At 47.2% G+C, this 143,089-nt stretch overlaps 6 protein-coding genes and 1 long non-coding RNA gene across 8 annotated transcripts; 2 read left to right on the forward strand and 5 right to left on the reverse strand.

The window, feature by feature from the left end:
- Positions 1–552: 552 nt before the first annotated feature.
- LOC139049009 (uncharacterized) lies at positions 553–4,169 on the reverse strand. Its single transcript, XM_070524027.1, has 2 exons — positions 2,566–4,169; positions 553–1,364 (listed from the first exon to the last, which is right to left on the reverse strand). Exons 1-2 carry the CDS (start codon positions 3,964–3,966, stop codon positions 1,056–1,058), a joined length of 1,710 nt encoding a protein of 569 aa, XP_070380128.1. The 5' UTR covers positions 3,967–4,169; the 3' UTR covers positions 553–1,055.
- A 9,473-nt stretch (positions 4,170–13,642) lies between these two features.
- LOC139049010 (uncharacterized) lies at positions 13,643–16,896 on the reverse strand. Its single transcript, XM_070524028.1, has 2 exons — positions 15,232–16,896; positions 13,643–14,106 (listed from the first exon to the last, which is right to left on the reverse strand). The coding sequence occupies exons 1-2, from the start codon at positions 16,627–16,629 to the stop codon at positions 13,795–13,797; spliced, it is 1,710 nt and encodes a 569-aa protein (XP_070380129.1). The 5' UTR covers positions 16,630–16,896; the 3' UTR covers positions 13,643–13,794.
- Positions 16,897–23,353: 6,457 nt separating this feature from the next.
- Positions 23,354–26,451, reverse strand: LOC139048540 (uncharacterized). Its single transcript, XM_070522946.1, has 2 exons — positions 24,836–26,451; positions 23,354–23,708 (listed from the first exon to the last, which is right to left on the reverse strand). Exon 1 carries the CDS (start codon positions 26,229–26,231, stop codon positions 24,957–24,959), a length of 1,275 nt encoding a protein of 424 aa, XP_070379047.1. The 5' UTR covers positions 26,232–26,451; the 3' UTR covers positions 23,354–23,708; positions 24,836–24,956.
- A 3,823-nt stretch (positions 26,452–30,274) lies between these two features.
- LOC139049011 (uncharacterized) lies at positions 30,275–57,750 on the reverse strand. The gene is made up of 14 exons (XM_070524029.1): positions 57,589–57,750; positions 55,460–55,595; positions 53,240–53,326; positions 51,330–51,507; positions 50,329–50,525; positions 49,493–49,807; positions 47,458–47,611; positions 44,720–44,812; positions 42,741–42,985; positions 40,337–40,415; positions 38,116–38,360; positions 36,738–36,938; positions 34,681–34,827; positions 30,275–30,681 (listed from the first exon to the last, which is right to left on the reverse strand). The coding sequence occupies exons 1-14, from the start codon at positions 57,639–57,641 to the stop codon at positions 30,316–30,318; spliced, it is 2,496 nt and encodes an 831-aa protein (XP_070380130.1). The 5' UTR covers positions 57,642–57,750; the 3' UTR covers positions 30,275–30,315.
- Positions 57,751–62,945: 5,195 nt separating this feature from the next.
- LOC139049012 (uncharacterized) lies at positions 62,946–69,233 on the reverse strand. Its single transcript, XM_070524030.1, has 2 exons — positions 67,167–69,233; positions 62,946–63,351 (listed from the first exon to the last, which is right to left on the reverse strand). The coding sequence occupies exons 1-2, from the start codon at positions 68,981–68,983 to the stop codon at positions 63,030–63,032; spliced, it is 2,139 nt and encodes a 712-aa protein (XP_070380131.1). The 5' UTR covers positions 68,984–69,233; the 3' UTR covers positions 62,946–63,029.
- A 9,558-nt stretch (positions 69,234–78,791) lies between these two features.
- Positions 78,792–108,127, forward strand: LOC139049032 (uncharacterized). Of its 2 annotated transcripts, XR_011508053.1 has the most exons (5): positions 78,792–78,988; positions 82,515–82,641; positions 99,634–99,819; positions 102,052–102,172; positions 107,807–108,127. It is a non-coding gene; the product is annotated as an uncharacterized lncRNA (long non-coding RNA). The 2 variants fall into 2 exon arrangements; XR_011508052.1 differs by lacking the exons at positions 99,634–99,819; positions 102,052–102,172; positions 107,807–108,127 and adding an exon at positions 84,818–85,633 and having other exon boundaries at positions 78,810–78,988.
- Positions 108,128–114,692: 6,565 nt separating this feature from the next.
- Positions 114,693–127,020, forward strand: LOC139048541 (Golgi-associated plant pathogenesis-related protein 1-like). The gene is made up of 4 exons (XM_070522947.1): positions 114,693–114,904; positions 119,669–119,824; positions 121,030–121,156; positions 126,286–127,020. The coding sequence occupies exons 1-4, from the start codon at positions 114,824–114,826 to the stop codon at positions 126,768–126,770; spliced, it is 849 nt and encodes a 282-aa protein (XP_070379048.1). The 5' UTR covers positions 114,693–114,823; the 3' UTR covers positions 126,771–127,020.
- The last annotated feature ends 16,069 nt before the right edge of the window (positions 127,021–143,089 follow it).

A 143,089-nucleotide genomic window follows, 5' to 3' on the forward strand; every position in this document is an offset into this window, starting at 1 on the left:
CATTGCTGGCCCCAGACATTTGTAATCTCTCGCGCGCCGGCCGAATAAAGGTATCCTGCAGGTACTCAAATCAGCCTACGAAACAACGTACACATTCACGCAGTCAAAACGTGGAACTGAAGCAATTACGCGCGTGTTTGAGCACACTGTGTGCATGCGTTGTGTTTCAGCAACAAGACTTCTCAACGTGCGGGCGCTTTATGCCTTAAATAACAGTCATTTTCTCTATTATTTTGGCGATAGCAACACGACATTATTAATGCCAATTACCGCCTGACGACGGAAAGCCTTCTTTCAAAAACTGCTGCGCAGGCTTTGAATGAACTTTACCGCGATTTCCTCTGGTAGCGCGTTAGCCGTTGTCTTTTACGGCAGGGCCAGCATAGGTGGCGCCACTGTCAAGGGCTCGAAAACCGGGGGTAAGGAGCGGAGGAGGAGCGAAGTAGTTTCCGCTAGTTTTGCAGATAGAGGGGAAGTTATGTTGACAGGCGTTTCGGCAGCGCCACCTGGGCACGCCGTCAGGCCACATTGTTCATTCCCTGCTGCATGAGAGAGAGAGAGAGAAACAACTTTATTTGCCACTGCAGGGTTTGAAGTTAGGCCAGGTAGGCCAAGTGTGGCTCCCAGGTGGGGGCGACGTCTTGGGCCCACGAGACGAGTGCAAGTTGTGTTTTCTTGTCTGCTCATGTCAGCAGCTGGTTACAACCCTCCTCGGAGGCAGCTGGCACTCATGATTGTGGTGGAGGGTTACCCTCGCATCGCCAGAGAATGTGTGTACTAAGTGCGACCACGGAGTGTTCGCCTGCTCCATGAAAGCGAGCAATTTTTGGCCCATGCGTTGCGAAAACACTGTCTCGCATCTAGCGCGATTTATTTAACGGGATGAAAAAACTTTAGTGCGAGTTCAGACACAGAGTGAAGAATGAAAAATAAACAAAGAATAAGGCATACATATTTGAAGATACAAAAGAAAAAAAGTAAATGATAAGCTGTGTAATTGTAGGCACATTGACGCGTATCTAAGTCATTATATTACGTCTCGGCCGTGCATTCATCTACAGGATCTCCTCGAAGTCGCGATTCAGCGGCTTGGCGAGTCCTATGAACGTGGCCGTCGAACAATAGATGAAGCAGGGATCGTCTCGAACCAGCACGCCACCGGTTGGAGCGCCAGCCTGCTTCACCCACGTGATCCGCTTCTCGATGCCGGCGTTAGAGCTTCGGTAGTGAACGTGTACAGACTTTATGTGAGGCTTCAGGCTGTCACTGAACGCCAGCACGGACACCTCGGCGACATTGTCCAGTGACGTCACCGCCGACAGAAGGCACAGGTACTGCAGGCTGGCGATGCGGGAGATGTTTTCCTGGAACGGAACGATGCCCGCAGGAAATCACGTTATCTTAATAACTAACTCGTACATCCAAAATTTTATTAAGGGCGTAGATGTCTCTTTAACTAGCACTCTGACGCCGAAAATATGATGTGAGGGAATGAGTTATAGACACATTCTTAATCCTTCTTTTAAGGCTGAAAATTATTTTACCGTGCACGCATTTGCCCTGGTTAGCTCATGACCCGAGCTAACCCTATTTTCTGTCGTGCTATTTTGCGCTGTTTCAGGTCAAGGAAAGATACAACATGCGAGTGCAACAAAGGCGAGCAGAGTCTGTAGGACGTCATCACGTAGCAATTTCAGTTGCCCTTATGTAAGCCCGCGATGTCTTTTTATGCGGTAAGTGTTAAAGAGAAGTTAAGCTATGGGAAATTGTACTAAGCAGCCTAAAGCATTTGAAGGCAGAAAATAGATTGCGTGTTATTGCAGAAAGCTATGATACGGATTGATGGCCTGTTCTGAGCGAAACAGTTAGCACTGGAAAGGAGCTTTCTTTGTTTAGGTTCATCCGCCGTTACAGGGCGACCGTGTCTTCCTGGCGTAAATACATAGTTACCTTGAATTTATCGCTATAAAGATACGCAGCCGCAGTAAACATAATGCAGAAGTACTTTGTTGCCGATTAGTTGGTGCATACTGAACAAGTAATGCGCCGCGCAGAATCTTTTTTTTTGCCGCTTCTCGAGCGAAAGTGTGCGCATGTCGTGTTATAGCGGCCGCAAAACTATTGTAGATGTTCCTGAATTTCCCAATTGTGCTAGCGATTACCTCACCTATATATTCGCTTCCTGTCGTTTCTAGCAACTAAACAGTTCATATATCTTATTTTGCTTTAGCGCCAGCTGAATAGGACCAACAAAGGCACGTCTGAAACACAGATTACTGTGTGTCAGATGTGCCTTTCTGTTGTCCTTGTTGAGCTTGCGCTACAACAAAATAGATATGCCGTACCAACAAGCTCCTACAGCTACACGCATCAACGAATGGTAGCACAGGCTGTGTCCCGCCTCTCCCTGCAACATTTTTCATGTATATTGCCCCCTACCTAACGCGCTGAGTAAACAAGTAAACGAGACAATTTCAATTCCGCCGCCTTTGACACGTTTAGAGTACGGATCTATCCTTAAGTATGCTCGTGGCACTGAAAGCCCGTAGCTCAAACCCGACTTACCAGCAGACACGCCTCGCCGAAGGGCAGGGCATCGTTCCGAAGCACGAGACAACTCAGCGAGCTGTTCCTGGCGAGCAGTTTTACCAAAGACGGGTAGTTTGGGTGCGAGTGACTAGGGCAGTCTGAGAGCCTCACTGAAACCGCTGGGCAGGCCTCGACGAACCAATGGAAGACACGGACAAGCACATCACTTAGAGTCAGCCTTGCAAGGGCATTGTGAAAGACGGGCACGCCGTCGTACATTTCCAACATGTCGTCGTGATCGAGGAGGAACTCACCCTCGCAGACGTCGCACCGGACTAAGCTGCCCCGCCTATCGAAGCGCACGTCCAGTTCTTTGAAGTCCGGGCAGTTCTGTGCTAGACGGCGCAGAGCTGACGGGCGTCGAAGCCCGCAAGGGGTCGCCGAGAGGGATTGCAGGTGCTCCAGCGAGCCGTCCTGGAGCAGTGCCGTCAAGTCGAGGTCCGGGCCGAAGTGGAACGCGCTTATGTTAAGCTCGACGAACTGCTGGAGCTTGGTCGATATGAGGTCGCGAAGACTGTCGTGGTACGCGGCGCCTGCCGTCGCGTAAACGCCATCGGAGGGCTGTGCTGGAAACAGCAGAAGACACAGTTGGCGCACGTTCGTCCAGGAGTGTTCAAGGCTGGCCAGGCGAATCCATTCTTCTGTGGTGCCTTCTGCGTGATGGACGGCAACCAGGACCAGCTGTTGCGGCAGAAGGAGGGGATCGTCGCAGCGGTCAACGAGATCTCGAAGTAGAACACAGTTCCACATTTTGCTCGACCTCCGGTAGCTAACGTTGGCACAGACGGCTGCGTAGCTCGTGAACTCTGATGGTTCGGGCGGCAGTTGTTGAAAGGAGGGTGGCACCTCGGAAGAAAACGCGAATGTTTCCAAACTCGCGCACTGTTGGAAAATGACGTTACACTCCAGGAGCGCTTTCAAGAAGGTTCCACGCGCGAAATGAATACGCAGCTCGTCGATTTTCGGGCAGAAGCGCAGGAGAGCCGAGAGGAGCTTGAAGTTCCGGTGTCCATTCACTTCGGCGTACATGCGGCGGAGATTAAGAGCCATGGCGTCTGGCATTTCCGAGGCGCGCTGCTGCAACTGCCTTATTTCCGACTCCACGTCCGTATCTGCCACGAGGGAGAACTCAACTTCCGCCAGATACGGAAGCCGTTCCAGCATTAAACCGAGCAGGTCACTCGGACGGAGCGGGCAGGCGACGCACCGCAAGTAATGGAGTCGCCTACATCTGCCGATGCGTCGAAGCAATACCACGGGTTTGAGAAGAATGCAATTTGCGAGGTCCAATTCGTGGATGGGCTCTCTCCACCTCGTAGTTCTTATCAGGTCGGCCAGTGAAGACGAACTTAGGCTGGGGCGCAGTCTCAGCGTCATTTCGGTGTTCCGGTGAGGTGTCTCGTTAGGGAAGCTGTTCACACTCGTCGATTATAGAGGCTCGAGGGGTGCGGCCAAACGGGCGGGTAAAGGCGACTGTGCTAACTGAGCGTTACGGGTGACTGTCCACACATGTTTGCTGCACACGTGATGCACTACGAGCGAGCAACGTGATGTCACGCGGGTGCGGTGGCGCTGTCATCACCCCCAACGCACGCAAAGGAAATATGTCAGCGAGATTAGCGAAGGCGTGGGCTACTCAAAAGGTGCGTGCACGTGTTCTACACCTTTACTCGGCAGAGATTTTGGTTCAAAGCGGCGAAGAGCGATTAAGAGTAGCCGAAGTGAGAATGTTGTTCGCTCGTTTCACCCTCTTCCGCGTGCCTGCTTGTTCACGGCATAAAGCTTAGATGCACGAACTCGCGGATATGATACGCTACACGAGATAAGGTTTTATTGAAGCAATGCATGTGTGGCTGCAGTACACCGGAGCCTGCTTGAAGCGATATAGCGTGTAACCTTATAAGTTAGAGGCTATAGCTTTCAGGTTACACTTACAAGTTACATACGGGCTTCGCTTACGTTAACCCGACAGTCAGAAAACCGGCCTGATCGAGGCTGACGTGACCGCGCGCAATTTTACATGATCTCGGTTGTGACAAGTCGTGAAGAGCGATGGCACGTAGCATAGTTCCGTGACATCAGGTCGTAGTAACTGGACTTCCTATTTCCGCAGCCGCCTGCAACAGCTCCAGTTTCATGGGTCGTGTCGTTATGATTAGGTTGTGCTCTTGTCTGCACAGCGCATAAATCGCGACGCCCCAGCGCTTCCGCGCAAGTATCAGCGCCGGCTGCCGCTCGACCAGTCCGCGTTTACATGCGCGCTGTTAACGGGTCGAGCTGGATCGACCTCGTGCAGTCGGGCCGACTCAGCCCGACTCGACGCTCGTTCAGGCCGACCGGGCAGAGTTGGCACGAGATCGATAGGCTAGTTACAGCCCGACAAGCCGACTCGACCTGATTATGTCGGGTACATGCAAAACGGGCCGATATATTAGCGCTTTGACGCTCATGCACGGTATACCACCGGCGCTATATCGTGCTTGAGCGCGTTTTTTCGTTGCTCAACGAAAGACATGTTGAGAACAATGTGACAGTGATAAGAGGATGCGACAACTCACTACTATTGTTTTTGTTTGAGCATGGTGGCAATTGTACAGAAGTCACATGACCAAAACTGGTAGCAGCAAAATTAGACAAAAAACAAAGCGACACAAATTTAAAGCATGAACGACTCATACACTTCGTCAACACGTGCGCTATTGACGTTCATGTTTTCGGAAAAGCGCGGCCTTCCAAAAATTCTATGTTCTGACAATTCATAGTCATGGATCGCGTGTTTACGCATCTGTATGTTTGGTGCAGTTTTCATGTGTTACTAATCTATTTCTGCTTGTTATCAAACGCGCAACATAACTTCACAGCTTTGGTGAGCCTGGTTCTCATGAGCCTGCCGCAAAACCCTATTTAAAAATAAATGTCGCTGTGTTACGTGCCGAAGCCCCGATACAATCATGAGGTACCTTGTAGTGAGAGGACCCAGAAATAATTTCGCCCACCTGGGTTTCTTTAAAGTGCGCATTTCATGGTACACGAGCGTTTTCTTGCGTCTCGCTTCCTATCCAAATACCGCGGCCATGGCAGCAGCGTACTATCCCGTACCCTCGAGCTTGGGAGCTCGTACAGCAGTGCTCTTTGCTGTGCGGACCTTTCCTAAATTTCTATGGCTTTTTCTTGTCCCCAAAGTACATGCCTATTTCATGGCTCTGCCCCCAACGTTCTTATTTTGTCGATATAGAGAGCCGGAGCCAACTCGTCGAAAACGACACCAGGCCTTTGAACTGGACGGTGCGGTAGCATCACGCGTAATTTCAACACGTTTATTCGATTCGACGAAGTTTATTTGCGCCTGCTCAACCTATTCACGGGGCGCAGCAAATGTGGGTAGCTAAGTGGAACGTTTGGGGAGGAACCGCGTTGTGAACCGGAACTTCAGGCAAAGGTCGTTCTTTTCTTTTTATTTCTTTGAGAAAATTCCACGACCATTCAGGGGTAGCTGCGCTGACGAGAGTCAACGACGTCTCTTAAGGCGATCGGTCGACGCGGGCCGAGTGTAATGTAATGTTATTACCTTGGGAACATTCCCATGTATATTCCCAGTGATGTAAAGGGCTCGCTTTATTGGCCTCATTTCTGGGGCCTACTGTCGGTATATTTATTAGCAGCCACTAATAGGCACGAAACACTGATATATTCACGTCAAAATCGGTATAGCAGCAGCACACACCGCGCGACTGTCGGTTTTAAATCTTCCATCATCTCCGTTTGTGATGCCTCCTCATGCTTCACCGAACCACTGGTCGAGGAAATTCAAGGTTGCATCACTAACATCCTCCACTAGCTCATGTGAAATCATAATTGGGTGACTTCAGTGCGTATTGCTTACTTAGAGACCCGGTTAATGGAGATTGCACGTGCCGCACAGTTAGGACAATTCACGTTCCCCAGTGATCTCACTCTACACACAAGAACCCTCGATTCGGGTAACTACATTTCAATCGCACGGTTGTCACAGCTGAACTCATGATACGCTATAATCTCCCTTGTGTTAGGCTCCTACGGCTGGGAGTGGTTCGTTAGCGATTTCGAAACTATGACCATCAAACTTCCAGTTCCTGGTCTTCAAAAAAAACAAACAAACAAACAAAGCCTCAACAGAAACGCCTTGGAAAACATGTGCCACGAAAAGTTCTGGAATCACTTATTCTTATTGCTTCCAAATGGCTTAACAACTTACCTTCATAGTCAAAAGAAGCTCAAGAGCTTGTCATATTATTTCTATATTATTCTAGAAAGACGCTTGCATGAAACTCATTTACGACCAGTTGTTCCACCAAGAGGTAGGTATATATTTTCCTTGTAGACGTCGAATTCAATGAATAGGCATGAGGGAAATGCGTAGACATAAATTTGAACAACCACAACAGAATGCTTACTCGGAGATTTCTAAGAAATTACTACAACGATTTCGCCACTTATAAAAGGCACACAGGTCTGTATAAGGTATCCTTCCCCAAGTGGATTTGCACATTGTTAGCAGTGAGCGAGTAAAATTTAATTTCGGAGACCAAGCTGTTGAAGCGCGAAGGTGGGCGGCCACCCTATTCCCGGTAGCCCAGACCGGTTCACCAGCCGTCGCTGGCTCTCATGACTTAGGCTAAGCAAAACATATTACGCCTCCGGTTGCAAACCTCATTCAGAAAGCAGCACACCACGCAACAACTTCCACCCCTTCTGGTTGCAGACGGTGGCTTAAGAACGATAGCCTGGTATACTCCGATAAGCTTTAAACCCCCCAAAATTGCCGTAGACAATCAATCCACTGGCAGTGGTCATCACACCTGGCTCGAGCAAGTAAAACCTACCCCTTATCACAATCCGAGTAGTGACTTACGAACTTTCAAATTTGTCGTAGACTTTCTTGAACTCAACAATGCACTTTAGACGCTCTCCCAGAGCCAACAAAATTGATAAAAGGCCCCGAACAATTATAGGAGGGTGGAAAAGGAATGTGCAATGGCTAGTACGTGAAACAAGAATTTTTTTAAACAATTAGTGCTAAAGTCATGACTTTTGCCATGCATGAATGTGTAGTTAGTAAGTCGATAAATACTGAATGGTAGCTTACAATGTGCTTTCTGGTTTATACATGGTTTTCTAAAAACAAAGAATGATTTAATATGGGTTTTATTTTTTACAGTACTTGGAATACGTGAATGCGCTATGCTCAGGGGTTCGACGGGCTCACTCTTTATATGGGAAAAACTCTCTTTCAAAATACCCGACATATTTTCTTCAAATATTTATTTACTGTTTTACCTGCGCTTCCCCGCTCGGTGGCCGAAGAGTTCGGAATATCTACTTTGCAAAACCTAACCGACCGCGCAATTCAGTCTCATCATACCAAACTATTGCAATGAGTTTCATTTATGTATGGAACAATTCTATAGCAATGTTTAAGTTCCCGTCGATATTACTTCCTAGACTCTAATACTATACTGCACCCTTAACTATGTGGTTTCACATCATATGAAGAGCGAGCTCCGTAAAAACGCTCTATCAATTGAAAGACAATAAATTTACTCACACTACTAAACTCTTTTCAGCTGATAGGTGTTTCTGACAGTGTTTGCCACCCCATAGAGCCTGTAGTCCATGAAGAACCGGTTGACAGGCATCTGTAACCTTCTCGAGTTCTTCGCAGGAAAAACCTGGTGAATGTCCACAAGCGCTACACTGCAACTATGTAGGGTACTTTCTTTCAACTTCTTGCGGTACAGCTTGCAAGTTTTGACTACCGTAACTAAAAGAAACCTATGTGCTTGTCGAAGTTTTCAGGCAGAGGCGCTCAGGATGTGTCTAGGTCTTCCTCGAAGTGCGTCAAGGGCGGCATCTATTGCAATCGCCAGAGAAGAGCTCATCAAGGCCCACATCACAGTTGAATCACTAAGCGGGCACGTAAAGCACATTTCTGCCACTGCTTGCCCCCATCTAGCCTCTCTACGTGCGTATTGACCGCGTGCCTCGTTCTGCCGGACGGTATCCGGACATCGTGAGGCAATAACATCTTGATTCACACCTTCCGCGAGACGTTTGACTTCATATTGGTGTCTCATTCACAGAAAGATCAACCTGACAATACCTGGCGTCCGAAAAATAGCAGATATTTCATAAGCGGCTCTTATACAGCTTACCTTACTTTTATTAAATGAGACGTATGGGTATCACATTCGCATGTACTCTGACGACTCGGTTCGGCCGAAAAGCTGTACCGCAGCTGTCGCCATTCCAGCAAAAGCCACCACTGTCAATTTCAAGATGTCTCACTTGATAACATCGACGGCAGCACAACTCGAAGCGCTTAGGGTCGCAGTGCGTTTTGTTAATGAGGAACCAGCACTCAAATGGTCGACTTTCTGCGGCTGAAAGACGTCACTACATTGCTTAATCTCAGCCTTACGGTGCGGTTCGCTCGACCATTTGGTATTTGAAATCACAGTGGGCATACACCACCTTACAAAGAAAGGACATCAGATAGTGTATCAGAGGCTGCCAAGTCACTGCGGTATCATGCGCAAGGAATGTGCGGATCAGGCTGATCGTTCAGCTCACGCACAAGACGACTGCCTATCGATACCGGTGTCTAGGACTGATGCTGCAAGGGTGATCCGCCTAATTGCACGACAGTGTACTATATCAGAGTGGAATGAACCACATGAATGGATGCCCGTTTATACACCCCGGATCCAAGCTTAAGCATCCGGCTTCCACCAAGACTTCCTCGAAGAGATGTGACCCTTTTGTGTAGGCTATATTTGGGCGTCTTGTTTTCCAATTCCTACGCGTTCCGCATAGGGATGGCCGACATCGCCGCAAAGTGGCGATTGCACCGACGCTGGAACGATTCGTCGTGTTCTTTGTCAGGGCCCACCGTACAGCGTGTCGAGACAACCGCTTTCTGTCGGGCTGAACCGCTTGGATGACCAGTCTGTTTCGGAAAAAAAAGGATTCTGAAACATCGACGCGACTTGAGATCGCATCAGAAGTGACCCCGTTTGCTCCTGATCTCCTCCGATTTCTCCCTTTCTCTTAACGTTTCCCCTAACATTTTACGGCGAAGCTGTATGCCTCTAGCCCTCAAGAAAATATTCTTGTTGGAAGCAAAAAACTGCCCTGACGACGACTGAACCCGGAGAAATTGCAATACCGAGCCGACCCGCGGCGGAGGTGAAGCAGGCGTTAAGCACTCCCCATACCTGGGCAGATCCACAAAATAGTGCAATACGAGCCTGACCCGCGGCGGAAGTGAAGCAGGCGTTAAATACGTTGGCCTATACTTAAGAAAGTGCAATACCGGCCCATCCTGCGGCGAAGGTGAAGGAGGCGTTAAGCGTCCCCCTTCCTGGGCGTATGCAGAAAATAATGCAATACCAGCCCGACCCGCAGCGGAGGTGAAGCAAGCGTTAAGCACCCCTCATACGTTGGCCGATCCCGAAGAAAGTCCAATACTGGAACGACCCGCGGTGCGGGTGAAGCAGGCGTTGAGCACTCCGCATACGCGAGCCTATCACCAAGATAATGCAAAGCCGCGCCGACCCGCGGCTTTGAAGCAGGCATTAAGTACTCCCAATACGTGGGCCGATCCCGAAGATAGTGAAATGCCAGACCGACCCGCGGCGGAGGTGCAGTTCGCCATTAAGGCGCCCACATACACAGCTTCGCTGGAAGGCCACTGAGATTTTTTTTAGTTCCGTTGCCCTTCGCGTGGTCCTTGGCTTGTTCTCGAGCTTCTTTGTTTCCCTCCAAGTTTCTGGCCCATATGTTAGCGCTTCTAGAATGCAATGGTTGTGAACTTTTCTTTTAAATGACAGTGGTAAGTTAAATATTTGTGCAGTATGACAACGAATGGCTTGTTTACGATATTTGATACATGTTTTGACTGTAATATTTTGGGGTCTGGTCTATTGAGAAAATCGTAAGTGATAAGCTTGTGTTACACAAAGGAAAGTATTCACTCACGTCTTGACCACCGTGATAATAACTAATGTAAAAAACAGGAATAGCAAATCACCTGATACATTTAATAGAGTATAGTGCTCATCAAACAGGGGTTGAGGGCAGTGCTACACCACCGCACGTCGTTCTGATGGTGTCCAACAATGGTGAGATATAACAGTGGTGCATATGGTGCAACTAAGGTGCATATAACAAGTTTCTGTGCCTATGTTGAGAGAAACAATTTGTAGGAAAGGGTGTGGTGCAGCGCGGAGCAGGACAAGGGACAAAGAACAACAACGACAACCTCTTGTCCTTGTTGTTCGATGTCCCTTGGCCCGCTTCGCACTGCATCACATAGTCATACGGTAATCCCACTATCCCAAACCATCCCTCTAAGTTAGAATTTGTGGGTTTCCTGAGGCAAGCCATTGTTACTCAACGGCGGATAACCATTGTGACATCTTTCATCTGTTCGTCCAGGAACTGGATCGTTTGCGCAAGGACCGCGTTTCTCCTGCACTAGAATGCTTCAGAAGAGGGTCCGCTTGAATCTGTCTTTCTCCCTGTAGACTGCAAGAGCAGCATTGGTCCCCTTATACATATAGTGTTCGACAACTTCGAATTGCGAAGTCTCGAGTCCAATACAACGTGAATAGTTAGGACTCTTCCAATCGTATGGGATGGCTTGTACTGACGTCTGCCTAGCCGCCATATTGGAATAACGGCATGGCGGGAAGCTGCGCGCGTGGCGGCATGTAGGAATTTAGAATAATCACATGCACACTCCGAATTTTCGGTGTTGCGTTTCTGCGGCTAACAATTCAATTCGCTGCGGTGTACATGGAAAGTTCTGATTAAGTGTTCTTTGACGAACATCCCTGGAAGGGAACGTGCGTGTCTCCGCAATGGATAAAAACGTACTCTATCAACTCTACTCTTCGGCCGAGTGCACTGCGCAACCTCTCGAACACAGTGTTCGCGGTGGGCATACAGCTTTGCTTCCTGCTCTACTGCATTCACAGCAGCGCTTTCGTGCATCGCCTTCGAGATTCGCCACCCGATCTCGGAGGTCGTGCTTCGCGCGTTCGTACTACCCGAAACCGACAAGCCCGACACGGAGGGATCTGTGTACCGGCGTTTCCGCAGTGCCACCTGGACATTCTGGCACGCCCACTGTACGTTCCCCGCCGCAAATGACATTTGAGAAAACAAGAGAAATTAGCAAGTTTTCAGCACCAAGTGTCAGCTTTAGAGGGCTGACCAATTTAGGATTGTTTGAGCGCGGTCAAGAGTGGCACCCTTGATAGCCACGCAGGTACACAATCTTGTGCTTTCTTAATTTGCACAAATCTCGACATGCATTCTCGGAAAAGCATTCGTGCAGGCCGAGCAACCCAATCGCAGTGACACCCCGCCATACGAGCGCGCCGTAGACAGCAGTGAAGGCCAACTAGCATAATAAGGTCAAACGGCAGTCCATCATCGTTTTTTATGATAAATATTTAATACCCTGTGGATCGGAAGGAAAGTCGTTTTTTATAGTCATCTGCAGTACATACCAAAAGAAGACACCCACCCAACAATCTAGAAATACATGATCTATAGTTTCGGGTTTCTTACAGATCAAGCAATGCGAGCCCCGGGGTAAGAAAAAAACCACGATCTCTTAAAAAGGTTTTGATATTCAACGTACCCGTGTGAAGCTTAAAAAATGGCTGTGGCTTAGGTAAGGTTAAGCCCAGGATGTGAAGCATACTAGCCTTTATTTTAGTTGTTGAACCACTGTTTAGCCTGGTGAACTGCTGTTGCTTGGCTATATTTGGTTCGGCTAGACGAAGAAACAACTCATGCATTACTTCTTCGCCTTCAAGAGTGGAACGCGACAGCGTTCCCGTCGACCCGCCAAGGGGTGTAAGACAATGGGCTACAGGGCAGCGACTACGCGCCCCGCATTGGACGCGGTGAGCGTCGAGCAAAGCAGCGTTCGGCGCGGCAACGAAATGTGCGCCTGAGCAAGAGACGCACGCCTTAGAAACAGCTCGTTTCTAAGGCAACACCGCATTCACTAGAGGCGCTTTTGTACCGCTTTGAAGCATCGTACTCGTGGCTCAGTGGTAGCGTCTCCGTCCCACACTCCGGAGACCCTGGTTCGATTCCCACCCAGCCCGTCTTGCAAGAGTTGAGCCAAAGCCACTTCTCCTCTGTCGTGACGTCACGGTGTCACGTGATTTCATGGCGACACCGCCGCGCCTGAGGAGCTGGGTTGAGCTCTCGTAATATGCTTCGCATAAAAAGAAAGACTTGGTCTCTGGCGTTACTTGCATTCTTTTTATCCTCTTAAGCACGTCTTGCCCCTGGCCTCCGCTGTATATGGACCTGTACATTGACACAGCGAGAACTACATGGCATACATCTTTGTACAATGTTTTACGTTTCACTGAAAAAAGGTACTCATTTGAAGATCTAACGGACAAAGACCGTACACTTAAAATAACTTAAAGAAATCCGCAAACAGGACCGCTCATATTGTCTGTACAGACTACATAGCCAGGTAACGCGCTCCTTAGCCTCACTTGGCACACCGTGCGCAAGAAAGGATCGCTTAAGTCGCGGAAAAATAAAAACCCGTTTACAATCTGTCGTGTAAATAGCTGTGTCAGACCCATACCTCTAACTCATCTGAACAAATTCCTTGGACTGCATCCTTCCCAATTTGAAGCCCACACAAATACTGCGAATACTCGGTGTAACTTCTGTATATTTACCCTTGAACAATGCAATACCTGCATTACATACCATGGTTTTGCGACAAAAAATAGATTGCGAACTGTAGTTCTTGCAAACATGGAAAGGTGTCCACCTTTCCACTGTCCACCTTTCCATGTCATTTGTTGTTTCATGTAAAAGTACAAAACAGGCAATACAAACAAACAAACAAAAAAACGTTCCCCGCCGCATGAAAGCGAGCATATTTGGCTCATTCGGTCCTGAACCATTGTCCCTCGTATAGCGCGATTTACTTAACGGGTTTAAAAAGCATTGCAGGGTCCCTTTAGCGCGAATTCAGACACTCGGTGAGATAAAAAAATAAACAATAGATAAGGCATGCTTACTCGAAGATACGTATGAAAAAAAATCAAATGATAAGCTGTATCACTGTAGGCACATTTACGCGTATATATGAGACATTATTACGTCTCGACCGTGCCTTCAATAAATGATCTCTTTGCAGCCACGATTCAGTGGCTTGGCGAGTCCTATGAACGTAGCCGTCGAACAATGGAGGAAGCAGGGACCGTCTTGAACCAGGACGCCACCGGTTGGAGCGCCACCCCGCCTAATCCACGTGATCCGCTTCTCGGTGCCGTCGGTAGAGTTTCGGTAGTGAACGCGCACGCCCTTTATGCGAGGCTTCAGGCGATAACTGAACGCCAGCAGGGACACCTCGGCGTCATTGTCCTGTAATGGCGCCGCTGACAGAAGGCACAAGTACTGCAGGGTGGCGATGCGGGAGATGTTTTCCTGGAACGGAACGATGCCCGCAGGAAATTATATTCTTAAATAATTTAGATCTGCAGACATTTAGTAAGGGCGCAAGTGCCTTTATGTCACACTCTTACGGCGAAAAAAATCATGCAAGGGTCTGAGTCAGAGGCATGTACATGCTTAATCCTTTCTTTTTGGGTGCTAATTATTTTACAATACACGCGTTTGGGCTTGTTAGTTCATGACCTGAGCAGATGTATCAGGAAATAACAAGATGTGTGTCATTACCTTTTTTTTTTCCTGTAGTATTGCGCTGTTTCAGCTCCAGGAACGACGCAACATGCGAGTGCACCAAGGGAAGGCCTGAGCTTAGGACGTCTTCCCGAAGCAATTTCCGTTGCCCGTATCTAAGCCTTTGATTTCCTTGTTTGCGGTAAACCTTATCAAGGGAAATTAGGTTGTCAGAAATTGTGCTAAACACCGAAAGGATTTGAAGGGACCAAATCGGTTGTGTGTTACTGCAGGAACTTATTGTTGCGATCGGTTGCCTGTTCTGAGCTAAACTGGCTCTGGGAAGCATTACTTTTTTATCATTTTTTCTGCCGTTCGAGGGCTACAGTGTCCGTTACCGTAATAATATAGTTACCTTGAGCATTTATCTCATGAAAGATACGCAACCGCAGTGAACATAATCCAGAAGTACTTTCTTGCGGGCTAGTTGGTTCATACAGAACAACTAATGGAAACTAAAGGAAATTGTGCGCATGTCGTGTCAAAATGGTTACAAAACTGCTGTCGATGTTTGCGCATTTCCGGGCAGCGCAAGCTTAACAAATACAACAGAAAGGGACATCGGACTCACACAGAGCTGTGCGCGTCAGATGTGCTTTTCCGTTCTCTTTGTTCAGCTTGCGCTACAACAAAATAAGATATGTCATACCAACGTACCCCTGTAGCTATCCTTATCGACAAGTGTTAGTTTGTGCACTATCCTACCTCTCCTGCCGCCATTTTTCACGTGTTCTGCGCAGCACGTAACTCACTGGGGAAATGAATAAACGAGGAAATTTCAGTTCCTGCGCCATTCGACACGTTTAGAGCACGGAACCATCCTTAAATATGCTCGTGGCACTGAAAGCACGTAGCGGAAACCCGACTCACCCGTAGACACGCCTCGCCGAAGGGCAGGGCATCGTGGCGAAGCACGAGACAAATCAGCGAGTTGTTTCTGGCGAGCAGGTAACCCAAAGACGGGTAGTCAGGGAGCGACGGATTGGGGCAGTCTGACAGCCGCACCGAAACCGCTGGACAGGTCTGGATGAACCAAAGGGCGATACGGCCATGCACGTCATTCAGAGTCAGCCTGACAAGCGCATTGTGAAACACGGGGGCCCCGTCTTGCATTTGCGGGATGTCTTCGGGATTGAGGAAGAACTCACCCTCGCAGACGGCGCACCGAACGAAGCTGCCCCTCCTATCTATGCGCACGTCCAGTTCTTTGAAGTCGGGACAGTTTTGCGCCAGACGGCGCAGAGCTGCAGGGCGGCGAAGGCCGCAGGGGGTCGCGGAGAGGGATCGCAGATGCCGCAGCGAGCCGTCCTGGAGCAGTGCCGTCAAGTCAAGGTCGGGGCCGAAGTGGAACGCGCTTATGTTAAGCTCGACTAGTTGCTTGAGCTTGACGGAGATGAAGTCGCGAAGACTGTCGCGGTACGCGGCGCCAGCCGTCGCGTAAACGCCATCGGAGGGCTGTGCCGGAAATAGCAGAAGGCAGAGTTGTCGCACGTTCGTCCAGAAGTGTCCAAAGCCGGCCAGGCTAAACCATTCCGGCGTGAAGCCTTCTGCGTGGTGGACGGCAACCAGGACGAACTGTTGCGGCAAATGGACGGGATTTGTGTACCCGACAGCGAGATCCCGGAGTAGGACACAGTTCCACATGTTGCTCGACCTCTGGTAGCTGACGTTGGCACAGATGGCCGCGCAGCTCGTGAAGTCCAGTGGTGTGGACGGCAGGCGTTGATTGGAGGCTGGCACCTCTGAAGAGAACGTGAATGTTTCCAAATTGACGCCCTGTCCGAGGATGGCGTTACATTCCAGGAGCGCGTTCATGAAGTTTCCGCGCAAGAAATGAACACGCAGCTCGTCCAGGTACGGGCAGTAGCTCAGGAGCGCCGAGAGGAGCTTGAAGTTGAGGTCGCCGCTCACTTCGGCGTACATGCGGCGGAGACTGACAGCAAGGATGCCTGGCACTTGCGACGCTGTGCTGTGCTGCTCCATTATTTCCGAGTCCACGTCCGTCTCAGCCACAAGGGAGAACTCAACTTCCTCCAGATACGGAGGCCGGTTTAGCATTAAATCGAGCAGGGCGCTCGGCCTGAGTGGGCAGGCGACGCACCGCAAGTATTGGAGTCCCGTACATTTGCCGATGTGTAGAGGCAATTCGCTGGGTTCGAGAAGAATGCAATTTGTGAAGTCCAGTGAGCGGATAGTCCACACATATTTCACAGCTTCTAGCTTCTCGACCAGAAAAGACAGCCCTTGGTGGGCTAGTAGCACCACCATTACTTCGGTGTCCCTGTGCCGGTGTGTCTTTAGTGGAGGGCTTCACGCTGGGCGAATTATAAAGGCTCGAGTGGCGCGGCCCGACGAATGGGGAAAGGCCATGGTTCTATTCGAGGGTTACGCACGACTTTTGACAAATGTTTGTTGCGCACATGATACACTACGGGCCAGCAACGTGACGTCAGAGAGGTGCGGTGGCGCTGGCGTCAGTCCCAAGGCTTGGAGAAGAAATATTTCCTCGAGATTTGCGAAGGCGTGCGTTACCCGGAAGGTGCTCGAACGAGTTTTCCATGTTTACTCCGCAGAGATAATTATTCAAATCGGCGAACAGCTACGAAGAGCAGTAGAAGTGACAAAGCTATTCGTTCGTTTCACCCTCTTCTGTGTGCCTGCTTGTTCACAGCATGCAGTTACAGATGTATGAACCCGTGGATGTGATACCCTACACGAGATAAGATTTTAGCGAAGGAATGCATGTGTGGCTGGAATACACCGGACCCAGCTTGAAGCGATAATCTGTGCACATTTATTGTGCACACAGGTTAGAAGCTTTAGGCGACAGGTTACACTTACGGGTAACCCTTACATATGGTTTACAGGCTATACTTACGTGAAGCCGTCAGTCAGCAAATCGGGCTGAATGAGCATGACGTGACCGCGCGCCCTTTTACATGAACTCGCATCTGACAGGCCGCGATCAACGGCGGCACGCAGCGTTGTACGGAGATATCGACGCGTCCGAACTTGACCTCCGGTTCCAACCAGCAACAGCTTCTGTTTTATGGGTCTTGTCGTTATGATTAGGTTACGTGCTTGTCTTTGCCTTGTGATGATAGCCTTGCCGTAACACAGCGCACAAATCCCGACGTCACACTGCTACTGCTCAAGTCTAAGCGCTGGGTGCAGCCCTGACCAGTCAGCGTTTACATGCGTGCTGGAAATGGGTCGCAGTGGGTCGACCACGCGCAGTTGGGCCAACTCAGCCCGACCCGACGCTCGTTCAGCCCGATCGGGCAGCGTTTGCACGTGCTCGACAGGCCAATTCCAGCCCGAGAAGCCGACTGGACCCGCTTCTGTCAGGCGCATGCAAAACGCCCCGCTATATTACCGCTTGGCAGGGGCTATAGCCGGCGGTGCGTCTTGCTTAAGCGCACTCCTTCGTTGCATAACAAAGGAGAAATTAACTACAATGGGACCCCTATAAGATGATGCGTCAACACACAGCTATTATATTAAGTTAGAGCATGGTGGCCATTGTACGGAATTCACAAAAAGAAAGGAAGGAACTGAGGGCAACAAGATTATACAAAAAGAAAGCGAGACAGGTTAAAACTTGAACAGCTCACACCCTTCGTCAACACGTGTGTTATGGACGCTGGGTCATGTTTTCGCAGAAGCGCTGGATTCGAAAAGTCAATGTTTGAAGAAATTATAGTCGTGGATTGAACGTTTTCGCATCTATAAGTGTGTTGCAGTTCTGACGTCTTACAAATGTCTTTTTCCGAGTTATCAAACGCGCGATGTAAGTTCATAGCCTTCCTGACCGTGATTCTAGTGAGGATGCCGGAAATCTGGATTTAAAAATGAATTTCGCTGTTTTACCCGTCGAAAGCACGATACAATCATGAAGCACCCTGTAGTGGGAAGACTCTGGAATAATTTTGACCACCTGGGTTTATTTAACATGTGGTGATTGCATGGTGCACGAGCGTTTATTGCGTCTCGCCCCCCATTCAAATGCCGCGACCATTACCGCGGGATTCTATCCCTTTACCTCAAACTTTGGAGCTCGTATAGCAGTGCTCTTTCCTCTGCGGTCATTTCTTAAATTTCGATACTTTTTCTTTTGCCCCCTAAGTACAAGCCTACGTCATGGCTCTGGCCCCGGCGTCCTTATTTTGTCCATACGGCAAATTGGAGCCAACTCATCGAAAACGAAACCAAGCTTTTGAACTGGACGGTACGACAGCATCACGCGTAATTTCGACATGTCTATTCGATTCTACCAACTTTATTTGCGCCTGCTGAACCTATCGATGGGGCAATGCAAATCTGGGAAGCTAAGATGAACGTTCGGGGTGGAACCGCGTTGCGAACCGCAAGTTCAGCCCAAGGTCGTTCTTTCGTTAAAAATGTTTTTGCTCAAATTCCATGACCACCTAATGGTGGCTGCGCTGACGAGAGTCAACGAGGTCTCTTGAGCTGATTAGTTGCATCGTGCCGAGTGTTACGGGATCGTTATTACCTCTGGAACATTCCCATGTATCGCCCCAGTGACCTCAAAGGCATGCTTATATTTGTGCACATGTTCGGGGCCTGGTGTCGGTATATTTATTAGCACCCACTAATGGGCACGAAACAGTTGTGTTTTGCACGTCAAAATCGGCATAGCAACAGCACACGCTGCGCGACTGTCGATTTGAAGTCTCCCACCGTCACTGTTTGTGATGCCGCCTCGCGCTGCACTAAACCACTGCTCGTGGAAATTCAAGTTTGCATAACTCAAAGCCTGCACTAGCTCATTTTAATCGCTGTTGGGCGACTTTAATGCGTATCGCTTACTTGGAGACCAGGTTAGCGGAAATTGGGTGCGCCGCACAGTTGACACAGTTCGCGTTCTCCAGTGATCTCAATGTTTACGTAAATACCCTCGAATACCAAACCTACATTGCAATCCCATGGTTGTCACAACTGAATATGACCACCCTTGCTCTAGCCTCCTACGGCTTTGACTGGTTTCTCTGCGATTCCGAAACAACGGCCATCAAAACATCCCGTTCTTTTTTTTTCTGTAAAAAGAAAGGAAAGCCTCAACAGAAACGCCTCAGAAGACTTGCGTCACCAAAGTTTCTGAAATCACTTATTCTAATTGCTTCCAAGTGGTTTCACAAATTGACTTTCATAGACAAAAGAAGCTCTAGAGCTTGTGAAATTAATTCTATATATTTATACTAGAATAACGCTCGCATAAAACACATTTACGACAATCACGTGCGATAGATATTTCTTGTGGACAACGAATTCAATAAAAATGCACAAGGGCAATGCGTAGGCAAATAAAGTTGAACCACAACATACTGCTTACTCGGAGATTTCTAAAAAAATTATTACAAAACTTTTGCCACTTTGAAAGGCACACTGATCTTCATAAAGTATCCTTCTCCAACTGGATTTGCACATTGTCAGCAGTGATTGAGTAAAATTAATTTTCGGAGTCCAAACTGCTGATGCCCGTAGGTAGGCGGCCACCGTATTCCAGGTAGCCCAGACTTGTCCACCAGCCGAAGCTGGTCCTCAGGAGTTGGTCTAAGGAAAACACGTTACACCTCCCATTGCAAACCTCATTCAGACAAGAGCACACCACGCAACAACTTCCACCTCTTCCACATCTTGACGCTGGTTTAATAATTGTAGCGTTGTACATTTTTATAAGTTTTGAGCGCCCAAAAATTCCCCAAAGCGATCAATACACTGGTAGTGGTCATCACACTCGGCTCCAGCAAGTGAAGCCTACCTCTTACCACAATCCGACTAATGACTTTTGAAGTTTCATATTTGTCGTAGACTTGTTTGAACACAACAAAGTGCTTTGGACGCTCTCCCAGACCGAACAAGAATGTTAAAGGGCCCCGAACAATTGCAATAGCGTGGAAAAAAATATTCAATTGCCAGTAGGGGAAAGAGGAATATTTTTAAACAATTATTTATAAAATGAACACTGTGTCCATGCATGAATGTATAGGCAGTAAGGCAACAAATATTCAACGGCAGCTTGCACTGTGGTTTCTGCTTTACACGTGTGTTCTAAAAAACAAGGTACAAATTATTATGGTTATTATTTTTGATCTCATTTGAAATGAGTGAATGTGCTCTGCTCAGGGATTTGAAGGGCTCACTCTTCTCATGTGAAAAACTTTATTTCAAAATACCCGACGTATTTCCTTCTAATATTTATTTATTGTTTTAACCTTTACCTTTCCGTATTTCGTGGTTGAAAAGGTAGAAATGGTTACATTGCAAAAACTTACCGGCCATGCAATTCAATTTCATCACACCAAACTACTGTAATGAATTTCATTTATGGCAAAATTTAAGAGCAACTTTTAAGTTCCCATCGATTGTTCTTCCTATACTCTAAAAATCCTCACAACTGTGCGGTTTCACACCGTGGGAAGAACGGGCACCCCGTGTTACATTCGCGCTCCGTAAAAACACTCGATAAAATTAGAGGCAAAAAAGTTACACGAACTACTCAACCCTTTTCTCTTGAAAAGTGCTTGGGGTAGAGTTTGCCAGCCCACAGAGACTGCAGTACTTTGAAGAACTGGTTGACAGGCATCCGTTACGTCTCAAGTTCTTCGCTGGAAAATCCTGCGGAATGTCTAGAAGCAGTACGCTGTAACTATATCGGGTCCCTTTTCACGGATGTTGCCGTACAGCTTGACAGTTTTTATTAGTGCAAGTAAAACAAGCCTACGCAGTATTCAAAGCGTTAAGCCAGAGGCGCTCAGGGTTTGTCTAGCTCGTCGTCGAAGTGCATCAAAGGCGGCAGCAATTGCAATCGCCAAAAAGCATTTCATCAAGTCTCACATCACAGTTGAAGCACTAAGAGTGCACGTAAAGCACCTTGCCCACACCCCTTTCCCCCTTCTAGCCTCTCTGCGTGCGGGGAGACCACGTGCCAAGTTCTGCCGAGCGGTATACGCACATGGTGAGGCCATACCATCTTGCTTCAAACCTTCCGTGAGACCTTTGACTCCTTTGACTCCTTCTTGGCGCCTCATTCACCCAAAGATCAACCTGACAATACCAGGCGTACGAAAAAAAGGCAGATATCTCATCAGCGGCTCTCAAGCAGCATACCTTATATTGATTAATTGAGAAGTATCGCTATCGCATTCGCATGTACAATGACGACTCGTTGCTGCCGTAGAGCTTTACCGGAGCTGTCGTAATTCCAGCAAAAGCCACCCATATCAAGTTGAAAACGTCTCACTTGACAACGTCGACGGCAGCAGAACCCGAAGGGCTTCGAGTATTACGACACTTTAGCAATGACGAACCAACACAGAAATGGTCGATTTTCTGAGACTCGATGGCGGTATTACCACGTTTATTGTTAGCTTTGCGACGCGGTCCGCGTCATGACCAATTGGTATTTGAAATCACAGAAGCCATACACCACTACACTGAGAAAGGACATGAAAGAATGTTTCAGTGGAAACGAACTCTTTGTGATTTCTTCCTGTCTCTTAACGTTTCGTCCAACATTTTTCGTTGGGTCGCGATTCGCGCCGTCCTTAATTTCTTCTCGAACTTTTTTGTTAACCTCCAAGTTTCTGCGCCATATGTTAGCACCTGTACAGTGCAATGGTTGTGCACTTTTCAACAACAGTGGGAAGGTAAATTTTTATTGAGCCTGACAATGAAAATCTTGTTTACGTTATTTGATATATGTTTTGACTATGATAGCTTGCGGTCCCATCACCCGAGAAAAATTGTAAGGGAGAAGCTTGTGTGACGCAAAGGAAAGTATGCGATCACGTCTAGACCACGATGGTAATGACAGTAAGGTAAAAAAAGGGAATATCACATCGCCAGATGCGTTTAGTGCACTATAGTGCTCATTACAGAGGACCTGAAGTCAATGCTACATTACCGCACAAAGTACTGAAAATGTCCAACAATGGTGAGATTGAGCATATAATAAATTGCTTTGTCTATATCGAGACAGCCAATTTGTCAGATAGTGTGTGGTGTAGCGCGAAGCGGGACAAGCGACAAAGAAGAACGATGAAAACCACTTGTTTGCGCAACCACCGCGGTTCTCCTGCACCGGGATGGTTCAGAAGAGCGTCCGCTTGAATCTGTCTTTGTCCCTGTTGACTTCAAAAGCAGCGGGGGTCCCCTTATACATACAGTGTTCGACAACTTCGAATAGTGAATTCTACAGTCGAATACGATATGAATAGCAATGACCATTTTGTTCGTATATGATGGCCTGAACTGCCGTCGTCCTACAGCTTTGGCCACGTTGGAGGACCAGTACGGAGAGAAACTGCGTGCGTGATGGCACGCAAAAATTTCGGATAGTCGCATGCACACTCCAAATTTTCAGTGTTCCACTTCTGCGGCTAAGAATTCAATATGCTACGCTGTATATGGAAAGTTATTTTAATGTGTCTTTTGAAGAACATCCCTGGAAAGGAGCGTGTGTGTCTCAGCAATGGATAAAAAAGTACTCGACCAACTCTACTCTTCGGCCGAGTACACTGCGCAATCTCTCGAACACAGTGTTCGCACTAGGCACACGGCTTTGCTTCCTGCTCTATTGCATTCACCACTGGGCTTTCGTGCATGGCCTCCGAGATGCGCCACCCGATCTCGGAGGTCGTGTCTCGCGCTTTCGTACTACCCGAAACCGACCAGCGTGGCACGGAGGGATCTGTTGATCGGCGTTTCCACAGCGCCACCTGGGCATTCTGTAACGCCCCATTGCAAGTTCCCCAGTGCATGAAACGAAGCAGCATATGGCTCTTGCGGTCCGGAAGCATTGCCTCGCGTATAGCGCGATTTATTTAACGGGCTCAATTAGTTTTGCAGGGCCCCTTAGCGCAAGTTCAAACACTCAGGGAAGAAAGAAAGATAAACAAGCGTTATGGCATACACATTTCGAAGATACGAATGAAAAAAAGCAAAGGATAAGCTGTATCATTGTAGGCACTTTTAGGCATATCTAAAATTTTATTACGTGTCGGCCGTGCCTTCATCTAGATGATCTGTGTGAAGTCACGATTCAGCGGCTTGGCGAGTCCTATGAACGTAGCCGTCGAACAATAGAGGAAGCAGGGACCGTCTCGAACCAGGACGCCACCGGTTGGAGCGCCAGCCCGCCTCATCCACGTGATCCGCTTCTCGATGCCGTCGGTAGAGTTTCGGTAGTGAACGTGTACACACTTTATGTGAGGCTTCAGCCTGTCGCTGAACGCCAGCACGGACACCTCGGCGACATTGTCCAGTGACGTCACCGCCGACAGAAGGCACAGGTACTGCAGGCTGGCGATGCGGGAGATGTTTTCCTGGAACGATACGACGCCCGCGGGAAATGACATTACATTCTTAAATAATTTAGACCTTCGGGAATTGAAGAGCGTGATTTCTTGAACTCGCACTCTTATGCCGAAAAATGAAACGATGCAAGGGTGCGAGTTATAGACATCCACATTGTTAGTCCTTTTTTTAAGGGTGCACATTAGTTTACAGTGCACCAGGGGAGGGCCTGAGCCTAGAACGTCTTCCCGAAGCAATTTCAGTTGCACCTATCTAACCCTTCGATTTTCTTGTTTCCGGCAAATCTGATAAAGAAAAATTAGGCTGTCAGAACTTGTGCTAAACACCGAAGGAATTTGAAGGGAGCAAATCGGTTGTGTGTTACGGCAGGAACTTATGGTTGCGATGGGTTGCCTGTTCTGAGCGAAACGGCAAGCCCTGCGAAGCGTTTTTTTTTTGTTTCTTCTGCCGTCACTCATTACCGTTTCAGAAAATAAAAGTTTAGCTCTGTCTCTCTCTCTCACCTGTCGTTAGAGGGCGACAGTGTCTGCTAGCGTAATATTATATTTACTTTGCGTTATTATCTCAAGAAAGATACGGAACCACAGTATACAAAATGCAGAAGTACTTTCTTGCTGATTAGTTTTTGGTAATGGACAAGTAACGCACCATGCAGATTCTGTTTTTTTTTTCGCTCCCGAAAAAGAAATGCGCACCTCATGTCACAGTGGTGGCAAAACGATGGTAGACATTTCGGCATTTTCGGGTGGTGCTAGCGAATACTTTGCCTATACAGTTGCTTCCTGTCGTTTCATGCAAAAATACAATTCGTATATCTTATTTCGTTGTAGGCGAAGCTGAACAAGGAAAACAAAGGCACATTTCACACACAGCGCTGTGTCTAATGTGCCTTTCTGTAAGATATAAGATATGTCGTACCATGAAGCTACTATAGCTATCCTCATCGACAATTAGTGGTCTTCGATCTGTCCTACCTCTCTCCATCATTTTGCATGCATTTTGCGAAGTAGCCAACTCGCTTATTAAATAATAAATGGGGAAATTTCAGTTCTGGCGCCGTTGACATGCGCGGAGCAGGGAACTATCCTTAAATATACTCGTGGTACAGAAAGCCCGTAGCTCAAACCTGACTCACCAGCAGAGACGCCTCACCGAAGGGCAGGGCATCGTGCCGAAGCACGAGACAACTCAGCGAGCTGTTTCTGGCGAGCAGCTGTCCCAAAGACGGGTAGTCTGGGTGCGACGGATTGGGGCAGTCAGAGCCGCACGGAAACCGCTGGACAGGTCTCGATGAACCAAAGGACGATACGGCCATGCACTTCGGTGAGAGTCAGCCTGGCAAGCGCATTGGGAAACACGGGGGCGCGGTCGTACATTGCCGGGATGTCTTTGGGATCGACGTAGAACTCACCCTCGCAGACGGCGCACCGAACGAAGCTGCCCTTCCTATCGATGCGCACGTCCAGTTCTTTGAAGTTCGGGCAGTTTTGCGCCAGAGCGCGCAGAGCTGACGGGCGGCGAAGCCCGCAAGGAGTCGCCGAGAGGGATTGCAGATGCTCCAGCGAACCGTCCTGGAGCAGTGCCGTCAAGTCGAGGTCGGGGCTGAAGTGAAAGGCGCTTATGTTAAGCTCGACGACCTGCCGGAGCTTGGTCGAGATGAGGTCGCGAAGACTGTTGCGGCACACGGCGCCCGCCGTGGCGTAAACACCATAGGAGGGCTGTGCCGGAAGTAGCAGAAGACAGAGTTGGCGCACGTTGGTCCAGAAGTGTCCTAGGGTGGCCGCGCGAAGCCATTCAGCCGTGATGCCTTCTGCGTGCTGGACGACAACCAAGACAAGCTGTTGTGGCAGAATGATGGGACCAACGCAGCCGACAGCGAGATCTCTCAGAAGAACGCAGTTACACATGTTGCACGACCTTTTGTAGGTGACGTTGCCACAGACGGCTGCGCAACTCGTGAAATCCAACGGTTCAGAAGCCAGGCATTGATTGGAAGCTGGCACATCAGAAGAGAATGAGAATGTCTCCAAATTGACGCCGTGTTTGAGGATGGCGTTACATTCCAGAAGCGCGTTCAGAAAGCTTCCGCGCACGAAATGAACACGCAGCTTGTTCAGCTTCGGGCAGTAGCGCAGGAGCGCCAAGAGGAGCTTGAAGTTCAGGTCGGCGCCCACTTCGGCGTACATGCGGCGGAGATTGAGAGCCAGAGCGCCTGGCAGTTGCGACGCGGTGTGGTGCACCTCCCTTATTTCCGAGTTCACGTCGGTCTCAGCCACGAGGGAGAACTCAACTTCCTTGAGATACGGAAGCCGTTCCAGCATTAAGCTGAGCATGCTGCTCGGCGGGAGCGGGCAGGCGACGCACCGCAAAGATTGGAGTCGCGTGCATTTGCCGATGTGCAGAGGCAATTGGTTGGGTTCGAGACGAATGCAATTTGTAAGGTCCAGTTCGCGGATGTTGCTCACCTCTTTTATAGCTTTCAGCTGCTTGGCCAGAGAAGACACTCCTTGGTTGGCGCGCAGTCTCACCATTATTTCCGAGTTCCTGTGCCGTGTTTCATTATGGGAGCTGTGCACAGTCGTCGAATTATAGAGGCTCTAGGGGGGCGGCCCAAGGAGCGGGCAAAGGCGCAGGTGTTAAGTGAGCGTTACGCACTACTTTTGACAGATGTTTGTGGCACCCGTGATTTACTACGAGCGAGCAACGTGAAGTCACGTGGGTGCGGTGGCGCTGTGGTCCCTCCCAACGCATGCAAAGGAATTATGTCAGCGAGATTCGCGAAGGAGGGCGTTACCCGGAAAGTGCACGAACGAGTTTTTCACTTTTACTCGGCAAAGATAATTCTTCATATGCGCGAACAGCGACGAAGAGCAGCAGAAGTGACAAAGTTGTTCGCTCGTTTCACCCTCTTCCGTGTGCCTGCTTGTTGACAGCATATATTTATAGATGCATGAACCTTTGGATATGATACGCTACACGAGATAAGATTTTATCTAAGCAATGCATGTGTGGCTGCAGTACGCCGGATGCAGCTTCAAGCGATATATCCTCTAACCTTGTAGGCTACACTTACGTGAACCCAGCAGTCAGAAAAGCGGGCTGACCGATTCTGACGTGATCGGCCGCACTTTTGCATGAACGTGCTTCTGACAAGTCTTGATGAACGATGGCATGCAGCATCGTGCCGAGACATCAGCGCGTTCGAACTGGACTTCCGGTTCGCGCAGCCACCTGCAACAGCTCTACTTCATGGTTCATGTCGTTGTGATTAGGATGGGTGCTCGTCTTGGCCTTGTAATGATAGCTCTTCCGCTGCACAGCGCATAAATCGTGACTGATCGGGGACGCAGCCCCGAGCAGTCGGCGTTTGCATGCACGCTGCAAATGTTTCCAAGTGGGTCGACACCGTGGAGTCGGGCCGACTGAACCGATTCGACGCTCGTTCAGCCCGACCGGGCAGCGTTTGCGTGAAGTCGACCGGGCAATTCCAACTCGACAGGCCGACTCGACCCGCTTTTGTGGAATTCATGCGAAACGCAAGGTAAATTGCAAAACGCCCCGATATTAGCGCTCTCACAGAAGCTGCAGCCGGCTGTGCATCGTGATTCAGCGCGCTCTTTAACTGTTTAACAACGGACAAGTTAATGACAATGTTACACCGGTAAGGTGATGTAATAACTCGGTACTATTATTTTTCGTTAGAGCATGGTGGCCGTTGTACAGAAGTCACGAGAATAATAATAATAAAATAGAACTGAGGGGAACAATGGTAGACAGAAACAAAGCGACACAGAATAAAAAGTGAATGGCCCGCTCCCTTCGTCAACAGGTGTGCTATGGAAGTTTAGTATTTCGCACAAGCGTGGCGTTCGCAAATTCAACGTTTTAAGAACATATTTTATGGAGGGGTGGGCAGAGCTCCCCAGTTCAGGGCCACAGTGGCCTCTGCCACCTGCCTGACTTGGCTAATTAAGGACTCTTATCCTGCCAATTTGGAACAGGTGAGGTGTGCCTCCCACTGGTCCGTTGTGTGACTGCTATTTGGCCCTAATACACGTAACCTGGGAGTGCACTAAACTCACGAGATAACTTCACTGCGTCGTCGAGCATGGTTCACATGAGCTTGCCGCCAAATTAGATTTAGAAATAAATTTCGCGGTTCGAGACGACCAATTTGTAGGAAACTGGTGCAGCGTGAAACGGGAGAAGGGACACCGAAGAACGAAGACAAGCGCTTGTGGTCGTTTTTCTGTGTCCCTTGTCGCGCTTCGTGCTGTCGTCGTTCTTCTGTGTCTCTTGTCCCTCTTCGCCGTGTCCTCGTTCTTCTGCGTCCCTTGTCCAGCTTCGCGCTTTGCTCGTTCGTCTGTGTCCCTTGCCGCGCTTACCGGTGTCCTGATTCTTCGGTGTCCCTTGTCCCGCTTCGCGCTGTCTTCATTCTTCTTTGTCCTTTTCCCGCTTAGCGCCGTCGTCGTTCTTCTGAGTCCCTTGTCCCACTTCGCGCTCTCCTCGTTATTCTGTGTCCGTTGTCTGCCTTCGCGTTGTCCTCGTTCGCCTCTGTCCCTTGCCCCGCATCGCGTTGTCCTGGTTCTTCTGCGTCCCTTGTCCCGCTTTACGCGGTCCTGGTTCTTCTGTGTATCTTGTCCTACTTCGCCTTGTCGTCGTTCTTCGGTGTCCTTTCTGCCGCTTCGCGCTGTCCTCGTTCTTCTGTGTCCCTTGTCCTGCTTCGCGCTCTCCTCGTTCTTCTGTGTCCACTTTCCCGCTTCGCGCTGTCTTCGTTATTTTGTGTCAATTGTCCCCCTTCGCGTTGTCCACGTTCTTCTATGTCCCTTGTCCAGGTTCGCGCTGTCCTCGTTCTTCTGTGTCACTTGTACCGCTTCGCGGTTTTACTGGGATAATACATATTCTCTTAGAGCTAAGTGCCTTCTCTCCTAAAAAGTAAAGGAAACGTATTGCAAAGGTAGTTAATAGTAGATTGCACATTGTACATCATTTTGTACACAACGAGCGCGGAAAACTTCAAGCATCCAATGAAGGAGAAAATATGGAGGAAGGGAAACAGCGGCAACAACATTGCATAGGCACACAGGGTGCCACAAAGCCCAATGAAGGTGCATGTTCAGACCCCTAGATACAGCTGCACACGGCACATCATTTTTGCGATATATTTTTTTGTAGAAGTTACGCCCGTTCCAAAGAAATGAGTCTGCAATAGCCTTGCACAGCTAGTAGCAAAGGGAACTTGTGTGCTTCTCTGAAAGCATCACATGTCTTTCAGCGGGAAGAGTGTGAATGTTTATTTTTTGGGACCTTTAGCCCGAATGGACTGGTTCAGGAAACTGCAAACCGATTCGAACCGTTAATATTTTGGCTGCGGAGCAGAACCAGAACCGAACCCAGAAGATTGAACCCGAAACCGAAGCAAGAAGTTTTGGTTCGACACTCTGATTTTAACGCACCATAAACAAATTGCCTCGTTTAGTTCCCCAAACATGTCGGGAAAGCCAGCTACGCGTCTCGAGTACCACATGATAATAGGAAGAAATTGAGTATTTAGTAATTGCATTCAAATCACATAATTCAGCTACACGCTTCAAACTTTGGGTACGTGCTCCCGGTGACGAGGCCACGAGTCGTTGTATATGTAATGTAAATGTAACATTGTGAATGTAACACTGTAAATGTAAGCTGTAGATGCCACATTGCTGCAGTATTTGGTTTTCTCAACGCAGCGGGAACATATTCTAAGCTTGTCATGTAACGCCTCCAAAGAAGCAGAAAACGAGTTTATATATGCTGTTTTCACACAGCCCTTAATTAACCCGCACATTTCATAATGTGCCAGTGCATAACCCATACCATGCAACAATTAACCCCCGCCCCCGGCTCACCCCATTGTTTAAACACTTGGTGAATAATGCATTTCTCTCAGGGTACCTCGAAAACATGTGATTATGTTTTCCCAGCACTTCTACTTCACTAACAACTTCACTGACAATAACTTCAACAACTGCACTAGCAACTTCCCCGTAAAAAAAAAGCAGAATCAGTAGGTTTCAGCAATTCTCCTTGATGTGGATTCGTTTAGGGCGCGGTAGCAAGTTTTCTCACCAGGCACTGCCAACTACTAAGAACTTCGACTCTCGTCTCGCGACGTGAGAAAGTTCGAGAGTACTCGTCTTATAAGGGTTCCAGATGATGGGTTCACTGTGTTAGTGGCAGTATGGACGAACTAAAGATTTATCATTGCACCATGTTTTCAAGTGCTTCTATGTAGCAACGATACGAGTGCTGTATCACAGTATATCTTCTTTATCTCAGATGCAGTGAATCAACTGATGATGTTCGGGTATAAGGAAGACATTGCATCGGTACCGGGAAGCGTTCTCAAAGAAATCTCGGATACAGATTGTTTTCACAGCTTCAGCGTCCTTGACACACGAGTTTACGCACGAGTGTACTGCTTGGTCTGGCATCGTCTGCAAATTTCTTATTGTAAGTTTTAATTGCGGTGGTTATTGCCAATTTTTTGTTGGAAAACGTTATGCATCCTATGGTTTGAGTCGAGAGCACAAGGTACAAGCACAGCTCAGCTCTCGATTGTCCTTTAATAGCAGCCTATATGTAGCGGCAATCGTTCGGACCGCTTCCCTTCTCGGCGAGCTGCCCGCAGGGTCGGTCGACGAGACGCCTTCGTGTCTGGTACACGACCATGCATCGCTGCTGTAGGTCGGCCGGGCTCCGCTGCCCTCCCATGGCGCAGCCGAGCGCGCAGTGCAGTATGAAGAAGAACTGCCTGCTCGAGAGGTTCACCCCCGGCAGCAATTCCGTCGTCGTTGTCAGACGAGCACCACTCCCGGCGGTGGCGGTGAGTCGGGTTCTCTGGAAGGCCAAGTAGGCTATCCTGCAACCCAGGAGTTCGTCGAGGCGAGCCCCGTCAGCGAGCTCGCTTTCGTTCATTCTCCGTTGGCGCCAGGTGTCGTTCTGCGGCATTGAACAACAGATGAATGAAACAATCGGGGGGGGGGGGTCATAAAAAAATGAAAGTTACAGAAACAGATGGTAAATCGGATGGAAAGGATGTAAACAACAACAACAAGAACAACAACATGAACATGAACAACAACAACAAGAACATGAACAAGAAGAAGAACAAGAACGTGAACAAGAAGAACAAGAACAAGAAGAACAAGAAGAAGAACAAGAAGAAGAATAAGAAGAATAAGAAGAATAAGAAGAACAAGAAGAACAAGAACAAGAAGAAGAAGAAGAACAACAACAACAAGAACAACAACAAGAAGAACAACAAGAACAACAAGAAGAAGAACATCAAGAACACCAAGAAGAACAACAAGAACACCAAGAACAGAAAGAAGAACAAGAACAACAAGAAGAAGAACAACAAGAACATCAAGAAGAAGAACAACAGGAACACCAAGAACAGCAAGAAGAACAAGAACAACAAGAAGAACAAGAACAACGAGAAAAAGAACAGCAAGAAGAACAAGAACAACAAGAAGAACAAGAACAACAAATATTCATCGAGATTTACAGAACCGGCAAGAAAGAAATCACGAGAGAAAATCTGTTTGACAATGCAAAGGGGGTGTGCTTCGCTATTGCATGCCCGAGCCGGCTTCCTGAGCACAAAAACACCGGAGCAAATAAGAGCCGCGGGATGAGGCATGCGCGTGTTGAAGGCAAAAAGAATAAGCCCGGTAACGACTTGACATACCGCAATTGAATTCCAAGACATGTTTCTCTCGCCCAGTGAGACCCGTGGGCAGTGTTCGTTTTATAGAAGCATTGGGATTCAGAGAAGATTGATGTGTCAAGGTGTCAGCAGTCGATATAAGCAAGAGACGATTGGAGTATTGGTGAAAAAAAAAGCACACAAATATATGATGGATAGAAACGGAGTGATTATAAGCGTATACAATGACACAATATAGTGATAGAGGTTTAAATACGAAAGTTAGGCTCGAGATCATACAAGCAAAAGGCTAGATAGCGAGAGACGTAGTAAAACCTCACTGAATCAAACAGGCTAAGTGGCTGTTTGTCCCCGCTGCATTTCAGAGGGGATGCCAATAAACATCACTGTCATAAGAGATTAACTCCCGAAAGAATCATTAAAGATTTACTAAACGAATTTAGCGATATACAATGCAGGAGAAAGATTCAAAGAACGTCCTTTTTCGTGAGGTCACCGCTGTCGCCAAATGTCGTTCTCCGGCGCCGAATAACAGATTCCCTCCCTAAATAATCACTAGAGATTATTGTGCGAGAAATTGGGGCTAGCTGACCCTGTGTGCAGTGTGACGTTCTAGGTGTCTGCATGTGAGATTGACCCTACGTGCGAAAAGGACGGTTTTATATTCATATTCTTTTTTATTTTATTAGTGCGATAGTGTTAAGGACCCCGCGTCGCAGAACATTCTGTGTTTGCGTCCTGCGTCCAGCGTCGACCATCGTTCCGGGAATAATCATTTCGAACCACGCATACCCTACCGCAAAGGCCCTCCCTGTAGCGCCAAAAATCTGCGGAACTAATTGAATTTCTGAAAGTAAAATGCATAAGAAAAATCGTAAAATACGACTTACACACAACCTACAGACATGATAGCGTCGTACTGTAATTTGAATATACGATAAAACGTCATTCTGTTACGCGGAAACTCAAAAACAAACCCCTCTTAACGCTCTAGCGTTTTCTGCTGTCGTTTGAGGTCTGTCTTGGTAAGTGCGGCGCGGCGCCTTCTATTTTTTGCAGCCCACGAAAAAAGAACCACAAAGCTCGCCTTCGTTCATAGTGCTCGCCGCCAGCGTTTCCCTATGGTTTCCCCGTGGACGTTACGCTTACATAAGCTGCAGTTGCCAGGAAACGTGACAAGCACTCAGGGATCATTGAATGCTGTCGCGTTCTACTCTTAAAGGCGAAGCGTAAGCCTGCTCAAAATATTATTTTCTCCTTTGATATATAGACTATCTTTCGGGTAACTTTAAATTTACTAAGAAGAAAGTCTGCCCTCTTCATTACGTAGAGAAATTTGCTGAAACGCGCGTTTATACTAATTTGGGGAAAGGAACCGTGCCATTTGTGCTCCGCTGTATTAGATTAAAATTTGATTGTTTTTCACTTGGTTACGTGAGGTAAAAAATTCCACATTCTTCCGTGCTGACATTTTGATTTGTCGTTACACAACTTATTAAAACTTCTGTTCATATTTATAAACTAAATAAATGTTGTGGAGTTAATTGTACTGTTGTCTGTCCTTTGTTGGAATCGTATCCTGTTCCTTGGCTAAATTTATTTAGTTTGTTGTTAGAACTTTGGGCTGCTCCAAAGTATTTAATGTAGTATATTTGTTTACTACTTGTAGTGATCATTCTTAAAGATTTATTCAGAGTATTCCTAAGATGATTAATCTATACCGGTGCCACATGGCCACTTTCGATCGCGATAGAGCCGGATTCAGATGGAGATTTTCGAGCGCAATTGTCTCCCGTTCCGCAGATTGAGCTAAGAAGCCAACCGCGACCGAGAAATCGGATGCCGATCGGCATCGATCGCGATCGCGATCGATTGCGATTGAAGGTGTCCCCTGCGAAGCTGCCACGCGTTTCGATCAAGCTGGACTGCCCAGCTCTGAACACACGCTGCATCTTAGAGGGGGGGTTAGTTTCTACCATCTGTATATATATTTACTCAAAACTTGTGATATTATTACTACCATTATTGCCCTTTACGTAGTGTAACATCGCACAGCGGCAAGATGTTTATAGAACGAGAGCCGCGTCATTTTCCCCCATCCTCCTCTAGTGGCAGCTCACGCTTTAACACGCTGTGAAACATTGTGATGCCTTCAAGAATGACGCAGGTGGTAATGGAACAAGTTGCAACGTTTATTCGCCAGAAACGGCCGTCGTGCTGTCGTCGTACACGCGTCTCGCGACACGGACACCGTTGCTGGCCTTACACTCGTAAATTGCTTTTAACAACATCGATCCGCACAGTGCGTCGACTCTGTATAGCTCTTTTTATTTTCTCGGCTTCCTTATGCTCCTGTATCAACATAGTCTTTGTACGGTTTCTCTTTATTTTCTCAGCACGTCAGGGATTCATCGGGCATTACTAACCCTCTTCGTATTATGGTGGGGCCGAGGAGCAGTGCCCTTTTCCCCAACTACGCTCCCTGATCTGCTGAGTAGGTGGCGATATGTAGCCGCATGATGTCTAATAACGCAAGACATGCCGGCAGGTACTTTGAAACCATTACGCAGGCATTTAGCTAAGATTAGCTTCTGTGACACTTCCGTGCGTTTTCGTGGAGGCGGCAGTTGGCGGTCGGACTTTCAACGGCGATTAAAGGTGCCTACGCAAAGCACTCGCATTCTCGCGCTAATAAGTTACGGAGTGCACTCGTCACCGAACGCCAGCTGTCTCAGTTCTTTGATGCGCATGCGCTCTTGCGGGAGTGAGCTTTGGGGCGTGCAAAAACATTTCGAGGCTTTAAAAAAGGCGGAGCGCTCCGAAAAGACAGCCCTTCTCTTCTACCACCGCCCTCTCCCCTTGTGGGGTGGCGGGCGAGGAGGACGGCCGTCCCCTTTAATGCCGGCGCTCTCGCCTTTGGAGGTAGCGTACGTACGACGTATTGGCGTGTGCGTGTAGCCACCTATACTGGCGCTACAGATTTGTTGGATAACGGCTCCGTTTTCGACCGGATTAGGCAACGAAACAACGAACACTGCCTAAATAATCTCACTGCAAAAAATATGCGCACTAAACCGCATCAGTAAAAAAAAAAAATATAGAACCAATTGCTTGACAGCGAAGAGTTCTGCTATTCGCTTAGATTGATAATCAGTGTGGACGATTTCTGCACTTCCTTATAAAAAGAAGGTATTGTCACATTCCGTGATGGAATCGTTGCCTCGGGCTGGGAATGCTTCAATCTGAGCCGGGCTGCATGTAAGACTCGCCTTGTTGTGGCCGGCATGCAGGCAGTAAGTGCTGTCGTTGGCGGCGCTGGTGTCGCGGCTTTGCCAGAAGTTTCGCCAGCGCCCTCCGACGGCGGGATCGAAGCGGCGCCGCTCGACCAGCTCGTGCGCCAGGGCCTTGGCGATGACCTGGTTGCGCCGGGTGCAGAGTTATCGTTAACTTTCGTAAGGAGACATGTGCACAGAGCTGAGCTTACAAATGGACAGATAGATAGATATATGTTAAAAAATGAGAGGGTGGGGGCATGTGCTACACACAGGTTGATAGACACGGATGGACGACTACTACAGATAGTTAAAGTTAGAAGCGAATACAGAAATAGATGCATGTGTATTCGACGGAATGCACCGCTAGAGGCTTTATCGCACTCACGCGCACACGCGCATGCATGCACACCGAGAGCAGCACTTCCGCACTTGAGAAAATGTAGCAAGTGTACGACAGCACGATGAAAAAAACTGTGAAATGCATATTTGCTTTCCATTTGAGTACTAAATACTGTGCCCTTCATTCAACACGTAAGTTGTTGTCAACCATTAACATTGAAAAAGTACCCTTTTACAACACTGCAGAATTGATCAATTGAACTTCCATCTGTACTGTTTAAGAAGTTTTCCTTGAGTCATCAAGCATAATGTTCCCTTATTAGATGAAAAACATTGCAATATTCGCCTATATTATTGGAGTTTATCCGAAGAACCCCCTCGTGCTACCTCTTCACGTCGCTTTGTCAAAGTTGCTAGACTTTTATTCGAGTCGCTATGCGGCCATCTCTGTGCTAGCCTCTGAACCAGAGCAGCTGATTCTACCGTCATGTCCATGATTCTAGTCTTGTCCATGTCTTTCCTTGAGCTCTTTCAAATTTACATTATTACAGGAACCAACCAGCCTAGGAACAAGTGTTTTAAAGCAGTGCTACATTTATTAACAGCCAACACTGCGAAAAAATATAGGATCATAAGAAGTTTATCGCTAACAGGGATTAGAATTAAACAATGGAAACATTAAAAAGTCGCAGTTTCTCCAGAAAGGCGAAACATTGATTGCGATAGCAAATTATTAGGCAAATATACGAAGCTAGGTTAGTCGTTTTATCAGCTCACTGAATTTCGCCGAACATTCGCTTACTAACTGACTCAAGCACGTCGTCACGCACGCACAGACAAACACGATCACTCCTCACTCGATGACCGCGGACACACGTTGACAGAACACTAGCGTGATGAAGAGAGGCAGCAGCGGCGAGCGAATTCTCCGTCTTGGCGCCTTACGCTTCAACGCGACCTAGGCCGTGAGAAGACAGCCCAGGTCGGCTAGCCTTCGAACCCAGCGCACACTGCCTCCAAGATATGACGCGCGTGGCCACACTCGGCCACGGCAGCTGGAATAGAAGAGATGCGTACCCCTCCCCCTCCATCTAAAGCCCCTTAAACTTCGTAAAGTGCTGCCACGCTTTGAAGAATGCCGCCTGCTCCTCGCGCGCTCTGGCCGTGGCCGACACCGCGTCGCTATTGGCCTAATAGCATCACGTGGGCCCTCGCGCCGTGCATCAGCGCCATTTTTGCTCGCGAAGCATCTACGGAGTGGCGAGGAGCGCATGTTGGCGCCGTTGCTACGCTCGAGCAATGTAGGCGGCGCCACGGTCGAGGAGGGAGCGTGAAAGAGAGGAGAAACGAGGAGCGAAGGCGGAGGAGGAGAGTGTCACTACTTTACGAAGTTTCAGGAGCTTTACCTCCATCCGCCTAGCGAGTGCACATTTTCCCGCTCCCTCCCTTGCGCGCGTGAGAAGATGGCGCGTACACTCCCCGCCTTCCTCCCTTCCGAGCGCGAGAAGACAGCACCGCATCTAGCCAACATCCTTCTCAACACATCCTAGCAAGGTTTCGCTCGCACCTACAGGGTACGGCGCACAGCCGCGATGTTATGGCACTTGAATTTTAACGGGACATCACGGCGACGCCGAAGGCTACGGCGGAAATTCGTGTGGAATGTCCATATAATTGCTATCGTAAAAAAAAGACATTGGTTGCACTCGCACCTGACCCAGCGCGGCGAGGTTGTACTCGGGCGGTGCTCCAGGAACGTAGAACGGTGGCCGGAAGAAGGCGGCCGGCGAGTCCACGCTGACAGCTGACGTCATCGGCGGAAGCAGCGCCTGCGCCAGCGGCGGGAGCCCGTGCCAGGCGCGGAGGCGACGCAGCCAGCGCCGGGGGAAGCTGTCTGCTGCCCGCGCGGGTACCTGCAGCATGGTTCCGGTCGTGCTCAGCAAGAAAGACACAGTTGTGGTCATTGAATGAGGCTAACGGAAATTACTAGAGCTAAGTCTGATGGAGTGGTCATTCAACCACCATAGGAGTTACCGGTAATAACGTGCATTTGTCTTCATATGTGCGTGCGTGTGCTTTCCGACGTTCTGGCGGCGCTTAGTGCGCTGTATGCGCATCAATGTTTAAGCAATCGCATTTTTCTACACTCATTAAAAGCAGTATATTTCGACGTAGAGGCGTAGTGATTCCAAATTGTTGTACTTAAAGTATGGCATTTCGTTCTGTAACTTGTAAAGTCACGAAGCCGTTTCAAGCCAGAACGGCGGCCGTGCCATACGCAGCAGCCGCCGAAGTAGAACGCGCTTTCCTCCTCCCGGTGCCTTGCGCTCAACGAAAGGCGAGCTTCCGTCCCGTTTTCCTCCCTTGCGCGCGAGAGATTGAGCCGTGGTCGTGGGGTGAACTTCGCAAGTTTCATTCCCACATACAACGTCGGCGCGCAGTGACGATATTATCGTGCTTGGACTTTACGCTTGGACTTTATAGAAGTGCGCCTGGAGTGTCCATATAATTGCTATCTCAACAATAACGAACTCGCACTACAGGAGCGCTTGCGCGTTCCAATCCGATCATCATGCGTGCAGGTGTCGAACCTGCAATCACGTGCTGAGGTCCAGTATGTGAAAGGAGCCTTAACGTAGGGAGATGCGGTACACTCCGGAGGTAGGAGTGGCGGCTTTTACAGTTGCTACTCATTCTAGCAAGGTAATCCGAGCCACCGCGCGTAGCCTGTATAAATGTGCCACAGAAAGCCACGTATAGTGGTGGAATATAGATTGAGGGCCGGCAGAGGCCATTGCGCCAAGGGTGGATGCACGGGCTGTGATATCCTTTTTTGTTCATGGGCTCGAGAGAAAATGATTTAGCATCAGACTGTAGATGACTATACGCAGCATCAGACTACGTTTCCCGTCCCAGATTGCCACCAGGTGCACAGGTGGCGTAGCGGTTTCGAAACTCATGGTGTTCGGGTTGCAGCATGTCCTGACCAACAGCCGGTTACGAATGGACGGAGCCACTGACGTACAGACACCACGGGTATCTCCGCCTCCCCCCCCCCCTCCCGCATAAATGGTCTGAAGAGAGAACAACCTTTGTCGTGGCTGCGGGCGCCACGAAAAGGTGCTTGGGGTCAGCCAGGTCTCGTCGTCTCGAATCCGGAAACAGCGCCGCTTGCGACGCAGCGTTGGCGGTTGGAAAAGGTGTCGAGTCCCCTCCTGCCGCGATGGGACTGCCGTTCGTCGCGTCGTCTTTGAAGATGGAAGCCATGGTATCCTGGAGCTGTGACATGAGGCCGGTCACACCAGTGATGGCCGCTGCGGGCACTGCAGCCTTGCCTGTGAATGGAATGCATGCTTAGTAAATGTCAGATTCTATCCCCGAACTGGCTACAAAATTATTGCCCGCGTAATAACATTCAGTTTAAGGTATTATAAATGTAGAACAGCATCTGTTTAAACTTTCGCTCTTGAAATACGAGTGAATGTGCAAGGAAAGGATCGCAATATTTGATTTTATTGGTACTCAAGATAAAAAATTAAAGTGCCGTCTCTATCGCTCGCCGGAAGTGACGCATGACTCGGAACTCGCGGCTCCTACACGCATGACCTCTGAGAGTGGCTGCCGCCCGTGGCTATACGACGTCATGCGACGTTATATCCGCAGACAAGCAGATGTACGCGTCGCCTGCTTAGGCGTTACTTAAAGGCTGCTAAAAACATAATTACATAATTATGCATAACAGCATAATTGCAGCTCTGCCAAGATTGCTCCTGTAGCTTTTAGGGCTCATTTATGACCCATTGAACCCAAGGCAAGGTTTTGTTGCAGTTCACCTTTAAGAAATGCTTCTCCTTGCGCTCGAATTCGTCAGTTTAGAGGAGGAATTGTTGATATTCCAGTGGTAAGCTTTTCAAAGAGAGATGACTCGTGTGCGACTTCAGTCTATTGGACACATTAAGAAAGCCGGAAGTAGGACTCGTGTCCACAAAGCACTTCGTACCCTCTATAACCACACAAGGTCTACAGACAGTGAGGTCAAATTTGGCAGCCTTGGTGCCACTCGGTAGCACGCGAAGCTTTCTTGGCCCGTTGCTGGGCATTGTATGCTTGGGTAATGTATGCTTGCGTATTGTATGTGTGACGCCTGCGACTGAAAGGATGTTTCACTCCAGTCGCCAGGGCAATGAGTGGCGTCAGCTGACGCCCCCAACGCTGGGTCTATGGTACACTCGCTCAAACATCCAACAAAGGGGTTGGTGGGGTTGTGCGATTAACATATGCGATTGCAACAAAAAGGAGACCTCCTCGGTAGCCCTTGTAATTCTTGCTCACATCATACGCTACAGCATTTCGTGGGAACAGTCCTCTACAATCGGATTAGTGAACTTTCTATTATCCAAGGTCGCTGGCCAAAAGCAAGAAGTATCAATGAACAAACAAAAAGCTTTTTTGTAAACTAAGAGGAAGCTTTGCTTAGTGGCCTACTGTGATTTCCCCACCAAATATACGTGAAATGAAACGCTTAAATTCTTCCCCTAGACAAGTGCTAAACGGATTTTAATACAATAAATTTGCGTTTGAAAGAGAAATCTGAATTTTACCCACGGAAGGAAGCAGAATATTGACTTAGGACCTCATAACTTTTATGAAAATTGCCTAATATTCGGAATTTCCAAAAAAAAAACCTGAAGAGTGCCATTTACAAATCCGTAACGCGGAACCAGGAGCAGGTGATGGAGTTCTGGAGACCTAATCTCTCAGAGCATCTGAAGCGGCCAAATTTGTTTGTTTTATAGCTTACGTGCAAATTAAGAGAATTTTTATGGAAAGTTTCGCAGAAGGATTCGAAACTAACTTGGGCTGTTTGGTTTAAGTTCAGCTTCCATGGTGGACAGCAGAGACGATGAGAACTGACACGAGTGATATTCTTGATATAATAAGTGATTACAGTGATCACAACATATACTTCTTCCACACGGAAATGATATTGGCCAAACTGCGCTCATTTCACATTGGAATGCATAATAATTAAAGCCTGTGTTATGAGCGACCGATTGAAATAAACAACTAGATCAAGGGCATGTTACATCAGAAAACCGGTGCTGCAAATCTTGTGAATCCAAATTTGCGCCCTGTCTTGCGCACGTATGCAGTCTTCTTAAGGTTGACTCTTTCGTTACCCTACAGCCCTGAACTATCTCTTAGCATTTGTGTATAGTGTGCGTTTAGGCATGCGGAGTAGCATTCACTGTACCTCACCGGCTGCGAGGCGTTGTATTTTGCTAAATGTACGAGATAACCTACAGCTCACCGTCGAATAAGTCCAGGACCCTGTGCGGGACGCCGCTCAGTCTGTCCACCAGTCGCCGACACTTGGTCTCCGACGTTGGCTATAAAGAGAACGTTAGTTGGCTAAGTATTGACTCGATCCTTTGAGGCATTACTTATAGCTCTCGTGGGTTTTACTGCCCACAGATTGGCGTGTTCGTAGCACAGTGACCATTCGGCAACCTGTCAATCTGGCTACGTAAGAACTGCAGGCAGTTGATTTCTATAACGACCATGCGGAATGCGATTCGCAGGGCATGATCTCCGGTGATCTGAAATCGGGGTGCAGAACATGGCACCGCGGGCCAATAAAATGGTACTGTGCTCGATGAAGCTAGCGAAAACAACAGAAACACACACACCCGCACACACACACATCGCTAAACAAACGAAGCGGACAAAGGCAGCGTCTATCCCTTGTCTGCTTGTTTTTCTTGTTTTTGTTTTAGCTGTGCGGGTATTTGTGGTTGCGCTTTCTTACCAGGTCAAGTATACGACGACTAGGTGGAACCACAAATCCTTTGAAGACAAGTGCTCTATTTTAGGCAGCCACTTTATTATCTGCTCTGAGAAACTGCCCCGCGGCCTGACGAACCTCTCGCGTTCATATACGTGTTCATATATATATATATATATATATATATATATATATATATATATATATATATATATATATATATATATATATATATATATATATATATATATATATATATATATATGTATATATATACACACACACACAAAGTTCACACATTCCGTGTTCACGCGTGAATTTGTTGAGTATTTGTAGCTTTCAACGTGACGTCACGGACCCAGCTTCTCACCGAGCCGGTGCACAAGCATGGTGGCTTCGATGACGTCAGTGCAAGCCATTTGTAACGCTGAGTTTCCTATACTCACTACATGGAACTCTGGCGCTGCTATCGTTCGGCCACCATGGGAATGATGGGTCTCGGATATTCGTGCTTGGAGCTTCAGCCGTTCCTGTGGCTTCGTTTATTATGTTTTATATGGGCCTCAATTGGCTTGAAATTCAAAGCAATTTGTACTTTTTTTAAAATCTAGAGCGTAATAAAACTGAGCAAGCACGCACAATCACTACTAATTGCAATGCTTCAGCTTGTCGACGCGGCCGTATACCTGGCGTAATAGCTTCCGTGCTGTCGAGGTCCTGTGGTCGACTCCTGCCGCAGAACAACTTCAATAGTGTTGATTTATTAATTGATAAGGCAGTACTTTCTTAAATATGATGACTTTGAAAGCCACGAAGCCATCTAAAGCCAGAAGTACGAAGTTCAGGCACATCCACGTACGAGTACTATACCTAGCATTCTCGTGCTGGCTGAACAGCCCTGCTCGCATCTCTCGTAGACAATAGTTCCACAGCTACCGCTGGTAATTGGATGAAAAATCCATGTTCTATAGGCCAGACTATTTTACTGTCGCACATCCGTTTCGAGCACGAGCACTTCATCTTGAACCACTCGGCCAGTTGTCGGCGGAGCCCACGCGCTGGGCTGCATGCTTCACGACTGGGGCCAACGGGGCAGCTAGAATTACAAAGCCGCAGCCGGCGAACACTGACGGCAAGCATGCGATAAGAACAGTCTGATCGTTGTCGCTGTTGTTCTTTCGTTCTTAAAAGCCAGTTCCCGCAGGCCACGGCAAAAGATACCCGCCTCGCAGAAACGGTGCAATGGTTCAAATACTGGTCTTATGGGAAAGAATTCGCAGCGCTCGTGCGTGGCATCCATCATTTGCGGAAAGAACGACATTGACAAACGCTCGGTCTGTTCTTATCGCGTGCTTGTCGACAGTCGTCCCGTGCGATGGCTTTATCGTCAGCTGCCTCCGTTGTCGAACTCTACCGATGGCACCCGCGTGCACAGGCAACACCACCTAGATAGCACAAGGCCTGTTCACTACGCTCCATGACGTCATGCTACTTGGCCCGAAATTTCTATTGCCAAGGCTGGCGTGACGAAAGCGGCGACGTCAAAGTCACTGTTGCTTACTCGGGAGCATCCCCATTAGATTCTATGGCAGTCGGGCCAGGTAGCATGACGTCATGGATAGGAGTGCACAGGCCTTGTGCTATATAGGGGGTGTTGGCACAGGCCGCGCCCCGATGGATGGCCACGGGGTTCGAGGTTAAGTGCGTTTATCCCAAACGCACGCGGTAGATTAACTTCAGGCTTCTGGTCTACGGTACAGCGGAGCAAAAGATAATGACTACCTGCATGGCACCACCACTGACAGTGCATGGAAATGTGCGTGCGCTCCCAGCGTTTACTATACAGTGACTCAAGTGAGAGCGGCGTGTCAGTCGACAGCTCCCGAGAACTTGAACTTTTGCCCTGCAGTATTGGCCTACCGCCCCCCACCGTGGCTGCGTCCTTGTCCGGCACGTCTTCTGCAGCCCGGGTCCGGTTCAGCGCCGCCACGACGTCCGCCTTGGGTCCGACCAGGTAGCGGAGGACGTTCCAGGCAAGTACCCGCCGCATGGCCGGCCTCTCTTCGGGTCGCGACAGGTAGGCCACCAGGGCTAGCGCCTGCTCGTCCGCGGTCACGTGCTCGTCGACGCCGTGCTTGGAAAGGCCGAACCGAGAGAACAGCCGCCGCCACCGGTCTGCCGCACGAAATAGGAAAATCCGAGTCGGTGATTACACTCATGCAGAACGAATGCTCTTTTAAACAACGCGTTATTCACAAGCGCTAGCTATTTCGGAAGTGGAACAGTGTGCCCCTGCCGAGGTGTTTGAGAGTGCAACGACTTCCTTTTCTGAGCGAATTTGGTCTCGTTGATGCCGTGCTTGGAAAGGCCGAACCGAGGGAACAGCCACCGCCACCGGTCTGCCGCACGAAATAGGAAAATCCGAGTCGGTGATTACACTCATGCAGAACGAATGCTTTTTTAAAAACGCGTTCTTCATAAGCGCTTGCTTTTTCGGAAGTGGAACGATGTGCCCCTGCCGAGGTGTTTGAGAGTGCAACGAGTTCCTTTTCGGGGCGAACTTGGTACCTTGTTTCCACATGATCTGAGTGTTTTTTTTCTTTCTAAGCTGTAAGCGTTGTGCTTTTATTTCATTTTTCGTTGCCCTGATGGCAAGGTGTGTCATCGAGCTCTGTCTTTGATACGCGCGTGCCGATAGCATCTTTATTTCTATTTTTTATTCTGTTACATAGTTTTGTTATTAGATTGCTTTTGCTGAACAAGAATTGTGGCTAAGTATGTATACTAACTCCAATGGCTATGTGTAGCCATTCCTGCCTCAGACCTGCCTGCCATAGCATAGTATGTAATAGGTCGTGATATGTAATAAATAGGCAGCGTCTATCTCTCGCCACCCGGGAGAACTTCTGAAACGAATTTCTCCCGGCACACACCTGCCATTGGCGCTCGGAAGTCAGGTGACGAATTGTCGGGAAAAGACTGCGGGCAAGTGTTCCCGAGAGCCTGCAGGTGGGCCCTAACCTGACGTAATCTTACGAGAGCCACTAGGAGGTGAGTGCAGGGACAATAGACACTGCCTAATAAATAAGTAAATGTACAAAATTTCAAAGAGAAAGTGATGAAAAGTGGTGAAATAAGAAACGTAGCCGTAGCCATCGCGAAGCAAGATGTTTCGACAAATAGAAGTATACACTTGTCGACACGTTGTATGCAGCTACACCCCTTGTTCGACCAATGCTGATAAATCTGATGGATGGAGCGTTAAATTTGCCAAGGTGTCGGTGGGGCATCGTTGGCATACGCCATCTTGGAAGAATCATGTAAACGCGAACAAGATGACGACGCCAGGTACGCACGTACACGATGACACAGGGTCTGTATGCCACTGGTATAGTTAGTTAAATGTGCTCAAAAGGAATATGTTAAGTTGACCGATATTAGTAAGTCTAGCTTATAAATTAGCGAAGATGCCTCACTTACCACGAAGAAAAGGCTTGTGAAGCCAGAAAAAAATACACGAAAAACATGTGGTGACGCTGCTCTGATGTTATCGCGCTTTCCCGGTGTGATGTCACAAATTGCGACCATACATCTGCTCCGGTGTAGTTAATTTCTCATTGTCGAAGATGCTTCGATATGCGTGCTAAAGAGACCAACGGGTCAACGATTGAGCAAGTTTAGAAAAGTGCTTGCTGCGTTTGAATGGGGCCCGAACATTGCAAAACTACTTATTTTTGAAATCGTGACATCACACTGACGTAGTACCTTCCCTGGGGCTTGGGCGTGGTATGAAGAAATCGTCCAGGGAAGCGATTGATAAAAAAAAATAAAGCGAGAGGGCAGATTGAGCGATTCCGAATATGGCTCCTACAGCGTAGCGTGACCCGAGGTGTCACCGTATAAACGCACCTGTCGAGATGCCCGTGGAGTTGGCGAGGCCTCCGATGCTCATTCTGAGTAGTCGCCGGGAGCCTGCCGTTGTCTTGTTCACGAACTCTGCGACTGCAGATTCAGCGAACACAGGAATGCACGTTATGAAGGGCCACAAGGATTGACCCGTCCCAATGGTTGTGTGGTTATAGCGTTGTGCTGCTGGGTGCGAGGTTGAACACCAAGTTGGAGCGACTGCCATTCCAACAAATTTAGAATGCAAAAGTGCTCGTGCAACCGAGTTTTGCGTGTGTGTTAAAGAGCCGCAGATGGTCGAAATTGAACGGTAGTCTGTCCCAACACTTTCTTTCGCATGCATTTTCTTTCTTTTTTTTTGTGTGTAAGACGGGAAGGCAACTACGTCGCACGTTTTCAATTCATGTTGCATTATGCGTATGCTGTAGGTCGTGCGCTGTTATCCGTTTACTTTTAATACTGCTGCATAAATGACAGCCACGAATGAGGTTGAAGCAGGAATAGGTGCTAGACGTTTGTAATACGCACGCACGCGCGCGCAGTTACAGTACGCTTACGGCACCCTTCAAATACACGCGCTACGGCGCTGTAGGACGCAAGAACAAAAAACAAGCTTAACCAGCATAGAGCGCATAAAACCAATCGCACATCTTTCGAGAGCAGTACTGCGTAGGCAAATCGTAGAGTAAAGCAGTGGCAATTGACGAACACTTACACAGGCATGTAGTTCGCACATCGACATGCGATCGCATTTGTAGTATTCTTTTGGATATCATATACTTATGCTTCTGCAAAGTAAGTGCGCGATACATGGTAGCGGAATAGTGAAGCCCCCGAATCTCACATTTGCACGCGCCAGTTACGCTGGCGAAGCCGCTAGGTGGCGATAGGGTTCTCGGGCACACGTGGTTTCGCCCGGCGTTTCAGCGCTGTTTTTAATGGCGGTTAACGACAAACGGACGAAAACTAATCCAGTGTAGAATGTGCCTCAGTGCTCACTGCAATGTAGTGTAACGATATTTCCGAACACTACACTGAAGCAGTACCCGGAAAAAATAAGGCCACATCATACAACTCAGAAGACAAGAAACAAAATAAGTTGTGGACGATAAAGCTGCAGATTGAAAGAAAAAAAATATGAGCAACGAAATTGTATGGCGCAGCAACTACTTCCAGAGAGGAGGCTGTTTCTGGAAGCGCAGTGTTTAGTATAATTTTGATGCTACGCTGCATTCACTGCTACTGTTTCTCTCTCTTGCGAAGTAATTGCAAAATACTGTTTAAAGGGACACTAAAGTGAAAAATGATTTCTTCTGCATCAGTAAATTACCGTTGTACAACACCAAAAACACCACTCTTACAACGATAAGATGTTTGGTAAGCAAGACGTTTGGTTTTTTTCAAGAACGAAATACGGGTGGCGATGCCTACTTAAGTTCCGGTACCTGGGGGCTGTGACGACTTGGATTTTGATGGCATCTTCTAGGGTCCACTAATTATATATAGCGGTACAGATTGACTACATTGTGTTCTAAAGGAGCCAAATATTAAACATGCCAAGTTTCGGGAACCTTTATTCAGCCAACGCGGCCCAAATGCGAAAACATACTTTGGAATCCCTGACGTCACGCTGACGTACCGGCGCTGGGGTTTCGGCGCGAAATTAAAATACTGATACGTGGACCTTCATTTTCTCATGTAATAATCAAACTATTCTTTTGAAATGACTGCCTGCAGGGTTCTCAAAGAATGCTTCATTAGTCTAAACTGATTTATTGTTTCGCTTTAGTGTCCCTTTAAAGATCACTTAGAGATCGAGCTAACGCGGTGGAAGAGGCACGCTGTCCCCTCGAAAAAGTAGGCTTAGCGGCGGGAGGCTTTCGCAAAAAAAAGAAAAAGTGTCCCTAACATTATGACTCGGTCGAAGAACCGCAGTGGTTGCTTGCTGGCTTTGGTGCTGCGCTGCTAAGCACGAGACCGCAGATCAAATTCTGGCCATGGCGGCCGCATTTCAATGGCCGCGAAATGCAAAAGCATCCGGGTGCGTGGATTTAGGTGCACGGTAAAGAACCCCACTTAGTCAAAATTAACCTGGAGTCCCCCACTACGGCGTGCCTCACAATAAGATCGTGGTTTTTGGCCTGCAGAACTCCATATTTAACTCTTTCGAAGCCCCCCCTCCCCTCTCCCCCCTATATTATGCGAAAACGATAAGCGCACGCATTGACGGTAGAGATGGTGCGCGCTGGGCACAGCTGACTTTCTAACTCGACACTACCTTAAGTGTTTCCTTGTAACACTGACATTATTGCACAAGAAGCATTGCATAACTTGACTAATGCATTAAGCGATGTCCGTCATTCGGCGCTCACGGAGTCTTTAGTCTTTATTGACGGTAGCAGTATGACTTCTGGCCGTTTAAAGTGCACGCTATAGGTACGGTCACACTTCAGGGGAATGACTACCAACATTCAATGAACTGCTGGGTGCCTATTCTCGTTGCCCGTTAGCACGATATTAGAAAACCTGGAAAACTTGTGCTGCCTTTGCGGCACCAGTTCCGTTGCTAACTTCAACTTTTTAGCGCATATGGCGGGTCATATGTGCCGAGTGGCCTCCGGGAATTTGCTGCAGCATTACGCATTGCTCATCTTATTGCGATTATCGGTTGCGAGTAAGTAGCATTTCCACCTCGCCGCCCATAAGCGCTGGAGACTGAGAAACACGTTGCGCAAACTCACTCTCTTCGTCCGCATCCATGAGCTGCTCTGTCACGTTCGCGTCCTCCACCAGAGCGTAGTGCGTGAGGAGGAATTGGTAGAAGTCGTCGACATCGTCCTCTTCTAGTGAGTGCAGCGCGTTGACGAATTCCTTCACTTCGGGGTTCAAGGTGATCTGGTGAGGACGAATAAGCGACAGCATTTGCGTGCAGGACTTGTGGGGATGCGCGACTCTCATGCGTCCCCTGATATGTTGTTTTCCTGCATAGCTCCCGTCTCCTCTAATCCGGCTTCGCCGCGTGGCTCGGTGCCAGCGGCAGTCGGCATGGTTGAAGCGCATTGCGAGAGATGGCGCGAGTGCGGCTCTGCTAACGCCACCTAACGGCGGGGTTACTTGGGCGCAAAAAGGAGAAGGCTCTTCCTCTTTGGCTCGGGTACAGCAAGCGGCGCGGACGTTCTGCGCGTGCGCCGATCCACGCTTCTGCGAGACCATCTCGTGAGGCCTACCCCGGAACGAACGAATGCGATCGTTCGAACGCGCCACCGTTCGCGTGAACGTACGCGCGAACGACCAGGCGTTGGTGTCCAGCATTGGGCGAACATATCCGCTCGTTATCCGGTCGCGGTGAGTCGGACTTCCGCGATGCGTCGCGCGCCCACCGGCATGTTTTGTGGATAGCAACTCGGCTAGCAGGCATTGATCTACGAAAAGTGCAAGAAACGCCCTTGTGATTGTTTGCACTACTGTGTTGTCGTTCCTTTGCCCCAAGAGGACGGGTAAGAACTCCACAGACTCTACCAGCTCTACATTATTAATTTTTTTCGTATTTTGAACGGATTGAGGCTTTTTGACGCTATCTTATCACCGAAGTGAATTTATATTCTGTGGGTCTGTATTATAAGAGACAGAAAAATAAAGAAAAAACTTCAGTCGAGTTTTTGGCAGCTCATCGAAGGCGTTTCTCATGCCAGGCAAATCAAGGCCTTGGAGTCAGAATATCGTACTGCGGTCTTCTTCATTGAAATCGTAACGCTGTAAAGTATGAATACAATCGACGGGACAGTTTTTATGCCCCCGTCCTATGCAGGCGATATGCATTAGGCAGCCAACTCCCAAGATACGCACATAGGCCTTGCCTTGGCATGATGCGACGCGTGGACATTCGCTAAATATGAGCGAGATGAAGTGTATATTTGCGGTGGCGAGCCATCAGATTATATAATCATGGTTACTGGGACTCATATTTCTGCGATTATTCTTGACATTTGCTTCCTTCCATGCAGACTACCTCTTGCCAAAAAATTATGGTTTCTGCAAGGATAACTTAGAAAGGATTAAAGGAAGTCGCTTGCCGTATGTCATCAGTGGAGGCGGGCATACGTGGCAGGACCAATCGCCATGTTGATTGAGATTATCACCAACGTCAAATATGTTATATTTCGAACCTATTATGCACGAATGACCAGACATCCTCATAAACATGCTTTGAAGCCAATTAAAAAAATTCGTTCCAAAAAGCTTCTGTTCACCGACTATTTACGTTTGGATCACACTTCCTCAAACTATTTACGATGCCATTGATATTAACAAAGTACTTCTATATGTATTGTTGCAATAGGATAAAAATAATTTGTGTAGTTTGTCAGGTACAGGGTGACCTAGTAAAATAAAAACAAGTAAAACAAGGATTTAAGGGATGTCATTATGTTTTCTTCGCCCTTCGTTCTTTCAGTACGGCGGACACTAGATAATTGAATAGTCATTGCAGTCCGTTCGCTAATTAACTTAGGTTCAGTAGCTAACTGTTTAATTACTGGGCTGGCTACGGCGCTTGGCTGTGGTGAAAGTTTACATAGAATATAAAATTGGTTTCACTTTAGCAGCAAATGAACGGAAAAGCCTCCACGCTGGCTAATGGAGTGTCCTAGATAGAATTTCTGTTTGCAGTGATTCAAGTAAGGCATCCAAGGGTAATTTCGATGTGTTGATTTTTTGAAATATTATTTTACATTGCCGGCGAATCTTTTCTACTAAAAAAAAAAAACTAAACCTTACTTGAACAGTGAAAGGCGCTGATGCTTCTGCGGTAACGTCGTACTTCCGCGAAAAGGACACCGGTGCGTCGACGCCATATTCAAGAGAAAGCTGCATCATTCGCTGCACGGGATCATCTGTGGGATCGTCAACCATGCGCCTCAGGTCCAGGTTGAAGTGTTCTAAAAAGGACAGCACATCCTGCACTCCCTCTGCCGGATTCCGCGCGTATTTCAGGCAGGACGTCATGAGTTCCTGGCCGTCTGCTTCACTGGTTCCATGCTTTTGCCCGAAGGTTGGGTCGTCCGTTCTGTTTCCCTCTGAGGTCGCCACATGCTGCAAATAGGGCCCACCAATTTACTCTTACGATAATAGATCTCGAAGTCTGTAGACATCAACTGATAATGATGCATAGATGTCTCTTCCTCTACTTAATGATCATCACTAGCATCATTATCGTCATCACAATCAACACCACAACCTTTTTAAGTCCACTGCATTATGGAGGACAGTCTCCACAATATGCCATTTTGCAGCGAAACTCTACGACTAGGCTCCCGGGATTTCTTCTTCTCCGTCGACAGACAATTCAACCAATCACAGCGGAATGCGCGCGCCGCTGGGTTCCTTGCAGCACCGCCAGATGGCGCTCGCCTCCCCGCATCCGCGACAGCGGCGTCACCGGCCGTGCGGGGGAGAGGAATAAAAAGAACCAGAAAGGTCGCCTTCGCGTCTAGCGTTCGCCGCAAGCGCTGCCCGGTAAAGATTACGGTTGCATAAGCTACAGTTTCTGAGTGGTACGTATGGTCGCAACACGGAAAGGCACCGACTTGCGCTGCACGGCGTGTACCACAGACCTTGGCTGGGCTGGAGTCGAAGGTGGGGAACGCGACTGACGCTTGGCACACGAACGTGTTGCGCTCCTTGCACGGGTCCGCCTGGCTGCCGACCGTTGCGTCGAACCAGTCCTTCATGTGGCGGCACAGTGAAGTGTTGCACGCGGATTCACCCCTCTCGGTGACCGCCGCACGGGGCGCGGCGTTCATTTCGCCGCCTGGAACAGATTGAGGTGGGCTTCATGGGACATGTTTAGGTCAAATTTGGGACACATTAATTTCTTCTTGCAGCAAGGTGACATCAGTTTCTTCGCGCCGGCCAACTCTGATATAAATCGGTAATGTCTGTCTGTCTGTATGTCTGTCTGTCTGTCTTATCTATGTCTATCCATCTGTCTGTCTGTCTTATCTATGTCTGTCTGTCTTATCTATGTCTATCCATGTCTATCCATGTCTGTCTCTCTTATCTATGTCTATCCATCTGTCTGTCTGTCTGTCTTATCTATGTCTATCCATCTGTCTGTCTGTCTGTCTTATCTATGTCTATCCATCTGTCTGTCTGTCTTATCTATGTCTATCCATCTGTCTGTCTGTCTGTCTGTCTGCCTGTCTTATCTATGTCTATCCATCTGTCTGTCTCTGTCTGTCTCTGTCTGTCTCTGTCTGTCTGTCTGTCTGTCTCTGTCTGTCTGTCTGTCTGTCTGTCTGTCTGTCTGTCTGTCTGTCTGTCTGTCTGTCTGTCTGTCTGTCTGTCTGTCTCTGTCTGTCTGTCTTATCTATGTCTATCCATCTGTCTGTTTGTCTGTCTTCTGTCTGTCCGTCAGTCCGATCGTCTGAGCTAACCACCTAGTTATCTATAAGTCGGACCGTCCCTCTCTTTATACCCCTGTGTGCATACGTGTATCTATGGCTATCCACCTTTACCTTGTAGATCTTCCGTCTCAATGTCTTATCTGCCTATATAAATGTTATCATCCATGCGCCTCTGTCTGTCTATGTATGTCTGCGTCTGTCTGCCTCACCTCCTTGCTCCAGGTGCTGATCCCCCTGTTCAGCCGATGTCTCCAGTGCAGGCTCAGTCACAGCGTCGACAGCCGGTGTCATCATACCCTCGCGTGCCCTTGCTCTAGGCTGCACGTCGTCTTGCGGCGCCTCCGTGGCGCTCCGGGCCAGTGGCCTTTTGACCACTTCCTCTGTTGTCTGCGACGCATATATTCATCTTGTCAATTATTTACTAGGTTTACTCCCAAACTCTCTCTATTTAGTGCTGCGTAAACAAGCGATGCATCTAAAACCATTTCTTCCTGCCAAACTACGGCCTCGAATACGCTGAAACATTGCTTAGAGTTAGCGTATTTACTCCCTCATCCATTTGTTCATTAATACAAAGAACTGTGCATGTTTAGAACATGTACATGCAATGTCTTGCTTTTGTCGTGGAGATGACGTCTATGGCCAGTACGTAGTCGCTGTACCTACTCGCGGACGACATTGAGTGGCTGAGCAAGCAGATCTACGATAACGGAGCTTCTGCACTCTTATCAAAACGCCAAGTAGGCAGGATATGACTGATATCACTCTCGTTTTCGGTTTTCCTGGTTACGGAGGCATTGTGGCCGCAAGGCAACGCCTGTAAGAAAAAAATTTCGCGATAGCTCTCCTCGTTTCGTATCGTAAAAAATCAAATTTAACAGGAGACGACAAGACGTAATGCATCACCCCGCTGCAGTTCTGGTGTCGCTTCTTTTGAGACCAAAACATAAAATTATAATAATAAACAAGGCTGGTACTTTGGGATGAGCCCCTTTTTGTGACGAACCTTTCCATGGTGGCGAGACGTACTTAGTGACGCAGAAAATCGTGATGTGTTCTTATAAAAAAGTTGTTGTATCACTCATAACTGACGGTTGACACTGAATGGAAGAGATGTAAGGTCAGTGGCACAATATTTTACGGCAGGCGTTACGCCCACGAGGGTGGGAATGACGCCCAATTCATGGTTTAAGGCGGGAGGGGCGAACGCAGCCGTACACTGTAATTCGATGTGCTCCGTTACGGGCGCAAATCGGCACATAACTCACACTTTTGCAGTCGTAAGGGTGTAAAACTGTCAGTTATAGGCACTAAATCGCTCTTAAGGGTGCCACTTCGTTTACAGTCTACCTACCGAGACTCTCGTTTCTTCAACGCGCACGATATTTCGGCAGCATTGGGTGTTCGGCGAAGACGAAGGCAAACGCTGATATAGCGTAGAATTTTTTTCCGCCTGTATTTAAACCAGTTGTAGGGAATCATACTCTGTACTCAATTCTTAAAGAGCAAACTACTTATGCTCTGACTCGTGCACTTCGTTTGCGTAGCTTTGCCTGCGTAGTCAAAGTAAGTTGTGCTCATGTATCGCGTCAGTGTTTTCTCTGATGCAGTCGTAATTGCGTTCCACATGTACGTCTAACCTACCAATTGGAACCAAAGTGCGACCTGGCTGGATCAAACGTCCCTGGCTATAGGCTCTTCCCACAGTGGTCGAGCTTCCTGCAGCTACTCTTACTAACAGCGAATTTCTTTTCATGAAGCTTCTATCAAGTGGAAAACATTCGTAATCTCCTTCAAATAGTTCCGCCGGGTCAGTGGAGCTTATTTGTGGAGTTAGATTACGAGTGTACGCAAGCGAGATATGTGTGTTATAACACGAATCACAAGAACAAAAGCTCTTTGGATGTTCTTGTTTTGGGGAGAAAGAAGTTGGGCAATGTGCCGCACAGTAACTGGTCTCTCGTGGAGGAGCCCTCCCCCGACCTATCCTGCGCTACTGCCCAGGGAAAGGAAAGGAAAGGGAGGGAAATGTCATATTGCGCTTCCTCGCGCGTTTGCCTCCTGTAGGGTAACACCAGCAAAGATTTTCTTTTCCTCCCTTAGACAAAGTTCTACTTGCCAGTTCTTCGCCCTCAGGACAGGGCGTCTTGGGAAGACCGAAGGGGCCCCTTTGGCGAGAGCCCCGGAACGATTTGACGTCGGATTTCTGCAAGAAAAAAGAAAAGAAAACGCAAAACTCTCGGTAATTTATGCAAAGTTCTTAGTGTGTAGGCATTCGGCTGGAACAGAATCAGCTGGAGGCGAGCCTCTTAAAAGCCTCCAAGATTACCTACGATTTCCTAATTGTGTCCTTTAGTGGCTTACAAAGTGGGGAGAGGTGGCTGAGCGTCAATCTTCTAGAAATGTATTCTATGTAATTCTAGCCTTCGTAGCGTTACCTCCTGTGTATGAAAGGGAGTTCGCCGCATCAGAGAGAGAGAGAGAGAGAGAGAGAAAGAGGCGAGTAGTCCGATGCAGTCCAAACAACGCGTATTGTTGTAAACATGCAGTGCATTTTACATCGCTGTCGCCGCCTTTGTAGTCGACAACTGCACAGCGGCGTTGCAGTTTTCTGTTTCTTTTTTTTAGCGGCCAACGTGGCTTGCTAAACACGCTTTGCGCAACCTTAAGAACTGCGAACGCGCAAACGCGTGTCTTGGAACGACAAAAAACCACAGAACGAACATCGACGATGGGTCAGCTTGCGTTCAGATGAATCTTGGTATAAACAGAGCGAGCGCAAAACGACAAGGACGCGCTGTAGCCCGTAGACGCGGAATTTTGTAGAGGACAACTGAGCCTTGCGATGACAAAATCCTTGCACTGCGTTGGTCTACGTTTTATGTCTAGACATTGGACGCAGTGGTATTTTCTGATATTTAAGCACCAGAAGTAATATGAATAATGTTAGCATTGAAGCTGTTCTTCTGGCCTTCGATAAAGCTATGGTTGTTCTTGACGTCTTCACAAATCCAGACAATGGACCTACAAGGCCGGTATTCACGTCGTCATGAGCAGTTTAGGTGGCAAGGATTAGGTGCAGCCACAAGAATGCATGAGCGGTGTTTATAGGGACATTCCATACGTCCCTACTGCATTGTATCATTGATCAGTATCATTTGTTAGTACAATTTATCTACCACTCTTGAAGACAGGTGTTGCAGGGACCGTTTACAGCCTGCAAACCGACTAGCCCAATGAAACGTCTTTAAAGCCTCCGGTATTGCGTGCATGCTTTAAGCAACACTGCATAGCGAAGCTGACACAGTTCGGACTTCGTAGGAAGTATTCTATGAAAACTGTGTGTTCCTGTCCCGGAAAAGGGGTTATTTATGGTGGGGGCAAAATGAAGGCTGTACTTCCACTTCTTATGACATCCTCGACAAATCGCCCCGGTGGGCACTCGTGCGGTGTGTCGAGGGTGCCGTCATATTTCCCCAAGAGTCCCAAATATGACTACGTCCACATGACGTCAAAGATTACCAATAAATCAGAAAATAAATGAATGAACAATTCTCTCGCACTCAGGCCGTTGTTGTGACCGCAAATGTTCTCGAAACTTGCAAGCTTGAAAGCTCTGCATAATGTAAAATACCGTGTAGTCCGTCTTTGCTGATAAACAATCGGCAAGACCTTACAGAAGTATAAGGGTGGAAGAAGTAACAGCGACCGCTGTAGGTCTTTTCGTGGCCAGGGCTACCGCACATGCGAAGGCGCGTAAAATCTGAGTTGTGGGAACTCTATTTTTGCTGCTAATTTGAAATTTCCATGACCGATAACTTGGGTTTCTGTACATTATCATAATTCTTTTTGTTCTTTGATATTTTTTACATATTGAGAATAGATCTAGAGCAGATACGGTGGTTTCAAAGAAAGCGTTGCAGGGCACCTTCAAGCGCTGTAAATGTCTTGAAATAACACATGTCCTGAAAGAGCACATGAAGCAAACAGACAATGATGCAAGAGAAAGGATAGGGGGGTATTACTGTTACGTTGAATCGAATTGTAGATATTACATATAAAGGGGTGACACTTCAGACATGCTACAAAAGACAGCAGGCCGCTTTCCTTGCTGTCCTGTTGTCATTCTTTCTTGTCATGCGTTCCTCTTCCATCTTAGGTGGCAGAAATATTCTGGAAAACAACAAGGAAATGCATCATGCCAAGTAAGGACGCTGTCATTTCTGTCGGATAGTTTTTTCCTTCTTCCGATGTGTTCCATGTGCACCCTAAGCGCTGGAAGCGTCTCAAATGCTTAAGTTCCAGCTAGCCCAGCTTCGGGCCTTAACGGCTTCCGTACCATGTTTTTGTTCCATCCCGCGAGGAACATCAGGACCATGACGAAGCACGCGAGGAGGATGAACGAGGCGAAGATCTCCTTCCAGTGGCGGCGGGCTTTGGCCTGGTACCGCTGGTACATAGGGTCATTGTGTGATCTGCACGGGAATGCGTGAGGGTGTCTGTACGTACGTGGCGACACGCATAGATTAGGGCCCATACAAGATGCTACGTTCCATTGCATTCTACAGGTACTTGCAAATGGCGCAGATACTTTGATATTAGCAAAGAAACTTGAGAATAAACTAGGGACCTCGCAACGAGCGATTGAACGAGAAATGACGAGTGTAACGCTACGAGACGGGAATGCACTAGTGTGGATGTTAGAGGAAACGGTCGCAGGTGGGGGGGGGGGGGGGAGGGGAAGTGATTTCTAGCTTGAATTAGCAAGAAGAAATACGACATTAACAGCATGCATCTCCTTTACACGACGCGCAAGCATATCCTAGCCATTACGGCGTACCAACGTCAAAAAAAGTCGATGACGATGAAACGCGGTGATAAACGATGACCTCCGAGATCCCCGCTCGAAATCTCGGAGCTTGCTTGCCCTCTGAGACTGTTTCATGGTGCTGCTATCGTGTGGGCGTGCGCGGGTACGTAGTCAAGCGGTATATTTTTTTTTCGATACTTAGCATAAGTTCTTTTCTACGCAAAAAATGAACAAAAAAGATAACGTGAAACACAGGATGTGGGCTTTACTAGAAACAGAATACTTTCACGTCTCCTACGATTGTTTACAGCTCCCTAATTGGCATCTTGACAATTAAGATAATAAAGAAAGCTAATTTCTCCAAAATAGTTAAATCTGTGTCTGTGTCTAAACAATTCTTGGCGATTTCTCAGCCAGACTCCGCTAAAATATGCGTTTGGCCTGGAGCAAACACACGTACCCTTTTTTTCCCGCTGAAGAATTACCGATTGAAATTTTCTGAACGTATAAGTTTTGGTTCCTCAATTCCGCTGTTTAATTTGTAGTTCGCGCTCATTTTGTGTCTGTTCGTGTAACATTATTCCCTTCCTTGCGAATTCTAACTTTTTGAAACTTGGAGAATAGTTGTGCTTGTTTTTTTTTTGGAAGTGCCAGCTGTACGCGTCATCGTGTGTGTGTGTGTATATATATATATATATATATATATATATATATATATATATATATATATATATATATATATATATATATATATAATGTAATGTGCGTGTATTGCTTTGTAGGACCCTCCTCGCGCGGAGTGGTTCACATAAATAAATAAGTGTTTTATTTAAATAAATTGAAATAAATAAATAAATAAATGAACTACATCCTTAAATTGAAATGGCGTGTTATTATTGAGGGGTAAGCGTAAGCGTAGCTAACCTTCAAATACTTAGTGCCATCACTTGCGTATTTGGGTCAGCAGGATATGCGTTTGTGGGAGCGCGTATGCAAATCAGTTAACGGGTGCATCTTGCCGCTGAATTTTCGAAACAAGAAACAAGAAAGCTCTTGTGAAAGATCAGTAAATAACAAGAGGTGAATAGGAAATCCTTGTCGTATCTCTATGCACTTCACCGGAAGTAGTAAGGATAGAGAAACGGTTTACGCTTGAGGTGCTGTTCATGTAACGAAAAGACTGATGTCGCCCGAGTAAAGAAGCGGACGGTGAGAAGGACGGCTCCCTGGATATCATGTAATAGAGCAAGGTATCGAAGCGAGGGAAGGCACGCGAAGTAAGAGAGTAGCATTACAGTGTCACATGTTTCGTGGCACGGAACTCACGACGATTCTGGTCTTGCAGTCAGGTCCACGAGCTTGTATAACATCGATGCGAAGTGACATGAAGCCAACTAAAGCCCATTGAATTGGTTGAAAAAGAAAAGAACGTTTCCGAATACCCCGGAAACGGTTCGAAACGGTACAGAGAGCTCTAAAGGAAACGATGTCAAGCGCTTCTAACGGATATAAGTATTACCACTCGAGTGGCCGGCTGGTGACGGCATCTGCATGGCCGGTGCGGGTCACTTCAGTGCAATGAGTCTCGATTGGTGGGAACAACTGAGCAACAATCTTTCGGTACATCAATCGGCGAGCAAGAAATAAACGGCGCTCACCTCAGAGATATCAGGGAGGGCGAACGGGACCGCACGACGAAAAACCGGGTCATGGTTCCAGGCAGGCGGTGGTCGGGCGTCAAGGAAACCCAAGGCGAGAATAACGGAGGCTGCTGTCGAATGCGCTGCTCCAACGGCTTTTGAAGAGTTCTAAGTGATGCTGATGATGGTGACCATTCACCCTGGCATGTACCCACTTAGAGGGAAAGGCATAAATAACTGGATGACGGAAGGAGACGTCCAACCCACTCGTTGTAGTCCACCGTAAAATTACATAGATATTCGGAAAGTTATGCTCCATATTAATTTGGAATAGTCCACCCATTTCTTGACCAATCCCTCCTTGTGGATAGGAGCCACACGCGTCAATACAACAACAACAACAACGAAGATTTCTTGAGTGAGTGAATAAATTGGTGCAAAATCTTTTCAAATCTTTTCACCAACTAGCCCAGCAGTTAACTCTTCTAGAGTGAATAAACTTCAGAGCCACGCGCATGACAGGCAACAACAACAACGACAACAACAACGACAGCGGCGACAAGGACAAGGACAACAACGACGATGACAGCAACAACAACAACAAACTTTATTGCGGAGACCAGGCTGTTAATGCCTGAAGGTGGGCGCCCGCCACATTCCAGGTAGTCGTGGCCCTGTACTGATAGCTATAGGCCGGTTCGCCAGCCCTAGCAGGTCCTCAGGTTAATATTCTGCAACTCGCACCCTTACACGCGAAAGGGTGTAAGAGTGGGAGTTATATACCGATTTACACCCTTATTTATATTAAAGGGTGTAAATTATTTTACACTGTTCACGACACCAGTGCAAATTTTACGCTCTTCAACAGTGTGGGCTTTCTTGTGTATTCGGTGCCTTACCCTCCCTCTATACATCCATCTCGCCCGTGAACCGCGGGTGACGCAACCTCCTGGAGGGGTCAGCTGACTCGGCGAGAAACGGATCCGAGTGGCCACACGAAACCCCGGAGTAGGTGGCAAAGTGTACTCCGCTTCAATAAACAAGTTATGCTTTCGAAGGCCGATATTTAGTTGAGAGGAAAAAAATATTTTAGTGCCGCTTGTCGTTTCATTGTGTCGTTTAGTAAAAGACAAAGCCAGTCACTGTATGGCGCCAGTTCAGGTGGGCATAAATGCCACGACACATTGACGCCATTGAGGTAGAGGCTCATGTTTATTACTCGTCACCCATGTACACGCGTACAATCATTACGCGAATGTCATTACCCAGCGGAAGAGGGTGAAGCTTCGTTGTACTGCAAAAAGTATTTCCAAGCCTTAAGTAACTTTTCTTTCATTGTTACCCTTCACTGCGAATACAATGTGTGGACACAGCTCTGACGCTTTTAATGCCACGGCACGTAATAAAGCACAGTAGAATGCAAACAACATGCATGCGGCGCCAACAGCTCTTGCGCCAGACTCGTTTTTCTATTCTACTGGCTCCCTTGACACCCCCCACCGCAGCTCTCCTTCTGCTCTAAATATCGCCTCCGACCCGACGCTCGCGTGGTTATATTTTACCTTATGCGCGATCCGTCCCCCACAACATCGCATAGGTCACTATGGATGGGGAAACGGACAAGACCATAGGAGGGAGAAAGCGGGGAAGACACAAACAAGGCGAAAACACAACAAGGGACAAGGAAAAGTGGTATAGTTTGGTCATTCTAACTAGACTAAAGCATTTCCTAAGGGGGTGTCAAACTATAGCCTACATTTCGAAGGTAACCAAAGAAGACTAACGCACGAGGCTGACTTGAAAGGACCACCAGACTTAGGACGTAACTTGCTAGTTGCTTTATAACAGAGCATGACAAATTTTGTTCATTTGACTTTCGGAAAATGTCGTTCCAGTGCACGTACGTTTCAGTAGGATACCCAGGATTGTTTCTTATGTAGCTCTATAGTTGTCACAACACGGATTGTGAGATTGCCCAAGGCTGCACGAATGCAGCCTTGTAAATATAAACGCAGCGCTCGTTCCAAGACAATGATAGGGGTCTCCTATCTACCGTGGACATACTTTCCATCTCATGTCAGGATCTAGCGAAGGCAGGTAGCATACGACGCCAGCTGCGACAGGCACCTCGAAAAGTGCACGAAAAAGACGTCGACAGCTGTTTGGGTAGGGCAAGAACACTTTAACAAAAAAGAATCAACACGAGAAAAACAAATTCAGTGCAACTAAACTTAAGCGTGGTAAAGCTCGAGGCCTCTCTGTTTGGCTGAGGGAGGACGTACGAACAGTTGGGCCGCTTCCATTTGACTTCCGCGGAGTTGCCCAGCTTGGCGACGGCGAAAGCATTTCAGATGACGGCACCTCGAGTGCAGCCTCGGCAAGCCCCAGCGTGTGGCTGTTCGGCGGTGGCAAGTGACGTCGGCAGGTGACGTCACCTGCTGTCGGCCTACTGCCATCGGCAGGTGACGCACGATGATTATTTAACGACGATGCCGGTCAGTCGCGTGAAGTCGCGCAATATTCCGACGTTATAGTGAGATGATTTCGCAACATCGCGAAACACTTCGTCGACGGTGACACCCTCTCTCTCTCTCTCTCTCTCTCTCTCTCTCTCTCTCTCTCTCTCTAGCACTGGAAGCAGACACCTCCTCCAGTACGGCGGCGTTGTACCTGTTCGCGGTAAGCTGGGTAATGAAGATAATAAAAATGGCTGTGGCTTAGGTAAGGTTAAGCCCAGGATGCGAAGCATACTAGCCTTTATTTTAGTTGTTGAACCACTGTTTAGCCTGGTGAACTGCTGTTGCTTGGCTATATTTGGTTCGGCTAGACGAAGAAACAACTCATGCATTACTTCTTCGCCTTCAAGAGTGGAACGCGACAGCGTTCCCGTCGACCCGCCAAGGGGTGTAAGACAATGGGCTACAGGACAGCGACTACGCGCCCCGCATTGGACGCGGTGAGCGTCGAGCAAAGCAGCGTTCGGCGCGGCAACGAAATGTGCGCCTGAGCAAGAGACGCACGCCTTAGAAACAGCGCGTTTCTAAGGCAACACCGCATTCACTAGAGGCGCTTTTGTACCGCTTTGAAGCGTTGTACTCGTGGCTCAGTGGTAGCGTCTCCGTCCCACACTCCGGAGACCCTGGTTCGATTCCCACCCAGCCCGTCTTGCAAGAGTTGAGCCAAAGCCACTTCTCCTCTGTCGTGACGTCACGGTGTCACGTGATTTCATGGTCACCGCCGCGCCTGAGGAGCTGGGTTGAGCCCTCGTAATATGCTTCGCATAAAAATAAAAGAAACAGTTACAGAGAATAGGTACCTTCAGCACGAACCGAAAGACGAATAAGACGGAAAAGCTAACAGAAACACACATTTTTTGTAACCACAATGAAGCGCCACGTGCAATTGGTCTTCAAGAACGGTTGTTCAAGAACGGTTGTTCGAGAACAAGGGCTCCATTACGAATATACAGGGGAAACTTGAAATGCAACAACGTGGTTTAATAAGTTCGTTCGCGTATAGTTCTTGCCTGCTTGCGGTAGTCCGTGATAGTACCCGCTTTTTTAATAACGTTTCTGCTGTCGCAATTGTATGCTTGCTCTTCGCTTGTGGAACAAGGAACTTCTCCCGTAATTCTCATTCCTACTCATCGACACAGCAATTCGACGAGGTCAACTGAATATAGGCATGGCGCTTTGAAGAACTTTCTACAAGGCCATAATGAGAAAAGCGTGGTCAGTACACAAGTTTCCTGCTTCGCCTGTAGGCGCGTATTGCAGTGAACAAGCGCTGCTAGAGAACGTGCCCAAAACGAAGCAGGCACGAAATTTCAAATATGTTTTTTTTTCACTGCCTAAAACAAAAAGATTACTTCGACTAAACTTTTCGAAGCATTCAGTTTGAGTGCCCTCATTTGAAATACTTCGCAAATATTGTTCTGTTAATCCTTTTGCAAAAGTGTTGCATCAGAACGCCGGCCCCGTCGGGAAGAGCAAAACATAACGCCTTGCCGTTGCGCCTTCTATTACGGCGATGTACGCGTCCCTGTGACAACCCTGCGCATGCGCTGTAACATTGCCGTCTGCGCAGATGGAGCCTTGTTGGCGCACCCGCGGGCATGGCGTATCAGACAACGCGCTCCGCTTAAAGTACTAACTCTTTCGCATGAGGCAGTTTCGGCAAATGGCTCGTCGCGAGTTAAAAAAAAAATGGCTGTGGCTTAGCTAAGGTTAAGCCCAGGATGCGAAGCATACTAGCCTTTATTTTAACGCGACAGCGTTAAGGAGCTCGTGTCGCAGAAAAGCCGGTGTCGTCGGCGTCGGCTCAGGCGTGCGGCGCTTGCTCAGGCGCACATTTCGTTGTCGCGCCGAACGCTGCGTTGCTCGACGCTCACCGCGTCCGATGCGGGGGGCGACGCCGCAAGCGACGGCGCGAGTTGGAGCCCCGTTTCTCCTCTGTCGTGACGTCACGGTGTCACGTGGTATTGAAGGCGACACCGCCGCGCCTGAGGAGCTGGGTTGAGCTCTCGTAATATGCTTCGCATACAAAAAAAAAAAACATCATGCCAATGACATCACATGGTACCCTCCGTTCTGTGGTCATTTTAACATTCGTCAATTGCTAAAGTTAGATACATAGATGAATTATAGGTACGTGGGTATACGCACATAGATATATGTCCAAGAACCGAGAAATTGATATGACCTCCATGAGCGATCTGTCATGAGTGTGCTTTATTACATTTACCAGCACATTGTCGGTCCTATTTCTGTGAGTCGATGCTATCTAGCATTCACATTCTTGGCAACAGCGGGAATATTCTTGCAAGACGATAAAGCAAACTTGCCATATTAAAAAGAATGAGATGAGCTGTATAAGTGACACCACTGTCTTGCAGCGTAGCAAAGAGAAAAAGAAAGTTTTTAGAAAAACTGTTTTAATCACTGCATGCTTGCCCAGGTATGCATCTTCCCATTTCTATCTTTCTGTCTCCTCCTTTCTGAAGAGTAGGCAGGCGTTGTGCCCTTCCCGGTGACGGTTGCCAGTCTGCTCCTCGCTTTCCCTTTCCTGCCATGTGCATTTATGTTTTCAAAACAAACAATAAAAAAAATTATGAACCATTCGACACTTTGAAGGTAGATTACCAGCGAAGCTGGGGACGGATTCTGAACCGATCCACATTCGGCAATACTATCACCGTCAGGCGCGGGCTGATTGGCTGGTTGAGCAAAATCGGATGACGTAGTGCTCAGCCAGCCAATAAGCTTATCCGCTTTTGCTAAACCAACCAATTAGCGAGGGCCGATGGCCGTTTCAGAATACGGCCCTTGTTTAGCACACGACACAGAAGTGACACGGAATTTCGAACAAACCTGCGAACGCGTTTACTGTCCTCGTTATGCGTGGAAAGGCATCAGGAGCCCTTCGAAGCTTTTAATCCAGGGCATTCATTTTTACCATGTCTAATGAGATGTGAAGTTCTGTGCTTTCGTGAGGCCGGTACATTTCACATCGTCGAAGCTAAGGTATTGCCTGATCATGGCCCAGCAGTCACTGTTCAAGTCCTGCAACTGCATGCCACCACGGTCGTCAACAGGCGGCGCGCATGTCACTTGTTCCTTGACGACGCGGGTCAGGCGCATGTAGTCGTCCAGTCCTTCGACGCTCCTGAGCCGACTTCTGACCATCCTGGCCATATCGTGTGCGGCGATGCCCTTCCTGTCGGCGAGCTCGCGCACCAGGGCCTGATGCCGAGAGAGCTCCTCCAATGCGGCGGCGTTGTACCTGTTTGCGATAAATGTTGGGTAGTGTAAACAGAAACAGCGATACCTGCTTCCGATAAAGCCGGCGAATCATTGAAAAGCATATAGATAGCTATTAGCAAAGTCGTAAATTATGTAGTTAGGAGACAGTGTAAGAATAATATGATGGATGGATGGATGTAATGAACGTCCCCTTTTGAACGGGGCAGTGAGTTCCAAAAATGCTCCATCGTTTCCCTAGCTTTAGCGCAACAAGGATATGCTTCTTCGTTCTTATATCTCGCTTTATAGGTGCGTGTTCTAAGGCATCCCAAGCTCTCTTCGAAAAGTAATGAGCTTCCCTTGGAGTTATCAAATTTTTAAGATATTAGTCACACGTTGATATTAAAGATATTAGCCAGACGTTGCAAGTCACTGTGCTTGTTAGCTAGCAACAGAATGTCGTCCGTATAAAATAAACCTAGAAGTTGCGGCTCTACTACTCTGCCCGCCTGTCTGTATGAGAGATTAAACCCGATATTACTTCCTTCTAGCCCCGTCTCCATCCTCACCCTGTAGGTCACAAACAGCAGTGAGAATAAAGGGCACCCCTGCATCAGTCCTTTTGCTGTCTACCAGATAATCCCTTGTTGATATCAACTTTCTCCTGGCTCCTCATACCTTCCCATTCACCACAAACGGTATTTTCTAGGTAAATCTCTTTCAAAAGCTGTCGACAATCATCGCTAGGCCTTCCCCTTCTGGAATATCCTGCAAAAATGCTGCGGTCTACGTTGTCGTGCGCTCCTGTAGTGTGTAAAATGGTCGCATATAACGGTGTGCATGAGAGGTGTGTAAACGGCGGCCGTTCCAGCATACCGATATTGCGCGTGCTTCAGACAGTTTCCGTTAGATGGCGCGTCCGTGTTTGGGCCATTAAAGTCCCTTGATAATTATCAAGGGGCTTTAGGGGCCATACGCTAACGAACACAACGGGAGATGGAGAACGCGAGCCACAATCGGTGGCGACCAATGAGAGCTGCCCCTTCGGTGACGTGCGCGGGGGAAACTGGTGTTACGCGGACCCGCCCGACCGCTCGCTTCGTACTATCGTCTGCTCGTGCTTGGTTTCGTTTTGTTGGTTTGGCCTCGTTCGCGGTTGCTTCAAATGCCATGGTGAGAAATAAATGGGTGAGCAGGTTCGCAAAACAATTCATACCGCAAGAAGCCGCGCGAAAGCAACACACATACACGTGCGACGAACGCGAGTGATGACGTCATGTCGGCGAGGCTTCGGCCTTTAGAACGAGCTGGCGGCCCCCGAACATATAGCGCCGCACTCGGAGGATGGCCGAAGCACACGCTAGCCGCCGACGTGCGTTCAGCACGAGGAGGAGCCGCTGTTCGCACACCTCTCACAATATTCCTTACACCATGAGTTAGGGTAACCACTTTTGTAATGAGTGTCTTTTCAAACTGCAGTTACTCCAGGGTCTAGGGTCAAAGTTGCCTTGCGTTTCGTTATGCTACACTTGGTCAGTTGCCTGTTGCAAACGTCTTGTTTCGCATTTATAATGACTTCGTACGTTGTCGTTGGGCGCGTATCCTTTTTGTGATTTCACATAAGATTTGCAGTACGGCAAAATATTGATAGGAACTTGCGATGGCATTCAATAAGGGGGGGGGGTGGAAATACAGTTACAGCAAATATCTAGGTTAGGTTCGGTTAGGTTAGGTTAGAACAGAGCTCAGACGTGTAGATCTTGCTCCCGATGCTCCTAATTTTATGCGAAGCATATTACTAGAGCTCAACCCAGCTCCTCAGGCGCGGCGGTGTCGCCTTCAATACCACGTGACACCGTGACGTCACGACAGAGGAGAAATGGGGCTCCAACTCGCGCAGTCGCTCGCGGCGTCGCATTCAAGGCTGACCACGTGACACCGTGACGTCACGACAGAGGAGAAACGGGGCTCCAACTCGCGCCGTCGCTCGCGGCGTCGCGGCGGTATATTGGCCTCGAGCTCCACCACTGGAAGAGCTGGCACCACCGTCGGCGTGACGTGCTAGGAGGGATCACGTGGACATAGCGGCCGCGTCGGCTGCTTCAGGCGCGCCGAAGCGAGCTGCAAACGAGTTTAAATTCCCTTGTACGCTGCGATCCTCATTTAGTGGCGAAATTTTCCCGCTTCGAGTGTCTCCTTTACAACGCTTGAAAGCACTACAATAGGTATTGGCTGCCCTTGAAGGCGCGCAACATGCTAGGCTACTGCTCGGTGCCGCAGGGCCGGACGCACGTAACGGAGGCTGGTGCCAGCCTTATTCACACGTAGCCGCAGGACAAGAAGCTGCGTGAAGCTTGGCTCGCGAAACATAAAACCGGCGAACAGTCATCGCCTACAACTCGGGTAAGCAGCAAGCACAGACGCGAGGAAAATTTCTGCTACGGCGCCCGGTCTGCGATGTTCTGAAAACGCGCACTGAGACGCTCGCCCGAGTCCGCTGCCCGACTAATGTCATGACGGTTTGGTCTATAAACTTATCGATGCTATAGATACTGGCAAGTTCAGTGGAAGGGAAAGGCAGCGGTAAGAAGCACATTTTAAGAAAGTATGGCATATGGTCATGTTTGTGTTATGAATTATTGCACTTAATTACAAAAAAGGAGCAGCGGGAAATTGCACACTGAGAACACCGATAAACATGCAGTGCGACGCAACTCGAGAAATAATATTGAAAGGTCAAAGAATTTAGAAGAAAAAAAAAGATTGAATCGTGGCGACGGCACATCACAGTCCCCCCCCCCCCGTAGGCATCGAAGTCTCTACAATGAAATTATTTTTGAACAGCTCTGATAGCGCCCACGCAACAATGGTTGCTTGTATACTGTCAAATGCTCATATTCTGCGGCCTGAAGCTCATGGCATGGTGCGAAAACGCGCGCGCGGAGAAAGCCAAACAGTGCGCGGACAAGCATGCAGACGCGCAGTCGGTCGCTGCGAATCTGCGCGATCGCTGCATTGAGGCTTCGTTTTATTACACTCCATTTAGTTATACAAACACTATAAGAACATATTTCACATAGTTTGATCTCAGCGTTTACCTACCTTTCACGCAAGAAGCCGGTTCGGGAGACTCCATCGCGGCGACCGCGCACAGTGGCGTTCAGTGTACGTATTCGGTAAAGAGATAGCGTCTGTAAATGATTGTGTGCTTTCAGTTTGCCCAAGATTATTATTTATACAGTAAGAAACTTCTCTCGTTTCGAAAGTACTTGCAGAAATATCCGGGAGAGCTCGCGCGTGGTGTTTTCAGTGAGCGCTGACAGCAAAACCTATGAGGAGCGCGCCACGTGATCCCTCATACTACGCCAGCGAGGCGCTTCCGATAGATGGCGACTCCGCAACTCCTCGCCGCCAATAAGCAGCTGCGCTTGCCTCTGCTAGACACTCACGAGGTGAGATGCCTCCTGGAGACAGAGCTGCTCGTTGGAATGAGAAGCGAAGGTTGCGGCGTGCTACAGAGACTGTTTCTAGGTGGCTTTGCTACGGCGCAGCGACTACGCGCCCCGCATCGGACGCGGTGAGCGTCGAGCAACGCAGCGTTCGGCGCGACAACGAAATGTGCGCCTGAGCAAGCGCCGCACGCCTGAGCCGACGCCGACGACACCGGCTTTTCTGCGACACGAGCTCCTTAACGCTGTCGCGTTAAAATAAAGGCTAGTATGCTTCGCACCCTGGCCTTAACCTTAGCTAAGCCACAGCAATTTTTTGGAATATTCAAAGCACTACCTCACGGTATCCTTAATTCACAGGAGATGCATCTTTACCTAATCTGCCAAGAAATTGAGATGCACCTACCAGTCGAGACGAGCAGTGCGGGAAAACGCACTGCTCGCTCGAGCCACCAGGCCAGCGTTCCTTCGGGTCGCTTGTGAGATCGAGAGCCAGCATCTCGTTCCTTCGGCGTCGAGTTCGCCAGTGAGCAGGATGACTTCGAGGAGGGTGTGGTTTTCCTCGATACTCCTCGACAGTCGCGAGACGAACTCCGTAGCAGGCCGGAGAAAATCGCCCAGTACCACTTTCACTCGCGTGATGTTCCTGCTGCGGCTGATTGTGTCAGCCAGACACTCCTCGTACTTGCTGCTGCCAGTGGTAACTGTGAGTGTTCTAATGCTGGCGTTACGCTTGATGGCATCACACAGCAATGTCTGGCACGGAGGTACTGCATTTGTAGGGGCCCCGCCTTTGCGGACATCGACGCCTAATTCGCGCAGTACGGTCGTTTCCCCGATGTACTTGGCGAGAGAGGTGAACAAAGTCACATTCCTCTCGGATATTTCGAGTGACAGTGATGTGAAATGAGGCAGCGTGGGCAGGCGTTCCAAAGCGGTCAGTGTCACGTTATCGGGGCACCGAAGCTCGATGTTTGAAAGTGCCCCGAATTTCACGAGGTCTAGTCGGTATCCATGTACATTAGCTCCGAAAGAAACTATTGACGACGATTCGCTTTGCTCCAGTGCCTCAAGAACATGATGGACTCTTCCACAAAACATAGTATCGTTTCCCGAGACGTGTAGTTTCTTCAGACATTTGTTTTGAGGCAGAAACGCGAATAACGTGATCCACTTCCGCGGACTCCACAAGCCGTAAGGAAGGGCGAGCTCTTCCAACGTCTTGTTTTCTACTAGCGCCTTCACGCAGCGTTTGAAAGTGGATTTTGGTATCCTGACACGCCATAGCTTCATCGCGTCAATGGTCAGCTTCGTGAGGGCGTCGCATTCCGTGAGAATTTGCGACAGGAGCTCCACCCACCTTTCATTGTGGAAAACAGCATCAATTCGCAGCGTCGAAAGCCTTCTGTTGGCTAGGATGGCCTCCCCGAGAAGCATCGTGCTCACAGTGGCGTCGCGAATCGACCAACCCTCCCGCAGTCTGGCGGTCTTGGCGTTCCGCGCAGTCGAGCCCGTTTCGTCTGCGGCGGCGCTGTAGAAACTGAGGTTGAGAAATTTGAGGCTCGAGTTCGCAGCGAGTGCGTCGACGAATCTCTTCGCGAGCTCGCCGTCGAGAAAGACCTTTTCCAGCTTCAGCGAAGTCAGGCAACTCGTAGTTGGCAGAAGTGTCGCGAGCGAGGTGACGAGATCGTCCGTGCGTGTACCGGAGATACGACACTCGAGTTCTTCCAGACTCGTCAGGCAAGGTAGGGTGGCTGCGAAATGCGTGTCTGAGGTGCCTCCAATGAACTCTAGCTTTATCCTCTTCAGGGTGGATTGTTGAGGCGGGATTTCCCAGAAGGTTGGGCCATGTCTCACTGTGCCAAGGAAGTCGAGGTCGTAGCCTACGACGCAGACGTGGGTCCTGAGTAACCATCGGAGAAACGCACTTGTTTTGTGCGATTCGAAGTCTGAAGGACACGTCAGGTTTGGCTCGCATTCGTTAAGGCTCGCGATAGTAAGCAAACCGTGTGTTCCTGGAAGTTCGCGCAGCTGTAGGTAGGCATTGAAGAGAAACTCGTTGAAGAACGGGAGATAGTTGTTTATCCGGCACGCTTGGTCGTCAGAAGCAGTGCATGGCGGTCTGTAAGGATCCGCGCCACCGCGATCAGAGTTAGTGGTATCACTGCTCTCTGCGCAGCCACCAAGGAGCGACGGTTCTTCTTTGACGGAAGGGGCTGCCATCGTGTTCACTTGAAAGGTCACCGATTCCTCAGCGCAAAAGGACGACTACTTTGCGGTAGGCGAGTCCTCGCGCTCGCGTTGGGTAATTGTTGATGCAGTGTGCATAAAATTGGGCACGCGTGCAGGTCTGCGAGAGGACGGCGGTTTGTGCCCGCTTACCCGTACGTCTCGTCCAAGGAGGTTTAAACATAAATTTCTCTGTATTGGGAGGACCAGGAAGCGCACATAGCGGAGACTGCGAGGCCTAGCGCTGAGCAGGTCTGCCGCTGATGATCACGATTATTTTTTGATGATGACGATGCCGTCATATTATGGCTCATACTCACACTGGTGATGATGATGATGATTAAGATGATAATTATGAAGATGAAGCCTCAATCAATGGCACAAACCAACTATTCGGGATATGCCACGAATCGGGTGGTAATATGATTGAATAAACAAAAGAAATTGGTTAATAAATAACTAACACAAAAAATAAAATAAGTATATAATCCCAGATGAATTATAAACTCTGAATACATGAGTAAAAGTAGTGATCAGTACTATAGTAAGCCTTGCGTTGATAGAAATACTAAACAAAGACAGAGAATAATAATAAAAAACATATACTTAAGCTTGTTAAAGGAAAGTTTTTTTATTAATAATGCTGTTAGGATTTAAACTGTGTGTTTGTGCTTTTACGATTTGAATTTTCTAGACAGAAGTAGAAGTAAATCGCGGAAACAATGAACTTTTAACAAAACATTCTTTTTGGGCCACATAGAAAGTTATAAATGGCTAGGCAAACTTCCTGTGGCTGTGTCCCAGTACTGTCGCTCCAAGGAAGAGAATAGCAGGGCTGTTTAAAGGCAATCCTAAATTTTGAAGTAGGATTTCTAGACATAGTTTTCGATGAGTACAAAATCGCAGACAGAATATTCAAAAAAATGATCTGTAGTTTCCGGTTCATTTCAGAGGTAGCACAGAGGGGATACCGCCAGACCACACCTGTGCAAGTAAAAATTAAGTGTTGGAATACGGCAACGCAGCCAAGCAAATGAAACTGCGAATTTCCAATTAGGACACCATTTGCGGTTCCAAGAATAATTTAGGTGCAAACAATCTGTACATTTTGCTAATGACAGGGCTTTTTTGTCTTCCTTCAAAGAAAATTGTCTATATCTGGATGCAGTGACGTGCGCCATTGCCGGCAGCACAGATAACGCAGGACGTGTTAAAGAAGCTCGGGCCAAGGAATCGGCTATTTCGTTAATGTGAATGTCTCGGTGGCCTGGGACCCATATCATATGAACTAAACTTAAGTGAGGCGGAGCTAATCAATAAAACGTGTTCAATGTTGTCGACTTTGTAGATGCAGTAAGTGCGCTGCATACAGATAGAGAATCTGTGACAATATTAACTCTTGTAGTATGAAGGGGTAATTTCCTCAAGGCAAGAACTATTGCAAGAAGTTCGGCATGAAAAACTGATGAGAAATCTGGCAGGCGAAGTGAAAAAGACCAATTGAGGGATGGGGAGTAGATTCCCATGGCCGCCTTCTCTTCACACGAAGAAGCATCAGTCGCTATTACATTTATTTCGAAACGGGCCAAATATGCTTGTAAACGGTCATTCAAATATGTTGTGGGCAGAAATTTTGCATTGTTAGGAAAAATGTCTGCAAATTCAATTTTGAGTGATCCTGTAGACCTATGAAGCGGAATTATTTCTCTAAGGATAAAATTTAAATTTGTTAATTGTGCTTGCACAAATACAACTTGTGGGGTATGCAACCCTTACCACCTGTTCTAAATAAAAATGGATTTGGTATACTAATAAACGCATATTGTTCATGTCGTAGTGAAGATTCATAAGCTCTTAAGTAGGTTTGAACCGTACGCATGCGGAATCGCGTGTGAAGAGTAGGCAGGCGCGCTTCCTGGTATAATACGTTATTAGCAACGAATTTAGGGAGACCTAAACATAGTCGAAGAGCTTCTCTTTTTAACAGAATGGGGGGCCTTAATTTGTATTTTGCACTTCCGGAGAATAAAACACAGCCAAAGTCTAGAATCGGTCGTACATACATACGATAAATCATAATTAGTGTGTCACACCGCATACCAGAACGTCGGCAACTGATTCTACGTAGTAAGCCTACGGCTCGTGTCCCCTTCGTTCGAATCTTCTCTATGTGAGAACGCCAGTTAAGTTTTTCGTCATATATGATACCGAAATATTTAAGTGACTCTACCTGAGGAATGGTTCTCTGTTCATATACTAATGATAACTGTAACTACCCTGAAAGCAGAAAAACAAGGACTGCACTTTTGTTTACGTTTAGTGATAGGTGCAGATCGTGAAGCCGCGTCTGTAGAGTACATTTGCAAAGACAGGTGAAGAGAATTGATGTCTCTAGCAGTCGCGAAAAATGCAATGTCATCTGTATAGACATACAGATTCACATCCTGGTGCAGTGGTACTGAACTCATCAATAGGTTAAATAGTACAGGAGACAGAACAGCCCCCTGGGGTACCCCTCTTCTCTGATCGAACTGTCTTGAAGAAAATTCATTTTGAAAACAATGAAATTTTCTGTTTCTTAGAACTTCAACAATCCATGCCGGTATTTATCTCGGAAAATTGTAGCACTGTGATCTGTCCAGCAGTAGAGAGTACTCAACGCTTTCATAAGCTTTTGCGATGTCAAGAGTCACTGAAGCACTAACTTCTTTTTTATGTTGAGCAAGTTGGATGCGGCTTTCTGAATCTACATGCGCACACCAAATGGAGAGAGCGGGCCGGAAACCTATTTGACATGGGCGCAGTAACGAATTTTGAGATATATGATCCATCATACGATCAATAAAACTCTTTCAATTAGTTTTACCATGTTTGATGTAAGAGAGATAGGCCTAATGTTGTCGAGATTGTAGCCGGCTCCTTGTTTTTTAAGCAACGGAATAATTTTGGCTGTCCTCCATTCTTGTGGAATCCAATAATTTTTTAGAGAATAATTTGCTGTGTTCAGAATGTCATCAGGAGACATTTCAATCAATAATTTTCGCATGGCATTGGAAATGCCGTCAGGACGTGGAGCTGAGGCAGGCAGAGACCTAAGGACATCAGACAGTTCTGACACTGTGACTTCCACAAAGTCATCGGCGATGGGAGGACTTAGTGGCCCATTCGGCAAACATGATGTTAAGCGTAGCGCTAAGCCCTTTCCTATGAATTCTAATGAAACAGATATCTCGCGTGGTGAAAGAATTATCGATTCAGTATTCGCTGGTGTCGGTATGAGTTTTCTATATCCAAATAATATGAACAGAGCTTTTTTGTTGCTGGGCTTAGAGAGGAAGTCATGATGTTTTTCGTCATATTCGCATTTGGCATTCGATACTGTTCTCTTGAACGCAGCAGCTGCGAATTTATAATCACTCCAGTTATTCGGACACTGATTGTAAAGTGATTTCTTCCACGCGGCTTTTCGTCTTCTCTAATCCCGCGTGCAATCGGAATTCCACCAAGGAGAGGTAGCACTTTTGCTTATGTTAACATTAAATTGGGACTTTTTAAAGGAACATTTTAATACAGCGCAAAGTCTCATGGCTTTGATGTCATTGGGTATCATTTCCTGGGAGTTGAGGACCGTTTTCAAGACACTCTGAAATTTCTGGTAGTTGACCAAAGTCCGCGTCGGAGACTCCAGGGGAATAAGAGGACAGACAATATCAAACCTAATGGGTAAATGGCCACTATTTGAGGCTGAGTCGACAGTAGACCAGGAAGTTACGGAAGTTCCTGAACTGGGAAATGTAAGATCCAATGCTGGTTTAGAAAGGCCCTGCATAAAGGTAGTTGAATTCGTGTTTAAACAACAAAAATTTGACTAATTTACCAGTCCGACAATCGCTTTCAACATGAGTCCGCATGAGTCCGCGAAAGTCTCCGGCTACCACAATTTCTTTCTTACAATATTTCAAAACGCTATCGAGGAAACGCGTATCATGCATGCCTATGGGAAAATATGTATTAACTAATGAAAATGGGGAACAACCAGGAATAATTACACCTATTGCTAGTATCTCACACTGAATAGACATATACTGATAGGAAAGTTTTACTTTGTGGCATATTTTAACTGTTATCAAGAAAGCAAGTCCTCCGCCTCTCGATGGACGGTGCAATCGAAATAAACGACAATTTTTATACGCAAATCTTGGCGATTGGAAAGCCAAGTTTCCTGCAAAAGAATAATGTGGGGAGACAGTTGTGAACAAACATATATTAAATCATTGGGAGATCGGCCAATAAGATGCGTGTGTGGAGTCGAATGCCTCCCATTGGGCCGAGTGGCCTCCCCCAGAAATATCTTCACATTCGCTTCGTGACGCAACCGACTCTTCAGCGATCGAGTAAGTCCTCGCGTTCTCCCCAGGGACACAGGGTCCGTCTACGGTTGTCCAGTCGAAACTCAGGTCCTGAAATTTGAGAGCCGTGTTCGTCACGGGTGCGACGACGAATCCGTTCACTGGCTCGTCGACAAAAGAAATACAAATCATGGCTTCAGTGAAGTCAAGGCAGCTCGCATATATACAGTTCGAGGAAATGTCAAGAGCGATGCGATATGAGCTTCTGATTCCGTCGTGAAGTTACGGCATTCAAGTCCTTCCAGAGTCGTCAGGCGAGGTAATATGACCAGGAAATGTGTTTTCAAGGTGACTTTTGCGAACTCGAGACCTTCAGAGTCTCCAGCAAAGATGGCCGAGGCAGGATTTCCCAAATGGTGGGGCCGTGTTTGTTTATTCTAGAAACACTGATGTCAGGACCGACGACGCCAACGTGGGACCAGAGCAAGCACCGAAGAAACGTAGTTGCCTGGTGCGATTCCATGTCGGAAGGACACCTATGCTTTGGCTCCTGATCGCAAAGGGTCACCGAGGGTAGCAAACCGCCAGTTTCGTGCAGTTCGCGTAGCAGAGCGACTTGTTGCAGGTTGGCAGGCACAGGTTAATGTGATAAGCTCAATCTTTCGACGCCACGAATTGCCGTCAGTGAAGGCCTGGTCCTGTGCGATCAGTGCTGGTGGTGTCGCCGCTTTCTGCAGTTCCCACAAGCGATCATTCTTCTTTCTCCACAGATGGCGTTGTCCTCGCATCCACTTGAATGATCACGTGAGACCACTAACAGGTTACCCTTGCGCAAAGCAAGTTAACTGCCCTTCTTAAACTTTCGGTGCACGATACTTTTAGGAGAGCCTCCGATCTCTGCAAAGACAGCGTTGCTGCCGTCTCTGGTCCTTCCAACGCAGCAGAAATTCTTCGCGAGCGCTTCGTTTAATGCCCACATATGACCCGGAAAGGAGGGTACGACACTTTTGGTTTCAGGATGTGCCAGCAAACGTCGCGATAAACAACTCGATTAGTGCTCCTACACTTATTAGAAATCCACTAAAACAGTAAAAAAAAAAATCAGCAATACCAGCCACCCAGCTCTTGTCCGTCGTCTTAGATGGACTTAGCCGCGAGTCCATGCCATGCAGGAATCCCTTGGTGCGTTCAAAATGTGGCGTTATAAAAATGCGCCCACAGACAGACGAAAATGAGGAGCAATTCGTAAGGTCTTCAACTGCAGCCTGATCTGGGGACCTGTATACTGTCGCAACGCGACTGAACTGCCCGGAGTCGGTAGTATTCTGGTAACGAGGAGTCGCCGTATGAAGCTGCTCTTGTATTGCCTATCGGTCATTCAACCCGCTCGAAGCACCACTCAAAGGGAACCAGTGAGACAGGATTATTGCCTCTGTCGGTACTGCAGTAACGTGCAGTGGTAATTCTTCAGGCTCGAGAGAGGCCGTGTCCAAACGGATGGGACTCTACCCTGGAGAATGTCTGGGTTAATGCGCGATCTCAGTGGGACCAATAAAATTAAAGCTGAGTGACTCTAGCTCAATAGACGAGGAAATGAAAGCAGGGAACAAGAGATGATAATGCACTCGAGCGCCTCTACTACGAATGCCTTTGCAACGAAATTACATCGACAACGACGGGGTAATTTTTGTCCCGGTTCGATTGGGAGGTACGCGGTGTGCTACCTTTACAGTGAAGAGACCTGCATAACCAATGCTTTCAGAGGCTTGAAGCCCTTCGTTATAAAGGTGTTCGACTGTGTGCCGGCCGATACTGAGCCTACCTTACACAAGGTAATAGGAGCAATAGGTGACAAATCATCATGGACATCGAGCCTTTCATTTATTTCAGCTTGAGATGGAAGTGGGCGAATATAACTTTTTTTTTGGATGCGACTGGAATACGAATGGTAAGTATCGAATTTCAAATGGAATATTGTATGGGGAAGCGTCAGGCGCATATACTTACAACCGGAATATTTTTTTCGCTTTTATTATGTACCACGACTATACCGACGAATGCAAAAAAAGACGACTATCAGGGTCAAAGGATCAATTTAAACAAAATATATCGCTTATTGTGATTGAAAAGAAAAACAAATGCACGGGTAGCGTCTGAAGACGTTAAGAGCATTTTGGCAAACCAGCTTTTGAAGAATCTATGGATGCTGTACGACTCCGTTTTCGAAGACGTTAAAATAGATAGTTACGAAAAAAAGATCAGAAGTTGTGGAAAAAGAAAACAAAGAAGCTGCTGAATGTCTTTTGTGGCGCAAGCTTACAGGCCCTTTCAAAGGAATACACCAACGTTTGTAGCGCAAAACATAAGAGTGCTCCTTGACTAGACTTCCCAAAATATTAAACGAAACACCGCGAGCAATAACCACAGGTTCTCATATACGCTTCCACAGTCAAACCAGAAGCAAAGCTTGCATTCCCCATTTTGTGCGTGTATTGCTTCAAACCCCTCTGCCGCCGTATCACTTCTGATAATTCTGAATACTTTGTTTAGCCGATAAAGAACAGTAACAAGACTTTAAAGCACAGGCTCTTTCGAAACAGTTGGTTAGTTTTGAGTATTGGAATATACAGAATATTTGCTTTGCGAATACCAGTATGACTACTTGGTTTGTAATATTAAATTCAAGAGTGTGCGAATATTCGAACCCTTCGAATAAGCAATCAAATAGTGTTGTATTCGATTCGGTCTTCGAATCGAAGAGTCAAATGCGCAAATGGCGAATATTTGTTGAATATATTTCGACTGTATCAAAACGACAAGTGTTAACAATCAAACATAATATGGAGCAAAGTTATGGTAAATTATCACCCCACGGCCATAGTATATACATAAAACATAACTTGCGTGGTGGAGCAGCCTACGTCACTATGGTAGCCGTACTTTACAGGCTGCTCAGCGATTGTCCGCACTCTGTGAAGAGCCCTGCGCATGTGGAGAAACTGCTCGTTTCCTCCTAATGCTGCAGCTGTGCTTTTAATAAACAACGCTTCATAAAGCTTTATGCAATGACATAAGCTTGCTAACTTTAAGAGTACTAGGACGTGAACATCGTTTTATGATAATTGCTGATATGATTTGATATAATTTTATGATATGACAATGGCTGTTCAATATTCGAAAACTGTTCGATTCGATTCGCTTCTGGCACTATTCGATTCGTATTCGACTGGGTCTCAAAAGTCACTATTAGCACGCCACTATTAAATTCTTGATTCAAGCTTGAATAGTCAACTGCATCTACGTTGTAATGATACGCATTATATGAAGCGCGCCGCTGCTGCTGAAGGCTGCAAACTAAGTTTGGCACAGAGGGATTCACGAAATATCGAACGCATACCTCGCAACATCGCCGATAGTAATCGCAAACGTTTAGGTAGCCTGAAATTGGCTGTCCGTTCGTGTTTTGTTTACTAATGTCACTCTAGATGCAGTTAGTCATGTGACAATATTATATATTCAATTTCTACATTACCTTTCTCAAGGTCACTTTTATCTGTCTACATTCTGAATAATTACTGTTTTCACGGCAAACCTTCACTCAGTGGAAAGCGCCAAACAATTACATTCGACGTACGACGATGACGAAGCACGATGGCGAAAAATTTCGCCCGGATGAGGAAGCATTTACAGAGATAGCGAGGTTTAGCGTGGCGCTTGAGCTGCTGGGACGATGTTCGACCCATACGGGGGGAGGGGGGGGGCGACGTATAAGGGCGCACCGAAATTCATGGCACCCTTAAAGGGTTTTAGCACGCCGTGTAATTTATTTAACGGCATCGCGCCAACTCCACTGCGTTGCTCGTAAAAATACAGCTGTGCCGGCTCCAGTGACATCGCATCGCTTTCATCAGATTGTAAGGCATGTTATTTTTCTTCTGCGATTTTTTTTTTCCTCGTGAAAGAGGATAAGGTGCAACCAGTGCTCGAAAATTCAGTACTGCAGTAGCTGCATTCAACAGCGCTACACGCGCTTATCTGACGCATTTTGCTAATTCTATTTTCTATATATGCCTTTGGGTAAGTCCGCAATGTAAAAAAAAAAAAAATGAGGAGGAATGATTCGCGAGGGGTTGCATGTTTTGAAGAACACACCACGCTGAGTTCGGTGGAACCACAGTGATTTCGCACCATCGCTATCCTGTTTGATTGATACTCTCTGTAGCCTCCATTTTGGCGCCAGGATATTGGGAGAAAGAGTACAGTGCGCATGGTACACATGAACGTGTATATATATATATATATCAAACAAAGAGGCCATCCTAACGGAACGTATTATGTTAAGTACAAAATATGGGTGAACGTTGCAATATAAATAAACAAGAAAATGACAAATAAAACAAAATCCCGATCATTCATGTAAGACAGACTAAAAGAAAGGAAAAAAAATGGAGACACAACAATGTCTCATAAAAAATCGCACAGGAAGGAGTAAATTTGACAGGCCTCAGTTAGCTCTTGTTTCGCATAAGAAAAGGCCAGCTGCACCTTTGTCGGGTGTTTAACGCAGAAGAAGCGTTTCCCACAGAGCCCGTAAACATCTTGCCGTTTAGGCTGTGCAGCGAAGATGAGTTTTTAACGAGCTCTTCAACTTCAACTAAATTTCAACACTGTGCAGATCATAGAGCGTTTTCTCGAGGACTTCGCGCACACAATGTTTACTTGATGCGCGCGCGTTGCTGGTCTGATTTTTATGTTCAGCAGTCCATGCATGTTTATTATAGACATCGTAGCGCAATCGATTATATCTCCGAGTTCAGTGCTTGTCGAGCCTCCCTTTTGTCGGCGACTGTCATTGTTTCACGTTCGCGATATATCTATACAAGCTATAAAGTAGACTAACTTTTTTTTATCCATATGCGCATATTGTTTTACACACACGAGAACCTGGCTCTCCTGTCATGCTTGGTCCCTGAACAGTGTTAAATATATATTTCGTTTGTCTTATGTAGACACATTCCAGACAAACAGTGGACATCGCTGCTGTTGGCTATCCGTTGGCTGGGACGACTCGGTGTTTTGAGGCAGCAGAGAAACTGCGAACAATAGTTTTCATAAGGGTGGAAAGGGCAGCGTCTGGTGTTTCTTTAGCTAAGTGCTTTAACGGCAAACATCTTAGAGAAAGTTTATCCAAGGCCAACCTAGTTCCTAAAAAAAATGGTAAAACTTTGTTCCATTGTTTCGGAGCATGTGCGTCTCGAATATCCAAGACAGTCTGTCGTCCATCACTCACTTTCTCTTTCTTCTTGCGTTACAGTATGCAATCACGCAAAACCTCGCCCGTCGAGAGCCAGAGTTTGGTTCGTTTTGGAATTTATTTACTTGTTTTCATGAAAGCCTAAGTGAAAACGGGCCCACAACAGGGGGTGAGGGGAGGGGGGTTGGAAAGCGGTGCCACCTGAGATGCTCCCCCTTGAGCACGTGGCAGTGTCTCGTCTGCAAGGCTTATAAGATTGCTTGCCATCGGCTGAAGGCGCAGTTTGCCGGCTACCGTGTGCGAGGTAGTCCAAACATGAAACTCTCAGCCTTTATTTTCGCGGGCATCTTACTTGCCGTGGTACCTGCACCATTAGTGGCCCAGTATTATGGAGCGGTAAGTAGCAATCAGGATATAGAACGCAGCCAATGATACACGGTCCGGGCGCGGGAAGTGCTGCAAAGTGCGCTGTACTGGAAGACGCAGGCAACAGTAACACTCGACATGGGCTGTTGGGTTTGAAGGTGGCTTCTCCTTAAGGAGGCTTGGTCCGGAGCTCAGCGAGGCTGGTTCGGAACGTCGGGTTGCTGCCGCATAGCCTGTAATGGCTGGATGTACCACACGGAGCACCGATAATGACAACGAACAGATAATACCTGGTTACCATTTACAGCTGAATTATGGGATAAAGGCACGCAGGCAGTTTGTCAGCCATTTAATAATTTATTTATTTATCTTTTAGCGTCTTTATTTCTGCATTTAATAGGCAAAGCCTTGCGGCAGAAAGTGGGTGCCCTTCTTTTACCACGATAATGCAGAACAGTTTCAGTATATATCGGCTTGACTACAGACGAGATGCGTTCCCTAACCTTTACGAGCACACCGTATAGCACAGCGCAGTGGTGCGGCACATATTGACAGCACAGACACTAAACGGAGGTCTGTAAGACTCGACTGGACCTATGTATGTTGCGGGAAGCTGGATCGAAGCAAGTTAACTGCACAACGCCTCGTCTTGTGGTTAAAGCTGTGGACGGGGACACACGCGTGGCTCACTGTCGCGGAAGTCGGTGGGTCTCTTCGCGTCTATAGTGAAAAGCCTGCCATGGCTCTCCTGTACGCAGTAAGTAGGTCGTCGGTCAAACAAACGCCCGTTACTACGCCCAAGACTCTAATTGGTTAATTATCGCAGATGTGACAAGTGACGCTATCCGACAATACGCTGTCAAGCTACCAACGTCGCTCATCGTGTCACGGGCTCTCGTCGCACCAAAACTGGCTCTAGAAGCAGCGGTCACTTGTAAGTGGCGTTGGGGGTCGAAGAGCCCGGCGATGTAGCATGAACGTTCCTTGCGGTCTAGCTCCCAGTGGGTTTGTCGTGTTCGTAGATAAAAACTCAACCAATCGCAGCGGGAAGCGCGTGCCGCGTGCGCCGCTTGCTTCCTTGCAGCACCACTAGATGGCGCTCGGCTCCGCGCATATCCGCGGCATCGGTGGTGCCGGCCATACGGAGGGAAAGAAAAGAAAGGAACCAGAAAGCTCGCCTTCGCGCATACCGTTCGCCGCAAGCACTTCCCGGTAAAGATAACGGTTACATAAGCTTCATTCGCCGGAAAGCGGTAACTGTAGCATACAATGCAGCGAGTGACGTAACTACACTTTCGTGCGCAAACGAAGAACCCGCCTTGCACTTGATTGGAGTTGTGACAGCGCTATGGGAAGGTCACGTATAGTGAGGGCTCCTGAAGAGCAGCGAACATGGGAGGTGCGGCGAAGGTACAATTAAGTACATTTCTCGTCCCTTTGGTCCACTCTTCGTAGGTTCACGAAGTAGCTGCACAAGCCAAGTCGCAGGCCGTTGAAAGCGTTTAGGCTAATAATTAGGTATAGCGCATGTAAATGTCGCCATGTGAGTAGTTTCAAGCTACGTCACTCATTGGGTAATCGTTCTAGTTGCCGTTCACGGCTTCGCTGTCCAACCACCTTCGCGAGCGTGGATTGGAGACCATTTCTTTATTCAGATCAGGTGGGTGGACGTACCTGCGATGTATTGAAAAATATACTAAAATTCGGAGAAAGAAACTTGTTGCGGCTTTGCAAGCTGGACAGGAAGTTTCCTATATTAAAAAAAAAGAAATAATGCAGTGACATCCTAGTTAGCTAGCGCCGGAAAGGCGCCTTTACAGCCGAGGTTATGTCAGTGGAACAACCAGGAGGGGTGTACAAAGACCGAGTTGATTCTCAAGAAAGATAATTTGTTAGGACGAGCTTGGAGTGGTTATGACGACCATATTTCTTAATATATCGTTGCCAGGCTGGTAACTAAGTATGCCTTGACACGTGATGCCTTAACTATTTCTGAAGCGCGGTAACATCAAGAAGAGGACAGCAGTGCAATATACATCAGCCTAGGACGGCCACCGCGTTGCATGTCGCAAATTGAGACGCATGAAAACGTTGCAGTTTGGCGTCTAAGGTAGTGAATAGATAAGCATGTACGAAAGCTTGCACAGCTTTTAAAGGAGCACCCTGCAAGCTTCGCCTGACTTGTTTTTTGTCAGCTCTACGATGACGTAAATGTCCTCTTTGGAGGTCTCAAAGCTTTCTAAAATGCGCAACAACGTATAAATTCGTGAACGGCAAAGTTTCTGCGTATCTACCTTCGTTATCATCTCAAGTTTTTTATGCAGTGGTATTCTAAACGCTCAGGTAGTGCAACTCTAGGTTTTATGTATTGCAACGAAGCGTGCCGCATAGCCGGCTGAATACTTTATCAGTTTCCGATTGCTATCAATATACTCCATAGGGAATTCGACCGCAGGGGTGCTGTTGCATATGTGACGCAATAAAGTTGTTGCTAGTCATCCTGACTCTGGGAGACCTCTGTTACTCTCCAAAAATAGGGTCTGACGTGGCTTTCCTGCCTCGTTGAGCTCGATTGTCGACAAAAAATTGATTTTCTGTGGTCCTGTTCCTACACACCAATAAACACAAGTCGCGACACGAATGGTTTGGCGCCTCCAGAACGTCCTGGTACCATTTGCATAGTTCTGCACCGGCTGTCTTGGTTCCTTGTAAGGCATCATTTGCTACGACGGCAACCGACATTACATTTTGGAACTGGTTTCGCTTGCAACTGACATGCGCCCCTAGGCTTCCTTCACCTCTACCCGCATCTGGGACATTGCAAACCACCGGGACGTGGCGCTACGACGGTGCTTCCAATTGCGGCGAATGGGATGCATTAAATATGCACCAGTTGCACTTGAAGTACGTGGGAAGGAAGTGCTCTCGTTTTATTGGCTTCCGTTCGTCATTGCTTGTGCAAGCGTTGTTGGAAAGCCTGTTAGGGATGACTCGACTATGCTCAAAATACCCGCCCACACGCTAGATTAAAGAACTACTTCGCCCCAACAATCATGTATCATTGAGTTCATCTGCTGCTCTTCCTAGGGTAGCTGAACTGCTGCTTATTTGTTTCAACAGTATTCTGTCCGTTGTTGCATTTATTTATTGTTGTTCATAGTTTACTCTTCTTGCTCTGATATCGCCGGGGTGAATGCATGGATCTGTAGGAGTGATAACAAGAAAAAAAAATCTGTCAGGAAAGATGTTATTTATTTCTATTAATTGCGGTTTTTTTTAGGCGGGGTGTAGGCGGGCTGGTGCCGTTGTGTGAGATTTGTGCATGCATTCAAGAAAAATAATATGTATGCCAGTGTTCTGCTGGAATTTAGAGACGACGTTGTAGGCGAGAAGAGATGATTAGATTAAGACCTGCTGGCCTTACGCAGCCCTTACGCACTACTCTCTTCGTCTTCAAGGTGAACTTGGGTTTTTACGGCCACAATAATTGATTATTTTATTTGGTGCTGGTATAGTTAATTGCAATCCCGCGTTTTCGTGCCTCTAACCTGCGCAGCTAAATCAACGTTCGACACCCTGGCCTTTGCCCCTGGCTAGGCGAGGCTGGATGATCTACGGAAGACCGGAATACGGACAAAACCTTTATTTTGGTCTTCTCCACGACAACGGATTCCAAAATACAGGTAATTAAAGCTAGAGGAATAAATCTTTCCGCTCTTTTCAATGTTTGATTGTAGAACAATCTGTATGACGAGGGGGGTTTGTTGATTGTACCTGCGTTTGCCTGCGTGGAATGTCATGCTTTAGTTACGATGTAAAACTGAGGCAGACACTATAACACTTTAGGGGTTGAGTTCACAAAATTATTTATTTGTTATTGCCATTCGCCCGCTACCTTCGCTAATAATATATCCGACACCACAGCTGGCTTGCAGATGCTATTACGAACAGCTACAGTGTAATAACTTCTTTGTGAATACTGACCCAGTTATTTTTCCATGACGATAGTAAAATATCGACACATTTATGCGAAGAGAGCTAAAATAGTCAGTGTCGGCTCCTACCGCGTAGATGTATGTAGGCGTATATATGAGTTTGACCGTGTGCATGGTTTAAGCAGAATGTACCGGCACGCTTTATCGACAAGTTATCTATATAGAAAACAAAAAGGAGTACAGGTTAATTTATTAAGGATGTACAAAGCTATGATACAAAGTGAAGTTCACTGTGGCATAAAGTAATACCTACTTTTATCGATAAGTATATTATAAACAAACACCAGGAATAACACCGGGAAACAACGAACGCATATATCATCGGAGGTGAAAAAAAAAAAGAAATGAAACGACTGTTACTAGTAGAAACCAGTAGAAACGACTGATACTAAAAAAAAGTCCGCTGTAGCCATGTGCGATGAAAATAAAGTTTTGTATTGTCTAGTCATACAATAAGAAAGGTGATGTACTAAACTGACGCTGATACGTCTATTTCAGAACATCAAGGACATCATAGACGGATCTATCAGTTTTTCTTTCGCGTTTCGTCGGAGTAGTGAATACGACGCTCTGCTGATATATAGGTCCCATACTTAATATGCAGGCGTTAACGTCTTGCCGGCAGAATGATTCTTTGTTGGACCAATGTGGCATATTAGCATTCATTTGTGGCCTTGCTTTCTTCGGCACTAAATGGAAAAGTGTTGCAGTTTGACTAACACGTACCCGTCTGTTCTGAGTTCGAATCGGCCCAGCTTTCTTTTCTCTGGGTTTCTTAGCTATGAACCTATACATGCACTAAGAACTCACCTTTTTCAAGTATAGCACACTCATAGTTAATGTGAAACATCCAAGCCAATCATCAGACCTTCTTTGTGGTCCGAATTCTGAAGTAAGGCTGCATTCACAAAGCACTTGTTACGCTAGAGAGCGTTATAAAATATGATGACGGCCAATCATATTCAACCAAGCGCAGAATGTTCCTACACGCTAAATCCTCGTATCGCGTTTGCGTATTTCTTCTCGTTCTACTTGTGCGGTGTTTTCATTGCCTGTATTTCCGTACTTGAAGCTTTGGGAACTGTATGTGAAGCTTGAGTAAGCTATTACGGTTGTTGTGCAATTCTTATTCATAGGCGAAAATGAGAAAAATATATGTACAGTATTTCATTTCGCAAATGATCCGAAGGGAACAATAAAAGGGTTTGCGGTACCGTATTTGGCGCTTAAATGTCAATGAGAGAAACCGCTTCGCGATAAGGCAAGCAGAAGACAAGAAATATGAATCTTGGTAAAGTACTCGTTCAATTAGGCCAAAGAAATTGTTTGATTGATTGACTCAGGTGAGCGAGGATTTTTGTGGCGGTGATTAAAATGTTTGGACATGATTTATTTTGGAAGCATTGCTTAAGCAAACAATCAAGAGCTGAGCGTGGCTTTTTCTTTTGTTTTTAATATTGTACCTAATTACTTTCCTATGTTTGGTGTGGTGAAATTAATTTTGCCATTCTTGAACACTTCGTTCCATTTTTTGCTTGTTTCACAGATATTTCGTGAGTGTGGTTGATAAACATTGTTTCACAAGTTTCCTTTCCAGCTAGTGTTTTGTGGTTTATATTTTTTGACGCAGAAGGCTTCACTGACTCGTTTCCAGGCGATGTTCATATGGATGATCGATCTGTAAGAGAAGTTACGTCAGCCGGACCGCCAGGCTGAATGGCCATGCTGATTGAGTAGAGAAAGCTGGCAGTAGATGAAAGCGCCCAGAAAATCCTCGCCAAAAGTTAGCTTCCGCATTTACTTACTGTCATCCTGAAAGCAAAAATTCAAACCCATCTTTTTTTCTCTCGACTTCTTCTCACAGGTAGGGACAACTTAAACCACTGGAACGACGGTATTAGTGGCTTAAACATGGACCAGAACCTTCTCCAACACTGGGGCCGAGAATTCTTCCAGGCATTGCAGGGAGGTAGCGCCCATTTGCGTACAGGAAGAGCTACAGGCGGAGCCATGCGCCACGCAATGCCTACTTACGGACAGATGCCCAACGTCGTGAGCCCGTACTTCGCCAACTACCATATTGACGAGCCTTTTCAGGGCCAAGGCCAAGTAAAGCTACGACGAAAACGGAGTTTGGACTTCCCAGACGGAGAACGACCTAGGAGTAGGAAAGGGCGTCGAAGGCGTCCGCGCCCAGGCCGACGCCCAACGGACCGATTTGATGTGCCACGCCCATCAGGCCAGCCAGGAATTGCGCTCGGCAGAGCTTACCGCTGTCCCAAAACGGCTCCTGGCCCATTGCGGTTAACATTAAAGGTTCGTTAGCTAGTAAAAATCGCTAGCTAGTAAACAATGGCGGTTCTTTCCCTTTTACACACTGTTAGGTGCCATGAAACGGCGTTTCGTGGGACTTCTGAAGTACGGAGACAGAAACGACAAACAGGAAGACAGGGCCGTCGTAAATGTAACCATATTGCTTTTTTTTTTTCGGAAGCCTCGACTCTTTGATACAAAATTTCACCCTCGCAGCCCACATCAAAGCTTACTCATTTCACACCATTGCATTTCGGCTATTGTGTCTCGCGAGCAGAAAGAGGGGGAAAAAATGCATGCAGTTCCAACGCACATCTGTGCCATGCGAAGCTCTAATGAATCGCTGAATAAAAGGCCTTACAGCTTAGCACAATGCCTAAGATTTATTTATGTTTTTTTCATTTTATATTTCGTGCAGTGTTTACGAACTTTATTGTCACTCACCGTCTTTTTGTTTTTGTTTATTCACTACACCGCTCAGAGGCTAGGCTGAAACACTAACCACAAATTAGGTGGGTATCAGTGTGCGACGTGTACGTAGCGATGACACGAGGACGAAGGCGGTGTGTGATGCTGGTCCAGGGAAGAACAGTGATGGCAGGTGTATGCGACGATAAGTACGACATGCATGGAGCAACATTCAAGGAATTGACACCGTTTGCGCGGCAGTCGCACATACCCATCCCGCAGGATAATGGACAATAACGACACCCAGTGGCACATATCCAATGGCTAAAGCAAAGGAAAGTAATCGAAACAAAAAAGAATCCCTGGAGTATATAACACTATTTTAATAACAGGTCGGTCTGCATTAGGATGCCTTTGGGCCGACATTATATGTTCATATGTTATGGAGAAATGTTTTTTTTTGTGGTTACGCGGAACAGAGGTGAACACTTTTGTACAATACCTACTGGGTGAGAATGCAAGGGTTTATATATCCACAAATAAATTTGTGAGCAGAGTGGAGCGTAAGCGATGGTTTGTTAGAACTGGAGTGCCTAGGTAAAACTGCCAATTCGATTCGATCTCAAGGTTTAGGGTGACGCTGAAGCCCCTCACACGCTTTTCTAATTCGTAAAGCTGAGCTGGCACGACGCAGGACACGAGACTATAGTTTGCCTGGATAGCGCCGTTTCTCGGCGACGCTGCTATCAAAGCACACTTAAACGCCCGAAGATTGAAAGAAAAAGAAAACTTCTTTTATCCGGGAAACTTGGGCACCCCACGTTAGGCAACTGCTGCTGCACAGCAGGAAGAGCCCCCTGGTTGTTACCAGAGAGAGAGAGATCAAGAAAGACAGGGAGGTCAACCAGATGAGCACCCGGTTTGCTACCCTACCCGAGGGGTGGGGGAAAGGGTGGTTACCAGGCTCGTCACTACGCTGGCGTGATGAGGAGGGCCGGACGCTGCGCTACCGGAGTCGGAAACGTCGGGGGTGCGCGAGACGTACAACCGGCAGAAAAACCGTCGCCTTTACCGGCGCCGAACGAAAGGGTCGAATGGATCTAGCTTGGCATTCACTGTGCGTTACAGCCGAGACCAGTGCGCGCATCACGGTGCGGCGTGCCTACAGTTGGTCTTCAAGAACGCTAATGGGTGTGCTATAGAAGCTTATGCCATGGCAGCGGAAGCCAGGGGAAGTATTCTGTAGGAGTCCACCTAGTGGACTGTCCATTTCGGCCGCTGCTGATTCGCTGGGGCCGCGCGTCTCTTCCTCGCTCTTACAGCTGAAACCAATCAGCAGTGCCCGAAATGGACAGTCCACTAGGAGGACTCTTAGGGCACATTCACACCGGCGACTTGAGGAGGTCGCGCGACCAAGTTGGTCGCTTTGCGACCAGTCGCAAATGGTCGCAAACGGTCGCCTTTCTCGAAAGCGACCATTTTGGGCGAGTCGCTCTCTGCGCGATTTTTCAGTCGCGCGACCGTGGTCGCAAAACTGATAAACCAATCAGCGGCGCAACGGAAGTGATCTTTCGTGTGTCTGCATCCGGCCTCCTCCGGCGTCGCATTCAAATTCCGCGTAGATTCCGAGAGTTCTCGCTGAGTACGATAATCTCCGGGATTGCGACTTGCGGGTCGCGCTCAGCCGGGCTTGCCGGTGTGAACATCAGTCGCCTTCGGTCGCTTTTTGAATGGGAGTCGCAAATGGTCGTGCGACCTCCTCAAGTCGCCGGTGTGAATGTGCCCTTACAGAATACCCCGGCCCCCAGGACTCGTCCTGGCTGTAGGCAGAGCCGTTCCAGCAGATCGCGACGGCACCTCCACTTGGTGTTGTCGCTATTGCAGCGAAACGCACTGCGCTTCTCTGAAGACCTTGCGCCTTTCCACTCATCCAATCCGCTGTCGCCGCTGACGGCGCCGCTTCACACTTGCCATTAGCAGAGAGAACGCGCGCGTTTGGGAACATCTAAAGGTACAAGGGCGGCTTCGCGCGCCTGCGTTGCTTCGGACTTGTCACCCATGATTGGCAGCGATAGGTCCCGTCTGCTCATCTAAGAGACCCCGGTATGCTTAGGTGATAAATAGTGGCAGAACGAGGATTACATGAGGCTGTAGCCAACGTTTCCACAATGGAACTTGGGACGTCAAGTCGCCTTGTTTGACCAGCGGTTCATTAGCTCCACTGTACATCTTGCTCTGTATTTCTGTCTCCACTCGGATACCTATTATAAGGCGCTCACAGCGGACAGGTTTGATGGCGGTTTCATCCTTTCGCACGTTAAGTGTGACGGGTGCAATCGCAAGCGCTTAACGTACATAGAATAGGTATTCCGAGAATTCGAAAGTGTTTTGAAAATTGTGGCGAAGGTTGGTTCGTTTGAAACGACAGCGGTTAGCGGCGCCCCGGCACTTTTATGTGTTTAACGCCCGTGTTCGAATTGCCAAAACGAGCAAAAGCTTTTCTTTAGCCAATTTTTTTTTCATCGTTTCTGTAGCTGCGTTTCGTCAAATAAGCCAAAAAAAGTTATGTCTCTGACAAGCCAGGGCAGAATCTTGGTTTCAAATGACGCACGCCGTTTCGATACACTGCGCACAACTACTCGTCTGTCAAACAAAAAAGAAAATTTCAGTGACGTTTCGCTTCCTGAACGCTTGTTGAGTGCAAGCGTATTAACGCCGCGAACGCGCACAGGGAGCACCGCGGCGTCGAAGCGTGCACAAGCGTAAAGAACGCGAACGCACCGATTCTGTTCTCCACCTCCAGGCGCCTTGCTCTTCCAGCGCTCGCTACACTCCCGGCGACGAACATAATTTCACCGATTCCACAAACATTGCTATGGCTTTAAGAGCTTCCCTTCCGGAAAAGAAAAACTGGCAATCTTTCTACGCGCAAGCGTAAACGCTTGCGTGTGAGAACTAGAGAGTTTTAGCCCAGCGGGTTTACGGCCAGCGGAGCGGAGCGGGCGAGCGGAGTCGCGACTGCGCATGCGCACCACGCTGAGGCGGCCAGCGGTTTTACGGAGCAGCGTTTACGCCCGCTGGAAAGCACTCCCCAGCGGAGGGTATACGCAGCGCGCGAGCGTGCGTAAGGGCGCGCGGGCGTGTATGGGAAATGCAAGAGGGCAGCCGCGAACATGAACGCCGGCAGTTCTGCATCGAAGACGGCGACTGCCGCGCTGACCCGTACATTAATACTCAGTACATTATTAACAAATAATGCACTGAGAACATGTAATATATCTTTATTCAACATTTCTTGCATAATAAAAGCAAGCGTAATTCAATTTCATTTCTCAGTAACTCCTATTCGAACCACTAGGTGGGGCAGCAGAGCTCCCCGCTCTTTACCCCGCTCGAGCGGGTGATCCGCTGGGCTAGAATTCTTTTTTCGCGAGCCGCTCCGCTGGCGCAACGGTGGAGACCGCTCCGCTCCGCTGGCCGTAAACCCGCTGGGCTAAAACTCTCTAGCATTTTCCAGAGGCGAAGCGCTGAAAGCGATAGCAAGGTTTAGCGTTGCACTGAACACGTTTCAGAAAGCTTGCAAGGTCAGAAGCTGGTGTCGATGCTGGCGTCTCACCTCTACGGCGCACGATACGAGACCGAAGGAACATCGCTGTATTTGTCAACGCCTAACGAAAGAATTGTGTAGATTTAGCACGATGCCTACTGTCCGTTCAGCTGAATCCACTACGGTGAGGTTTGCACAGAGGTGTTCGCGAGGGATGCTAATGTGTGCTCACTCAGCGCTTAGGCCAGCTAATGAAGCCAAGATGCTGTCCTGGCTCAGGCAGAGCGAATTGAGCGTAGCGCGATGGTGCGTCCACTTCGTTTAATCGCTTTTGCTGCCAAAGGCAATGCGCGTCTCGGCAGGACTTCGAACTCCTCACGTGCGGGCTGCGCATGCGCATCGATACCAGTACAGCACGATGACGCCAACGTTGGTGCCAACAAGGATGGCACAAGAGCGCTACGAACATTCCGTATAGTTGGTACCGCAATAAAACAAACGCATGCATGATTACGCTGGAGCCCATGCGGTATTCGAAAAAAAAATAAAGAACAGAAACGTAGTGGGGACCATGTCGATAGACCATTTAGCCATTTTTGATGGACATCTTTTTTACGAACGTTCATCCCAGCTATGAAGGCGGCTGTTGATGATGATGATGATGAAAAAACTTTATTTATCCCTCTTTAAAGGGAAGGGGCAATGGAATAGAGGGTGGGGGAGGAACTACTTGAAGTAGGCCTCCTTTATCCTCTCAGCCCACTCCAAAGCAGTTAATATCTAGTGAGGAGCAGTGGGAGGCTGCCTTGCGCAGCTCCAGGCGGCTGTTGAATCTTCTCGGTTGTGATCAGGAGCCGAATCTTATAACGGTTCGGAATACGAACAGTTCGCTTCGTCGCTTACGTTACTAAATGTGCCACTCCCAAGGCGGTGGTGGAAGAAGGGGAGGACGCAACCAATAGATGAGAGGGTGCCACCTTTGCAGTGTACGTCATTATATGACGAGCTAATCGAGGAATTGGAGAATGTTTCTGCTTGCTAAGTAAATGTAAAATAAAAATAAAATATTATACGACAAGCTCTAAAGTATAAGCCTGGGGTGCCCGGCGTTCACGCTGTGCAGGAGTAAATTATTATTGTGATTATTTTTCATTCTCAGCCGACAGGTGGTACTGCAAGCGCAAATCAGTTGGCGGAGCGCAGCGCTATGTCGTCTGCTACCAGGAGCTTGCACGATGCACGTGACAGGAACTTACCGCCAGCCCTTTTTAAAGGGACACTAAAGCGAAACAATAAATCAGTTTAGGCTAATGAAGCATTGTTTGAGAACCCTGCAGGCAGACATTTAAAAAAAATTGTTTGATTATTAGATGCGGAACTGGAGGTCCAAGTATCAGTACTTGAATTTCGTGCCGAAATCCCAGCGCCGGTACGTCAGCGTGACGTCAGGGATTCCAAAGTATGTTTTCGTATTCGGGCCGCGTTAGCTGAATAAAGGTCTCCGAAACTTGCCACGTTTATTATTTGGCTCCTTTAGAACACAATGTACTCAATCTGCACCGCTATATATAATTAGTAGGCCCTAGAAGATGCCATCAAAGTCCAAGACGTCACAGGCCCCAGGTGCGGGAACTTAACTAGGCGTCGCCACCCGTATTTCGTTCTTGCGCATTTTCTGGCTTACCGAACGTCGTATCGTTGTAAGAGTGGTGTTTTTGGTGTTGTAGAACGGTAATTTACTGATGCAGAAGAAGTCATTTTTTTACTTTAGTGTCCCTTTAAGTAGCGAGCACAACGAATACGTGAACTGGTTCTCAGGGTCACCTTTATTACCAGCCGACCATATCAGTTTTCCTTCTTTTTTCTCCCTTCGTCATCGACTCGGACATGACTCGCTTGCCGCCGCGCTGCCGCTATTCCTGCAATCTGCCCCCAGCGCGTCGCGTGATAGAAGCAATGGAACTTGAAATCGAACATTACGATATACGGGCCCTGCATTGCCTGCGCGAAGTAAAATCGAAGAATGTGGTGCTGACGGTGCGCGCTGTGCTGTGAAATTGAGGAACTAAGTGCGGAACTCCCGAACTAGAGAAAAAAACTGGCTGTGGCTTAGCTAAGGTTAAGCCCAGGATGCGAAGCATACTAGCCTTTATTTTAACGCGACAGCGTTAAGGAGCTCGTGTCGCAGAAAAGCCGGTATCGTCGGCGTCGGCTCAGGCGTGCGGCGCTTGCTCAGGCGCACATTTCGTTGTCGCGCCGAACGCTGCGTTGCTCGACGCTCACCGCGTCCGATGCGGGGCGCGTAGTCGCTGCGCCGTAGCAAAGTCACCTAGAAACAGTCTCTGTAGCACGCCGCAACCTTCGCTTCTCATTTCAACGAGCAGCTCTGTCTGCAGGAGGCATCTCACCTCGTGAGTGTCTAGCAGAGGCAAGCGCAGCTGCTTATATACCGCTGCGACGCCGCGAGCGACGGCGCGAGTTGGAGCCTTGTTTCTCCTCTGTCGTAGCGTCACGGTGTCACGTGGTATTGAAGGCGACACCGCCGCGCCTAAGGAGCTGGGTTGAGCTCTAGTAATATGCTTCGCATAAAAGGGAAGCCGAATAAAAGATCTCCACAATACCTTCGCGTCCTGACTTTATAGTTTTACCAACCTAAGGAAGGAAGCGCGGGACCAGCGTAGGTTGAACCCTTCTGATTGCTGAACGGCATTCTGCGAGCTATTCATGCTGGCGATCGCACTAGCAATTCGATCTCACCATGCAAAGATCTCCTTGTCATTAGCTTTGAAGCGTAGGTCACGGGAAAGCTGACCCAACCCTTCTACCGGCCAGCACAGTAATTGCGAGAGCAACTTCGTGAACAGTGTCGGAAGCAGAGGCCTAGGCCATTCCGATGAATGCTTCGCTTCCGACCAGCCTCTGGGAGCTGCAGGCCGGTGTCGATGAACCGCAGCGCGCAGTTCCGTCCTCTGCGTGGAATGACCACTGGTGTATGCTTGCACCCGGGTCTCCTCCAGTTCGTAGCACAGCCTGCAAAAGGTCTGTTTAGAAAGCCGGCCGGGCTGGCGCAAATAAATAACCGCCGCTTTTTCGAACGTGTATGTCACTTCCAGCCGCGGTCGACACCGAAAGAGCAACGCCAAGCAGACGACTAACGCAAGTGATAGCCCCCGAAGCAACCAACGCACGCCCGCGCGACGCCCGTGTGTCTCCGGTGTCGCGCGACCGGCGCGTGCGACCCGGGTCGCAAGCCAACAGCCAGGCCACAGCAACGGAACCCAAAGCGGGCTACCCCTTCGCCGGTTCCGATCTTAGCCAAAGACGGATTCGCTTTGGAAATGATTGAAAGATGCGTGACGTGATCGTAATTTGGGGTGCCACCCCGCCAACTCTGACGCAAGCAAAATTTTGACCAATCACATGAGGCCAACGGAACCGGTTTCCTTCCGAACCGTTATAAAAATTGGAGGACGCTTAAGCTTCGCCTTCAACAGTGGAACGCGATAGCGTTCCCGTCGACCCGCCAATGGGTGTAAGACAATGGGCTACAGGGCAGCCATCACTTACGAGGCGCCCCGCATCAGACGCGGTGAGCGTCGAGCCATATGGTCGAGCAACGCGGCGTTCGGCGCAGCAACGAAACGTGCGCCTGAGCAAGCGGAGCGAACCAAAGAACTCGGTATCCCGGAGGGGGAAATGATGCACGCCAGCCAAACGCCGTGATCGGCACGGGCAGAGAGATAGAGGGATAGTGATCTAAAGAAAGGAAGGACGCTTGATTCTACAGAGGGAGCAAGGCGAAGCGTTGTCAGGGGAGAGAGTCTGAGCCGCGACAGCTCCAATGCGCGCGTGGCGCGCCATCTGTCGGGGCAGCGCCGTACATGGAGAGGAGGGGGTCTTCTGTGTTTGCCGCAAGATGGCTCTCCGTGTGCGGAAAGCGCAGAAGAAATGCAGCGAAACGCACTTCGCTACTCGTGTAATTGCGACTTCTGTAAGTTACATGTTCATAATTACCGATATACACCACAGTATAACTTTCCACGGCTCGTTTCGAAGGCAACACCGCATTCACTAGAGGCGCGTTTGTACCTTTTGGAAGCATCAAAATCGTGTCTGAGTGGTGGCGTCTCCGTCTCACACTCCGGAGACCCTGGTTCGATTCCCACCCAGCCCATCTTGGAAGTTGCTTTTTATTTATGGAGTGCCTGCCGTGATTTATCGCTCACGGTCAACGCCGCAAAACGCCGACGCCGACACCCGACACCGACGCCGACGACACCGGCTTATCTGCGACACGAGCTCCTTAACGCTATCGCGTTAAAATTCGGCCCCAGAGTTTTGTTGTCACAGGTATGATATTCGCAGTGACTGAATTTGGCGACGCGGGTAGCTTCATCGTTTCTTAATGTATACAGTCAACGGTAGTGAGTTACGACCGCCAGATAATTGTTTACTTTAATTGGTTTCCCGTGACTGCGCTGGCCGACGGGCTTGTCGTCCATCTATAAGACCACCACTGTACACCCAAAGATTTCGTCGGCCTCCAAAGAATGTTCTGTGCAGGTACGCGATATCTACGTCCGTACGGCTGACCTTTCACTGCAACAGTTTCCGCGCTGAAAGCTCGAAACGCCCGTCAAGTCGAATGACGGGGCATTTAAATATACAGCTCTAAAGGCAGGCCACCAAAACAGATGTCGGGTCTTTGAGAACAAAATGACGTCACTTTTGTTTTTAACGGATGTGGCGTTACATTCTTTTTTTTTTGTCCACCGGAAGTGTTCCCTCGTCACACAGATGGGGCTAAGTCCGATGAGCCACCGTTGAACCGCCATGTTTCGAACGTATGGGCTTGTATGGAAGCTTCGCTACCAGGTATATTTACCTTGGTGCAGGTTACATAGCAGGCACGCATCTTCTACGGTGCTAAAATGCGGAGCATAACACCACCAGTTACACGAGCGTTATCGCGACGTTAAGGGACTCGAAACTGCGTCGGGCGAGCAACGTGAACTGTACATTGCACATACTTCTCTCCCTTCCCCCTCGCCTTCTAAAAAGAAAGCATAAAAACAATGTGGCCATTGCATGTGCATTTTCAAGCAATTTATGTGAAGCGTTTAAGGAAAGCTTCGGTTAACAATGATTGTCGCGAATGCGCTGGATTTGCTGTAATCTTTCTTCGCTTTATTTATCGTCACTCCAGGCGGGGGACGCCGACCGCCTTATTTCGTCGTACCTGTTGCATATCGTGCCGATAAGGGGGCGTGTCTCGAGAGACAGCAAAAGAAACGTCTTATACATTCACTCCTAAAAAAAAACAAAAAAACACGTTCTTCTGGAAACATCGATGACAGCCCGCAAGCGACAGTCTGTATGGATCGCGCGCCCACGCTCAGAGAACGAAGTCTCTTAGCCGCTGTTAATTAATTAGTCAAAAACCTGAGCCCTCCAGAACGGTTTTATTTCCGCTAGAGTATTAACCCTCTGATAAGTTCCATAATCACACAAACCACGTTCTTTCAACTTACTGTGGGACTAAAGTAGCATCGCTCGCCCGCACCGCTTACCTCATCATGATTGCCAATGACAGGTCAAGCCTAATACGCAATTCGTCCGCCTGGAGAACGGCCACAGCTGGGCTGCTGTCCAGCATAGTTTAGTAGAACTTGTTGTTGGGCGAGTTGGTAGGTATTAGCGAACATTGTATAACTGCGCGAGCAAACGAACCACAAAGACAGCGAGGGGCAAGGACACATATGACGACGCCATCGCAGGTGTACTACACATTTTTCAGCGCCTTGGCAAAGGTTTAACATTCACCCATGAGCTAACAAAGGATAATAATATTCAGTTTTTAGACAACGCTATAAGCTTCTGTGACGACCATGTGTGCTGGAAATATAACCCAAGATCCCAAAAGAAATTGTTGCCCTACGATTCGGCTCATTCAAAAACGGTAAAGCGGGCAATAGCCACCCAGTGCATCTTATCAGCCTTAAGGAAGTCCTGCACGCACAAAATACAGGAAAGCTTTGACAAGCAGATTCTAAGGCTGGAAGAAGCCGGTTTCCCGCAATCAGTCATTTCAGCAGTAGTGGAGGCAGTGCTTAAGAAGACAAAGACGGAAGGCAATGTTGCTGAAGACACAAGGGAGCGCAAAAATAAGAAACGGACAGTTGTACCTTATGTTCACAAGACTTCCCACAACTTAAAGAAGGTTGTGAAACGGTATGGAGTTGAGGTAGCGTTCTCGGCTCCCGGCAAGCTCGCTGGGCTATGCTCGCGCATAGAAAGAAGTAAAAATAACTTCCAAAGGTGCGGAACTAAGCACTCCATTTCCCACGTAGCTTGCAGTGTTGGAGTAGTATACCAGATACCTCTATCATGCGGCAAAGTTTACATTGGCCAAACAGGAAGGTGTGTGAATGTGCGCTTGCGTGAGCACGAATTGTCTATTAGAAATAAAACGAATGGGCACCTGCCTGTCCACTGCCTGGCGTGCACGTGCAAGCCGATCATGAAGGAAACAAAGATTTTGTGCCGCTGCCGAGATAGCCGAGCCAGAGAGCTACTCGAGGCGTACCATATTAAAAAGAAGGGACAACAATGTGTCAGTGACACCTGAGTTTATTTACATACCAGTGAGATTAGGTTTATTGACGAGCGTAGGTAGGTCGCGTTTCGCATATACAAGGTTTTACTTTTCTTTTACCTTCCCCTTTTTTTCGCGCACGCGCAGTGATGTGTGTCGGGTGTGTATTTATATGTGTACCTTGTGGAATAAACTTTAGTTGCAAGTCTGCGCCCGTCCTTGTCCCTCGCTGTCTTTGTGGTTCGTTTGCTCGCGCAGTTATACAATGTTCGCTGCTGTCCAGCAATAGATTTCCGTATGAAACTGAAAGGATCGCTTCTGACAGTGTATCGATCGAACTCTGAGAGAATGGGTCGCGAATAGCTGCCAAGGTCGTTTTCTTAGAATAAGGTATAGGCTTACGACACTGCGTTGTTTTTTTCTATAATTCGTGCTCGAACATCTGTTATGGAGATAAAAATATTTGTCTTCCCCCTTCCCTTTTTTTGGTAGTTTTGTTCTATATTGCTGTACAGGTGGGAAACATAGTGTCGCTCTCTTTCTCGATAAAGGATTCAATCCGTTTTTAATGTTTTAAAGAAAGCTCGGGCCCCCACGAATACGTAACATAAGCCTAACTTAGGAGCACGCTGTCCTTCACGTGCCAGCCGTGCTGACATTGCTGCGTGAACTTAACACTTTCGTGACTGCGGGAAAATCGGTAGTTTTAGGGTAGTCAGGTAATTATTTTTTTTCCTGCCACAGGAAATGATTCATGTTGAAGTGTATAATATCAAATTGTAGAAGAAGAAATTATCTTTCCAACGGTATTAATTTCAAACAACATTTTTATTAATAATAGTACGAAAAAATTAAGCAAAACGAAAAAATTGCAACAAAAATGAGAAAGATTGATAAAAACATCAATGCTGCTTTGCACAAAAAAAATATTTAAAAAAATTGAAATATACATTCTCAACAAAAGGGCCATATGAAATCAGCCTGCAAATATTAGCTCTGTATCTACAAAAGTTCTTCAGGTACACAAGAAAACATTAGACCTAGTGTCGTCTATCGTGACACCGTGCGAAGCAGTTTCTGGATGAAGTGAAACAGAGGTTAGCTGCACGTTTCGCAGATTTGTTTTCTGCGCAACTTTTCTTTCTTCATAGCACAGTTTACACTTTCTATATCTTTTCATTTTTTTTGTATTTTATGCTGTTGAACCTAAGGTGCGCTCCGAGAGGGAACAACAGGCGCAAATGGGGGGTCCGCAAAATGTGGCTCATCATATACCAGCAGCTGGTCGATTAGTTCTAACCTGAAGGCAAACTGGTTGAAGTGCGAACTTCGCGATAATTCTGGGACTTCTGGATGCTGCTGATGATGCTCGTCAAACACCATAAAGCTATTTACTACAGCTATATCGATACAGTGGAAAAACAGTGTCTTCCACCAACGCACGGACTTCATAAGAATGTTGTAGGATCCGATGAGCTGGTCAGATTTATCCCCTCCAAGCATGCCCACATTGTATTTCTTGATCAGCACCGGCTTCTTCACGGACACTTCTGTCCTCATATTCCCAACTTTCTTTCTTCGCTTTGTAAGGACGAGTTTATTCGCTGTCTGCGCGGTAGACATATTCACAACCCGCCTGTTTTTCCATTGCAAGTACAAAACATCCTGCTCCCGCAGCCATCAAACTCTGCCTTCTCTTTTCGCTTTTCGCCTTCTTTTCCCACTGTGTGCCTTTGAGTTCACTTAGAAAGCCACGCCGATCTGTCCACATTATCCCACATGGAAATGTCTTGCGCTCCAGTAAATGAAGAAACAAAGATGTGGAAGTGTAGGAATTGGCCAAAGAAATGATGCAACCCTGATCAAGATAATTTTTGCACAGCCGCGTCACAACATCGAATGCCAAACCTAGCACGCTAGGCTCTTCGCGCTTTCCCGTGTAGACGCAGAACTGAACAGTGTACCCCGTTTCTGAATCTGCCAAAACCTATAATTTGTAACACTTTATCCCTCATGCAATGGCGAATTGAGACCGACCTTTTGATTTCACCATTTTCTCCCGGACAGAGAGGTTCCGACGCGGTTGAAAAAATAACGTGGAAGAATCGTTGATGTGCTGAAGCAGAGAGGATATGCGGTGAAGCTTGCCATGGGATGCGACGGTCGTCTTCCCTGGATCAGACACCCTCAGGAAGGCAAGCAACGCCTTGAACCATTCCCTTGGCATCACTGTAGGCAGAAGAAGCCCGGAGAATAATCTGCATGTGCTCCAATAACAATGCAAGCATGGGACTTGCACGATTCCCATGTATACGAGAAGTCCGACGAACTTGAGCATCTCCTCTTGAGTGACTTCCTTGCGAGATCTATCTCTCGCTGTACGTGGGCTTCTCGAAAATATGCATCCACGCATACTTATTTGTGTTGTTGCATATATCCCTGATGATTTCGGCGGCGAAAAACAAGAAATTGACGGCTCTTACGGACCGCCGCGCAGCACTCCGGAGCGCGATTCCAAGGTCCACTCCCGGCGGTCTTCATATACAAAACTCCACTCTCTGCGTGGCCGCCGGCAAGTGGTCCTGTCTGAATGACATTGAGACCCTGCAGATAGGAACTGTAACCCTTAGAACATGGCGGAAATCCTTACGATGCGATAACATGGTCCGAGAAGAAAGCAAAACTCACCGGCGGATACTTGTCGATGTTCCACGGCAGTTTGCTGCACTGTCGTCGTCCGTACTGAAGTCCGACGAATCGAAATCGTCTTCCGAGTTTGTGGTGCTGTTATCATCCACAAATTCGAGCCCAGATGCGTCGGAATCCGTCGAAACTCACCGTTTCCCTGGAGCGGATGCGCACGACGTAAATGCCATCTCGAAAACAACGAGCGCTCGTCACCCCGACCATGCAGGCGCTTTAAAAATCCCTACACGGTGGAAAAGAGAAACACAAATCTGAACCTGATAAAATCGTCTCTCTTTAACCTGTTCGATGGCGCTAGCTGTCCTAAGCGCTCGGAGAGGCACCAAAATTCGAACTTGTACCATCGAGAACATACTGTCGACGGGAATAGGTGCGGTCACGAAAGTGTTAAATAGCTGTTGAACGCTGGAAACTGCTCAGTCGGCAGGCCCGCAGGGCCGGGACGAAGTCGGGAACATGAATCTACCGGCAATTCTATACGTGGCCTTTTTTATTGCCGCGGTACCAGCAGTGACATTCGCCCGCACTTTTGGCATGGTAAGTCTTGAGCAGAGTTGAAATCCCGCTAGTAATAGCCTCGCCTGCGATGTTCCAAGTTTTCTGATGTAGTCTGATGTGCTCAAACGGTTCGTGCTCCAAAGTTACAGCATTTCTGGCATCCTTGAATGCAGGCCCCACCGAAACACGCGGACAATTGTGAATTTGCGATGTGGTTTGTTGTCTCCCCAAATGTTAACTGTGCATCTAAGTGAGATTGACTGCTTCAAGCACTAAATACTCGGAAAAACTCAGCCAGTTCAGAAATCCACCTTGTATTAACGAAGAAGAAGGGAGACGGACCCGTTATGTGGCTACAAGGTGACACCACCGCAAAGAAACCAGTTCATGTTTTTCTTATAGCTCCTTTCTTTTTTCAAACGTATTTTACGAATAATAACTAACTTTAACGAAAATGTCTTATAAGTAGTCCCGTATCATGTATAAAATATTTATAATGTTAATATTTTTGCTATTTCGCGTCATATCCAGGTGTCATATCCAACCATAGGAAACGAAGGCAACTCATAGAGATGCTCATCCGTCTGAGCACTAACCTGGCTGTTCCAAATAGAAAGGTTTGCAGGGAGCGGCTTACTCGGGAGAAGTTGCTGGTGGACCTGATGGGCTTGGCGGTGGATACGGGCCGGACAACTTGGGGAATGTCTATATGACACCCATGGCCGGTTTTCTTCCACAAAGGCTGAGGAACCCGTATGGAAGGCAGCAGGGATTCCAGCCCCTCGACCAGCACGGATCGGTGAGGAATTGGGACGGTGGCATGCATACCGAAACGGGCTGACAGGTGCCTAGCATTAGCTCCGCTCTTAGCCTAGAAGATGCGTTTGCGCACATGACAGCGTAACCACAAGCGGAAAAAAAAAGTAACGTGGTGTCAGTGTTGTACCGGCGGCGTTCGACTGTTGTTTGGTGTATAGTTGTCTCTGTTTCATTGTCAGGCTGAAAGTCCGCAGCATCGTGGATAGACGCTGTGGTCTGTTAGGTTTTTGTCTATGTGAGAACACCATGAAGTTTTACCCGGATTCAGCGATGATGTGGCTCCCAACTCGTTTACTGATATAGCAGCAGGTACTCACCATAGACATCGCCATTTTCTAAAAAAAAATTTTTTTTTATACCTAGGGTCGTTTTTTCTTCCTCTAATGAAATAATGCGTGGTGTGGCTTTCTAAATGCATGCACAGATGCCTCTCAGAACATGCATCCCGCAAAAAAAGAAAAAAAAAAGAAAGGAAGCGCATGGTATTACAGCGACTGCTTTAGCACTTTCACATAAGATCAGTACTAAGCTCAGTAAAAAAAAGTGGCCTGACGAAAGCAATTTGATAATAACGATTTGACTACAACGACGCACCAAAGAGGCAGGTGGACGGATGCAGGAAAGTTAGTTTTGAGCTCTTACCTGCAGTCGCAGAAAAGAAAAGAACTTTAGGCGGAGTTCTTTTACTGCGATAAATAAATAATTTTGTTCACCATACTTCATAACCATGGCCGAAATTTCACTCAGGGCGTAAATCTTGATCGCAATAATCAGTTACAAATATTCACTTGCTATCTTCCTGATTAATGATCTTAGGATGCTTGTTGTAATTGAAGGCAAGCAGTCCTTGAAGCGTATCATTTTGCTGGAAACTCTGTCCGTCAGTGTGTCATTTTTACTATTCAATGTGCCACTGGTCGTACACACGACTAATGAAACAGACGGCATTGATTCCAGCATACGCTCCTGTGTGAGCGGCATGAGATGAGCAAAATTTAAAGAGCTTTAAAATGCTTTGATCACACGTCACTTTTCTAAGCCTCCGACACAGAGCGCTTGCTTTGAGCCTTTCACCTTTCCGACCCTTCTATTCAATTCTTTTTATTTGTACACGCTGCAGCCCCATAGGAGGGCAATTGCACGAGTGGGTAAAAACATGGTGAACAAAAATAAAGTCCAATCAACAACCACTCTTACAACAAATTTACGACAGTTAAACAACTTATTATCTTAATCCAGCCTCGTTATCCGTAAATGAAGTTACACTTTATGCTACCCATACGCATCACGCTTAGCTCAGGAAGACAAGTATCATCCAACGTTCAGTTTTATTACGCACGCCAAGTAGAAGGCGATGACGCTAAACGCGAGGAGCTCCGGAAGTGGTAACTTATCGCGGAAGCAAACCAACGCTTGAACGAAGGCTTTTGAAACTAGCATTCGTGAAATTTGCTGCCTAGGTTTAGTTCTATTTCTCTGCGGCGTCATGGACTGAAAGCGTGCTGTAAGGTTCCTTAGGTGAGCCCAAGGGAATGCCAGTTCTGTAATGTTCCTTCGACTCACCTGCCACAAGCGCTAGCAAAACTCGCCGTACAAAAGGATGCTGCAGATCTAGAAACTAAACAAAATGCCTTTCCACACAACACTGGAAATTTCCAACAGTTTGGCAACACTGGTTCCAGTCGACAGTTTTCCGTGCTACATATTTTTTTCGAAGTGCGGCAACGTTAACTGGAACCGAAATGCATTTTGTTGCGGGCTTTAAACACTTACTTCTCGAAACCAGTAAAAAAAAGAGAAAGAGTTTCTGGGAAAATGTTATTCTGTACCTTTAGAGGAATCACTCTTACTTGTAGGGAGGGGTTCTCCATGGTCATGCCTACTCTCTGGAAGAACAGGCAGGAGCACAATCTCTCCCCGATTCTCTGACTATCACAACTACACCCCCCCCCCCCCCCCCTTTTTGATACTTGCACTTGCGTCTACATACTCTATGTGCCCCCTTGTTGTCTTCCCCATCCCAGGGGGGAGTTATATAATAAACAGTTGTTAACTTCACATACAGGTCTCCTTGTTGAAACGCTGAATCCACATACATCGCTTGTTCAGTCAATGTTCGCCAATTTTAGTTGCTTCTAGGCAGAATTTTGTGGTGAGATATTGTGATTAAGTATACGTAATGCTCGCTTGGTATGTTTCTGTCTGTCTGCAGCTGAATAACTACGCCTTAGGCAGCGCTTTGCTCCGGGCAAGCAACGGTTTGGCGAGTGACGGAGGGCCAGTGAACGGAGGAAGTGTTTACGGCGGTCCTTCTCGCAGCCACGGATATCCAGGCAAGCAGGAGGATATTACTTGTTTCTCACTGTCATCACTAAATAAGATATCAGCACCTAAATAATATATTGCTAGCAACTTTTCTTTTCAGTTCTCCACCAGTGATTTTTTACGTCGCGTTCACTGCCGCTTCAGCCCAGTGCGGTTATTTCCTCCTTACCTTCTTCCCTTTTGCCGAATGCACATAAGGGCACCCCGGTGGCTGCTTTTCTGGTGGCTTGAGAACACAAAGTTACTAGATTAGTCGTTTTGATTCGAACCCACATAGGGGCTTCTGCTGTTCGTCATCAGCAGCTGCAATGTTTACAAATGCAACTGAGGTCTTCAAGCGGATGTTAAAATACAAGTTGAACAATCCATGCCTAATGAACACATAACTGAAATCCCGGCCACGGCGGCCGCATTTCGATGGGGGCGAAATGCGAAAACACCCGTGTACTTAGATTTAGGTGCACGTTAAAGAACCCCAGGTGGTCGAAATTTCCGGAGCCCCCCACTACGGCGTGCCTCATAATCAGAAAGTGGTTTTGGCACGTAAAACCCCATCTATTATATTATTATTGAGCACATAACTGAGCTATATCGACCGAAGTGAAACAGGGGCTATGGCACTCTGAGTCCGTGTTAGTAATTTTTTTTTTAATTCTAGAAATCATCGTAAACGTCTGTAAAGGCAGACGTCAGACAATCGTGATGGTTGATACATCTTGAGGATTGGGCGACTGGCCAATGGCGAAACTCTCTAACGGGGGAAAGCCTTGTGAGTGCTGCCCCTGCTACTAAGGACGACGAGGCTAGTGCCATGTTCGGCCGAGACGGCCACCCTTTGATGCCGACGAAAAGCAAAGCGCGTCTCTAGACATCCCAACGTTGCTTTGGGACGTCAAACTTACGCTCGCGCGAGGCCTGACGTGAGGCTTTGAGCCTTACGACAGGCCTCACTATTCGTTCACAAAACCACTCAATCAATCGACTAGAAAATTAGGTAGACAATTGTTTTGAGTATGGCAAGAAAGTGGCGAGTGATATGCAATTGGTTTAAGTCATCTTCAAGGTAACACGTTTTTAAACCTTTATTAGCTGTTACACCGAACACACAGTGTATGTACTGTTTTTTTTCTGCTGTCTTTATTTGGAACGTGGGGCCGAATTCAGCAATCAGTTTGTTCGTTAGTGCTGCATGAAATTAACCAGTCACCTTCGGTAATAACGTGTCCGACGTCATGACAAGCTAAAGCAAGAAAGTTCTTGTGAATAAGGGCCATGTTCAGTTTTTTTCGAGGTCATCCGAGGCCAGTTTCACACACAACAGAGGACCTAAGCAGCTCGAAAGCGCAACTTGCCCGCCAGTTGTAGTTGCAGCCCACGAGAGACGTGTTTGCTTGTGCCCACCCGCCGCGGTTGCTCAGTGGCTATGGTGCTGGGCTGCTGAGCACGAGGTCGCGGGATCGAATCCCGGCCATGGCGGCCACATTTCGAAGGGGGCGAAAAACACCCGTGTATATAGATTTAGGTGCACGTTAAAGAACCCCAGGTGGTCGAAATTTCAGGAGTCCCTCACAACGGCGTGCCTCATAATCAAGAAGTAGTTTTGGCACATAAAACCACATAATTTAATTTAATTGCTTGCACCTCAGCGTCAAAGGTGGGCGAGTATCAAGGGGCGCTAAGGTGTTATCTTGATTACTTCAGGCTCCAGTAAAGTGGAAAGTTGGGCTGATTGGTGAGTAATCATCATACCTTACTGGTGAAGCAGCGCACTGACACGGACACAGTGAAGACACACAAGAAAAGACGTCACTCGCTGCACTCGCAACTATCTTATTTCAGAACACATACTTCATATTTAAATAATAATAATAATAATAATAATAATAATAATAATAATAATAATAATAACCTTTATTTTTTTCCATCAACATGGTGGGGGAGGTAAGGGAAAAAAAGCTGTAACAGACAGCTTGACTAGTTCCCGCCCCCCCAAAGAAAAAAAAAACATTCCATAAAGGCAGACAGTTCAGCTGTCGACAGCAAAAAACATTTTTTGATTGTAGAAAAATAATACGTATAACTACAAGCATCTTTGTGGCGTATAAATATGCACATTCCCAAACATGTGAACATGTAACTGTAGTAATGACATTACGTTTACAGGACGCACACCCTCACGCGTCAAAGAAAATCAAGGCAAGATTAGAGGCATTTTTTTTTAAAAGTCATGTTCCCGCGCATGCTCGATCGTCAAAGATATGGTACCTATCTATCATGGTGTGCAATCCTATTGTATTTGTTGCCCCTCTAACAACCATTTTTATGACACATTTTTTTAAATTTTTTCCTTTAGTGCGCTTCCAAAAAGGCAACCTCACCATGGCTCAGATGTACAGATGGCTGACTGATACAACCCTCTCCCCTGTTGTGAATATGAAAGGCTTCGATTATTTCCCTGGTTAGCTGATCCTATAGCTGATCCCTGGTATTTCCCTTGTTAGCTGATCCTATGCACTCGCAACTATTTCCGAAATAGTTGCGAGTGCAGCGAGTGTCGTCTTTTCTTGTGTGTCTTCACTGTGCCCGTGTCAGTGCGCTGCGTCACCAGTAAGGTATATTGATACTTCATGCTTGTCTGACGGTGAAACGCAAACAGTCACGACACCCGTGGTCGTCTACGAAGGGCGTGTCAGTTGCCCTCTTGAGTTGTTTAGTTTCTCATTTTCTGTTTGAAACTGGCCGGAATTCATTACTGTGTAAAAATTAGCAGCGTTAACGTTGTGCGTTACTGGTAACGGTCCTGAGCTCCACCGTGGCAAGTTTAAAGTTTTTAATTGGAAACTGTTCGATTATTTTTTGTTGTACATGATACTGATGCGGAGAGATTGAGGTCAAGAGAGCCTCGGACACTCCATTTCTCTATGTTATGCAGTAAAAAAAGAACAAAAACAACACAAAGGAATTTCGTGTTTTAGTGCAGCGCAATAGGCACCCACTAGCAATCGCACTTGTTGAGAAAGACAGGGCGACCGTCAGTACGGCGACTCAGGTGCACAAAAGTATACAACAACCTCACGAATTTTGGATCCCAGATATTTGCAACTCTCCGTGGCGACTCGTCTCCCCCAAAATTGAACTTTCGGTTGAGGGAATTACTCGTAAACGAGATATGTTTATGCTAGCAGCACAACAACTCGTGTTATACCCAATATACTTTTGATACCCTGGCTGTGTTGAAGCGTATACAGATGGTTCTTGCCAAACAAACTCTTCTACAGTTGCCTTTGTCAATCCCGAATGTAACCAAATACAAATGTTTAAACTGTCTCGCACTTCAGCAACAATAGGAGAGCTTTTTGCAATGTTGTTTTTGTTCGATACACAAATTCAATGCAAAAGCGAAAACAATGGGCCATTCTCTGGGACTCGCAGCAGCTTTGTCGTCACTTCATGGTCACATCGCCAATTCGCAAAACATAGCGTTAGCTTACGAGACCCTAAAGGAGCTCACAAAAGCAAGTGAAGGGAACATGCACAGTAATGTTCCAATGGATAGCTGGCCACTGCAGTATCCTTGGGAATGCTGCAGCAGACAAGGCAGCTGGACAAGCACATATAAATAGCGCCTCACATGGTCTCCCTCTAACACAAGGCGAGTTGCGGCACATACAAAGACAGATCTCAGCACGTGGTCGCAGAGCGACATTGTTAGATCAGAACCCGAAATGTTCTGATTTATTTTACATTGACCCTTCGCTTGAACTTAAAATCCCGTCCACATTGAATGCAGCCAGAGCTCTTGAAACGCTCATTCACCGACTGCGGCTTGGTTCCTTGTACACAAAACACTTTCTGCAAAACATTTCTAGGGCTGGTTTTGCGATATGCACTTGTGGCCACACGGTTGAGGATGTACAGCATCTTCTGTTAGAATGTCCGCGAAACAACACACACAAACAACGTCTAGCACGTGCTTTAGTGGCGTTGGAGCGCACGCCCTCCAGCTTCAGGAAGATGCTTAGGTGCTTGGGCAACATATCCATTGCAAAGACGAGCGTTACTGACCCTGCAGAGGTTTCTGGAAGCGAGCAATATTCTTGCAAATTGTTTAGTAGTGTGCTAATTTGCGATAACCTCACTCTACAGGATATTTTTTACTCGACTTTGGCCAATTCAATGTCTGGATTCATGTACCTTCGTTTGAATCTAATCCGTGCTGTCTTATGTGTCCAGACTTAAGTGTAGTTATGTGACTGGACTTTATGCTGCTGTGTTTCTGAGTTGACTATCAGTTTTACTGAGGCATTAGTGTACTTATGTGACTAGACTTTGTGTCTTTTGTGATTCGGAGTTGACTTTTAGTTTTAATGCGTTTATATTAATTCTTTTTGTTTCTTCATATGTCTATGTGAAAAGGAGTAGCCGGCGACAGTTAAAGGCGATATCTATTAAGTACCATATAATAAAACCAGCAATAAATGATAATGCAAAGATAATTAAGCAGAAAAAAGTAAACGATGCAGATAGACACAACAACATCGCAATAGAACGTTCATTGACATCTGTCCATGCCACTACCGTATATTGTATGCACCTTGAAGTCCTTATACCTTAGTGCAATTGTTCTTCACGCAATAATTGATAGTAGGAATCGAACACATGCCTCAAAGCCATTTCAGTCCCATGTAAAAAGTGTAAACGGGTCACTTCATATATATCAAAACAACACTATTTATAATGAACGTTTTTGTATCTGCGTGTCCAAGAAAAACAATCATTTAAAAATATGTTTGCCTTCTGCTTGAGATGACTTGCTAGCATTAGATCCGTTGAGCAAAACGAGAACAAGGTAAAAGTGGGAGCCAACGTTTCGACAAGTGGACTTGTCTTCAAGGCGTCGTGTGCTTCTGTGTCCAAGTAATTTTTGCAATGTAAAGAGACGTTTGTTTAAACTTCCTAGATTTTTTCACTAACGTTCGTCTTTTCTCAGCGTGTTTCGACCGCTCAAGTAAAATATGGCGAGCATTCTCAATTTTATGGCCACATCTGAACTCGGTAGAATTGAAGCGGCGTATTGGGTAGATAAAATTATTTGTATAAGCCACTCCCAGTCGAATCCTGTGAATTATTGTTTATTTATGTGTGACTGTAAATTTGTTCCTACGCTGAACTTTCTTTGAGGGTCGATTTCCTGTAACAATTGTTACCGCTTCATTATATTACAGTCAAGCTAATTCTGTGCAGGGCAGTGGGTAGACGCTTGATGCACATTATTCCGGGTAATTTGCTTAGACAGAATGGTCGCACAGTTACTTCCTTATATCAGAGCCAGCTTGGATAAAATCGCATGACTCTTATGCTTAGAAATTTAGGCTTACTTGAATACTTACTTGACCATTTATTTTGTCGCAATTTTTCAAATGACGATAAAAAAATCAATGACGAGGAAATGGGTTTTCATGTCACACTTCCTATGTTCAAGGAAATTCGGCCGCTTTTCGAGAAGCAACAGGTGTATAGGTATATGCTGTCACGTAGGCGCCTGCGTGGATGTGGAGTTTGTGACAATGTGTGGAAAAACATTACTTCACAAAAGAAATACAACTGCCGTACATTTATCATGCCATTACCCCTTTCAGCAGGATTGGACGCCCACGGGGTTGGAGGACTAGCGTATCGGAACACCTTCCACTTGGGTGCTGGTCAAGGCACGGGTGGGAGCAACGCTGTAATGCCGGGTTACTACCCCAGCGGAGACAGCGGGGGAGGCAACTACCTTACCAGCGAGGATATGTTTATTAAGGGTCATGGCCGATCAAGCTCAAGACGAAAGCGAAGCCCACGAGGCTGGGAACCAGAATATGGTGGCACTAAATCTCGCGTTAAAGTAATAAAGGGAAGTTCACGTAGGTTTAAAAAATACAGCGGCCCACAACAGGGGGATGGGCGAGGCATGATACTTGGACGACTGAACGGCTGCCCGGGCAACAAGCCGATTCGTCTATCAATAGGAAGTTAGTCCAAACTAAAAGGAAAAAAGAAAAAAACACCGTTTAATTTTTGTTAATCTTTTATGCACGACGCCATTCTTTCACTCGTTAGTTGAAATCTTGCCCTTGACCGCTTACGTCACAGCGTGCAAATGTGGCCTCTTTCAAACGCAGCACGTTAACGTCTATGAGCAAGTCCTGAAAACGAAAAACACTTACCCTTTCAAGTTATAAAAGCGCGTTCGTAACTGAAAATATACAAAATATGAGCACTGCACAACAGCAAGAAAAGTGAACTCGGTCAGCCATCGCTTACAATTTAATAAACCAGTGTTCAAACAGACATTCGTCGTAATGACTGTTAACTCTTCAATTAAGGGTCATTCAACGCCGAATGAATCAACCTTAGTGTTCGATTCTCTGCGATTTATTTAGAATATTTTAGACACTTGTGTACAACACCAGACGTCACTACACGAAATATTTTTCCCTAAAAGAAAGCGTATTTGGCCGGTTCAAGCACCACCTGAACCTCCTTGCCATGCACGAAAGTACGCACTTCAAAGGCATTGCCGAAACTTGTGTTTCATTTATAAAAAAAAATTACGGTAGAACCCAGCTCACGATGACTATCAACGATAATACGATTAGCATTCACACAATATAGCGCTGAAGATAAACATTTCGACAGAATTACCTGTCTGATTGGGAAAATTGATTAGAACTTTGTGTGTGAGTCGAATCGATTAAGTGAATTTTACTAGCCCCACGTTTCGAAGTATTAACTGGTCAGCTCTCGAAATAAGCAAGAAAAGTTTAAAGTGTTCGTGGAAAAAATAACAGTGAAAAGATCGATAGAGGCGCGGTCAGTATAGGCATAGGTAACAAACAGTACAATAAAGATCTAGAGGATTTAATGAAGCAAGAAAACATGTAGAGGGAGGCAAAATGCGAAACTGCTGCGCCCTTCAAACCAACGGGGGCTTTTGGATTTACTCTTCGAATACCTGTCAGAAATTGGTGTAATCGGAAACCTTTATAGATTTAACATTTCATATAGAAAAACCTAAGTTTACCCGCGATCTCGGCTGTAAATATTATTATCAGGCCCACTTGCGCATTTCACGTTTATTTTCATTGTTTATTTAAAAAAAATTATTTTCTACTCTCCTCTGGAATCATTCAATCCCATTCCCTATCCCTAAAAGAATAGCATGCTAACGGTTTTCTATACCTGCCGGCAAAAATTTGTCTTTTTCTAATAAAGAACCTCTCTCCCCTCGTCCCCCTCTCTCTCTGCTGTGCATCTCTATAATACCTGATTAGCTCAAGCTGGCTATCTATTTTGCACCGTCCGTTTCGACGAGGATATCAATAGAACTGATCATCATTAATTGTGGGCAGGGCGGGTGGCAAGCCATTGCAGAAAGTTTGCCCTTGAAATGTTTGCACCAGCATAGAACCAATCGGGGTATCGGGCGTGGGATCACCTGCACGGGCTGAATTGGAGGGCTACGTGCGTGAGGCGTAGTTTAGGTCTCCTTGGTGCTAAACCGGTAACTATACCGCGAATGCTTGTCAAGGTCGTGCGTGCACTTACTGATGGAACCGTGCATGCTAACCCCCACCCCGTCTCGCCCACGTGACCATATATCCAGCAAAGATCCAAACTAATTTTGCGCAGGACAGCCTAAACTGACAGTGTTGAAAAAGTCATAGCTGTATGCATGGTACATGTACCTCATAACGACCAGAAACGCTGGTTGGTCTGCGCGAGATTGGGTAACACGAAAGGAATCCGCGGCCTCGGCCAGAAATTTAAAGTAAATGTTTCTCTTTTCTTTTTTTTCATTAGAGCACAGCGCTGAACAGAATTCTGCAAACAAGTTTTCCGCTGTGCTGATGCTCTGAAAAACAACGAAATCGACTTCACCGTTACAACATTCTTTTTTTTGGACAGCCCGATCGCGTAACACATTATCGTGGTGATGTCCGTCTCAATAGAGAAATAAAAAATGGCTGTGGCTTAGCTAAGGTTTAATTTTTGTTAATCTTTTATGCACGACGCCATTCTTTCACTCGTTAGTTGAAATCTTGCCCTTGACCGCTTACGTCACAGCGTGCAAATGTGGCCTCTTTCAAACGCAGCACGTTAACGTCTATGAGCAAGTCCTGAAAACGAAAAACACTTACCCTTTCAAGTTATAAAAGCGCGTTCGTAACTGAAAATATACAAAATATGAGCACTGCACAACAGCAAGAAAAGTAGGAATCGAACACATGCCTCAAAGCCATTTCAGTTACGTATCATACTAGCCTTTATTTTAGTTGTTGAACCACTGTTTAGCCTGGTGAACTGCTGTTGCTTGGCTATATTTGGCTCGGCTTGACGAAGAAACAACTCATGCGTTACTCTGCTTCGCCTTCAAGAGTGGAACGCGACAGCGTTCCCGTCGACCCGCCAAGGGGTGTAAGACAATGGGCTACGGCGCAGCGACTACGCGCCCCGCATTGGACGCGGTGAGCGTCGAGCAACGCAGCGTTCGGCGCGGCAACGAAATGTACGCCTGAGCAAGCGACGCACGCCTGAGCCTTAGAAACAGCTCGTTTCTAAGGCAACACCGCATTCACTAGAGGCGCTTTTGTACCGCTTTGAAGCATCGTACTCGTGGCTCAGTGGTAGCGTCTCCGTCTCAGACTCCGGAGACCCTGGTTCGATTCCCACCCAGCCCATCTTGCAAGAGTTGAGCCAAGGCAACCTAGAAACAAGCGCAGCTGCTTATATACCGCCGCGACGCCGCGAGCGACGGCGCGAGTTGGAGCCCCGTTTCTCCTCTGTCGTGGCGTCACGGTGTCACGTGGTATGACATGGGGTCAAAGGTCATTGAAGGCGACACCGCCGCGCCTGAGGAGCTGGGTTGAGCTCTCGTAATATGCTTCGCATAAAAAAAAAATTTGCTCGCCGGATGTTCATAGTCGGTCGCCAGTATTTGAGTCACTTTTCATAGCAGTCCGTGCACACTTCGAGGCTTAAGTGAATAGCCATTCGCCTTGTTGATAGAGGGCTCTCGCAACCGGCAAAAAAATTGAAAAAAAAGAACTCTGGCAGAACCCACATCTCGAGGAATATCGTCGTTAGTGAGATCACCATTGAAGCAGTGTAGCGATGCACCATCTTGCCAGCACCGAAGCGTGTATGCAGCCTTAAAATGATGGTTCCTAGCGCAAAAAGCACAAAGAGAGAGAGAGAGAGAGAGCACGGCGGCCGCATTTCGATGGGGGCGAAATGCGAAAACACCCGTGTACTTAGATTTAGGTGCACGTTAAAGAACCCCAGGTGGTCGGAGTCCCCCACTACGGCGTGCCTCATAATCAGAAAGTGGTTTTGGCACGTAAAACCCCATATATTATTATTATTAGAGAGAGAGAGAGAGAGAGAGAGAGTTCTTGCGCTAAAAAGCATCATGTTAAGTAAACGCCAACTCACCCAAGAAGAAGTCATCCTCAAGTGTATACAGCCAGGCTTCCCTTTAGCGATTATTACTGCACACGCAGCGCCATCTAGCGGCGCCGCGATGAAAGACCTTGCATCGTGCGGTCTTCATTCCGCCGGGCATTGGAATCTTAGGGGGATTATTTTTGTCACCCTGGAGCGGTACACAGTCAGTGGTACCCTACCTGCCCAAGTGAACGTCAAAGAGGCTCATTGGAGAGCGGCACACTCCTGCCCCTTCTGTCCCGCTCCTGTCCGCGAGCTAGACACTGGGCACCTCCTCTGGACTTGCCCCTCTCTAAAAGCCTTCCGCCAGAAACACCTGCTTCGATGTGGACCACCACCAGGTCGGCCGCCAGATGTAGACCGTTGGATCTTGGGGCCCCACCACCGGACACTGCTGGACTTCCACCGCGAATCCGGCGTGTATCAGTCAGTGCACACGTGTAAATTATCCTTTATGCTAGAAGGCACGCTGTCGCAATAAAAGAAAAAGAGTGGCACACACCTACTGGCACGTGCCGAGTGGCCCAAGTTGGTATCAAAGAGGTTCGTTGAAGACCAGCGATGACCAAGTGGCACGTAGTGCTCCAAATCGGCGTCAAATCGGTTCATTGAAGAGTGGCACATTGACCAGTGACCCATGTCAGCGTCAAAGACATACGTTGAAGAGTGGAACGTAGGTACACATTGCCTCGCAGCCAGTGACCGAAGTTGGTCCAAACGGTTTGGTTTCTAACCCTGTTTTTTTCAGCACAACCAGTAGCCCGGTACGCTACCCCTTCGGCTATAGACTTCTCAACCTGGGCTAGGTGGCGCTACGGACGCTGCTGAGCAGTGCTGCTCGAGGGAACAAATAAAAAAAAAATCTCTCATACTGCATTGAAGACGTTCGCACAAACCTCAGTGCCACAACAACCTCGAATACACGAACGCCCGAGACGCACATCCGTGAAATTCTACATATTTTCGAGCGGGTAGTGCGAAAAACAAAGGAGACAACTCGGATGAAGAGATAGAGTCGCTCCCACATTTTCTTCTCCCAAGACAACAGAGAAATCTTATATTTCTTTGACGTGGCACGTCTGAACAAAAAAGAAACGAGTATTTAGCAATTTTCATTTAGCTGCTATTTTTCCCACACCGATATTTCTTCCACACAACCGCCATCAACATCAATTGATAACTCCTCGAAAATTTGAAGATTTCAACTTGGTGCGTCGCCTAGACTCTCCCGGGACACCGGGAAAACAGGCGTCTAACGTTTTCGAGTGCTTGTACTTGCACTAGCAGCTTCCATTCGGGACAGACGCGTTAACGCTTTCATTTGGAACGGAAAGCCCTTTGCAAACAGGTGGGGGTCCGTGAAAGAGCTTTACTAAACCTGTTCCTTTTCTCGAGCGATTAGTTTTTTGCAGTAGGTATAGGTGAAAACGCAAGCAGACACTTTGGGGACCAAGCAATATTGCTAAAGGTTCTCAGTATCTTACAAATAACAGTTCGTAAATTTTGTAATGTTGAGTGGAAGAGACATTGAAACGTCATACAAATGAAAAGTAAAACGCAGGAATTTACGGAACATATGTTTCAAACAGTTATGTCATGTAACCAAAAAAATATAAGTATGAGTCACATGATACACGGTTCTAACTAAAACACCCATTTAAATGAAGAAAAGCAGAGAAGAAAGCAATTGTAGAAAACATAGGCTACCTAGTTCTACACAGAGAGGAAAAACTTTGCAATACAAAAATTGCTCAAAATTGCGATTTCGATCAAATTCGGAGTTGCACACCTATATTTACTGTATACGCTTAGCAACAAAAAAACATATCTTTGGATAGCTAAAGCCCAGTAATTGCGAAGCTCTTCCGTGCGCATGGTAATGCTTAATTTCGACAGAGTCAAGTCTGTTTTCGTGCCAATGCTAAGAAAAATATATTGTGCTTGGAATTATTGCACTGGATTAGAGAAATATTTACCGTAATGCGACGAAGAGGAGCACAGGCGTCTGTGTTAAATGTGCGGGGATTTGGCTGACGACCCGCCGTGGTTGCTCAGTGGCGATGGTGCTGGGCTGCTGAGCACAAGGTCGCGGGATCGAATCCCGGCCACGGCGGCCGCATATCGATGGGGGCGAAATGCGAAAACACCCGTGTACTTATATTTAGGTGCACGTTAAAGAACCGCAGTTCCCGGAGACCTCCACTACGGCGTGCCTCATAATCATAAAGTGGTTTTGGCACGTAAAACCCTATAATTTAAGATTTAGCTGAGGGACAGGCGAAAGCGGTTGCGGGTCACTATGACAGCTGCGTCTTCACTTTCACAGAAACTGACGTAGGGCACTCGGCACCACAATATGGAACATGCGAGCTCCCTCAGGAAATAATTTGTATTTAGTTTTCTCGTGCCTGCTTACGGATGCGACAAGTTCGTTCGCCGCGAATGGACACGTTTAAGGGTGCACATGCAGCGCGAATACTGAAGCATCGCTTCCCGCCGGCGCTTCCTACTGCCTGTAGTCGTGACAGTGGAGATAGTGCCACGTGCACAGTTATCGTACACGCACAACTGCACTCTGAGACGTGCATACGTGACGAGGGAAGCAATGCCATTCATCGGCTGGGGATGAGCTCCAGCAGCTGTGGCGTCGCACAAAAAGCTCGAGCAATCAATTTTTTCATGGAATACAAGGATGTCATCGGACGTCTATCGAATCTTCCGAGGATGGGTTGCAAATAACTATCAAGGTCATTCCATTCCTTTTATAAGAGTGCGATGCTTCTCCTGTTCCATTGTTGGTGGAATACTATCGCTTCAGTGTCCGATTACACTGGAGAACAGTTCGTCTTCTCACTGTCGCCTATGCATATTTCTTTGTGTGCACTTGTGCCGTCAAAGAAATGACGTTTTCCTTTGAAGCCGTATGTGCCATCTGTTGCTTGAACGACGCGAGCCCTTTTGATGCACTTAGAATAGAAACATGCTTGCAGAATAATGGAAAACAAGCGCAGCTTCCAAGGTTGCTCCAACGCTCGGGATACAGACCGGCTGCTGCTGCTGCTGCGGCTGCTGCTGCTACTACTACTACTGCAGTTGCAGTAGCTCTATTACACCGGTAGCCCAGAAGCCGATAAGAACCCGGCAGGCTACTGGTGGACACTTCGAAAAACATGAACCTCCATACTTCGTTATCACTGGCTTTCTTCATTGCCGCTTTATTTGCTCCAGCATTCTCTGAGGATGAAGATGCGGTAAGCATTGGGAAGGATTTGCACCTAATATTCTTTCTTTTTTATCTCTCTGTCTCTCTCTTTCTCTCTTTGCCCTATTTCCAACCCCTATATCCCCCACCCCCATGCAGCGTGACAAACCAGAAACTCGTGCATCTGGTTACCCTCCTTAGCTTTCGTCTCTCTCTCTTAGACCCTACCTCTTTTCCCCGAAAAGTCCAGAGTACGCAAGCTTAGGGAGATACAAATTTGGGGCTGCAGGCTTTGGTGCATCATTTGTTTAAGCTGAGCTTCACTCACAAACACGAGGTGAAGAAATCGGTATACAATGGCTCAGGTCTCAACACGACATTGTTATCGAAATTCCTACGTAAACACAGAAATGAACCATTCAGCTAACGCCGAAGCAATTTGAATGAAGCTTGTGGTGAAGAAATTTAAAATCGAAGCCCCAGTTATACTCGGCCCTACAGCCAGTTTGTACCGACTCTGCCAAAAGACCAATTCTTTTTGTTGACGCTGGACTTTACATTTTTTCAACGGGAACGAGCCACGTGCGGGGGCATGTGTCACGCTATCTAGTTATTCCGGGCAATATTGCACCTCCTTTGGTAGTTCGTACTTTTCTTAATGTAATGGGCACAGAGAACTATTTGGAGAGAACGAACAGAGAACGTACTTTGAGAGAGCAAAACAAAAGTTTCTTCTGATGTCTCACGCAATGTTTCAATACGAGAATTAACGACGCACTCAAGCCGTTCAGTCAAAATTTGTGCACGGGATCTGTTTTCGCCAATTCTACTGAGCAGTGGCAAGGACAAAAAAAAAAAACCGCGAAACCATACCTTGCTTCGGTCACGTCGTCACTTTGCTGGCCGAAAAGTTACCCCAGTTTACTTCAGACTGCAGAATCTCGCTATGCACGGGAAACCACGTTAACAAAGTCATGTTTGACGCAATATTGATGCTACCGCATCATTTGCAATTGCCCTTTGTCTGAAGCCTGCGTGACCTAGTCATCCGTGGATTTTGCTCCAACGGTACCATTTCAAGAGACACTTTTACTATTACCGCCGTTATTTGTTCTTTTGCTTTATTTGGATATTACCTAATCGAGACATTTACAGTTCTTGTTTTATTTAGTCTATAATATTAACCAAGTGAAAAGGCATTGCCGTCGCCGGCAAAGGGCGACACCTCATGCGAATATTTTTATCACGAAAAAAAAAGAAAACAGAAATAGTTCCCGTGCCACGTTGCGATACCAGTGATAACGCAGTGTTTGTTTGTTCCTCGTCAGGCCAGCCGCCAATAACTAATTTGTAATGGAATGTGTGCTAGCTATTTAATCGTTTTTATAGGAAAAGAAAATACGTGACATTAGGCCTACTGGCTGTACATCAATCCGAAATTTGATTAATCTGTAAGTACGAGGACTAAACAACGCTGAAAGAATTTGCTGCCGCCTTTACTTTCTTTTAGAAGAGTCTGCATTGCCTTGGAATAGAATTATGTGAATTCGACACACTGATTGACAGCGCATCATGATTATTCAATGAAATGGTCAGTAGCGTTGGGACTTTACTGCCTCGGGGAACAAAGAATAAACTTCTGTAGTGTAGTGAACGAGAACGAAAGAAATGTCCAAATCGCGTATCTCGCTCCCCCATTTTCATTGTTGTGTTACGGCTTGCTGTCACCATCTAGACAGCGTAAACAACACGCTCGTTCGAACATCTCTTCATGGACTCTATGGACTATGCACTACGATCCAGGACGCCATGCTATAGTTGGCCCAACTTCCACAGAACGTAATCCTCCCGAGTAAGCCGCTGTGAATTTGATTAGTCACGCCGAAGGCTTGCCAATGGAAATTTCGGGCCTAGTAGCGTGACGTCATAAAGCAGAGTGGACAGGCCTTTGTGCTATTCAGGTGGCGTTCGCCTGCCTAGCCAACTTTAAAGCACTGGCGTACAGCGGGTGAGGCATTAACCAGCGCCGCACAAAGGCCAGCACGCCTACCCCGGTGCCTTGCACGGCTGTTGTTCCTGCTGTTCCCGACGTTCCTTGGTGCGGCGCTGAGGCCCCTTGAATAGCAGGCAATAACGTGCTTACGCAGTCACCTTATGAACTCCGGCGTCACTTGCGCCCTTTTATATTTGTCGAGAGCTGCCTTTTTGCTCCCCGCCAAGTTGCTTCCATTCTTTCAGTCACTTTTTTAGAAACTCAACACTCCCATTGTGTTTGTCGAGGTAACCGTCTTGTCTTCTCGAAAGTATTCACGACAGAAGGAAACTTTGGGCCAAGTGTCTATTTTTTTCCCTTACGTCCTTATCGTGTCTGTTTAACCTATGGGCATGAACTGTGGGTCTAGAAACATTTCAGTGGCAGCTTTATTGCGCCTATAAATGCTTCTTTCGACATTTCTGCTTCTATTGGACTTTTGGAGCCTAAAAATCCATTTTTCTTCGTGCTTTCTCCTAAAGCGTAATTTTATTTATTATATTATAACGCGCTGGGGAACTTGGTTGAAGGCAGCCGGTTATTAATACAAGCACTTTGCCGCTGAAAAAGCTGTTATTGACAGCTTGGCTGCAGACGAGAGCATCGCTGTAAGAAGGGATCGTACTGCTCTACGCGACGCTACACTTGAATGTGTCTGAGCGCTTGTTCGTTCACTCGACGTTTATTTTATTTTATTTTTTTTTGGCATCACGAAGAAGTTTTGACGCTCGGGAGCAATGCCGATCTGGATTGTGGGGCTCGTTTAGGATGTTCAGGAAGCGTTCGCCTCCATCCTCAAGCGACCTGTTGCTGATAGAGTTAGTTCGAAACGTCAAAGCGTTTGGGGAAAAAGAATCCCGGGTTTTCGCTACTGAAAGCATTGTCACAGGGCCTGACTGATGAACATGCTGCAATTCCAGAAGGCGCGCTGTCATCGAATGTTCCGGACTACGAACATATGCCGCTAACTTTGGGCGATGCTGAACAGTACTTTTACGCATACAAACTACTACTCAGTGGAAAAAAAGGCGCGTCACAAACTGAAAGATGTTGAGATGGTGCTTGTTGGTCACTGCTCTCACATTGTCTTTTCTGAAGGCGTGAAGTCACAATAAAATTCACATACGTATTATTTAACCTACACAATTTGCCTTATTCCGCACTATAAAGGAAATGAAATTAATTTCACAAAATATGGATTTGTTAAACTGTTTCTCAGAAAACAAAGTTTATACTCGGATGCACAGCAGTACTTTTCATTAAGGGAGCTCTTACGTGGGATTAAATTGCAGTATTTTACACCAATATATGCCCAAATGACAGGTGTATGGCCAGTTGTAGGCGCCTTGAACAGCGCTTTTAATGCCTGAACCTCCGGTCTCTAGTAATCACTATGCTGTTGAGGCAGCTCCGGTCCCTTCAAGGGACCGGTTTCTCAATTTCGGCAGTTCGTCGATGGTGTACTATAGCCAACAGCCGTGTCATGATCGACGTGGTACTACTCGCCACATTCCCAATGGGACACAACGTTACGTGCAGAATATTGACGCAAAAATAAAGTGATTGTTTCATGCACTTTTTCTAACGTATGTCGCAGCTACAGGGTTCAACGCACAGGCCTAATTAAACCCACAGATTCAGATGAGTCCGTTTTCCTTGTCAACCAGCACTTTACTCAAAGAGCTCAACATTACACCGACACTGCAGTTCCGATAACTCTCTCGCCCAATGGACAGATCGTGCGTCCGGTAAATTCCGGAGGCCGATATCACATCAACTAGAGCCTCGGTTTACTAAACCTCGCTGGTTTTCCTTCTGTGTGCTTCTCTCCTCTCTTAGTCCACTATCCTCTTGCCTGTTCCCCCTATGCAAGGTATTCAACCACAGCTACTACTGGTTAACCCTCCTGCCTTTTCCTTTCTTCTTTGTTTCTCTCTCTTTTCCCCTTTCTCTTTTCGTCAACGTTTATCAGCCAATCTATCTATCTATCTATCTATCTATCTATCTATCTATCTATCTATCTATCTATCTATCTATCTATCTATCTATCTATCTATCTATCTATCTATCTATCTATCTATCTATCTATCTATCTATCTATCTGTCTGTCTGTCTGTCTGTCTGTCTGTCTGTCTGTCTGTCTGTCTGTCTGTCTGTCTGTCTGTCTGTCTGTCTGTCTGTCTGTCTGTCTGTCTGTCTGTCTGTCTGTCTGTCTGTCTGTCTGTCTGTCTGTCTGTCTGTCTGTCTGTCTGTCTGTCTGTCTGTCTGTCTGTCTGTCTGTCTGTCTGTCTGTCTGTCTGTCTGTCTGTCTGTCTGTCTGTCTGTCTGTCTGTCTGTCTGTCTGTCTGTCTGTCTGTCTGTCTGTCTGTCTGTCTGTCTGTCTGTCTGTCTGTCTGTCTGTCTGTCTGTCTGTCTGTCTGTCTGTCTGTCTGTCTGTCTGTCTGTCTGTCTGTCTGTCTGTCTGTCTGTCTGTCTGTCTGTCTGTCTGTCTGTCTGTCTGTCTGTCTGTCTGTCTGTCTGTCTGTCTGTCTGTCTGTCTGTCTGTCTGTCTGTCTGTCTGTCTGTCTGTCTGTCTGTCTGTCTGTCTGTCTGTCTGTCTGTCTGTCTGTCTGTCTGTCTGTCTGTCTGTCTGTCTGTCTGTCTGTCTGTCTGTCTGTCTGTCTGTCTGTCTGTCTGTCCGTCCGTCCGTCCGTCCGTCCGTCCGTCCGTCCGTCCGTCCGTCCGTCCGTCCGTCCGTCCGCAGTTCCAACTCCACAGTGACGTTGCGTCTTTTCCAAACAGCAACAACCCGCGCGCAAGGAGGGCGCGGACTACGAACCAAAAGTCTTCGAGGGCACCTTCACGCGGTCCATGAGGAAACTGCAGCGACAGGTGCGGAGACGCCACAATTACTACAGGAAGATTCACGGCGTCGATCCCCTTGAACAAGACGATGAGGTAAGCGTGCCCGTGCGTAAAAGAACGCGGTTTACTGCATTTGATTTATTTTAGGATAATAGTAGTGTTGGCAAGTTTCGTCGCGGGCTTTTTTTTTTCACATTCGTTTTGCTAACAAAATATGCGAAAATTACACGAGGAAGTGAGCAAGCGCTTGGCCAGATGTACGCCTTCTTCTCGTTCGCCAGGGTGTTCATATCCTTGCTCGGCACGAAATTTTTCCCACTCTCTTTTTTCTGATACAACACACTGATTGCACCCCCTGGCGACCCGCTTTAGTCTCGACTGTAGTGCCGTGGCACTGAGATCAGTGGGTGTCGCTGGGCTATGCGCTTTGGGTGAGAGCGAGGCAGTCGGAGAGCGTCCCCGGCACTAAATATAGACATGCTGGACAGGAAGAAGTCACACTGCGGACCTACAGCTGATCTGGACCACAGATGTCACGCCGATTGGTGGCCCCGAGAATAATTTATCATGGAGTTGCTATGCTGTAAATTTAGTAGAAATCCCAACAAGCTGGTGTCCCAAATCAACGAAATTTTCCACTGTGTTTCTGAACGAGCACATGGTGTAATCATTCATTGGCTGGCCGGATATTTCGACATGGTTGATAGTCCCCTCGCCGATGACATCCCGACGTGCCCAGGATGGAGCACCGACACCAACCGCGGCTGCTTAGTGGCTGCGGTGTTGGGCTCCTACACTCTCAGACAGAGGTACACCCTTTCGGGTGTATATCTGTCACACAACAATAATCGTCATCTACCTTGCTTGCGTTTCCTTTCTTGAAACGCTGCGTTCCTGTCGAGAATGCTGCGTGACACTGATAACGGGCATGCCTTTCCTTAATGGGATGTACCGGGCTCGCAGCGCTAAAGAAAGGAAACGCGGCCAAGACAGATGACGATTGTCGCTGTGGGACAATCTCCCCAAAAGGTGTAAATTTTTCTGAGCGTGTACGGCTCAAACGGTGTAAACTTTTCTCAGAGTACACTGGCATACTGCGCAGAACCCTAACCGTCGGTTATAGAGCTTCGACTCATCGCTGAAACTGCAATTGCCCGACTGCTGAGCTTTAGGTTAAAAATCACAACGCGATTCAAGAAATATTGATCGTCTTGCGTCTAAGCGCTTGTCTTATAGCGACTTCTCTACAACTGATTTTTTTGTTTTTGTTGTCTTTTTTTGCCTGGCGTGTTTTACAGCTGGACCGTTACGCGCAAGCCTGGGCTTTGCACCTGGCCAGTATAGGAAGGTTGGTCCACCGAAGAAGAAAGAAGTATGGCGAGAACCTTTACGAAGGAACTTTCGATGAAGATGACCCAATCAGAGGTAAGGACACGTACAGCCGGCGATAACCGAAGAATGCAGAGCAATTTGTTCCGCTGCCGAACTCAGAAATAATTTGTATGGACGTGCCATCCAAGTATGTTCGCTCAGTTCCATTCTGTCAAGAACTTTCTCACCGTACTGATCGATGTCCGAGTCACTGGTTTTAGGATGAAACCTGAAGGTCTTGGCAAGCTTCACGGGAGCTCATTATTTCAGCGCTTAGGCAAGCGTAATATTTTACACATAGCGAATTATTTCCCCCTAAGTCTAGCGTTTGTGTATTGAGAGCAATAGCCTCAAAAGGAAGATTTTGTTCGGGAGCTCCTATCTTAATACATGGGAACTGAAGAATTGTTTTCGTTTCTAACCACAGCACCAACTTCAATGAGGTTTACTGCACTTGAAAGAAAAAAAAGTGGAAATGTAGTGACTGTAGGAAGCGACGATTTTTTTTTCAAATTTAGGTCGGTGGTTGTTATAGAATTTTGTTTTTGAAAATTGAGACAGAGAAAAAAAGCACAACTTAACATTTCTCAGCATTGCAACTTAGCAATAAATACGACATCGCAATATTGTAAACTGCGGGTAATAGTATATCTAAAGTGGACAAAATTGGCATATTATACATGGCTATTAATTATACTACTAATTTGTAAATAGGAATTTTGCAAAATCCTAGCGAAAATTGCCACAGCTTCACGTAAGCTATTAACTCATTCACCTATAATTTTGTTCGCTTTACATGATCTAGCAGACGCAGATTCAACACTTCACATCTAATAGGCCTAAATTTACAGATTTGAAAACTTCGCGCTTTAATTATCTTAAACGTACATATTTTGGCGATTTTCGTGAAGCCAGAATGGCTACTCCCCAAACTCACTAAAATTTATCCTTTTCTCTCGAGCGCATCCAGCTTTGTTCAAACCAGTTTAACTCTTTCAAGTGCAGAAAAACGGATTTGTAAATTTCATGCTTCATTTTTTTGTTTAGGTATCAAATTTTTGAGAATTGGGTACGAAAGTTCGTGGCCTTAGTCAAGATCTTGCTTCGTAATCTCATGAAAACTTCTTTCTCAATTTCGAGAAATTCCATTCGACTTGGTCCAGCGGTTGTCTTAAAGAAACATTTCTCACTTTTGCATGTATTCGAATAAGGAACTTGAAGTTCTCCCCGACGTAAAGCTTTCACTTGAGGTGTGAGCGGACTCCTGCTGGCCCTGCTACTTCGCAGTGGCGAAATCGAAGCAAAGGCTCGCTTCAGCTCTATCGGACACTGTGTTCCGGAGAGCAGAGAGAATACACGGTGAGCAGGCTAACTGAAGCCTTCTTCGGCGGAGCTGGAACTGAATTCTTAGCCTGTCGCCAAGTATAGTCGACGTTATAAATTTTCTCGCCTCATCTCGCATGAGAGGAGTTACTTGAACGAAAAAAAAAAGAAGCGGCTGTACAATTGCGTCGCCATCCGAATATATGCTGAATCGGGGTGCCCTACTGCCACTCTGACATATGCCTCTCTGCAGACTTCGTCCTTTCTCTATTTTTTTTCATTCCATCATTCCTCTCCACACGTGAAGGGTAGCAAATTGAACAAGTTTGAGTTTACCGCCACGGACAGGTTGGCAAACTAACTCATGAGTCGACTCACTCACTCGCTCACTCACTCACACTTTTAATGATCCATGAGTCTGAGTGGGTCCGGCTGAGTGGAGACGTGGCGAGTCCCAGTCCAAACAATTCCTCATTTAGTTTCGTTTAATTGACTTAGCTGTTCCTGCAGATCTTGTTCGTGAAGGCGGACGAGTCAGCATTGTAAATACCTTAAATTTTTGTGCTCTGAGCTACGGGGACAAGGCCTGTAGTGGTGCTACTATCAGCCGCAGCCAATATGGCTCTAGAGGACAAGGAAGAGGAAGAAAAGAAAAGGCTCCGAGCAATTTTTTACGAGCTATGTTTTGAAACAACAACAACAACAACAACAACAACAACAACAACAACAACAACAACAACAACAACAACAACAACAACAACAACAACAACAACAACAACAACAACGACAACAGCAATAACAACAACAACAACAATATATAGAACGCCCGCGATATACAGCCAGCAGTTAAGGCTGTGGGATTCCGTTTCTGAACGTTTACTTGCGCAGGTCTGGCCTGGTGCATTTCTGTCTGTGCAGTTTCTTCAATGAGGGAGGAAACAGTAACTGACTCGTTTTTTTCGTTATGCCACCGCCTTCACTATATTCAGAACAAAAATATTTCAAATTCCCTTTCGCAAAAATAGCCCGGATCTGACAAATTCCTGTTCTCCTGTCATTTAGAACTTCCACTCTAGGGTCGTTCGTGCCACCGTCCTAGAATTTATTGTTCATTCCAAGTCATTGCCCAGTTATACGTGCTTCCAGCGCTATCATTCTTATCTTTAGCACATTTAAATTCTGGCTACGTCGTTAATTTCTTTCTTTTTGCATCTGCCACATTGAATATATCATATTTTGGCAAACCGAAGGGAAAATTCAATTTCGTTAATGATTACCTTTATCCTCCTGAGCCTTGGGCAATTCCCGATAGTTGGTATTGAGCCACAATGTGAAGAATAAAAAAATTAAAGAAAAAAGGGGCAAGGGGCACTTTGGGCAGTTATGTCGCCCCCGCTTTTCTAATAAATTCTTTTTCCATCTGCTTTCTAACAATCTCATCGAATTCAGCACACTTAAAAGCGTTACCTAAATGCAGTTCTCCCTCACTCACTCACTCACTCACTCACTCACTCACTCACTCACTCACTCACTCACTCACTCACTCACTCACTCACTCACTCGCTCGCTCGCTCGCTCGCTCACTCACTCACTCACTCACTCACTCACTCACTCACTCACTCACTCACTCACTCACTCACTCACTCACTCACTCACTCACTCACTCACTCACTCACTGACTCACTCACTCACTCACTCACTCACTCACTCACTCACTCACTCACTCACTCACTCACTCACTCACTCACTCACTCACTCACTCACTCACTCACTCACTCACTCACTCACTCACTCACTCACTCACTCACTCACTCACTCACTCACTCACTCACTCACTCACTCACTTAAGTGCGTTCGTGTCACTAGTTCCCTCGTTCCCTCAGACACATTTCCCTCAGACACATTTGACCGAACTCGTCGATTCGTTAGCACGAGCATTGCTGAATGGACCAGTACATTTGGTTCTCCAAGTATGGTCGTACAACAGCGTGATTGGGTACCGGAAATTTTCAATACGTAGCGATTCCCATCGAATAGTCACTAACATCTGTCGCAGAATTCCGACATCTCAGGTTTTTCTTGCGAAACATTAGTGGTGCCGATCAAGACAATTAGAGGTTATGTTTAGTAAGGTTACTATTACCCCTCCCCTCCCTCTAAATCTATACTCGCACTGGTCAGGTCTGGTGATATCGGCCCTATGCCACTCCTGCCCTGAAATAATATACATTCGTCATTGTTTTTATTGTCGCCGGTTTATAAAACTAACGTGTTGTTCAAGTGCCACTTTGTAAACTTGCCGGCAATTTAAATGCTGGAATTCAACTTTGTATCGCGGCCTCGGTAGTAGGTTTTTAGTCTCTGGGATGTGTTTGACTGCCTGGGGGATTTCGTTCATGCAACGAAACTTATAGCATACTAATTCCTACTTTAATCACTATGCGTATTTTCATTTATCCAAGTTCCTTCCATCGTAAACTGTGCAATGAATCTCCTTTTACAGCGAAGCTGTTAAGGGCTAGTTCACCTAAGATCGTCTCCCTGTGTAAACACGAAATCCCGAAGATAGTACAATTCCGAGCCGACCTGCGCCGGAGGTGCAGTTCGCCATTAAGGAGCCGAGCCCACGTACACAGTTTCGCTGGTCATCCTTCGTCACAGAGTGGAATGGCACTGAGTCTTTTTCTTCCTCTAAATTTAAGTGAATTCACCTGGCCTCAATTTTCGAATGCACTTACTATGACATAGTAATTGGGTATTGTTGCGGCGAGTGCCACTGCTGCCTCCTCCGCCTCCTCCTCCGAAGAGGCTATAATATGCTCCCGTCGCAACTCTGCCAGTGGAGTCAACGACTGATATGGCGAATTTGTGCCCACACGGATACTCTGCAGCTACGACATGTAGCACGTCTGTGTAGTTAAATAACTTTTTTTTCGGCAGGGCTTTAGCTCGTTGTTGCCTTCTATGTTCGTGATGAACAGGGTGCATATTCTTAGGGAGAGGAGGGATATGAAAGTGCTCATGTATCGCGTGGGCAAGATTGAATTTCTCAAAGGTCATGGGTGCTGGGGTAATACTAAGGGAGCTTAGGATGTCCCTACCAGTGTAGGCGTTCGATGAGCGCTGGTATTGAGCTGTCAGGTGGGCTTCTGCGAGCTCACTAAAAGTAGTCAAGGTACCTGTAGCCAAAAGTCTCTTAGTGTAGGCTCTACCTTTACCTACCTTTACCTACCTCTACCTCTACCTTCAGTCGTGACGCATACACGAGATGCTATTGCGTAAAATACAGACTCGCAGCTTTCTATCTCCTGCCTTACGTCACAAAATTCACCCGGGAGTGTATCCTACCTCAACCTGCAAGTTTTGTCCTACTAGCAGAGCGAACCTTCACCACATTATGTGGCAATGCAAGAACTACTCCCTTTCCGCAAACCATTTTAGAGTTTTAAGTAGTAGGGAGATGTGGGAGGCTGCCATGCGCAGCTACAACCACGAACTTCAGGAAGCTATTCTGAGGTGGGCTGAGGTGTTAGAGGAGGCTTACCGCGAGCAGGATCCTCCCTCGCCTTCTCTCTAATAAAGTTGTTTCTCTCGCTCTCTCAAATACACAGTAGTTTTCATACACAGTTTTACCTTTCCAAGTTGATTTTTTCTAGAATTATTACCCTGCGTTCAACCATCTGATTCTTGGCCCATCCTCCATTCTCGGTACGCGCCTTGTTTCAAAGGCACATAATCATCATCGTCATCGCTATAAATTGCGACTGCAGTTGCCTTCAGCGGTGACACCCGAACCTCGCCTTTTCTCTAATGTGCTTCTGTCAAATATCTTTATGCTTTCCTATCCGTTTACCCCACAGGAAGGGACGCTGTGGACGCCTGGTACAAACAGATCGACAACTACGACTTCACGAAGAACTCTCATCAACGGCGGGCCTCCGAATTCACTCAGATCGTTTGGAAGGACACGTCCGCTCTGGGCACCGGTATCGCACGTGGGAAGGAGGGGAATTACTACTTAGTGTCGGTCTACGATCCTAGGGGAAATGTGAGGGGCGAGTATCGCGACAACGTGAATAAGCCTATCGAAGGCCAAGGCGAGACGCCTCCGAGACCTGTGTCAAAGCCAGAGCCGGAGCCTCAGCAGAAGCGAAATCCAGAGCCAAGGCCGGAGCCAAGGCCGGAGCCAAGGCCGGAGCCAAGGCCGCAGCCAAGGCCAGGACCAAAGCCAGGGAAAAATAGACCGCCAAAAGAGGTGCTGAATACAAACGGACAACAGCTCATCCGTTTACAGGGCTGCCCCGGAAAAAAACCGCTTACGTTTAGGCTTAAAGTATCTCCTTAACGAATCTCGTGAAATTAGTAGTTAGTAGCTGTGTGGGTAGGCGGACGGCATGGACATGCATGTAATCAGCGCTCTATATAAGTTTAGACCTTTGCAAGCAGCATGTGGCATCGAGATCTCTAATTCTCCAGTGAGTGCTGTGCCCACATTGAAGCCGTAGTGGAATGCTACGATCGGTTTACGTGAACGTTCTATTCCTTTTGTCTTCTTGTGCTTCTGTTCCGTCTTTCAATCAATTATTTCACTGGGATTTTTAGTCGTCGGGTCTGCATCTGTGTCTTTGGAATAGCGAGCTCTTGGTGACATTTCTCGTCAGTTTAACATAGTTTAATAAACAAGAGAAAGAAAGAACGTTTCTGTGATTGAATTGTGACAAAAGTTCTCTATTTCACTTACGCCGAAGCGTGCTCGAGTATGACGTTTGTACGTTGCATGATGCTGAATACAAAGGGTATCTATATAGAAAAGAATTACGGGACACGATTGAGCCTTCTACACATAAGCGATAAACTATTTTTCTTACGTGTTCGTACGTGCTCGAAGACTTTAGAAATTTAGGTGATTCGCTCCCACAACGCATCATCATCATCATCATCACTTATAGTCGCTTAAAGGCCCCTGTCGGGGTATTACATAAGGGGGGAGCGTATACAAGGTAGATAATAAAAACAAAGGTCATAAAAATATAACAATGCAAGACAGGGACATAAAAAGACGAAAAGAACACGGTAGTTAAAACGCTGCTTGTCAATATTGCCTTTATGCCACAAGCGCCACACGCGTCGGCGAATGGTTAGGGCAGCAGGGCGAGTACACAATAGTTACAGGAAAAGAAAACTCAGTACAGGAAAAAGGATAAAATTTCATATGAACAGAAATCGGAGCAAAAAGTGCTTGTCAACCCAGAAGATTTAACAACATCGGCTTAAACCTTGTCGCGTCATGCTCATTAGTTAGTGAATCGGGCAACAGGTTCCATTCTTCAATTGCGGTTGGGAAGAAGGACTTGTTAAAAGCATTACTGGAACCATGAAGTCGTTGGACGCTATTTGAATTGAATAGGCGGCGCGATGTACGAATGGGAGGAGATATAAGGGAACCAAACAGGTAGGGGAAATTTAAATATACCTTATGGAATGAACACAGGCTCGCAAGTTTTCGTCTGAGAGCTAAGGAAGTGAGGCCAAGTGATGGTTTAATGGAATGAAAGTCGGAATGAAATGCTGGAATGAAAGTTGTACCCCGACGATATGAAGCGCGCTGTACAGTTCTGGACGGATTCAAGCTTGTTGATTAGGTAGGACTGATGACTGATGACTCTCCTCCAAAACCAGCGGTCTTACGTGCCATAATAACCATGATGTGATTATGAAGCAGTGTGAGACTCCGGATTGATTTTGACCATCCGGGGTTCCCTAATGTGCTCCCGAATCTCAAGCACATTAGATTTTTTTTTGTTGTATTTCGACCACGTTACAATGCCGCCACTGCGTCTGGAATCAAACAAGCGACTTCGAACTTAGCAGTGCAATGCCATCGTCATCACCATTCATCGTCATCATTTTTTGCTTCTTAAGGACCCCTATCCGGGTATAACATAAGGGTGGAGGGAAAATGCATCAATAAACACTATTGCCACTAAGCTATCACGGCGTGTAGAAGCAAGCTTCTTGTGCAGAGTCATGGCATTGCGCATGCGCGTATTTTCGTGCTTGTGTTCCCTCTAATACGCATTATACGAGGCGCTTGCTTTGTCAAAGGGATCAAGCATTGTTTGGCACGAGCTTGCAGATCCCGCAAAATTTTTGCGCTCGCATGAACATTGCACCAGTTCTTACCTGCTTCACTTCCGGAGGCACATCATGTCCGTTAAGGCAACTCTCCTAAGGATGTTAATCATCAGGTGATAGTTAACCAGATAATTAATTATAACGGCATTCACGACGTTCGCAGCTTCTGGTGTAAAACGTCCTTCGAGGTAAATACTTTACAGCAGTTTTAGCTTGTGCCTAAACCTACTATAGTTTACGGAGTACTCATAACACCGGGGACGTCGGCCGTAGAACCAGCACTGCTGACGCTATCTTGTGACAAGTTCTTCAACGGCAAGCCCTTACAAAACTTTCTTGCATTGTAAATTTTTTTTTTTTTTGCGGAGCGAGAAAGAAAAATGGCATCAATGACGTGCCAGTAATAGTTGCTGTCGACGTCTTTGCGCCAGCAGATAGGCAGATGATGGCCGTTGCAATCACAATTATGTGTAGTCTAGCGGCTGTCAGATACACAAGATGGGACCACCAGTGCAGTCCCTTCTGCATTTAGTTAATACGTACGCATACAACTATATATTACAGTATTCTAGCTTTTACGTGATCAATTCTAGCTTTAATAACACCGGAATACAAGGCGTGTCGAGCGCTGGTGGCACCATCTGTTGATTCGGAGTTCAACAACAGGGCAGACACAAAAATTGCAAAGATCATGTTCTTTGTAACTTGTTGAGCTAGTTGTTTGGTGCTTGGAGAAGCCATCGTGGAACAAATAAATCCGGCACATAAAATACAAAACTGGACACAATGAGTGCCACATGTGTGGTATTGCCTTTTAGAGCGCAGCTCTTTGGCGTCCGTTCCTGGGTTTCCCGTCGGCGTTGTCGTCGGCCTCGTAACCAGCTCCGCCCCCCTTTCATCCCCCCAGCGCTAGCAGCGACCGACTGATACCGCTGGATGCCGCTGACGCCGCTAGAGAGTCAAGATAACGTGACTGCATAGAACACCGTCGCCGCCATGCAGAAAGAGGAGGAAAGGGTCCCCCCCCCCCTGGTTCTTAGCGCTGCGGAAGCGAGGGTATCATATTGTTTGTGTCGGCATCGGCGGCGTTGTCCCTGAAACCAACTCCGCAGCTGGGGTTGACTCACTATCGGCGTCAGCGGCATCAGTCAGTCGCTGCTATCTCTTCCCTCCTCCCTTTATCAGTTGGCGAACTGTGCGCCGCAAAGTTGCCCAACGGCTTGCTGGTAGTAGCTGCCTACTTCGCCCCTACCGCACTCACGAAAGACGTCGTGCACTTCCTGCAACTCGCATTAACCGTCCATCGATCCACACCGATGTTAGTAGTGGGGGACTTTAATGTTGACATAAAGACAAACAGCAATTTCCTAACACTTATGCGGGAGAACATCCCGTTCCTCTCGCTCGTAACGCGTCCCACGGCTGTGACAACCTCGCGAGGCACTTGTATAGATCTCGTCTTTGAGAATCAAGCATTGGTGTACCAAGTCGAACATATATCAGTCTATTTCTCCGACCACAAAGCTTCCTTCATGACTGTCAAGAACTGTTAGTGGAGTCTTTGTTAAAGGAATACGTGTGAAAAATAAAAAAAAAATTCTGTGATAGCGCATACATGTGTTGCTCGATTTCTTTGCCTCAATCTATCGAAAAGGTGAAACAGCTTATTTGCTGCGCTCAAATTTCGCATTAGGAAGTAACGTAATCGTCGGTAATTTTTTTGCATGCGTTTTATTAATGGTACAAGGACTTCACAATGGATCATGTTCTAGCTCATTGCCGTGTAGTAATCACTTTGTTACGTGGCAATGGTAACCTTAAGACACGAAAACGCTCCTAAGGCTTCTTGCGCTGTGAAAGACGCGATACTAGCGATAGGGTTATAAATTGAAAATGTGGATCGGACTGAATTACATTGATCAAGCTCGAGTGAAAAAAATAAGGTTTTCATGGTACGGGTCCCACACAGCTACAAGGAATACTAATTTAGAACGCACTAATAACTGGTAAAGTAATAATTTTAAGGATGATGGTGCTTCGGTAAACTGGAGACGTACGTAACCAAGCATGCTATTAGCTTTACTTATTACGTACTCAGTGTGAAGGTGTTTTCACGGTGTTTTCCGCGCGTCCACTGCAGGATTAGACACTGTGACCAGTAAACTCTAAATTGAACATAAAAAGTGACTACCTCATAGACTGGTTGTTAGTGCTTTTAGTTAAGAGCTATTCCATCGCTTATGAGATCGGACGACGAAGCGCGGGGCATTCTAACTCCAAGCACGAGCGTACTAGCACCCGTACCTAGTTCATGACCTCAGAGATGGCGCCAGCTCCTAGTCTGCGCCATTACAGGGATGATATACAGATGGCGCAACCATCCCGTGGGGCGTTTCACGCTGGCCGAGCGCTTTTTGCGAATCCTCCGCTTTCGTCTCCACAACCCTACACCTCTTTTCTGAACTTCGAGCTGGCGAAATATGGGGTTGCTCTTGGCCTTCCGGCTTCGTAGCTGCTCTCTCTGTACCAGAGATGTAAAGCAATTTGAGTTTGACACCAACAAAACGTTCGCAAAATATGTCTCCCGAGTCTATCAGGGTTCCACTTCATCTCTTTGAAATTGATGCTGTGCTAAAACACTAAAAGCAGTCATCTTCGGTAGAGGTTTGAAGATACACATAATTCACCGCTAATTACTGTCAGTGTAGTTACTGTGTACAGCTTCAATGTGCGTAAGCGCATTCCGTAATATATTGGTGCAAAGAATGCCTACTGACTTCAGTTCCTTTTACTGCGGCGGCAGATAAATGCCCGAAACTCAGTGTGACCTGTCCATTCCGTTAGGCTGACGGGAACCACAGTCCTATGAGAACATCTCCGTAAGACGAAGAAAGATAGCACTTATGTAAGCTACCGCGACCACTGGGATTCTAACCGGCGTCACTGCTTCAATGTGATTTTCGGAGTCCGGCATGCTAACCTCTCCATTACCGAACACCGTTTCCTTTTCGTCAACGCTTCACAATTCAGGGTGTTGCCATAGGTGTTGCGCTCCGCGCTGACTCGGAGATTGGTGGCATTTGCGCGTACATCTCGGGGGCCAGAAAAAAATGCAGCGCTGTAGTGAACGAGGCGATGCGCATTTCATAACCCAACGCTGCGGCGGCATTAGAGATGTGTAAATGACGATGATCAGCGTCAAGCATGCTAAATGGGCACAACAGGGCATGCGCGAAGAATTGGGCATTTGAGTTGAATAAAAAATTGGAGGACGCTTAAGCTTCGCCTTCAAGAGTGGAACGCGGCAGCGTTCCCGTCAACCCGCCAAGGGGTGTAAGACAATGGACTACGGCGCAGCGAGTACGCGTCCCGCATCGGACGCGGTGAGCGTCGAGCAACGCAGCGTTCGGCGCGGCAACGAAATGTGCGCCTGAGCAAGCGACGCACGCCTGAGCCTTAGGAACAGCTCGTTTCTAAGGCAACAACGCATTTACTAGAGGCGCTTTTGTACTATGCATACAACTCAATTTGCTTGCAAGAACGCCTCAGCAGCATCTTGTCTGGGTTGGCTGAAAGCAGAGGCCTTGACTAAGGACACCTGGTCACGAAGTGCCCTGTAGCATTAGCAAAGTCTTATCACATTTCTCTCTCCATCTACATGCGCTTAGTGCACGTTTACTATTTTTTTATTACTGACATGGCTTAATAGCAATGTGCCTGGCACAAGGAATGGTGTCGGCTGCGCCTTTTCATGCCAAACAGCAAATAAATACAACACATAAGCCGATAACATATAACGCATAGCGCGTAAAACAACCTCATTTCTTCGCAGTAATACTTGTGCTGGTCTTTTTTTTGTGTAGTGCGTAATAGTTATGCCCAGCCCTATTCAGGTCACTTGCACGCTATTGTCTGTATAACTTGTGTAATAAGTCTCGCAAATACTTTATCGTTTGTACTATATTAGTAAACATTTGAGATGTAATATTACTCTTGTACTAACCCGAATCATCAGACTTTAAAGTGTGATTGTGAGTCTTGCAATACTTAATGTAGCCTTTTTTATTGTGTTGTATGCAGCATGAGCTGTTTATTTTCTTTCTGTATAATTGCGAATGTGACACCCACCGGATCTAATTTCGTTGAGACTGGCAGTATTGCAAGTAAAATGGGAAAACTCGTAAGTGACCGTGAAAGCAAGGCTGGCTGCGCATTCATGCATTGTGCTGCTCGCTTCGTGAACTTCGCCGACGTGACAGTCACTAGACCATGTATCAGTGCTCACTTGATGGGAGAGAGTGAAGAGGTGCAGTGTTCCGTGCTCGGTCCGCCCTTGGTTACATTTCGGGTTTAACTTTGTTAACGAATATAGGAATTTCATATTTTCTGATGTTCCACGTAACGTGGCTCGTTAACGCTACATTCTAAACCAGAAGGCCTAAGGCAATAGGGCAATAATACATTCTTGTACGCTGTTGTGGAGTAGCGGTAGAACCAAGTAGGTTTAAAGCCTCCTCAGGTACACAGGGCGCTCGTATCACAACCATCGAGTCCCTAAATTCAAGCCCGAATCTCGATGAGCATGGGACGTATTCCAGGACGATCACTTTCGGCAATGCTATCGCCTTCAAGTGGCGTAGTGCTCCACCAGCCAATCAGCTCATCCGGTTTTGCTCAACCAGCCAATCAGCGCCCACCTCATGGCTGAGGCGATAGTATAGTCGAAAGGGGTGGGCCCAGAATACGTCCCCATATTACAGCGAAGCCGCAATTGTTGCACAGTGGAACAGTGGTAGAGGTGGTCTATACCCGTTCTTGGCCACTCCTCCAGGATAGGCATGTCCCACCACGATTTCTGCGCCAAACATTATTATTTCTTATCGGCTCACAGATAACTCTTAAAGTGCACCGATTTTTAAATAGAATGGTGAATTATATTTCTCCCATTCTTGATTTACTTCCTTATCTTTAAGTTTAACCGTTCCGTATCTGCCACTGCCGATGTGCCCCTTCTTGGGCAATCCTCCAGAATAGGTATTTCCCACCAGGAAAAAATTCTTGGCCAATCCTCCAGAATAGGTATGTTCCATCGGGACAGAATTCTTGGACAATCCTCCAGAATTGGTATGTCCCACCGGGACACGATGCTTGGCCGATCCTCCACAATAGGTATGTCCCATCGGGACACAATTCTTGGCCAATCCTCCACAATAGGTATGTCCCATCGGGACACCATTCTTGGCCAATCCTCTAGAATAGGTATGTCCCACCGGCACACGATTCTTGGCCGATCCTCCAGAATAGGTATGTCCCATCGGGACACAATTCTTCGCCAATCCTCTAGAATAGGTATGTTCACCGGGACACAATTCTTGGTCGATCCTCCAGAATAGGTATGTCCCATCGGGACACAGTTCTTGGCCAATCCTCCAGAGTAGGTATGTCCCACCGGGACACAGTTCTTGGCCAATTCTCCAGAATAGGTATGTCCCCCCGGGACACAATTCCTGGCCAATCCTCCAGAATAGGTATGTCCCATGGGGACACGATTCTTGGCCAGTCCTCCAGAATAGGTATTTCCCATCGGGATACAATTCCTGGCCGATCCTCCAGAATGGGTATGTCTCACCGGGACACAATTCTTGGCCAATCCTCCAGAATAGGTATGTCCCACCGGGACACAAGAGGTACGGAATCCATAAATGTTGATTGATGCGTGTCGTATTTTTCTGTGCATACACCTCTCACCGCCATTCTTCCCTCAACAAGCACCATACATTGCCTGTGTCCCCGTGACATCACAATGTGTACGTCTCGAACTGAGCATCCGCCTCAATAGGAGTTTGCGTTTCGACTTAACTTAACGAGAGCGACGCAACCCGAAAACATAAAAAAAATTGCATGGCAACAAACTTGTTACCTTAGTGGTGGATAAGCATAAATCTTTCATGAGATTGCACGGTGCATAGGATTACAGTGAACAAAATGGTACGCGTCACCGTTACTTTTCAAGCTCTTAATCGGCTTCTCTAATAAGCCTTCGCTTCACATAGATTCCTATATGTGCATTGGAGCTGTATGTTTTTTCTTTTTCGTGTTTTCTTGATGTTGTCGAACGTGATGTCCCGGTTCCCAAGTTTATTACTGTGCAGTACAGTAACATAAAAAAATACGTTTTTAGGCATCACCCTAAACGAGCCCTAACATTTTAGAGTTACTCTTATAAAACCTGAACAGTGATAGTGTTTTCCTTATTAGAATGGCGGATTATGAACCGCTTAGAGCTTGTTTAGCTTTCTTTTTGAGGGTGTTAAATGCGTCCAAAACTGTCACCGCTGCTGAGGTACACAAAAAAAGTAGCAAAACAGAGACCACATGGTGTGCAATGAAATAAAAGTATGCAGAACGTCGCTATTGAATTTAGGGATTCTGTGTGCCGCTACACGTTTCTGAACGATAGTAGGTGTAATTGAGAAGCCTGAGTTTTTGCCACAACCATTTGAAGCCAGCGGGTGATATTGAAGCCGAGGACAGCGTAAGGGGTAGTTATATGTTACTTTTATAAAATGTTTAATTGAAGTGTAGAAATGATAAATTAAAGAGAAATAAAAGTGGACGAATAAAAAAACCTTCCCCTGGTGAGCTCCGAACCTCATCAACATTACTCGTGCCTTGAACATCACTTGTGCTACGGCGGCGGCTGTTTCCACGCCCACAATCTTAGGTATTTATTCGTGTAAGATACAAACATGGCAGTGGTGGCCACCGCCACTTTTCGAAAGGTCATGGCGGTGAAAGTGGAAGCTCGTTTCGACCGATGACGTCACGTAGCACGCGAACGCTTCAAGAGCGAGCCACTGCCCAATACTTACGGAAACTCATGTGCGAGATTAATAAAAAGTGACATCGAGTAACAGTAGCAAGAAACTTTAGTGAGTGAGTGAGTGAGTGAGTGAGTGAGTGAGTGAGTGAGTGAGTGAGTGAGTGAGTGAGTGAGTGAGTGAGTGAGTGAGTGAGTGAGTGAGTGAGTGAGTGAGTGAGTGAGTGAGTGAGTGAGTGAGTGAGTGAATAAACTTTTATTGGGTCCAGCAAAACGCGATGGAACGCGCACCCGGCTAATCCAACGACGGGACTGACAGGTCTAGCCTGCCGGCCGGATCGCGGGCGCGCCGGACGGCCAGGATTTGGTCTGCAAAGACGGGACTTCGCAGGAGCGCGTCCCACTCTTTTGTAGTGAACCTGTGGCCCAACAACCGGCACTCCCTGAGCATGTGAGACGAAGTAGCAGCCTCACCACAGGCCACGCAAGAACAATTCGGGTAAATGTCAGGAAATAGGCTGTTAAGGATCGCCCGATTTCGGTAGGAGTTAGTTTGCAAGAGTCTGAGCGTGACCGCCTGCGGCCTGCTTAGCTTGGAATGAGGCGGCGGGAAAACCGTTCCCTTTAAGTAAAATAATTTAGTGATTTCGTTGTGCGTGATAGGAGCGTCTCTGCGCGCGGGAAGAGAGTCGCCCGATCCGAGTGCAGCGCGGTCGGTCAAGCCACGCGCCGCATCGTGGACAGACTCAAAGAGGAAGGAAAGAAGCAGGAAAGTAAAGGCGAGTGAGGAATGATGATGGAAAAAAGACTGTGTTATAAGAAACTGCTGTTCGATCAAGCCAACTGTATCAGTTTCGCTAACCCCAGCAAAAGGAGGCACATATATACTACACACCGTGCGTTCCGGTTGTCGTGGGACCATCGCCACTTAGAAACGAAATGGCTCTACGAGATGCGATGATGGGACGGACGGTGTTTTTTTATGAGTCGCCTGTAGCACACGGGTAGTGAGTGAGTGAGTGAGTGAGTGAGTGAGTGAGTGAGTGAGTGAGTGAGTGAGTGAGTGAGTGAGTGAGTGAGTGAGTGAGTGAGTGAGTGAGTGAGTGAGTGAGTGAGTGAGTGAGTGAGTGAGTGAGTGAGTGAGTAAAGACTTTATTTGGAAACAAGGTATTGACGGATGACCTTGTTGTTGGGCAGCCACGAGCCCCTGGGCCCGGGCTGCTTCTTCAGCTCTCTGGGTGGCCTTGGCCTGCAGGTCAGGGTCGGAGCTGAGGAACACTGCCTCTCACTGCTCAGTATTACTTATTTCGTGAGTTGTGTGATTTTCTGCTGCGCACGACCACATATTATGGAACAGGTCCGCTTTTTGCTTACGATGGTTACATGTATTAGGGTATTGGTCTGGGGGAGTAGTAGGGATAGGCTAAGAGGTTGGGGTAGGTGTTCGCCTGAAGTCGCCTTTCAGTTACTTCTTGTCGCTTGTTAAGCGATTTGTGTGCTGGCAGGTACACTGCCCTGGCTAACCTGTAGTGCTGAGTTATTTCCTGTTAACTGACCATGCGATCCCTTTCTGATCCTAGCGTGAGCCGCCCGGGTGCTCGGCTCGGGAGTCCTCGAGCGGCAGTGTGGGCGGCATCATTGCCGGGTAGCGAGGAGTGTGCTGGCGCCCAAATGACCTCGATTGGTCGTGGGTGTTGGTTGGTGTCTGGTATGTGTTTTACGGCAGCCGAGACACAACCTTTCGCAAAATTTCGTTAACCTTTCGTCATGCTTTCGTCGTCATCCCCCCCTTCCGGATGGCGAGTGCTAGTTTCGGTTGCAAGGAACACGCGTGATCCAAGCGGTTGCCGGACATTCTAACGTATCTTTTTTTTTATTTCTCTGTTAGTGAATTTTCAAACGGGCGAAGCGCGGGAAGCGGTTGTCCTCGTGCGTCCGTTGAGCTTAGTTCCGCTTACCCTTGCCACTCGCTCGGTAATATCACAAGTCGGATCGCGCTTGGCGATCTGCTTCGGTTGTCGTCCCAAGTATTAAGATGGGAAAGATAAGGCAGAGAAGCTCAATCAGGCGTGTGACGAACGGAAGGCGCGGGAAAGCAGGCCAACTGAGCATTAGACAAAGATGGCTGCACTCTATGAACAGTTTACACCCTTTGGCTTGCCCCTTCTGCCACACAAAATTAATCGTCATCTGCCTTGATGCGTTTCCTTTCTTTATCGCTGCAAGCCCGGAACTTTCCAGTGACGAACGGCACGCGCGTTATCAGAAGAGGCACTCCAAAGGGTGTAAACTGTTCTATGCTGATAACGCGCGTGCCGTTCGTTAATGGAAAGTTCCGGGCTCGCAGCGATAAAGAAAGGAAACGCATCAAGGCAGATGACGATTATCGTTGTGTGGCAGAAGGGGCAAGCCAAAGGGTGTAAACTGTTCTTAGAGTGTGAATCGTGGCATCGCATGTGTTTCGCGGCTCTGTGGTTTCCTAACACCAGTTTCGCGAAGTTTTTAAGACTTCCTAATGACAGCAGGTAAGCGCAACTACTTCACTTTATTTTCTGAGCAGATATTCATGTTTCACGAGTAAGCCAGTTCAGTGCATGCAAGCCTGAGTCGACTGACATAAGCGCAGTATCGCTCAACCCATTCATCATGATGGCAGCCCGTCTGCTGTCGGGGAAGTACTTCTACTGGAGGGCTTGAGTGCGTGTTTTTAGGGCTATTGATTTTGTGCACTCTTTGTCGACACATACAGCCAAAGCTAAAAGAACGAAAAAAAAAGACACAGCCGTGATGTTTTATCAAATTTCAAGGGCAGCGACGGCAGAATGATGCACGCACGCAATTTTTTGTTGTTTTGATGCACCATTACTAAGTTATCGTACTGAAGAAGGTTGAAGCTCTCCATTTTATCTGAGTTTTGGAGCGTGGATGGTACCATACGCTCAGTTACTTTGCGTTGGGCCCAGCATCGGTGTGTGCAAGTTTTTTAGCACCTGTATTATAGACGAGGCGCAATGTTGCCAGTAATACAAGTATAGAGCAAGGTAAATGTACCTGGTAGCGAAGCTTCCATAGGAGCCCATACGTTCAAAACATGGCGGTGCATCGGCGGTCCATGGGGCTTAGCGCCATCTGTATGTGGTGGGAACACTTCCGGCGGAAGAAAAAATAACGCGACGCCATGTTCGTTAAAAGCAGAAGTGACGTCATTTTGTTTTCGAAGGCGCGAAATTTGTTTTGTTGTTCTTCTTTTGGAGCTATATATTCGAATGCCCTGCCATTCGACTGGATGGGAGTTTCGAGCTTTCAGCGTGGAAAGCGATGCAGGAAAAGGCCAGCCGCACAGTTGTCGAAATCGCATCCCTGCACAGAACATACTTTCTTTGGAGGCGGACGAAAGCTTTAGGTGTAGAGTGCTGATCCTGTTGTCGGATGCCAAGCCCGTCGGCCAGCGCGGTCGCACGAAAACAACTACACAATTATCTGGCGGTCGTAACTCACTGCATTTGACTGAACAGATTAAGAAGCAATGAAGCTACCCACGTCACCAAATTCAAACTTTGACAAGCAGGAAAGCACAAACTGTGAGGGGGGCGTATTTCAACAGGTGATACGAGTGCGCCTTTCTGCCCATTTCAAGACGTGCGTTGCATTGCGAGTGATAGTGGCGTCAACGCCCCCTGTAGCGATGGGCGCTTAAAAGAAATGCATTTATTAATAATAATAAAATTAAACTTGTATTTTCTTAACTCGTCAAGAATGTATAAAATTGTCTAGGAATTTTATTTTCGTTGAATGAATCTAACTGTGTCTCGTTTGAATTAAAAACGCGTTTTTCTTTCCCAATGTTTGTTCCCTCCAAACATAGTCGCGCTTCAATCGCTGCTCCCATAACCCCCCATGCTGATGTCGGTGGCAATCTGTACTGAACCGCTTTTCGCCCGAAGCTTCGCGACCTATTTGGATCGACCTTGTATAGAGTATGTAATGCTAATTGAGTACGAACTGGTAATCCCCCTTACGACGAAGAGTGCTATTAAGTCATTTTTACGAATGGTTGATTCGTTGCGTCGCTATTGTATCAAAATAGTGTCCTTATACTCGCCGTGATTTTCTGTATATATGAATACGATGCAAAGTATGACGACAGGCAGATTATATGCGGTTGTAAGCGCTATTGAAATATGCTCCCTCATTCGGCATGTCGCTCAAATATTGAGAGCTATTACTGACTACTACCTTCTCATGCAGATGCTTTTAGATAGTTCAAAATACTGTGGGCCCTTCTCGTACTGTCAATGAAATACATGTATTATACTCTACCTTCTTTCTGTAAGCCACAATGTGTGTCGCCACCATAGCATACGATATAGTCAAGTTCCGTGTGACCAGCCCATGATGATTATTTGCGCGTTGGTTTGGATCTTATGGAATCTATGTTCGCTCATTATGTACAAATTCCGGTCGTTAATGAAAATTGCTTCTGCAGATTGACACTTTCGCACTGCGCGGAGGTTGTTTTCCTTCAGTGCGAAATGTTGGAATAACAACAAAAACGTTCAACTTGTACATATGTTGAGTTTTGGCTGACTGAGAAATCGCCCAGCTTTAGTTGATCCGCTTCACGACACGCGAACAAAATTACCCGTTGATGGTGCCGGGAAGTTATATTCTTCATGCTACTCCCCCTCCGGTATATCTGTGGACTAGTTGAACTGTAGCCCTAAACTTAACCACAAGTTAGAAATTTCAAAGCGACTACTTTCACGAAATTACACATTTATTTATTTATATATACTGCGATCTGAACTCAGATCATAGCAGATCGGATCATAACTAATGTAATATATCACCTGCAAGTATTGGTAGTTAACGAAGGTTTGCTATATAAATGTTTTTCATTATAATTGCTTCACTGGCGTGTACTAGTGCTGTCCCAGTGCTTTAAAAAAATGAATGGAAGCTTCCAAGGTGAACGCGGCAGAAAAAAAAAAAAAGCGCTTCGTGAACAAGGCTCACTTCGGCGGCTTCTGCTCCGTGATTTGGCCAACGTCGCTGCGCGGCCTCCTCTTCGCCCTCCTTTCCCTCTTCGCCCGTTTGCGAAGAGGGAAAGGAGGGATTCGCTGCAAGCCTCCTCCTCCCGCCAGCGCTCCCCTTCTTTCCACCTTCCAACCTCATCAGTGACGTTGTGGAGGCATTGTTCTGTTTGTGAATTATTTCCAGTTGGATTTATTTGGTGGCTGCAGAGCTTTCCCATTTTACGCGCACTCGTCGAAAGAGTGCAGACGTTTGAGCGCGCCATGAAAACGAATTCCAACCTTTTCAAATTATGCGCGAAGGTGGGGCTATGCGGCTTGTATACGACAATGGCGAACACGTTGTCACCATGAACGGCGAGAAGCAGTACTATCCGAGGTGCCCAAGTGTATATGTCTTGGCCCAACTTCTTCGCTTTCTACCTGCATATTGCAGGGGCTATGGCTACATGCATGCTCTGAATGGCCCTGCGTGTTAAGCTATGGGTTTATACCAGGCGTTGACCGCCACTCACCCAGAAGAGAAAAAATTCGTACTTTTTTCGTCGATAATTGTTTATTCATAAAAGGCTAAGTCTAAACGAGTCGTCTTCTCCGGTGCTGCAGAAGTTTTGTGCGTGCTTCGGCATTGCCCCCGTATCTCGTCAACGCCGAAATCAGTAGCGTATTTCCACTTTGATGCTCGACCCTGACGGCTGCGCGTAGCGGGCCGAGTAGAAACGGGTGAACGCGTGGTCATGCTCGTCGCTTAAAAAGCCGCCCGAAGCGGCGAATTTCAGCAGCAGCTCTGTGCCCGCTGCAGGCGAAGTCTTCTTGGTACCTGGCGTCGTACAGACGGGTTGCACCATGAGCGACTCTCGCATGTACAGCAGGAAGAGTTCAACATGCCGCCACATAAGTCGACGACAGATTCATACGGTAGCCGTCGAACCGGGCAGCTCGCTGGACTGTGCGCAGGCCGTGGACAGAGGTGGTAGGAAGGCGCTGCCCCTGCTGACGCTGGCAGCAGAGTCGTAGTCGCTGACCACAGCGGGCCCGTTAGGCATTCACCCAGCAGGGCACCTCCGGGTGGCGTCCCTCGTTCGGCCATTCGATGCTGCGTCCTCCGCTGACGATGCTGTCGCCGGCGGCGTCTAGCTCGGTCGTCGTTGGTGGTGACCTTTTGCGCTCGCGTCATCGTGGTTGGCTTCACGATGCGTCCTCCTCGTTCTTGCTTCAGGCGCTGTGCTGCGTTCCGCGGTGGCGATGGAGCTCTCTGGATCGGAGACGGGTCAGAGCATGCGCGAGACAGGCGTTGTTCGTCTTCTTCATCTGTTACATTCGCAGCGCGCGTGGCCTGCCTTAGGCGAACTGTTGGACCGGGAAGTCGAGGGCGGTACATCTCTGACGTAATGCTCATCAACATGGCCTAAAAATATATCTGACGGAAATAGAGCAATTCTTAGCTAACATAGGCCTGGGAGAAAAAAAAGAGAGTAAAGAGTTATCAAGAAAATAATGGCTACGACGAAAAAAAGGACAAAGTTACTCGCACTTCAACTAAACTGCTGAGGCCGAAATAAAAAACAGCTGCTTTTAGTGCCATTAATCGGCATGTGCGTTCTGCTGGCTGCTGTCATGGGTACAATGTAACTGTCCTCCAGGTAGCCGTCATTTGTGACTTGGCGACAGGGGGATAAGCTAAGGATGGCTTTGCATTTCCTGTGGTAATGGTGGAGGCATGTACTTGGAAAGCCTCGTACATATTTTATTTCTAACGTGTGCTCAAATTTACAGCGCCGTTAGATGTGTTGTACGAAAAAAAAAGCAGCCAGTGTTCTTTCCGACTTCGACCACTCTTCGTTGGCTTTCGTTGACAAAAGTGTTTCTGATCTGAAACGATTAGATTGGCTGACCCGTATGGTGAGCGTCACAGGTTTGGCGCGAGTGAGTCTTTCTCATCGTGTAGGCCAAAGAACCGTCTGGATGCACCCGAATTAGCTTTCAAGTGACAAGCCTCGTTTTCTACAGAATGTTTAATTAGGAATCGCTGGGTTTGACGATCACGAAACTGCACTATGACTTATGAGTGACGGGAAGTGGCACACTAGTGGCATTGGTATAGGTGACGTCTACTTCTAGATCAAGACGAAGCAGGCAGGTATACTGCACCACGAATGCGGCAATCAGGCACGTACCCAGGATATTTATTCGGGGGGGGCCCACCACCTCCATCATCATCATCATCATCATCATCATCATCACCAGCCTGTTTTATGTCCACTGCAGGACGAAGGCCTCTCCCTGCGATCTCCAATTACCCCTGTCCTGCGCCAACCGATTCCATCTAGCGGCCGCGAATTTCCTAATTTCATCGCTCCACCTAGTGTTTTGTCGTCCTCGATTGCGTTTCCCTTCTCTTGGTACCCATTCTGTAACCCTTATGGTCCAACGGTTATCTAACCGGCGCTATACATGACCTGCCGAGCTACATTTTTTCATCTTGATGTCAATTCAAATATTATCTATACCCGTTCGCTCTCTGATCGAAACCACTCTCTTTCTCTCTTAACGTTATGCCTAGCAATCTTCATTCGGTCGCTCTTTGCGTGGTCCTTAACTTGTTCTCAAGTCTCTGCCCCATATGCACTGGCAAAATGCACTGGCAAAATGCACTGGGAAATGCACTGGCAAATG

Source organism: Dermacentor albipictus, chromosome 8, assembly GCF_038994185.2.
Source record: "Dermacentor albipictus isolate Rhodes 1998 colony chromosome 8, USDA_Dalb.pri_finalv2, whole genome shotgun sequence".
Classification (NCBI taxonomy): Eukaryota; Metazoa; Arthropoda; class Arachnida; order Ixodida; family Ixodidae; genus Dermacentor; species Dermacentor albipictus.

Bases quoted from the DNA above. Each gene is read 5' to 3' on its own strand.
- LOC139049012 (XM_070524030.1), bottom strand. From the start codon at position 68,983: ATGGCAGCCCCTTCCGTCAAAGAAGAACCGTCGCTCCTTGGTGGCTGC. The intron at 63,352-67,166 runs GTAGGTGCATCT...TATCGCAAACAG, and splicing joins CGCACTGCTCGTCTCGACTG to GTACAACGCCGCCGCATTGG.
- LOC139049009 (XM_070524027.1), bottom strand. From the start codon at position 3,966: ATGACGCTGAGACTGCGCCCCAGCCTAAGTTCGTCTTCACTGGCCGAC. The intron at 1,365-2,565 runs GTAAGTCGGGTT...GTTCCGTTCCAG, and splicing joins TCGGCGAGGCGTGTCTGCTG to GAAAACATCTCCCGCATCGC.
- LOC139049011 (XM_070524029.1), bottom strand. From the start codon at position 57,641: ATGACCCGGTTTTTCGTCGTGCGGTCCCGTTCGCCCTCCCTGATATCT. The intron at 49,808-50,328 runs GTCTGTGGTACA...CCCTATTTGCAG, and splicing joins TCGACTCCAGCCCAGCCAAG to CATGTGGCGACCTCAGAGGG. The intron at 44,813-47,457 runs GTGAGTTTGCGC...CTGAATCTGCAG, and splicing joins CATGGATGCGGACGAAGAGA to TCGCAGAGTTCGTGAACAAG.
- LOC139048540 (XM_070522946.1), bottom strand. From the start codon at position 26,231: ATGGTGAGACTGCGCGCCAACCAAGGAGTGTCTTCTCTGGCCAAGCAG.
- LOC139049010 (XM_070524028.1), bottom strand. From the start codon at position 16,629: ATGGTGGTGCTACTAGCCCACCAAGGGCTGTCTTTTCTGGTCGAGAAG. The intron at 14,107-15,231 runs GTGAGTCGGGTT...GTTCCGTTCCAG, and splicing joins TCGGCGAGGCGTGTCTACGG to GAAAACATCTCCCGCATCGC.
- LOC139048541 (XM_070522947.1), top strand. From the start codon at position 114,824: ATGAACCTCCATACTTCGTTATCACTGGCTTTCTTCATTGCCGCTTTA. The intron at 119,825-121,029 runs GTAAGCGTGCCC...CGTGTTTTACAG, and splicing joins CCCTTGAACAAGACGATGAG to CTGGACCGTTACGCGCAAGC. The intron at 121,157-126,285 runs GTAAGGACACGT...TTTACCCCACAG, and splicing joins TGAAGATGACCCAATCAGAG to GAAGGGACGCTGTGGACGCC.